Here is a 144179-nt window from a genome sequence, read left to right as displayed (position 1 = left end):
TATGATAAAGTTTTGAGATGAGTCACATTAGCAATTAGATCTAATTCATAGAAATGGGTCCTACCGATAACTGTGGATAGTATTTGTATAAGGCATGTCTCTCGTTCTCTCTCTCTCTCTCTCTCTCTCTCTCTCTCTCTCTCTCTCTCTCTCTGCTTAGAATTTGGTGCGGCCTGACAAAATTAGGTTACCCTTCGAGAAACGGACGTCCAAAACCTGTGATAAGTGATATCAAGCACGTGATGTCTTTTTTTATTTATCTAAAGTTATGAAAGCAATCTCTTCCCCACACCCTTCAACATCGCGCACTTACAATAAACAACAATCGAGCATTGGCTTTATGATTCATGTTGTTTTAGGAGTTACCCTGGATTAATGTAAGACTTATTTCAGGGACTTCCTGACTGCACTTTCTTCATCATAGGAACACAGAGATTCAGATCTCTCCTTTCATATACTCAAGTTTTAAAAGACAAATTTCGGATAAAGACAAAGATGATGAAAACAAGCAATAATAGAAACATTGAAAACATCACCTGTATAGTTAAGATGGTAAATTAAATATGGAAATAGACAACAGAATCGACAAAGCTGGTATGGTAGGAAGTCAATTGAATAAATTCATATGGAATAAGAGAGAAATTAGTTGCAATACTAAATTAGCTGTATACAAGACAGTGTTCAAACCAGTTTTAACTTATGGATCCGAGAGTTGGGTCAGAAGTAAAACACTTGACCAAAGACTAGACACTGCAGATATGAGAGTCCTGAGAAAGATTAGAGGAGTGAACAGATGGCATCAATGGCAATATCATATTAAAAACAGGATATCAGGAAAGAGCTGTAGCTTCCAGGAATGCGTTAGCAGAGCTAATCTCACGTGGTATGGTCACTTAAACAGAATGGGCGAGGAAAGATTAGCAAAACAAGTGTTCTCAGCCAGGAAAAAGACCCAGAGGAAGACCAAAATATAGGTGGACTGATACAGTAAAAAGTGCCTTAGAAGAGAGAAATATAAGATCTGATAATGTTGGAGCCTTGACAGATAACAGATTGATTTGGAGGGAAATTATAGATAGGAAGTTAGTAGTGATGTAAGTTCTTCATGTCGTACTATCATAAGTACTACATATATCATGTAGTACTATTCTAAGGCATTTGATAGGATACCACACGATAGACTGTTGTGTAAAGTGGAGAATATGGGACTGGAACATAATCTGTTGACTTGGATCGGGGGGGGGATGGTTGACAGATAGATATCAAAAAGTGGTATACAGTGGGTGTGAATCCGCCAGATTTAGGTAACCAGTGCTGTACCTCAGGGTTCAGTCCTTGGCCCATTATTGTTCAATCTATACATTCATGACATCAAGCAAGGTCTATCATCAGATTTGCAATTGTTTGCTGATGATGCGAAGATAGGCAGGGCAATCAGGGATGCTACTGATATTCAGCAATTACAAAATGATTTGAATAGAGTGGATATCTGGGCTAACGAAAATGGCTGGCAGTTTAATGTTAGTACGTGTAAATTTATGCACTTTGGCGTGATTTGAGATCCAGCGGCATATTATATTAGCGGGGTTATGTTACAAGAAACTGAAGCGACAAGGAATCTTAAACAGAATGGGTGTATTGATGGATAAGAATTTAAAGTTCAAAGGTCACATAGCAAAAGTTGCAAATCCAACTCAGAGGATAATTTCTATGTTGAAGCGAATCTTGACATGTAAGGATAAGGAAGTAATTTTGCCTCTTTATAAGGCTTTGATAAGACCACACTTGGATTACTGTGCGCAGATTTGTGTCTCCCGGGTTCCACGGATATAACGAAACTGTGGAAAGGGTGCAAAGAAGATTTACAAAGATTATATCCGGATTATGGGATTTAGATTATGAGGACAGATTGTGAGGTATGTGGATTACAAACTCTGGTTAACAGGAGAAAGAGGGAGTGATATGAGAGGTCTATAAACTTTTGAATGGGTGTTATAGGGTATCATCTGATGAAATTTTTCGTTATATGGAAGGCGGGGAGAGAACACAGGGGCATCCATGGAAGTTAAGGTTGTTCTTAGTGAAGAAAGGGTTAAGAACTAGGTTTTTCTCCCAGGGATCAGTGAGTGAGTGGAGTAATTTGCCCTTACGGGTAGTGAGTGCATCTAGTGTGAATGAATTCAAGGGAAGGTATGATAGCTGAGTTGGGTAATTTACAGCCTCCCTCGATGAGTCCTTGACTCCCCGGAGGTCTTAGATAATAATAATAATAATAATAATAATAAGATTCTATATACCCCTTGAGGGTACACGTCAGGAATTTGATGATGATTAGGATGAAAGTTTTGTAAATATCAGCAAAGCCACTATTTCTCGGGTTCTCGAATTAATTAATATAAATTATTTTAATTTTTAAAAATTAAGGGGAAAGAAAATTCATGTTAATAAAATAACTTATATAATTCATGCATCAGACAGAATTTATTGGTAGATAATTTACGGCATTTTTGTATATTTTTTTTAGAAACAAAAACAGTTTTTGTTTGTTTTGTTTTCATCTCCCACTATCAGTATAGGTTTCTCAAAAGCAACCTCAAATTCACCTTCTGTAATACTTAAAGTGATTTTTAATTGTTGCTAAAATTGCAATGCTTAAAACGTTTATAATTGCATTGATTATAATTGCATAGTCCAGCAATATCCAACCAAAACCTTGTTGCTTTTTACTTAATTTGATGATTCTAAACTGTTGCTATTTAGAATCATTTTAAACTGCTGGGCTTACTTATGTGGAGGTCCAGTTGATGAAGAATAGAAGGACCATCTTGTTTGGCTTTACTACAACTTTTCCATTTACGACATATCAACTGTATATTGCATTTGGGTACTTAGATATAGTTCTTATTCTTGAAGTAAAACCCGAGAGGATTAGTCTTGCTTATATAACGTATACGTTGCTTATATAACGAGAAACTTCAATCATACTGTGTTGATATAAGTTTGTGTGTGTGTGTGTGTGTGTGGAGAGAAAGAGGCCAAGACCAAAGAGCTTTATGAGAATACAATCTTCGGCATCGGAGTTACCTTTGTATTGCACTGCATGTAAGATAATAAGTCGACTTTACAACGTAAATGAAAGCCTTCTAGGCTCTTTCTTCATTTAAAAAAAGTAAAAAAAAAAGTAAATACGTTTTCCATTTTCTTGTGTGTGTGCTGATATTCAACATACGTAATACAAATCGAAATATTTGTCACGCAGAATCAGAAAGTCCAATGATAGCGAAACGTCTTAAAGTCAACGAAATACAATTAGCAAATGCACGCGAATGCAGGGTTTAATGTCATTTCCGTCTGTTTTCTCCGCCCCCTTCGTTTCGAACTGCCCACGTTCACCTCAGTTTCCCTTGTTCGTCTTGAAGTGTGGGTGTTTAATACGTTAGAGAGAAATACATTTTGTAGAAAAGAAACAAAAAATATTTCTGTACAAAATATATTCGTTGTAAGGTATCCTGCCCTTTTATTTACATCGAGATAAGTTCAAAGAGAGAAAAAAAAACTTTTTTTGTTATATTCCCGTTCTCCTAATTTAAAGTAATAAAGCGATTTCGTTGTTTTTAAATTCAATTATTTAAGTAATATAACTAAACAGCGGGGTGGTTCATTATAGATGAAATGATGATGCAATTAAAAATTACACATTCAATATTGCACTTTTTTTGCAATTAAATAAATAGATGAAATTGCAACATATTTCAGTTATCCGGATTTTCCCTTACATTTGGCGAATTTCCTTTATGGAAAGGCAAAAACATTTAAGGATAACTTCTTAGAAAGATCTGTGACATTCAAACTTCTCGACTCGCAAGTTCATGACCATTTTTTTCACCTTCATCACATAAATCCCTTAAGGAAACAATTGCTTTAGTCGTAACTACAAACAAACCGACCCTTAAGGAAATACTAATAAAAATATTTAAAGGGCACACATACGAAAGCGCCTAAATAGTACTAATACCTTAACCTATCGTTTGTGTAAGCAACTTAAGTAGACTTGAACTCAGTTTTAATATATATGATTAGTATTTCGTTCTCTTCCTATATGATGTCATCAGCATACTGTATTAAAATCGATGCCTTTTCTTTCTGTAGTTATATTATTGTACGTTTACGCCTATCAAATTTAAGCTCCATCTCTTAAAATAATTCATACCCAGATTCTAATGACAGTCACTTTCCATGTCGCTGATATTTTTATAACAGCTTAATATTAACCATCGGAATAAGTTTTACTTATTAAATAGTTTGTTGTATATAAAACCCAGTGTTTACATAATACTCGAACGTTAATTTTATCCAAATGTTTATAAAGACACAACTGATTTTTGTTGTTTCATTTATTCCTTTGTTTTAAGAAATAGTGTAATGTTTTTTCCCGTTATTTTGTTATTTGGGATAGGATGTGAACACATTTCTTGATAAACACAATAACCAAGTGTATTTTATACCATTTAACAACATACTAAAATAGGGAATAATGCAAAGCAGAGAGAGATTTCTAGCCACATGCGAACGTTCAGTATCACATTATGCAAATCCTTTAAGCGAATTCTTGGACGAGTTAAAACTCGTTTATCAAGAAGGCGATCCAATTTGTTTTGCCTCCCCCCCATGGATTATTGCACGAAGTTGTTAGCCTGAATTCGAGCGTTACCCTTAACGATCTCAATATAGATTGTATGGGATGCTGCAAATTGTTCATGTTTTTTTATTTGTTTTTACTTCTCTAAGCCATGATGGTGCAGCATGACAACCATCGTATAGCTTTGAATGAGTATTCCAGCAACTGTTCTCATCCACTGATTTTTATGTGGATTAGCTTTATGTATATGAAAAGTATTAAATAAAATCTTGGTACGGGCAATTCCTCAACCCTATTAAATTTTTATAAGGATAGGTAACTCCTCCTTTGTCTTCCCCTTATAGGAAGTAAGAAGTTCTGTAATTTTTTGCATCTTCTAAATTCTCCATCCTTCTTACCTCTTTAAACCCGTCTTATAGCTTTTCAAAATCATTTAACTATCTTGGTGTGTCCTTTAATTAATAACATTTTAGTTAGTAATTTGTGCAAACTTTTATCTGTTTTGAGAACGCTCTTGATTCCACTGCTTAAGACTTGAATGACAATTCTAGCCACGTAAATATTTTCATTGTTTATTAGTCTTAGTAGAAAAATTAACCCAGTTAAAAACTATAAATTGAGATGTACTGGTAATTCGTTTATATATAAGGATTAATATGAAATTAGTATATCATGTTATCTCAAATTTTAAGTTAATGGAGGATTTTCTCCATCTGTAACCGATCATTCATATTTCCAATCATATTTTGAGACTTGCGTGATTATATGGGAGGGAAGCAAAAAACAAAAAAAATTATCCTCCGATTCAGGCCAACAGAATAGTGGTTAATTTCCATTCGAGTGGATATCCTTTCATTATAATAATCTTTAGAGATCGGAAGTCCCATCAATTATTCGCTTATCGTTAACACAGATTTCTTAGCATGCTTAGGTCCACATAAATCTTCTTGGTTGTACCACCCATCTCCGGACAGTGCATGGACATTCCCTGGGGCACTTTGGCATTAAACATAAATTCTAACTTTCTCAAACCAGAATGCGGAAGTTCGTATCGTCCTTTTTAACGAAGAAAAAAAAATACTGATCAATTAGTTTAACAAATTGATTAATTACTTGTAAAAAATATATCTTTTCAAAAGTGAGTTTAGCAACAATTAGATTTTCAATCTAATTGTTGCTAAACTTGGATCTTTTCAAAAGATCCAAGTTTAGCAACAGTTAGATTGTCAGCAGATTTTAAAATAAAGTGATTGTGGGTAGTTGCTTTAAAAAGGCCTGAAGCATCTTTATGAGGACATCTATTTCAGATATTTGTGTTATCTTACATGAATCGTATCCATATTTCCAGTATCGAATTATATTTCGTTGATTGATACATAAAGTCATTTAATTAATAGCTCATTTTAATGTAGACAAGGAAAGTTGTGTCTAGTCTTGGGAGAAAAGGAACTACCTTGTTAGAATGACTCGAATTGAAAGCCACTCAAGCAAGCAAGGAATTTTTCCACTCCTTTTTAAGCATGCTTAAATTGGTCTCTCAGATTTAAGGAGTAAACAAACTCCAAATGTTTTTCTACAGAGAAACAGCGCAAGTTGGCTGGTCAGTAAATCAAATCCAAAACTGTAGTTCATCTCCGAATATTTTTTCAACATTTGCGTTTCTACAGTGTTATTGATGTGAGATGATCTATCTACGTGGGATTGCCAGTCTAAAATGTATACGTAGCCGTAATTTTTATATTTTTATTTAGTAAGCCTTGATTATATTTTGGACAGCAAGATATATTTAACACTATTTCGTGTTTCTTTGGGAAATCTGAACTAGAATAGTCTATATAGTCTAATAGGAAGTCTTAAACACAATCTCAAAACTGATCATGTTAGAATATCAAAGATCTCCTGAATAGTTAGCATTAAAATCTAGTTAACCCCATTCCACACAATTCATATTCTGTGTTGCTCTAATCTCACTTCTCATCTATATTCTGTGTGCATTCCTTCTTCCTTTTCATCGTGATGCAATCAATGACCTATAGGTGGCGCACGTACTTATCACTATTCCGTGCACTTCATCACAATGGCAGTATCATTTCTCATTCTGACAGTGAAAAAAAAAAAGATCATGATTACTCCAATGGTTTTGATCCCGGTTGTTGCTCATAGCAACTACCATGGCTGAACTTTAGAAAGGATACCCATCATGCATTTGTTCTGTTTTTAATCTTCTGTTCGGTGTTCTTCTCTTCACCACAATGAGATCTTCCAGTTCATTGTTGCGTCATCATATAAGCATCCGGAACGAGTATACTCGTTTTAATTGTTGGATGCTCTTCAGCTCTTTTCCAAACAAATAAACATAATTCACTTACAAGACACACAGAAATAGTATTTAATCAGGTTTAAAAACACAGGGTTTTACTTAAGTTCATTAAGAATTAAATGCCTAAATTCGGTTATTGGAGTGTGCTCATCTTCCACATAATTTCTTTCCTTCTTTTAATGAGTCCACGGTCATCTAAGTTTCTTGTAAGAATGCTGCATTTTACAGAAACTTACAAACATAAAACACGATACTAAGTAACTGGGGAATTATCAGTGATCGAATTGTAACTGGATTTTCAGCAAAATAAATTCCCTGGTGGAGAGAATAACGTTCAACGAAAGAACACAACCATTCCAGAGACCTCATATCCAAACCTCGTAAAAAGTTAACAACCTTTCTGTAATCTACAGCTGAATAAGCATTATTTTTAAAACTTCAAATAAAATAGCAATAAAGTTGTTTTTATTAGGGATTTTTTTAACTTTCGGTATTCTCTTAGGAGGTACAGTGATGGTCGTAAGACATATTGACTTGTATTCGATAAATTCAATAAATAAGATCAGAGCAGGTTCACAGGTATTCGATTTATGTTTGAAATATATAATCGGATAACTCGTATTTATCCAATACACTACAATATAATTGGCATTTCTATGCTAATATTTTCAAGTTATTTTTCTCGCCATTTCTAAAAAGCTCACACATGAAGTCATAGTTGACTCACAGCTGGAGAAGGGTGGAGATGTCGCATACCTCAAACACACAATCTAATGATGCTTTTACTGGGAATATTGATCGCACGTGCTTCGAAATCAAAAGACGGTCATTCGGTTAGTTTTATATCGACTTAAGAATGTGTGTGTGCTACGAAGGACGTATGACTGAGATAAATAGAACCTCGACTCAGAGAGAGAGAGAGAGAGAGAGAGAGAGAGAGAGAGCATTTAATTCTAGTTATATTGGTTGCCATATTCTTTCAATTTCTTCTGATGCACACGTAATTGGATGTTGGGAGGAATCTAGACGCCCTTCCTATTTCAAAATTAAACTATTTTCTTGCGACGAAGATAAATGGTAGATCGGATTTAATAGAATTGTTCCTATCTTTCTCTCTATTTCTTTTCCCGTCCATTTTTTTATTTATTTTTTCTGTCTGTGCCTCTTTTGTTTTAATTCTCCTGTTTCTTTAACCTAATTGTTATATTTTATACTCCTCTCTTTTCAAACGATACCTGTTCAAACAATTAAAACCCAACTGTATTTAAACACGATAGTTTTCATATTAATAGACTCATTAAAGAAGGCTGATTGGTCCAATTATGTATTGCAAGAATGTCATCTTTCATTGTTGGCTTTTATGACTTTTAGCAAAATGCGTTTGGCAGTTACTTATATTGTTCAGAATCAATTAGCCATTAGTAAGTGGGATGTGCAGATTGAGAGCACTTTGCTATTCTCCCGAGTTTTCGACGTGGCTTTTTTTTTTTGCTTCTAGCAGGAAATTGTAAGGAATCGGTATGGTTCTTTAATGCAACATACAGGAAAAGATTAGGAAGGATGGATACACTTTTAGTTCACAGATTCGCGTGAACCAATAAAGGTTGCGATTGTTCGCTTTCAGAAGATGTACAGCGCTTGACGAAGATACAAAAGACTAAGAAAGAGGGATGCGTAAGTATTCTCATATCACAAAAAGGAGACAGAGATTTTAGTAAAAGCTATAGTAATCCATAAATAGATCTATTGTGATGTTCCTTTAGATTACGATAAAAATTTCTAGAGCTCTGTTAGTTTTCCGTTCGTATAATTTAGGTGGTAGATGATTTTTATATCCTGGTGTGATACCCTCCACCACTCTGCTTGCTGGAGGCATGAAGTGGCTAAAAGTCCCCGTTGACTATATTCAAATTCTATTAAAATATATTAGTTGTGAATCCATTGTGCGAAACCGAATAAAATTAATAAAAATTCAACTGTAACGACTGAAGTTAGATTAGCTAAACCAAAACTTCACAGTACAGCTGTACTTAGAGGGCGGCTGTACGCAGGACTTCAAGACGCAGTCGTCGTATTACTGGCGATCAATTGGTGGTGCTTTAGTTTGGTATCTGCAGTAAAATAAGCCAATTTATATAAACATTACACTGGCGAGAGTTTTTATACAAACATAATTGCATAAATAGACAAACGTGTGCTGTAATTTGGACAAAAATGTAATTTACTGTACATTTGGCGGCACATTTCTGGCTCTATTGCAACACACTGCTCGAAAAATAACAAAGTAATAAGGTAACTGTAGTTTGTTGTGTTGGAATATGACAGTAATAATTCCACTCGGTCTAAGTAGATTTAACAAAATGTGACATTTCATATATATAATCAAATCAGTTTACTTTTGGTTTCAAAGCGCCTTTTGTGGTAGCAAAATTATGTTTACAATATGCCAACAATGAACTATACGTTGAACTGTGGAGATAACAAACGATTGTTATGTAATAATGCCGTTTTGAGGATATTTTTATGATTGTTTGCGATACTTTTTTCATACTTGTTGATTTATGTATTTGATACGTTTTATTTTCATTTGTAACATATAACTTTAATTGTGAATCATCTTACCATGAAAAATGATTCGATTAAAACCAAAATTAAAATATTTGAACACCTTTTTGTAAGCATTGTATTATAATACCAATTTTCAATCTAATCTATCTAGCCAAAGCGGAGAAAGAGCAATATTTGTGAATGAATCAACTGATGAGCCACTGAAAAACGAATCAGATAGGTGATTATACGTTTACTAAAATACACCTAATAAAGAGTTGGACTCAGTTAAAGTTTTTCATCTGAAGGATGGTGAAGTAGATCTCATATGAAGGCGAAAGTTTTTCTTTCAAAAACCAGTTCTTCATCCCACAAACCGGCCAGAAACACGTAGCTTACAAACATGGCCTTCGTTGCTTAGGCTGTAACTCAAAACAATAAAAATCAACAATAAAAAAACACTTCAACTGCAATAATGATAAATATACAGTGGACTGTTTAAGCAACTTTTGATTGATAATTTCTTTAAATATTTCTGACGCTTCCAATCTCCAAGCACTTTTGGACTGAATAAACATCAATAATTTAGAAGTGGAATTAACTGATGCTTTAGAACACGTGCATACTGGAACATCATATTGATTGATTTTAAACTCCGCAGTGAAAAAAATATTATGATAGCGTGCCTCGATGTATAATTAGAGAAAATCAATCTTGTCACGTCATTCTTGCTGACCGGAATGCTTTCAAAATCGTCTTTGTACAGAAAATAACTTTGTTGACAATATTTAAATGAGGTCTGCCTTTCAACAGTTCGCACAAAGATATCACCTGTGGATAAGGCAGGAAAGACCAAGAATACAGCACACATTTCTAAGAGCTTGAGTTTTGAAAAGTTGAATATATTTATTTTTTATTTTTTTATTTTTTTTTCAAATCGGAAATGTAAAATTAAACATCTGTTTTAAATTCACAACTTTGGTTCTGAAAGTTATGAAATGGTTAAAAAAAAACTAACATATTACTGTGGTGTGTGGATTGAAGTTTGGGAAGATTGGAAGAACGTGACGATGTTTCTTTGAATAACAGTAAGGTGAAGTCCGTGTAGAATACTGAGTAACAGATTTAGGATTTGCATAAATTGAGCAGTGGTTCTCAAAGAAGGAAATCTTAGTGGAAGAGAAAGTCGACTATTTCGGTACTTGTAAAGTGTTTCTGGAAGAGCTATTTAAGCTAAAAAAAGATAAATAAAACATAATAAATGTAATGATCTAAATCTAAAACTTGAGTTTGCTCCGATAGAGGAAAAATATCCGTTTCTCATCGCCAAAGATTCCGTGAGTGAGTATAATATCAGTTGAAAATATATTTAAATCGAACCTATAAGTTACTTTTTCTGCAGACTTGGTATCTTCAAAGTTACCATGGAGTGATGATACTCTTGGATTCATGCAAGAAGACTGACGAAAGATCTTTTCGCAAGAAAGAAACATTACCGCGTCTTGATTGCAATTATGCTGATAAGGAAGTCATCAACATTTAAGGCAAGGCTAATTAATGTTGTTGAAGAACAGAGACGCAAAGAGCTGCTAAGATTGATAACTTCTTACCAAAGATAGAAGAAAGAATGAGTGTTTGATAAAACGAGTCCTATAAAGATCTGATTCAGATGTGCTGCTAGCATGAAGAGCTTGATGTTCGCAGGGTTTGAGTTTCTTTAAACTCAATTGCCAAATTACAATCATTTAGAATTGAAAGAAATGGGGGGGAGCTGGATTAATGTACAATTAGGTGAAAGAAAAGGGCACGTTTTCTCTCTCTTTTCTTATTCATCAACCATAGGATCATATTGTGAAAGAAACTGGCATTCAACCTCTTATATAAAAACTGGGGACGTTAATCTCAGCTCTTTACTTCATGCAGATGATGTACAAATATTTAAAATTATTTAATTAAATTGAATCGCTGCCGTAATAAATTTAGCGTACAAATTACGAAAAAAAAGGCAAAAGCTGTGAAAATAGTAACATAGAAAACTTCGATTCATTCTCAGTGGAAAATGTATGAAACAACTAAAAACATTTCAGCTATTTATGTGCAAAGTCTGGTGTGACTGGAGCTATTTGTATACATTTATACAGAATAAAAGAGAAATTAGCAAATAAAAAAACTTTGAACTGGAAGTATAAAGACAATATTCAAACCAACTTTAATCCAGTCTGAAGGTTGGGTTATAATTAAAACTGTTGATCAAATACTATTATTTCGCATATACTTTTGGTAATTATGAGAAGAATGAAGTGAGTGAATAGGCATCATAATGATATTAAAAATATAGGAGAAAATGAACTTGGCCGACAGAAAAAAAGAGAAGAAGTAGATCTAGATAGCTCGATGCAAACAGTAGTGCTTAAAGACTTACATAAAATTTGATAATATTTGGAGACAAATAACACATGAATTTAGAAAACGTTGTTGATAGAAAGATAACAACTGAGTAATACGATCATAGTTTCCTAAGAATTTATGGTGTTGATTGAGGATGAAATAACTAAATGTTTACAACGAGAGAATTAAAACATTATGTGAATCGTACTGTTACAGGGTGCATTGGAAAGGATGTTCCGTAGAAGAAGAAACTGCAATTTTTGTGGTATCAATTAAGTAATGTCAATTTTCGTATACATTTCGCTTATGTCTGTTGGTGTGAAACGATGTATGGGGGGGGGGAGACAATGAAAGTAGCCAAAATATCTGGGAAGATTAGGGAATCAAGGCTGACATGGTTTGGCTATGTGTTGCGGCGAGACAAAAGCTAAGTGGAAGGAGAGTGCTGAAGATGAATCCTTCGTGAAAAAGAAGTAAGGGGAGACTTAAACAACAACAACTGGACAGCTTCAGAAGGGACCTCGGACTGGAGAAGAACATGGCCGTAGACGGAACTGAATGAAAGAGGTCTACCATTGCAGCGACCCCATTTGAGAGTGTGGGAACGAAGCTGAGGAAGAAGAGGCCTGTTGGTGAGAAAGAGGTGACAATACGCTGGGGGAGCAATTAAGAATTATCATTTTAGTAGGTAAAATAAATATTTGGATGGAATGGTTAACCATTGTAAATACTTCTATCTCATTTCCAGTTATTCTTAATAAGGAAAATAGCATCCAATAATACATTTGAAGACGAATCCTTGGTTTCGCTTTTAATAAAGTAAAAATAAAACAAGAAATAATAGGAACGTCTTGGTATCTATGTGAACTACTCATAGTAATCAAGTCGCATTTATTTTGCGAAAAATGCTAGAGTAGTAACAAGCAAGAAAAGTATACTCTATAAAGGGAATATGTAGCGAGTCTGTGGAATTTTATCTTATGCATGCAAGGCCCATGTATTTATACGACTTTTTTTTCTTCCTTTATTATTATTAAATGACACTGCCGTTTTCTGTTTAAAACAAAACAAAGTTGTCTCGGAAAATTTTTTTAATGACTTTAAATATAAAATTTCCGTAAAATACGTCAAGCCTGGTTAAAGTAGATAAATGGTTTCGCTGCAAAATTTATTTGAAAAGGGGCATCTTTCAAGATAAGTTTCTAGCTATCAATTTTGAAATTTTATTCCAAAATTAACACTCATCGTACATAGCTAAAGATTATGTGCAGTTAAAAAAACTCAATTTAGGGCTGAACCTTAGTAAAAACGTAATCCTAGATATAAAACTTCATATCTAATTTAGTTATAAGATTAAGTTTATGCATACTGCAATACCACATTTAAATCAGTGAAGGATGCTAATATTCCATTTCATAGATAAACAGATTACCAGTCAAGCAGTTAGTTCCAATAGGATGCAAAATAACTTCATTTTTCAGCTTAAGTGTTGAAGTTAAACTTATATCATTCATCTGTGACTATTAAGAGCAATATTTACAACAAGACTGTTTAATCCGATATTGCTCTAAGACTAAATTAACGTTAGGCCATTATGAAGTCAAAATAATAAAAATAATCGGCGTCGAGAGTAACCTTCTCCAACTTCACATACTCCGGTGCATTCTACGCTTATAATAACCTATCTTGGTCATAGCACGCTTCCATACGGCTCTTCATGCGAGTTTATGACTCTTAAAGTCTTTTAGTATGTGCAGTCTTTTCTAGGTCACTTGTTCCAGGTTATCATAAAACTAAAAGTAAGTTTTATATTTTACGTAATGTCTGACCTGAAACAGTTGCTAGGCACGCATGAACTGTAAATATAGTTTTCCTGCAAAGCAGTTAGGTTTGCAGAGAAGCTATCTTTACGTGGACTATTTTAGCAATAGTAGTGACTACTGAAAAAATCTCCAAGGAGAATAGAAGTCCAAAATACCTATAAATAATAGTAACAGGACACTGCGAAAATATAAGAAAGTTCAATACAAGAGTATCCAGTAGATATTTTCTTATGAATAAGAAATACACTATTTTCATGTTGTGTTTATCCACCTGTAAAACTATAACTTGGTCCCATATCAATCGCCATTCTATTTTGCAATCAGTAGCCCAATTGTTTGTAGATTCCACACCATTCCAACCAATTTTTTTAACAAATCTTTTTAAACTATAAAAACAGATTAGTTTTGCTTCGTCTTTACAACGTAGAAACAAAGGTATATCTGAGGAGATGAAATGGCTGCGCATTCCTTTAAAATTAAGATTTTTACTATGGGGTTCTACTAAAATAATCCTGTAAAGATATCTTCGTAGTGCATTATTCTGTAGTCATTTGGTAAGAAATAATATGAGAAAAGCCTGTACACACATTTTGTAGATTGCCAGTGTAAAATGTGTTTTATACCTATGGGGACGCATAAAAGATTTTCATTAAAAAGATAGGCTCTGAAGTAGACCAGATTTATGTAAAATAAATGCTGGGAACGGAATATGGGAAGATGAAGATTTGCAGTGAGTGAGAGAGAGAGAGAGAGAGAGAGAAAGAAGCCTAAATAGGATTATCTTAAATTTGATTTTAAGGTAAAGAAAAATAAGTTTTTTTTTTGAAGATTCATTAAACTGTATGGTTTCTTTAATGGGAAAAACAATTCTGTGTGCGAAGATCTCATACAGATGGCTTCGTTCGTATACCTTGGATGATAATCAGAGAGATGTTTGTGTGAGAAATTTAGCAATTACCATCGTGAGAACAATAATTTAGCATACGTACGAAGGTAGTTCGACGGTTTTCCTTAACTTTATAGGAATTTGTTTATCCAAGTTATAGTGTGGGTATTAAGAATCGTGATTTATAAATAAAGGAAAATTTCAAATTAAATGTTGAATATTTTTGTATCCATATTAATTACTGGAAAGTAATACTTTATGCTTCGTATCTAAGTATTAATAAGTTCTAGTTTAGGCATTTTTCATCATTCCTACTATTCTACTTTGTCAATCTAAACAGTGCTATCATGGTTGGACGAAGTAAATTAGGAAAAAATAAGTATTCACAATTATAGCAATTTTAGAGTATTGACATAATAGCTCCGAATTAAATTACTCTCTCTCTCTCTCTCTCTCTCTCTCTCTCTCTCTCTCTCTCTCTCTCTCTCTCTCAACAAGACGGTTTAGTTCTCTGTGGGCATTCTTTCTGCTATGATTTTTTACATTTGCATCTCATAAGATTTGTAGTTGAGGCGACTTGTTTATGATATTTTCAATCCATTTCTTATATCTACGCCATTTTAATTTTCCTTCCAGCAACTCCGGATAGTATTTCGGATTTATATTCTAATAATTGTTTTATTTTCAGTTTTTATTATTATTTCTCTATAATTTAATTTTGATCATAACTTGTGTATTTCCATTCTTATCCAAATGGCTTTATTTAGTACTCCATTTATCTTATCTCAGAAATGTAAAGTTTTTTTTCTATTTCTTCATTATCTAACATTCTAAGTTGTGCAAGATAATTGATAAGATAGACTTTATATTTTATAGTTTTATTTTCAGTCGTTATTTTAAAAGCTTTCTGTTGCCTTCCATTCTTGTCCAATATAATTCGTTATTGGTTTTACGTAATCTAATTTCAGGTTAGTTGCTATGACGACTCCTGTTTTGAAGTGAAAACTACTTATCATTTTTATTAATTGATTGTTGATTTTAATATTAATGTCGAATACATATCTGAATTGTATTTGTCTTATTAAAGCTTATCTTCAAATATTATGAACGTTCTCCATTAAAACTATTAAAAAACTCGAGAGTTTCATTTTGAAAAACTCTCTACATATTCAGGGTATCTTATATTGTTTAGATTATTTTCATTAAATATTGTTTTCTCTGCTTGTGCCTCAAGTAAACTTTTTCCAAAATTTTAAACAAAGAAATGAAAGAAGAAAACTATGAATAAACCTCTACAGATAACTCTCTACATTTATTCTTCGAGTGGTAAAACCTGGGTTCGGATCTCAATCCTACCGATGATGTTTTTTTAATTAGACATGAGTTTGTTCATCCTGCAAAGCAGACAAACCAGCCAAAGGACACAGCCAATTAATAAACATAACACATTGACATTACAGCTGTGATTTCAATCCAAACTATATCGCATTCATCATTTCTTCGTATAGCATCTTTTCTTAATTTTACTGTGTACATTTTTAATAGTTTATTGTGGTGATGAAGTCAAAAGAAGAGTCTTCTGTCCACTTTTTATGGACTGGAGTGATCACTCTGCTTATACAATCACATGCTATGTCATTTTTGTTTGCAAATATTATCACTTGCATACATAATTGATTGTCTGCTCTCCCTCCTTCCCGTTTCCATATTTTGACTAATAATTCATGTATGCCTGGAGCTTTATTTTCCTTCGACTGGCTTATCGCTTTTATGACTTCTGGGAATATTTCCGAGGTTTGTGATGGGTCCTGTTTTCGATGGTTCAAGTAAATATTCGAAAGAATACACTCATTAGAAGCCACTGCTTGTAAATGCTGTTTTATCTTAAAAAAAAACATTGTTATTTAAACATAATAAAAAAACATTTTATTGTTAATTTCTCATTTGAATTGAACAATTACAATATAATGTAGTTAACTGTAACAATTAGATTACAGTTGTTCATTTCAAACAATTAAACTTTTGTATAACAATTGCTCCATTGTGACGTAATCGTTTGTGATTGCTGTTGAGAGAATAAGGCTACTAAACCAATAGCTTTAAAACTGTTTTTAAAATGATGTTTTGAAGTCATTCAGAAATGGCTCCCGGAAATGTTTTCTTGAAAACATTTCTGCTAAGGAATAGACAGAATGTTGTTTGTGTGTGTTAGCAGTCTAGAACAGACAAAGGAGATACTTCACGCGTCAAGTCTTCTGTAATGTGTAATTCCTTCACTTGGGTTATGATCACGTTCGTGTCTTTGGTCACTTCTTTGACAGACACTCATCTGGTTTCCCCTTGAATTGAATTCCTACGCACGTTTAGCGGTAACTTCGGTGTGTGTGCACTTAAACTTTAAAGTAGCTTTTCAAGTTGAAGTATGAAAGATACAGACGATCATCAGTGTTACCACATGAAGAAAAGATGAGTCGCCATATAGAAAAACCTTAATTTTGTGATCATCAATGATAGCATGTATACACTCACAGAAACCGACTAAAAACATTTTAGAGTGAATTGCATAAAGTTTTTTTTTTCATTGGTTACAAAGTAAATTATACTTGACAAGAAATTATATTCTTGTTTAATAACCGAATGCAAGGGGAAAAAAGTTTGCGATCACAGCTTAAATAAATTACCAGAGAATACACTTTATTGTCAAGTATAATTTTCTTTGTAATTTAGTAAATACGTTTTCTGTATCTTTCTTGATTTCGGATATTTAAATAATTCGATTATCCATCTTTTGCTTATTTGGACATGAAAAATATATGAGATATTGAATATTTCTATCTTTCGAGATTTGTTTCTTCCTTGGGTTTACCTCCAAGGATGGGTTTGGCTCCCACTGATGGTGATTTGTCCTCCAGGGAGTAGAGAAGTTTTGCTCGGTGGGTAGTAGTTTTGCATGTCACTAGGTGGAGCCACTGCTGAGTTGAGTGATAATCCTTTAATATCACTCATTGAGATTTAGAGTGATCTTGTAGATAACTCACTTTTTCGAGAGGTATCCACGCACTTTAACATGCTTCCAGGGGAGTAGAGTAAGTTGTTGTTTGTCAACGAATGGAACTTCCGATGAGTTCCTCACTTGGAGTAATTTGGATAATGAGCTTAGTAGATCGCTGAGTGGGATCTTGTAGGTCGCTCCTCCCGAACTTAAAAAGCCCTTCCTGGGAATAGAACGGTTCTGTCTGTGGTGGTAGGATTCTGCTCTATCACTGAGTGCAGCCGCCGATTACTATTGCTATCCTGGATTGATGAGGTCAGAATTGATCAGTACTCCCCCCCCACACACACACATACACACACACTAACAGTACCTTCGATAACGGTCAAAACTGGTCTCGGTAATGACTCTTTCCATAATCCATAGCAATATGCACTTCCGAAAGGAAGTATGCTTTACATTACGGGTTACTAAATCAATTGATGTGAAGTCAACAGCTATTATACACAAGTAGCCTAGTTGTGAAGATACATCAAGCACAAAGTTTGCTTACACTTTGATAAAGGATTAAAGAAGAATATAATTTCTTGGCAAATATAATTTATTTTAGAGTAAAAGTCCGTTTTAAAATTAAAATTCCCCATTGGTTACACCATTTTGGGCAACTGAAGATCATTCATCCATCCATCTTCAAGGCCCACCTTTCCCAATTGGGTTGTGGGGGGAAGCAGCTGTAAGAGGATCTTCCAATGGTCACGATCCTCCGCTACCAAGCTCGGGTGTTCTGGTGGGACTCCCAGACTTGTCCACCCAAGGTTTTGGATATAATCTATCCAGCGGGTCTTTGGCCTTCCACGTGGCCTCTCACCCTCTCGCTTGGCGCGAAGGGGGGTCTGCTGGGGAAGCCACTCTTGTGGCATTCTGACCAGGTGCCCGTACCAACGTAACTGTGATCTCTCAACACGGAGAAGCAATGGTTGGGTATTGAGGATTTCCCGAATTGCAGAGCTTCTGACTCTGTCGAGTCTTGTCAGCCCCGCAACCCCTCGAAGGAATCGCATTTCAGCCGCTTGGATTCGTGTCCGCATTCTTTCGGTCATTACCCAACTCTCATGACCATAGGTGAGGATGGGGACATAGACTGTATTGAAGACAGCCAGCTTTGCCTTCTGGCTTAACTCCCGCTTCAATACTACCGAACGGCCAAGCTCCCGCAATATCGAGCTTGCTAAGCCAATTCGAGTATCTAGCTCTATGTCCCACTTTCCATCACTCGTGAATATGGACCCAAGATATTTAAACTTCTCCACCTACCTCAGTAGGACTCTACTCACATGTAGAGTTCATTGGGACGGTCGTCTTGAGACCACAAATGTTCGCTTTTGGCCGATCTTCATTTCGGCTTCTGCACAAACAGCTACAGGTCATCTGCGGAAGAGCTAAGCAGAACTAGGTCATCTGCAAAAAGCAGATGCCCAATGCTACATCTTCCAATTCTGACACACTTGCTGCCTCGGATGTGCCTATCAATCCTATCAATCCAGTCCATAAATATTATGAAGAGGAGGGGTGACAAAACACACCCTTTGCGGAGGCCAACGGAGACTGTGGAAGGTTCAGACTTTGTGCTGTTTACCCTGACACAAAACTCCGGGCATTCATAAAGGGACTTGATGGCAGCTAATAGTTGGCCATCCACTCCATACTCCTGTACTACTTGCCAAAGCTTATCCCGAGGAACCCGGTCATATGCCTTCTCCAAGTCCACAAAACATGTGTAGACATTCTTGGCATATTCCCAAGATTTCTCAAAGACTTTCCTTAAAGTGAAGATTTGGTCAGTTGTGCTTCAACCAGGACGAAAGCCACATTGTTCTTCCTGGAAATTTGACTCAACTATTTCTTTCCAAGCACCTAGCATATACTTTCCCAGGCAGGCTGAGCAGAAAGATGCCAATAGTTGCTGCAATCTCTCTGGTCTACCTTATTGAAGACTGGTATTATTATGCCTGTTCTGCTATTGCTTTTGTACTCGCTCAGATATCCAAGCAGCCTGACACACGCTCGAGTCAGCCAAAGAACACCGTCTCAATTTAAGCCTTTTGGCATTTCGGGCCGAATTTCATCATCACCAGCAGCCTTGTCCGATTTTACCGATTTTATTGCTAAATGGACCTCTTCTGCTGTGAGATCAGTCATCGCCCCGATCTGCACCCCTTGGATGTCCACAACTGCTGGGCCACCAGGGTTAAGAAGGCTCTCAAAGTATTCCCTCCATTTGTGGAGGATAGCCTTCTCGGTTGTTAAAAGTTCACCATCAGAGGCCTTAATTGCCCTTGCTGTGCACGATTTTCTCCCTCGAAGGCGGCGGATGGCCTGCCAGATGCTTGTATTTGCATAGGATGAGTCTAATCTTTCCCCAAAGGATTCCCAAGCTCTGATTTTCTGTCTTTACTGCCTCAGTAGCAGCTTTTCGCGGCTCAGCGTACCGGAAACCATCTCAGGTGACCCGAGATGCGTTTCCAGTACGCTGTACCTGTTAGATACAGTAGGCCTCCTTTTTTTGCCCGGACAGCTTTTTGGACCTCTTGGTTCCACCAAGGTGTCCTTTACTCACTGCCCGTCGCCAGTGAGTAAACTAGCGACGAAAATGAGCAAAATGCGGAGTCGAGCCGCATTTTGCCATAGCATGAGAGTGCAGAGGCAGTGACAGCTGTTCTGAACAGCTCCCACTCCTCCTGAACATCTGCAGTAAGCTTGGGAATCTCTTTGAACCTGGAGGAAATGTCATCTGCAAAATTCCTCCTCACAGCCTCATTTTTCAGTGCCTCCCATTTCACGAGGTATAGCTGCTTAGGCCTACCAGCGTTGATGGTAGCATCTGGTTTCTGAAGCCGTAGGGTGCAGACAACAAGGTGGTGTTCAGTTGAGAGTTCTGCCCCCTCTTCTCACAAACGTCCAACACTGAGGAAAATAGATCTGCTGAGACTATAAAGAAGTCACTCAGAGACCTTTGTAGAAATGTATCCCTGTACCAGGTATACTTATGTACTTCTGGATGCTAGAAGAAGGTATTCATTATGGACAAGCTGTTAGTATAGCAGAAGTCCAAGCCCATTCGCGTTAAGGTCAGGGTCTCCGTTCCTGAAGATCATTTTGCTGCTTAAATCAACATAGGATGATTTATTGACCACGATAAGTCAAGTGAGATTAATAAATGGTCACAGAGCGATGTGTTATTTATTGTATTCCAACTTTAATTGTCAATAAACAAATTAGGCGCATTGAACTCCCACTTCTGCATGAGTAGTCATCATTCAGGTGTATAAAACCGAAAATTCAGTGTATATAAAAACATTAAAAGATGAATCCCCTTTATTTATGAATTTTCTCGTATTTAAGAGTGTATTTCATATTTTTTGATTTATTAATTTTTATGAAACGTTACAGCAAAATGGTATCTTTTCTATATTTTGTTCACTCCATAGCATTTCATTTAAACATACTCAAAAAAGTTTAAACTTTATAAGGTAGCTCCGTTTATCGTGGCATCAGGTTGTTTACAAGGATACTTGGCGAGTGTTGTAGTTATTTTTCCGCTTAAAATGGCAATGAAAAACCTTTTTAGCCGTCTTTTCACCGTTGCTCAAGCATTATGAATGTTTTTATGTTGCATTTTGCTAGTTTCCATAAGCGACCGTTAGAGGCGCTGAAAGTGTATACAAAAAATCTAGAATTGCAGAAGGCCGACTTTGATGCATGTAGTAAGAAGGTATTGAATGGTAGGTTAATAGCAAGGTTATTTAGCACCTCCTTCATAGGGGTGGTGCAGACATTTCACGTCCACGAAAAAAAGGGGACTGTCTTGTGTCTATGCTTAGTTTCATTTGTGTTGATCGTTAGCTTCATAACAGATTAATAAAACCAGACACAAAGAACGAAAACAAAGATGAAGAGAGAGAAAGAGAGATAAGAGCAAAAGAAAAATGTCATATTCTTTACTATCATCGCATTCCCGGGCACACATGTACACAAAACAGAAGCCAATATTGCTGGTCAGATGACAGGCCTAGTTGTACCGCTGTTGCAGCAAACTTGGACCAAAGCCAATAGCACAATGATGGTTGCTTGCCAGGAAAACGCATTTACAGGGGCTAGCTTCTGCAGCGCAATCAATGTTTGCAAAAAGGAGGATTTTACGAGTATGTTGCATACGAAATAGCAAATATTATTCTGTATTTTTTAAAAGAGGTTCATATTCTACATCTTTGCTTGCTAACTATAATAAACGTGACGTATATAATCAACATAGTTTTCAAATTAGATTGTTTTTCCAGAGAGCTTTGATTCATTTTCCCTAGCGATGCATTTTACATTGGACCAGAGATAGAATCCGATTCGATCAACACTGATGACATCTGGTGGCGAAAATTCGCTAAAAACACTACAGAGCTCTTAAGGGATTAATAAGTCGGACTTATACAGCACACAGGATTGGTAGTAGTTTAGATAGTAATAGCACTTAGCGTCGGGTAGAAAATAGTTCTATGGATGAAACGGACGACCTTTTGTGATGCTGATCTCCAGTAAAAATCCTATCGCCGCATATCGTTTACCTAAAGTCAGCTCATCTCAGTATTTGCAGAAAAGAGAGAAAGATGCTCTGTGACTCGAGTTGTTTACTTTGCATGAAATGCTTTAAACTAGCGCGAGCTAGAATACCCTGCGGGGGTTAATGTAAGTAGCGCTAGAGGGTTCATTTGTCATTTGTCCGTTCTCCCAGGTTTCTACGACTGTCTGATGGCAATAAACGGATTTGTGGTTGAAACGATGCAGTGCGATTTGGAATACACTTTACGGTGTGTCTCATTAGTTACCAAAAGGGAACTAACACACACACACACACAGACAGAGAGAGAGAGAGAGAGAGAGAGAGAAGAATGATTAGCTAACATTAGCAGATGCACATAAAAAGAAGCTTATCTCATTTAACAGAAAACGAATACCTTCTAAAATGGAAAAATATCTTTCATTGATCCAAGAAAACTGATATTTTTTAAATATTCCACTTCCTACAATCTTTCCTTTTTAGGATATCTTCGCTAATTATATGCCTCTATTACATTCATTTTATTTCATGCGACCATCGGTCCCTATTCAAAGTTAGTCGAACGGATTTGCTTGAAATTCATCATTTTACCATCTCTGTAAAAAGATTTTGAGCCATTTTAAAGACATAAGACTTGTCAAACTTTTCTAAATAATAGCAATAATTCCTTGCTAATTGAATAAAATTTAGTGAGAAATTTAAATTAAAAAAAAAAAAGATAATCCAGTCAGCCCTTTTACACAGGAACTGAAAACTATACAAAATAAAAGAAGATGAATAAAGCAAACGGAGCATGCTAATTAGTACACAGAGAGAATTAACATCATTCTTCAAAACCCCTCAAAGATAGAAAGAAAATAATGTGAGAAATCGCAATTCAGAGAATTAAAAAAAAAGTCTAAATCATTAGTGGCAATGAAGCCGGAGTCTGTTTGTCTCCTTTCAGAGCTGATATCAGCGTCTCATCCATTTCAATTGTCCTCCGGTTCGGCTCAGACAGTGAGAGATCAAAGTGTCATTCTGATAAATGTCTCCTTCCTTTACAATAATCGATAGCGTTAACAATAATCACTTTAAAGTCCCGCAATACGAGTACATTAGAATAGTCTCTAAAGAAGCCTGACAAAAGCCCATGCCTGAATTCATTCCTATTTTATTTGTTGTGCATCTTTCTTGTTCTCTTAAAATCAATGTCCGGTACCATTTTCCCTTCTCCTTATACCCCCATCGTTTGCAAAAGAATCAGTAAAAATCTTCCATACACGAACAATACATTTCGTGTTTTAAGTCACGAGATTTTCTTGTTTCCATTGTTTAGCGCGCGGTTTAATAGCTCTCTGCTGCAGAGATAGTATGGAAGATTGTATGTTAGCAACAAATGGCGCACTGTAACTGCAACCACATTTGACGCAATGCCAAAGAACGAATCTCCAGAGAGAGAGAGAGAACTTCAACAGGGAGTGTTTATTACAGGCTTGTAAAGGGGGGGACTTAAAACACAACTTCGAGATAATACTCAGTGTTGCATCTATTAGGTTAGGCTTCAATGGAGACTTCCCAATTTCAATATTAATAGGATGGCGCCATCTTGATATTTCGTACCATAAAATAGGCGGTTTAATTTGCACTGATAAATATGAGGCGTGGTTCTGTTTTCCTCTTACCACACCTAGATAGCTAGAAATCAATGAACCCATTACGATAAATATATCGGTGACTTTTATGCTTTGCCACGTGCGATTATTTGAATCGTTTATATACGGACGTGAGCCTACATAGGCGTCAATTATGACTCAGCATTTTTAATGAATTATTTTGACGGCGCATGAAATAGCGATAATTATTTTAAAATTAACTAGCAAAAAAGTACAAAGGTACCAGCAGCGCTAATGCATATTAAACGGCCAACAGACGAACTATTGTGCAAATCGTTGTCATAAACTCCTGGTGAAGCAGACGATATCCAGTTACATTGTTGAATCATTAGTAGAGCATATTAAAACACGAATCCATTCTATATAAAATATTGGAGTTATATTAAGCCACATCCTCATCATACTAAAAAAATTATTTTTATGGGATTATCAGTTTTCTCATAGACCCAACAATGATAAAATCTCGACAATATTATTCAACAATGTCAGATTTTGATGATTTCAACTCAGTTATTATTGAGAAATCAAAATGTGGCTTTCAATTGTTGAGATTACGTCACCAGTGTCAGTTATCAACTATGTTACCAATTATGGTAACATAGTTGATACCATATTCTGTGTATGCACTTGCACGCATGCGTGCTATGTAATACCCTTCATGTGTGTGTATGCATGTGTTCGTGTGCACGCCAAATAATCCCTAGCCGATAGTTATTATCTAGGAAAGATACACAGCAACAACTGTCTACAAAATATCTTCGTCCTTGGCCTATTAAATTGTCCTTCCCATACACTTTTCTACTTGGATATTGATCCTAAATATTGATTGTGAAGTCTGTACATAGTTCGCTTCTGGATTTTACTAAGCGTTGGATTATTGTATTCAGCCTATCTTCAGACATCAAAATATCTTCCAGAGATGCATGATTGGTTCCAGCGAATCTAATCCGTTTAAGTTTAGTAGATATTCCAAATGCTGCATGTAAGTCGACATCCGGTTGCATTATTGTATTAATAATTATACAAACATCGTCTAGGAAGCAGAGAATGCCATGCTTCTAAGCCCATCTCAAATACTCTTTTATAAAGCAAAAAAAAAAAAAAAAGTTTCTTAACACCGACGTATAAAGGTGGGCCTACATGTCATTTCTTAATGTTTGCCATTACTTTTTTACATACGTTTTTTAGGCAATTATACAACTAGCGCCCTCTAACTGTGGTTTGTTTGCCTTAAAAACTATCGTTTCCATAGAGATATTTTATGTGAGAGTCATATGGAATTTAGCATTTCGGGTAATTTTCAATAAATTCTTCAACAAACAAACAGACGTCATCCTATGGAAAGTGCGAAGTGGTCCGTGTTCTTAATTTTAAAGTATTTGTTTTTTATTTTTAAATAATTAAGTTAAATATGGAGTCAGTATGAGCTAATAATATTCATTTTGAAGATGAAATTCTCTCTCTCTCTCTCTCTCTCTCTCTCTCGAAGTTATTAAAATGTCAAAATTGGTTAATTAGCAATAGAGCATATACGCCACTTAAAAAAAAAGAAACGAAGAAAAAAGAAAGCAACTCATATTTCGGTTTTAACAAGCAGAGTAGCGACAGAGAAAGAGAGAATAATTTAATTAAATTTCAGAAGGCAAAATTTGGTGCAAAATCTCTCTTTCAAGTATGAAGAGAGAGCGAACGAGGGAATTTTTCGTATAATATAAAGTCATGCTCACAATAGGATTAATGTAAACTAATTAAAGCTAGCATTGCATCAGGGAAAACGAATTAAACGACATTAGAAACGTTGAAATTATATTACGAAAGAAAGAAAGGAGAAGTGATGTTGCTATGGCAACTTATTAGCAGATAACGTAAAGCGTCAAATAGTGTGTGTCTTGGATGGTGCTAATTAGAGGAAACAAAGAAACTACGAAAGTTTATATATAGACCGAGAAATGAATTCCATCACTATTTATGAAATATTCTTAGGGGACGTAAGAGGCTGCTGTAACATTTGGGACTTACCAAGTTAAGTTCTTGAGGTTCCCTGTAGACTTTTCTATCATTAAATCAAAATCAAGTCTGTTGTTTACAAAGTAACTCCGAGTTACACCCAACATTATTGCAAAAGGGTTACTTAGTTTTACGACAGCACACACACACACAAAGAAAACTGTAACCAACATTTCATACGTAATAATACCGGCGAACTTCATAAATCTGACTCGAACATGCAACGTGGGTCCTTGCTATCACCGGCTTTGCACTTTAATAGCATACTAATAGGGTTGCTTAGCAACCTCAACAATGGAACGTGGAATGTATAATTAACAATACTGAAGCGGGCAAACTTCCTCTGTACACCGGGATGTGCAAAAGAAACATACCTTTTGGATTTTTTTTTTCGTGAAAATAACAGGAAATGACATTTCTAAAACTCTCGTGCACTCGATAGGCTTGGAATTTTTTTTTTTTTCGCTTTCCCGCCCCTATCAAATTGTCTGGTAGTTCAGTGGAGTGTGGAATATGGATGGTAGGACTTTCGGTGTTTGTGTGCGTTAATCAAGTCGCAGAACGAAGGTTACGCCCGATAAAGTCATCATTCTTTACACTTTTCAGTTACTGAAGCATCCTTAGATTTCCGTATACCCTTACCTTCATTCCTTTTTTTCCCCACCCCTATCGGCAGTTCCGTAATCCTCGTCTAAAATATGATGCGATCTCATGTGACAGCGAGATAGGTGTGAGTCGACCCTTTGACAGTGATTACGGTAAATCGATTTTAGTTTTCCAGGGAAACGCCGAGCGAGGAGTGTTATTGATAACATCGGAGGGTTTGTTGTTGTTGCTTCTACTCCACCCTGAAAACAGACATGAAATTATGGATCTCATTTGATTCACTTGAGTAAGCTCGTTTGCATAGTTAAAGGTGTGGAGTTTAAATGAACCGTGTGAAAAAAAAAACTCCTTTTCATGAAACCGGAACGTCTTATTATAAAAAAGGCAGTCATTTTGTTGAATGAGATATTTTTCCTTGCTAGAGCGATAAATGACAAAAAAAAAAATTAAAACAAAAAATCATTGTTGAAAAACGCAATAATTAAAAACACGGTTCATCGTTATAGTGGATTGGAATTCTTGGTAAAAATGGAATAGCAAAGCATTGTTGTATTTATTGCATTATTGTTTCATTAGTAATTCTGGAAACGGCAGGTTGCTGCTAATGCCAATAGAAAATTTGCAAAATATAAATGAATAAATATAAGAAGTTTGTTGTGTGCTATGATAGGAATCAATTCTTATTTCTCTTTTAAAAGGAGATTTTTCAAAGTTATTTGTGATGGTAATCATGTTTTTATTAGTATTAACATCGTTTTCAGGAAATTCAACCGATATTTTCTAGCACTGCATTTGGAATTCGTTATTATAAGATACCCAAGTGCGATATCGTATCCTATTTCACTTAAACCGCTAAACTGTGATTACACAAGAGACGAACTTACTCTAATAAAGTCTTCAATCAGCGTTAAATATTTCAACAAAATACCGCTTCATTAATTTAGCTACAAAAATCATTAAAATTGAAAACGTAATTTTGTTTTTACAGTTCAGAGTATTTTGTGTAACGAAACTAAAGAATTTTATTGCAGGATTTGCACGATTTCCTCTTTATAAGTATCAACCACATCGTTAATGATCCTGATCGTGATTTCTCCTGTTTATGAACCAAATTAATTCCTTTCGTAGCTAAATATGGAACCAAAGAAAACTATCTTTATATTTGGAACGAGTTGAATTATAATAAAAACGGAATTGCTAAGGAGAAAGAACTAAATTGATGGGGAGAACAAAAAATCACGTAACATAACACATAACCATCGCTTTTCATTATTAAAATAAAATAAAAAAACATTTGAAAATTACGAGTTTAAAAATTAATCATTAACATTATCAAGGGACACTTTTGATCATAATCACAAACTTCCTAAAAATCAAAAATAAAAAATAATTCAATCAAAAGACTAAAATATTTATAATTAACGAATAATTAGAGAAAAACAGAAAACTGATAGACCAGGAAGATCAAAGCTCATGATCAAGAGTATCCAATGACGTCATCGTGATTAAAAGTATATCCAATGAGATCACATGATCCGTCACTGAGTTTTAAATTATTGATTAGATGCCTAAGTTTCTAAACGCTAGCGTTTTTAGAGTTGATTTATTTATTCCTGTTATCGTATAAGCAATAGGTAATAGGTACGCCATCATTTGAAGAGGAAAAACCTCGTTTTTTTTTTTTTTTTTTTTTTTTTTTTTTTTTTTTTTTTTTGGATAACAGCCCTCTTGAATTCAATTGGGAAATACATATAATAATGTGCATTATTCTCTTGTTCAAAATGTTCCGAAAATTAATATGTCTTACAGCTTTCCTGTGTATATAAAAACGGATCTCTTAGGGTTAGTTTAAAGCAGTTGTTAAATCGAGAACGTCAACACCGTTTTCGTGAAAAGCCATTGAACCAAAAAAAAAAAAAAAATGAACATTTACGAAATTGTAAACATGTTTTAAGAGGTGATGCTGGACATGGGGAAGCCAGAAGCTACAGAAGTAGAAGGAATAATCGTTCTTTAGCCTTTGTGTAAATTTCACCCACTATTATTAAAATACTGCGTTTATCTGATGAACTAAAGATTTTCCCCATTCAACATTTTGATAACTACTTGGAGAATTCTGATTTCTTTAAAAGTTTTGTATATCAGAAACTCTCCAATTTCACAGAAAAAAATCATCTTAATTAATTCCTTCAAAGCAGTTACTCATCTTTACGAAAATATAAATATTTCACTCCTTTTTCTTATGTCTATTAGTATGATCCGGTTAACATCGAACTTCTAATATTAGCAAGTGGAAACATGTAAGAACGTCTCTCTGTTCGACAGTCCTACTCATCGCATATAATTTGCATAATTAAAATTAGTTTCATTATTTTATGAAACTAATTATTGATGATGTGCTCATTGGATTATTGTATTATCATGATAAATAGTCGCATGCCAACAATTAACATTCTCGGTCACAACAAAAGATGAAGTTAATTGTTGCAGTTCGTGAAGCAATAATATAAAAACAAAACTTGTAATCACTGTTTTGGTTTATTACGAAAGAAAAACAAAAAAATACTGCTAACAAAACAAAATGTTTGGAGAAAAAAAAATTAAACGACAAATTTATAGCTCATTTGTTATTTAATGCTGTACTCTATCTATCTTTGGGTTGACTGTTATACGCGCTGGTGTAAAAATGATAGATGGGAGGTCCCATTTATTATAAATCGGTCACCGAATTTTAGGAATTCCATGGGATGTTACCAATGAACGTGGGAAAATTGATCCTGTTTACACGTTAGTTTGAACAAGGCCCTTTAGATGGATTGGGTTGCTAAGCAACGTAACAACATACGAAATGTGTAATATATTGGAACATTAGTTTTAATCACACATTCGCGCCATCTGGCGGACAGCATCCGTGTTCAGTTATTTCCTGTCTTATCTCCGCGCGCATTGTTTGATATCACTATTAATAATGGCGAACATCGTTGTCTGTTATAGTTTGTGGATTTCTTTCTAACTAATCACAAAATCAATCAGCGAAGTTAATATTACTCGGCACGTTTGGTGAGCACGCAGCTACATATAGAGATCAGCAGAGAAGTGGGCCATTAAATTACTGTTTACAACCTCGGTCGTTTAATGAGCGACAAAGCCAACTTGAAAGCACCTTCATGTGTGAGTCTGCTAACTACTCCGATGCTTGGGTGACCTGCAGTTTACTTGGCTGTCACGTCGATCTGTCATAGAGGAAATCCGGTTATACTTAGCTCTCTCTCTCTCTCATGATCTCTCTCTCTCTCTCTCTTTCCTTCCTTCTATCTCTCTGCCTACCTAATTAAATTATTTTTTATATTTAGAGTTTATAAGGCAGCTTATTATTAATTTATAATTACAAATACTGACTGATGAATTAAAATGATCACATTCACGAATAAATTGCATTCCCCAACAACTAACTTATTAAATGGATTTTTTCCAACATTAAGAAACAACGAAAACTCAGACTTTGTAACACCAATGTTATATATCAGTTCTGGGTATTTTAACGATTGATTTCTCTTCTGTTTGTAGTATTTTGAATTACAACTCGGTTTTCAATAGAGAGCCCGTGTACCCTTCATCCTATCAATTGTGGATAAACACGTCTACAAAATGAGCACGATTCTTTATAGACGCCATACTATCTCTCTCTCTTGTTCACGGCCCTACTTTCGTCTCCATAATTCTATACATATATATTTTAAATCCATGCTGGTACATAATGTGAATAGAATTTTTAACTATTACATCAAGAGATTATCTCTCTTCATATATTACTGTCTTTTTCAAGAATTGAAGAAGACGAAAGAGAACTACAAAAAACACTGAAACTCTTAAATGAGGAAGGGAAGAGATTTGAACGTGTTATGAAATTGGGGAAAAAAAACAAAGACAGTGGTATTTCTCGTGAAGGTTATTTTCTTGATCATAAATTAGTAAATAATAATATTTGGTTTACCGATCAAGTATTGATCAGTTTTATTAACTGAACCAACTAGTTTCGCCACACTTATCTGTTGGCATCTGGCATTGTTTAAAACATATAGTTTTAAACAATCTCACAATTATGCGTAACTGCAAAACTGACAAGAATAAAAAACTGACTAGAATAATTACAAATAAAATAGTATCGAACGTGAGTGAAACACGTATCGCGTGTACAAGATCAGCTGGCTGTTGCTGACTAACTTTCTGTAATTTGTATTAAAGTTCATTTCTTCCGTTTTTAAGGTTCTGATTAGGGTTTTCCATATCTCTGGGAGTATTAAGCCTTGGTTTCTGTTAAGGTTTACAGTCGAACGGGCGACTGTGGCTGCTTCTTTGAAAAGTCTTGAATGGTAATCTTCCTCTATGTAAGGGGAACAGCTTTTGTCCCACTCGATGACATGGTTAGTTGTGGAGAAATGAGACGATAGGCCAGAAATGTCCTGTCTGTTGTTTTTGACAGCCAATGTGCTCCTTTTGCCTGATTTCGAGGCTTCTCGAAGTCTGTCCGATGTTAACTAGAGCCACAAGAGCATGGAATATTATAAACTTCAGCATATTTGTAGAAAGGATGATTGTCTTTTGAAGATCTTAGTAGTTTACGAATAGATTCTATTGGTTTAAATGTTACTCTTATTTTGTGTTGTTTGAGGAGATTGGCGAACTTGTTGGAGATGCCACTTACAAACGGAATTGCAATCGTTTTTATATATTGAATACCTTCTTGTTCTCTTTGTGGTGGTTCAGAGAAAAGGACTTGATTGACTAGTCTTCTTGGATAGCCGTTCAAGTACAGATTGTTGGAAATAAATTTTAACTCATCTTGAAGGGTCTTGTTGTCCGTTGTGATGCGAATCTGTATACCGTCTTTAAACAAAAGATCCAACATTAAAAAACCACAATGATACCAATGAATTACTACGCAATTTATCCAACTGGCCAACAGACTTGATTAAAAACTAAAATCGATGCATCCTTTAACTCCGAGACTCTATGGCGTGCCAAAAGTGCACAAAGATGGTATTCCTTTACGTCCAATCGTTGCAATCAACTCACCTACCTACTTATTGTCAAAACATCTCTCGAAACTCTTACAGCAACACATCCACAACTCAGAGAGTTACATCAAAAACTCCAGACATTTTGTGGGAAAGCTAAAAAACATCAAGATATCGGATAATGATCTTCTAGCCAGCTTAGATGTCACCTCTCTCTTTACAAACGTTCCTGTAGTAGAGGTCATTGACATCTTAAGTACCTTGTTCCCACAAGATATAACCTCATTGTTTGCTCACTGCCTAAACTCGAGTTATTTTTCTTGGAAAAATAAGATCTATCAACAATTAACTGGCTTGGCAATGCGGAGCCCACTCTCACCTTCATGTGCTGACCTCTTTATGGAAGACTTAGAAAACAAAATCTTATCGCAAATTTTTCCTAAACCTAAAATTTGGTTTTGATATGTGGACGATATCTTCATCGTAAGGAACAATAACAAAGATGACATATATGATTTTCTCAAAAAAAGATCAACGCCTTCCATCATTCTATTAAATTCACTCTGGAACTTGAAAGAGAAAAACAACTTCCGTTTTTAGACATCTTAATCAAAAAAATAAATTGATGGCAGTATAAATCTATCGGTGTACAGAAAACCGACCAATACAGGTCGCTACCTACATTTCAACTCCTCCCACCACATCTCACGTAAACTCATCATTGTACACATGTTAAAGAAAAGAGCGATTCGCATCACAACGTACAACAAGACCCTTCAAGATGAGTTAAAATTTATTTCCAACAATCTGTACTTGAACGGCTATCCAAGAAGACTAGTCAATCAAGACTCCAACAAGCTCGCCAATCTCCTCAAACAACACAAAATAAGAGTAACATTTAAACCAATAGAATCTATTCGTAAACTACTAAGATCTCCAAAAGACAACCATCCTTTCTATAAATATGCTGGAGTTTATAATATTCCATGCTCGTGCGGCTCTAGTTACATCGGACAGACTTCGAGAAGCCTCGAAATCAGGCAAAAGGAGCACATTGGCTGTCAAAAACAACAGACAGGACATTTCTGGCCTATCGTCTCATTTCTCCACAACTAACCATGTCATCGAGTGGGACAAAAGCTGTTCCACTTACTTACAGGAAGATTACCATTCAAGAATTTTCAAAGAAGCAGCCACAGTCGCCCGTTCTACTGTCAACCTTAACAGAAATCAAGGCCTAATACTCCCAGAGATATGGAAAACCCTAATCAGAGCCTTAAAAACGGAAGAAATGAACTTTAATACAAACTACAGACAGTTCCTTAGCAATAGCTAGCTGATCTTGTACACGCGATACGTGTTTCACTCACGTTTGATACTATTTTATTTGTAATTATTCTAGTCAGTTTTTTATTCTTGTCAGTTTTGCAGTTACGCATAATTGTGAAATTGTTTAAACCTATATGTAAGTTCCCCGAAGATGCCAACAGATAAGTGTGGCGAAACTAGTTGGTTCAGTTAATAAAATTGATCAACACTTAATCGGTAAACCAAATATTATTATTGACAATGATATTTGATGAGAAGAACATGAAACTAAAGATACAAGTGGATGGAATTGATATAGAAAATGTAGAACGATTCACATATTTGGCAAGTAAAATGACGTATGATTTGGACTGTAAAAAAAAATAAATAAAATCAGGATTGCAAAGGAAGAACAAATCTGAAGGCCATGGATAACATCTGGAAAAGTAAAGTGACAATCCTGCAAACAAAACTAAGAGTACTGGAAACATGCATCTTCAGCGGTGTAGTGTATGGATCTGAAACGTGTGTAATAAATAAGGAATCAAGAAAAAGAATTTTGGCATTTGAAAGAACTTGTTACAGGAAGATTCTAAGAATAGGATGGGTAATGAAGTGCTCTATCAGAAGACACAACCAAAAGAGAATCTAATGCAGAAGATTATAAAACGGAAGCTGCAATTATTTGGACACATCTGTAGAATGAGTGAGCACCAGAAGATAAAAACGTTTATGCTTGATATTTTGGATGGTTTAAACAGAAGAGGTAGACCATGCAGAGAATGGACTGGTGTGGAATGGGTGTACAGAAAGTGCGACACTGTGCACTGGACAAAGAAAGGTGGAAAAGATAGTGAAGGGGGTATCGGAAACCAACAGGCAGTGAGCCCATGGTTCGTGATGATGATGATGATATATTACTGTGACGTCTTTAAGGAATCTAGGCTAAAATTTCTTATCTCCAGTAGGATGTTAAGATTCAGAGCGAACAAAAGTTTATAATACAGAAAACTAATTGCACGAGTAACATCTGATACGTTGATCAATGTGTGGATTGATCACAGAGCTCTTTCAACATGAGTTAGTTTGATGCAGTGGCGCACCGAGTATCCTATTGGAGGATCAGTAGGGGGTACGATATTTCTGAAAGTAACCTACATTTTTATCTACCAACATGCTAGGGTGGTTGACCGAATGGTTAGCGTATCCTCTCTACATCCAACAGGCAGCATTTTAAATCCAACTGTGTGCATTGATGTTTGCGAATATTTTCAATGCCCTGATGTGCGACGTCCACCACTATATGGATCATGTAACCACTTTACAAAACTCTGGATCGCTCCACAGTTTCGTTTTAAGCAGGTATCATTTCTTGATGCAGCAATAGTCTCTCTATCTTTCCATCCGAAAAAACAATTGGCCGTATCATTTATATTAAGATGGAAACTGATCCTAAGAATGACGTAACTTATTATTATTTTTCCCAATTCCAACAAAATGATATTCGCGTAGTAAGTAACCCAGTAGCGCCCTCTTCGGGGATTTGCACTTCTAACAGAAGCAAGTATGAATGCGTAGTTCTCCCAAGCGAGTTTAATGTCATTATGGCCTTCACTTCCCACTTATTTACTCTAAGATCTTTCCATCTCGAGTGCATCTGTTTATTTTAAGAGTTTATCGTCTGTGAGGTAGCCTCCACAACTCCGTCTCGCTGTTGAACTCGAGAGAGAGAGAGGGGGGGGGGGGAGGGCTCCATTGGTGTATAAATGAACCTTCATGCAAATGTACAGTGAAAGCCACATTAGCGAAATGGAAGTTGCGCCATCACGAAAACATATTCTGTTTCTCCTTCTAAGAAATCTCATTGCAGTATGGCATAACAATATAGAGGTGCCACCTGGTGGGTGATCAATTTCCTTAAGAAAATCCTTACCAAAAAAAAATCAGTGTACAATGAAAATTGCATTCCATCCGGTGAATAAACAATTCAAATATGTTGTTATCATATGGATAATTTAGATATTGTTGCAACTTATTAACGTATGCACAGAACTGGCGTTAGGTGGCACTACTGCAACAATGCAGTTGCATACGTATCAAGTAGAAGACAAAGTTTAAAAATGATTTTGCTTCAGTTTTGAAACCGAAGTATTTTATGGCACTGAACATTTATGGAAATCTCTTTTATTGCTTAAGATTTTATTTTTATTTTGAAAGGATTTCATATATGTTTAAGACCATCATTTCTGTACATGCAGAAATTTTTAGTCCTTTAGTACAGGCCATAAAAGTATCTCATAGCCGAGTATTTGCTCATAAGAAACAAGTCTGAAGACAAAGAAATCTTCTTTTGTCGCAACTTTAGACTTACTGTAAACTAGAACAGATAAAGGCAGATAAGGAGGTTCAATTACAATCATTTCCCATAGTTTAGATAAAATGTTTTTGGCAGATTGCCAACTACCATTGGCTTTAGTTGCTGATTTATGAATCACCATATAAAGCATTTGGCCATTGAAGATTTTTTTTTTTTTTCTTATAGAAACGGATGACAAAAATAGGCTTCCCATTACATACAGAAGAAAGTATTGAAATAAACAAATCATCCACATCATTTGCATTTTTATATCATTACCCAAAATCATTATCTATCATAAGTGTCCTTACGTTAACCTCTCATCATCGTATGAATTCAAACTGATGTATGTTCCGAATGTTTCCGGTAGAGGGCCTACAAATAGCCATATAACTGTTAGTAAGGAAATGCATGTGTACATCTACTGTGAGCAAATAGTGTGTACGTGGTGCGAATATTCTTCCCACATCGCTGCTTACTAAAGATAATCAGCGATAAAATATTCATAGCGAAATCCAAATTTAGTTCGGAGAGTCTTATACATGCAAGAACAAAAGACGGATCATCTGATCCGTGCTGGCTTTGCGCAAGTAGATGAATCATACACGGATACCCATTGTTCGTTGATAATAAAGAGAAGGAAAGAGAACTGAAATGGAAGATATAAGTTATGGATTGATCTTCCGTCTTATAACAAAATATCAAGTGATTTTTTGGGGTGGAGAAGCAGCAGACGGACTTGTTTTAATAAAAAAATAAACCCAAGACATAGCGTGGTAAAAACAAAAAAGTCAATTAACAACGATAGGATAGAAATAGGAAAATGAACGGAGCCACGACTGTCCAGTTATATTATTCTCTCTCTCTCTCTCATAGTTCAAAGGACGTTGGTTCGAATCCCGTCACCAGATCTCTGGCCTGAGCTAGTAAGTCGTCGTAGATAGAGTACGACGATGCGACTTTATTTTTAAAATTTTTATTTATTTTTTGTCATCAAATAACCCTAATTTAATAGACACAACATATGAATGTGTTCTTAGTTGCCTCAATATTAACCTAGCCAACGACAACTCTCTCCGTATTCATCTTCAAACACATTACTTCAACGAAGGGCTGTTTTTAATACAACAAACCACATCTTGAAATATCAAAAATATAATTTACCTTTCGTATTTTCATAGGCTGATTTTGCATCAAGAATTAGTCGGTAAATTTCAAATTATTCATTTGATTTCACATCTGCGGCAGAAATTTACTTTCTACTTTAAATAAAAACTCCCTCTCCCTCTCTCTCTCTCTCTCTCTATCTATCTCTCTGTAGCTGACACTAGAGATGAATTGTGCAGTTTATCTACCACACAGCAGTTGAATCTCCTCAAATGCTCTTCATCCTCTCTAATCTGGAGCATTTTCTACTTTCCAACTTCTGTAATTTCTCTGGTGAATCTCTTTTGCACTCTAAAGAAAGAAACAGGTAAAGGGCACGAGAGACAGAAAGAGAAAACCCATTCTTTCACCTGAAAGGGTAAATTATACGAAAAGTAGAACAACTCGGCTTTACAGAAACAAACGGGTTTCTGGAAGATTAAAGCAAAAAAAAACTTCGATCTCCTACGAAAAAGAGAGAACAAAAAAGACAGAAAATAACAGAGGGAACTGTGATCTGTCGTCAGAAACGATTCTTTTTTCCGCTCTCTCTCTCTCTCTCTATCACTCTTTATTTTCTTCTCGCATTCATGTTCGAAACCTTCTATCGGTCTCACGTGCTTCTTGACCTCTTACAAGAACGTGGGCAAAGCGGTAATCCCAGAGATGCTTCGCTCTCTGTTGATACGAAGTTTTAGTATTCTAAACACTGAACTTGGGCACAAAGTAGAACGAAAAGTCAGAGTTGGGCGAGAAAGAAGAAAAGAGATGTATGTAGTTCTAGTAATAGAAGATTAGCATAACACTGATATCGATTTACAGTCGTCTGTTTATTAAAAAAAAACTTTTATGTAAGAAATATCAACATAAGCATTGTAGGTAGATGTTTACTCTAGCGAGTGGTCACTAAAAAAATTCTACTCTCGTAGCAGAGCCTGCAAAAAAATTTATTTTGCATGTACAGTTAATAAAAATGCAACTACAAAGCATGGAATTAGTTTTTGTATTTTTTTTTTCAAAGAGAATTCTGACTTATTTTTAGAAGAACAATACGCAAAGGATACTGCCTACTTTAGTAAAGGAAGTCATACGACAACAATACATCAAAGAGCATAATGACGTGTACATTACAGTATATTCAATGTTATATTACGTTTATACAACAATGCTGTTTTCCATATAATTATAAGCTATTTAATTTAACAAATAAACAAATACTAGTAAATTATTATCACTTTTAGTTCCTTTCATGTGTTCTGTGAATCGTTTGTTTTTTCGGATGAAAAACCTGAGTTTCCGGAGGCAGAATGTTTCCATCCTGTCGTGTAACTCACTAACACTGTTTAAGGCAGATACTACTGACTTCATAAGATGATCAAAATTGAAGAGTCCCGTGATGTGAATAGAAAGTAATCTTTGATGTATTTCTTGGGAACAAATGAAGTCCCCAACTTGTGATTAATCACGAGCCACTGAACTCTTCTTTTCCAGTGTGACGCTCCGAAAATTTTTCCAAATTTTGCTTTCTTTGAAATATTGCCAGCACACAAGGAAAGAAAACTTGTCTCAGACTATTACCAAAGACGTATAACCCAGTGTTCACTCGACAGGGTCATTTATGAAGAAGACAAAAGAAACACTATGTCATCGATCCTGCAGCCTAATCAATGAACATCCTCATTACCCACACTAGAGAAAGAGGGCACCTTCTCCAGCAGTACGCGGTAAAGAATAATTAATTTTAATTAATTGAGAAAGTTATTTGGACTTAGTAAAGTTTAATACTTATGCAATGAATAATGTAAACCTCGTGAAGAAACCAAAGATGGGAAGTATATTCATGGGTGTTGATGTTTTCCAAATAAAAATCGTTTTAATAGATTTAATCAAGATTTTATTTACTGATCAACAACATTTATGTCATGTATTCATAATTGATTATTATGCATACCTAGCAAAACTGAATTATCTTGGATTGGTAAGGATTCTGAATCAATCTGATGTATCGTGGATTAGTAAAACGTATCCTGGATTACTCTGATGTATTTTACACTTATCAAATCGATCCTGGATATCTTGAATAATTGGATTAGTCAAACTAATCTTGGATTACTCCGATGTATTTTTGACATTTGTCAAACCTATTCCGGATTACTTGGATGAAATCTGGATTAGTCAAGCTTATTCTGGATTAATCGGTTCTATCTTGAATTAATCTATCTTATCCCGGATTACTTGGATATATTTTACACTTATGAAATCTAGAAATCTATCCTGGATTACTTGAATAAATTTTGGATAAGTCAAAGTTATTTTGGATTAATTGGATGTATTTTACATTTGACAAACCTATTCCAAGTTACAAGTCAAGCTTATCCTGGATTACTTTGATGCATTGTGCACTTAAAATCTATCCTGGATTACTTGAATAAATTTTGGATTAGTCAAAGTTATCTTGGATTACTCAGATGTATTCTACATTTGACAAACCATTCTGGATTACTTGGATAAAATCTGGATTAGTCAAGCTTATTCTGGATTAATCGGTCCTATCTTGAATTACTCTATCTTATCCCAGATTACTTGGATATATTTTACACTTATGAAATTTAGAAATCTATCTTGGATTACTTGAATAAATTTTGGATAAGTCAAGTTATCTTGGATTACTCAGATGCATTCTACATTTGACGAACTTATTCCAGATTACTTGGATAAAATCTAGATTAGTCAAGCTTATTCTGGATTAATCGGTTCTATCTTGAATTAATCTATCTTCTCTTGGATTACTTAAATGTTGCATTTGTGAACTTATCCTGAATTATTCGGATATAACTTGGATTACTAAAACTTGTTCTGGATTAGTCGAATCTGTCTTGGATTAGTCAACCTTAACCTGGATTACTTTGATAAATAATACATAAACTTATTCTGGATTAATCAGATCAGTCTTGGTTTACTCAATTAAATCCTCGATTACTTGGATTACTACGATGTATGTTGCATGTTGTATTAGATTAACTTATTCTAGATGTACACTTACTGCTCATACCAGATGTATGAGCGGTAAGCATATGTCATCTCCTTGACATGTTATCTTTCATAGATCAATATTTTTTTTTCATTTTTGTCAGTGAAGTTTTCTTTGGAAATGATAGATTTCGTAGTACTGCCCTCAGGAATATTTCAGTAAGTTGAAAATTGATAATAAATTGACTGTATGGGTAGACGAGATTGCCAATGAGATTGAAAACTCAACCCTTCTCAAGGAAAATATTTCCCTTTTACTAATCCTTTCAATTCAGCCATCAAAAGTAATATACTATTTAATACTCATGCAACCAGGTAGGTTACGTATCGACAAAATAGAGAATAACAGATCGATGTCTGACATGCAGCAGCAAGTAAAGTCATAGTAATAATTTCTCTCAGCAAATGTAGTTGGGCTAAATATAAACACCACTTATATCCAAGATTATCCAACGACGTAGGGTGTAACTATATTTGGAGAATTTCTCAATATGTCCTATTTAAACCCCACTGAGAAATCTCTTCCAATTGCTACCGAGTCGATATATATAGTCACGGACCAATTAATTCGAAGTATTCATCTCGGAGAAACGCTCCAGTTTCACGACATGACTTCGAATTATAAAGCATAAAAAGGTTTCCATAGCAACGCAAATAATCCAATACACGGCGAGCAATCTACGCTGTCGAACAGAAAAAGGGTCTATAAGTGCTTGCTGTGACAAACGTTATAAATTGCCTCATTTGTTCTACGAAAAATAATCTGGTAACGACTTCGTCGGCAATTTTAAGAAGGATTATTGTGATGGTTGTTTCTGTAAATAGTTAATAATAAAATCGTTTATAACTGCTACGGAATTGTTTGTACTATATACATATTGTAAACTGGGTTCGGTGATTGTAAACTCGTACATTACATATAATCTGCCTGCCTCTGGTGACACCTGCAGAACTTCCAGGCTCATTTCGTGTTGGAGTTCTTCTTATTCGTAACCATTAGGTTCTTGATCAATGTTTGTAGCGTGAGACATTCCCATTTCTCAATTAGGGCAATTCAACCTACTTACAGTTTTTCTGCAAGATGCATTTACACTTGTTTTCAACTGCTTATTACAAAAGGTAATACTAAGTGCTAGTAGGTGTTGACACGTTTCGAGCACTAAGATAGCTCCGAAAAAACAGTGGGTTTTCTTTTTAGCTAAAATAAACACCTTCTTAATGACATTTTTCAAACAATAGATCTTAAAAAGTATACTTCGAATAAAAAAAAATCCTTCATTTCTAGAAAAACCCTCTCCGTTTATGGATATAAACAATATCATCAAGAACAAAAGGGTTTAAAATGTGTACAATGCTTGGGTTCCATTGTTCATAGAGACAAAAACTTAATTACTTGCTAATACATACAATAACTATGAAGAACAGTTGATATTTGGCATGCTGCCAAGTGAACAGAATAGTTTCATTGTTACTATAGAAACAATACGTGGAGCTTCAGTATCTGATTGTTATATGTTATAATCACTTTAAGAAGCTTAACATGGTTAAAATATGTTCATTGTTACTATAAAAGCAATAGGTGGAGCTTCAGTATCCGATTGTTACGTTATATTCACTTTAAAAGCTTAGCATAGTGTTTAAAAGAAGAATTAAACTAATCACGGACTCTAAATAGATTTAACACTGAATAAAATGCTAAAACTAACAGAACTTGAACCAATACTTATTCAGGGAAGGAAGAAAGATTTTAAGGAGATATATTGAAATAATTTAGGTTATCTTACTGGAGGTAACGCATTCGAAAAGTGCTTTAAGAACAGAAATTGCTTTTTTCTTTAGATACTTTTTTCCACTTTTTTTCTCTCCTTCTCTGATAGTACAACAGCCAACATTGTTGACTTTTGCTTGTATCTACCTCACTAACCTTTCTCATCGAGTTACTTTAATTATAATTAGTAAGAAATGATGGTCTTCGTGACCCCTGGAGGCTGACGTTGTTCCCATTAGAAAGAAAACAAAGAGAAAGCTTCGTTTCAAGATTAATTGTGTGGAAGGTTTCTCTGATGGCCCGATAGGGGGCTGTAATGGCTTCTGTAGACATGCGTAGCGTTCGATGAAGCGAAGTCGTACCGCTGCTGTTGACAGGAGGGTAGAAAAATGAATAAATTTGAAGTAGTTGTAAGTCAAAGATTGGTAACTGCAGTAAGAAAAAAAATTGAAGGAAAGAAATGAAAAGAGGAAAATGAGAACACGTGCATTTTATTGTGTTTCTCAAACTCTTCGACCTTGATTACGTGTGTGTAGGACCGCAATAAACGGACATAAGCACGATCTTACGTTGCACTTTGACTCTCATCATGCCGAACACGACGCTAGGTGGGGAAATGTCGCAAGAGTGATTAGGCCTACAACTACCTGCTTTCGATACGACTCACTGGTCATACTTCTAAGAGTAAAAGAGGTGGAAATGGTCAAAGAATCACAAAAAGGGCACGCTTCCTCCCTAATTCTGAATCTATTCTTGTCTCTACTGGTACAGAAAGAGAACTAAGACTTTAGTTGTTAACAAAGCGAGAATGGTTCTTAAGTGGGGTCCTTTATGTGTGTGTGTGTGTGTGTGTGTGTGTGTGTGTGTGTGTGTGTGTGTGTGTGTGTGTGTGTGTGTGTGTGTGTGTGTGTGTGTGTGTGTGTTCATCCGTACTTTTATCCATCGGTAATAAAACGAACACCTCAGATTAATGCTCTTGAGTGATTTCAAATAATACTTTCAAGATATCGAAGTCATCCTTTGACTTAATTTCTCTGATAATACGGGAATATGTAAGTAATTATTTAAAGTTAACAACGCGAAATAATAATAAATTTTATTCACCAACAATAAATTTTATTGTTGGTGATTTGTTCGCGTTTCTTACTGCATCTAGACAGCGCTCTACTCATAACATTTATATAAAAAATTGCAATATTTATACGACTGTCACGCAAAAAGTTGTTAAACTATGGTACGTTATTCACATATTTTAACCTACTAAGCGCTATAGACCAAACATGGAACTTTTTGAAGCCACTTTACAAGCCACCAATAAGCGGGGAAGTGCTGTCACACCGGGCGATGAAATCCATCTCTAATCTGTTTGTTATTATCCTACCCGCCACTGGCGTGAACACAGAGCCTCCGTATCTCAATCGGTATAATCGAAGCCCTTTATTTGGAAAGACCATCTGGAGGTGAACATCATCAGGACTTTTCGAATGAAAGTGAGTTAGCTGGTCTCATACAAAAAGTCGTGTTTTTCATCATGCAAAGAGGAAATCATTTATAATGCAAACAAAATTTGTTTGCGTCATTTGTTTCAATAATAAACAATACTTAATATGGAACTGCTAAGAATATTTGCTGCATTCAACAAATCCTACTCCATCAGAGGTCGCTGATGTCACTTGACATCGAATACGCAGTTTCGTTGGTCCTAAGAACACTCATACACGTACTTTGCAAATAAAATACCTATCCTTAAAGGGACACAGCAGGGTAATAGCTAGCTGGCTTCATTAAATTATCTAAAATTATTTAGAGCACTGAACCAGTCTTGGAATTGCGAACACTGCGCTTGGTCACAACCGAAACACGTAATCATCTTTCTAAGTTCTTGATCTTGAATAGGATGGCTTGCGCCTCCTTGTTTCCCCCTCTCGTACTTTTGTTTTTTAATACATATACAAATAACATGTAATACTAACATACTAACATGTTCAAGAGAAACAATTACATGTCCTATTGAATCATTATCGTTTTCCTTAAATTAGCATACGAACTGAATGACTCATGATTTCCATTCAGAAATTATGAGCAATAAATATTGTCATACGTAATGTCCATCTAGGGTGCATGTCTTTTTTCAATAAGATTAATTGCATTCCAAACCTTATCTGTAACTCAAATTAACCAAATATCCATTTAATTCAATCAACGGTGTGCGATACTCCTCCAAAGTTTCGATATTTGTATTCTCACACCAGTTTAAGCTGAAAAATAAACAAAAGTGGAATTTGCGGGACGGGAACTATTATTAAGATACAACAATGGTTCAACTTTTGCCATGTTCGCGATTGCTGCTTGTTTGCTGGATTAAACAGGCATTTCGTTAATTTATTATTATTATTATTAAGAGAGACTTCGAAGGAGTCAGGGACTCATCGAGGGAGGCTTATTCTTGAATTCATTCACACTGCTTGCACTCACAACATCGAATGACAAGCCATTCCAATCACGCACCACCCTATGAGAGAAAAATCTGGCCCTCATCCCTTCTTAACGGCATTCATTCTCAGTTTCCAAGGATGCCCTCTCGTCCTTTCTCTACCCTCCATAAATTGCAAAATTCCAATTGAAATCCTGTATGACCCTTTCAGAAGATTCTAAGTCTCAATAACATCACCGCTCTTTCTCGTGTTTGCTAGTGTCTACAGTCTACGAATTCTCAATCTGTCTTCATAATCAGTATTCCGCAATCCTGATATCATTTTTAACACTCGCCTTTGTACTCTCTCCAATATATCAGAATCACAACGGAAACCAGGAGACAACAGACTTGCGCGCAATAGTCCAAGTGAGGTCTTATCAAGGCCTGGTAAAGAGGCAAAAAACATCCTTATCTTTACATGTGAACGTTCATTTCGGCGCAGTTATCTTTTGAGTTGTATTTGCAATCTTTGCTACATGGCCCTTCAACTTCCACTTCCTATCCTTACTAACACTCCATGATCTCTAACCTCATCAGTTTCTTCAAGCATAATCCCACCAATACATTGGATATCTAATCACGCCGAAGTGAATGACTTTACATTTACTGACACCCGTTGTCCCATGCCCACAATCCCAGCTTATTCAAATCATTCTGCAAGTACTGCATATCAGCAGTATGCCTGATTACCTTCCCTATCTTTGCATCATCAGCAAATAGCTATATGCTGCCTGTCAACTATTTCCCAATATCATTAATAACAGTGGACCAAGGACCGATCCTTGTGGTACACCATTGGTTACTTTAAATCTTGCAGACCCACATCTCCCGTACACCACATTTTGATATCTGTCAGTTAGCCATCCTCTTATCTACGCTAACATTTTATAATCCAAACCCATATTCCCCAATTTATGCAATAGTCTACCATGTTGTATTCTGTCAAAAGCCTTAACAAAATCCAGAAGTATCATGGTGTATCCGTTCCCCTTGTCTTGTTCAATGGTAACATTGTTATAGAATGCGAACAAATTGCTAAACATGACTTTCCCTTAGTTTCCCATGCTGTTCACTACAAAGTAGAGATTTTCTGTCAGCCCATTTCTGAATGCAACCCCCTAGCCAAATTTTCCAAAATCGTTACCTCAACTCCTGGGATGTTGATTGTTCGATACATCAGTCTTTGCATCACCTTGATGCAATGTGATTACATTCTTTCCATTTCTGCGGAATCTTCCCTGTTCTGAGTGTTCAGCTGGACTTCCCAGTCCAGCTGAACACACTTTTAGCACTCGTGCTGTTTTTGCGCAACAGCTCTAATACCTCCTCTTCGTACACGTGAGTTTCTTCATTCAGTGAAGAGGTAGCAGTGAACTCAATGTTTGTGTTGACAGCTTTTAACGAAATGGGTACTCATTAACTGAACAACTTCTTCTGCATCTATCACCCTCACACCGTCTGCATTCAGTAGTTATTCTTTCATATTCATTCTTTCTTTTACTAGTAGCATATCGATAGAATTCTTTGAGATTATCTTTAGTTTGCAGAGGCAGTTTCTTTTCATACTCGGACTTAGCATTCCGTACAACATTTGTGACTCTTCTAGCCTGCATGTAATTATCATAATAGCAGCTGACATCATCCTTATGCAAACGGTATTTCTTCCACATCGTCATTTTCTTACGAATCTCTTGCGTAATAAATTTACACATGCATTTCACTCCCACCTTATTTATTCTTCGAACTCTCGAGATACATTCTTTCCATCCAGCCACCGATCCCATTCCACTGAATTCAGTATACCTCATTTGGTCATAATTTGCTGCTTTGTAGTTCAGCATGTAATCTTTCCGGGATGGAACATTCATAAATTTAGTCACTTCCTAAGTGAGCACCACATGATCACTGTCACCAACCGGAGGCAGAATGGTTACGTCTTTAACACAAACACCCTCTGACACCATAATCAAATCTGACACTCTTTGACCTCGAGTTCCTTCTGTCGCATGCTGCTTGAGGAAGTTGTCCCGCAACAGCTCAATAAGTGCATTTTCATTCTTCTCATGAGATTCTACTGCTATCCAATCAATATTTGGATAATTAAAGTCTTCCATTATGATTACTCTTTTCGCGCCCATCTCTTCCATTTGGCGATGCATTTCTTCATCACCAGCAACCGATCCACCATGTAATTGATCTTGTTAAATTTCACCTCACACCAGATGGCTTCAAACTCATTGCTACATGAAATATTATTAGTAATAGTACTACAGTCAAAGGTCTCAACTCTAACTGGATTTAGGTCATCCGATATCATTAGCAGCACGCCCCCTCCTCTCCTATCCTGTTTATCCTTCCTAAAAATAGTATCCTTTACACTGGATACCAGTTAGTATGTCTGATTCTGATAGCCAGGTTCACTAATGCCTGCAATCTGAGGTCGCAACATATTGACTAAGGCACCAAACTCTACCCCTTTGTTTCTGATACTCCTAGCATTCGTGTACAGGCATAATAATCTACCAGAATGTTCTTTTGTATACTCTTGTCTGTAGTCTGCATGACAGTTGGACAACTTGCAGATCTCTATTCTCTAGTGCCTTATACATGTAGACACGTTTGATGGGTTCGAACCTGACGAACACAAACCCGAAATCATTCTCTCCTCGTCAACATTTCCATCATAATAATGCGCAATTCCATCATTAACAGAGTTAAATAGCCTTGTCGCACTTACACTCACATTCACACCATTACTCCGTTTATAATTTAGTTTCCCTCACTCTCTGTGTTAGGTCTCATACCAGTTATTAGTTTTTCCAGATTGATACCAAACGCCTTCAGGTGTAGGTCATCCCTTTTCTACAAATCCAATACTCTCTCAAACTCACTCTACACATCGAAAAACTCGCATTCCTTCTACAGTAGCCAACGCATCGAATCGTTTGCCATCATAGCCCTTCTTTTTGATTCATTTTTATCATAGCTAGGTAAAATACTAACAATTTTCACTTTCGCACTCTTCGCTCTCGCCTCTTCCAACAACCCTTTCATGTTCTCTCTCATACTGAACTTATTGCCAGTTAAGTAGATGTTTGCTTTAACTTCGCTGTTTTGGTTCATTTTCGATTATCTCCGCAATATCTTCAATAAACCTCGTCTTCTTATTCTTGACTTCGCTGCTCTTCTTAGCGTTAAGTTTCTTTTGTGTTTTTGACGCCATTTAAAACTACAGTATATTTAATATTGCAATATCTTAACACAAATATGTTATGGAACACTAAATACACTTAAAACACTAATTTTCTAAGAGAAAAACAAACAATAAAAACAGACAAAAAATCACTAATTAAATTTACAAGAGCGCTAAATTCACCATCCAATCACAATGCAGACTCGCACCCAATTCACATAATTTATTTGAAATAACATCGTTTGCTTTTTTATTGCTTTGTATCGTAAAGTATCAAATGAATTGCATGTATAATTGATTATTGATATTTATAGTTGGTAATTGATATTTATTACCAACGATAATTTGTTGGTATCTTCAGAAAGATTAAAAACGAAGAATGCGTTCAAATGCCAAAAAAATAAATAAAAATAAAATATCATTTTACCTGTCATATGGGTGCACAACAAATTCCAAAAGTCGCTATTAAATTTTTCAAGATTATTTTAAGAAAAAAATTCTTCCAGTTTTAGAAATGTGCATGTTAATTGAACGATAACGGTGGGTTTAATCTGTCAGAATTCTCATTAAAATAAATAAATAATTACTGATAAGAATAATTCTAACTTGACGTTAATCGTTTTTTTTTTTGTTATGCCAAATAGCAATTCATTGGGCTCATTTTTGAAGAAAAAAAAATGAAAATTTTCAATATTACTACAAAAATTTTGCTAGTCCTCAATTGTCTGTAATAAAAAAGGGGAAAATATTTATTTTTTTTTATCCGAGATGTTATAACAGAGTGATCAGAAAAAGAAAACAAAATACGGCAAAAAGGAAAAGTAATAGAAAGCCTCAACGATCAGAGTTATCAATTTAAACAGCAAATAAAATACGTGAAAGAAACACAAAAAATATACAGAAATTGAAAACATAAGATTTTGAATATCATATATTTTAGAAGGGGGGGGGGGGAATAGCATACCTATTCAAATTCAAATTTCTTAAATTTGTTAATAAATTTCCAGGAACCGATTGTAGCGCTACTAATGATAACAGTCAGGTTCTACGACCGTGTCAGCAGTATAACGACATGATGATGACATCACTTTAATGGCTATGATGATGATATCAGTGCAAAGGCTATGATAACGACACCAGTTGTAACGGCATGGTAATTGCGCCAGTGTAACGGCTATGATAATGACGTCACTTACAATGTGACGTCATTGTTTTCACAGTCATTTCACTTTGCGCTGCGTGCTAATCTGTTCAGGATTTTTCTACAGTTTCTCGCCAATTCTGTTTGAGAATTGAATTGAAACGGCTGAACACATTTTATTAAAGATCTAAAGGTCAGAATTGCATCAGAATGCGTGCAGTCAGACTCTCAATATTGTATATGTGACAGACGAATCAACAGAGTGATCATAAAATATAAATTATAATAATAATAATTATTATTACAAGATCTTTGGCTATGTTGTTCATATCTTATTATTTTGACTGCTTATAGTTCTTAACCAATGTCAGTAGTCTTAGATTTTTCCCATTCTCCACTGACTTTACTTCTCTTGATGGCGGTTCTAACTAAACGTGTGGCTTCTTTCTAAGCCTACTAAATGCGATGACTTTCTAAGTTGCAGCCATTAAAGTCAAAATATTTCTTTCGAAATTCGCCAGAGAGTGCGCAACTAGGTAATTCTATCTTGGGTATGAAGATTTTTATGCTTTAAGAAAAGCTGCCTATAAATAGTTGTAAAAAGAGGCAGAGAACCACATAGGAATATTTCTGTGAAAAAGACGAACGCGTATCTTCATTCTTGGATAAATTTAACTTAATGGAATTAAATATTTGAGTCACCTGAGCACTTTATAATTTTTATTTTGCAAAAAAAGAACAATTTTTCCTAAGTAAATTTTAGTCCAGTAGAGGTCGCTGATGTCACCTGACATTGAATACGTACCTCCTCTAGCAATTTCGAAGGTAAAGTGACAGTTTGGTCTTGAGAAGCGCATAGTTTGAAATTTTGTTACTTGTTGTCAGGTTGAATAGAAACCTTCAAGTATCGCGAGCCCAATGCAAGCCCCCCCCACCCCATGTCAACTGAAATTTGTAACAGACGCTTCTACAGATCGATATAAGTCAGCAATAAAGGGTTTCTTTGAAAGTTTCATCCGAGACTGCGGTGTATTCTTTACAGCCAGAGGGTCAGAGAGGATATAAAAATGAATTTTAAGTTGACAGTTTCATAGTAACTTATTTCAATCTATCTTTATGACGCAAGGCATGACGGGAACAATTGTATACCTGCATTCGCATTAGGAAGTCATTTTTGCTCACATTTTTACATGAAAGAAACCGAACAAAATATAGAAAGAATTTCGTTCAATAACATGAGAACGAGAGAGAAAATTACACGTAAAGCTTAAGTTCTTAAAAGAACTGAGAGATGGACTGAGTCCTTGACTCTTTATCCCGTCATCTGAATGAAGAAAATCTGTGCGGATAGGGTGTTATTGAGCTAAAAGCTCTAGTCATGGCTGGGTAACGGCAATAGCCGAGCCTCAGTTAAAACTTCATTGGCTACAGCATTGCCATTCGTTACCCTGGAAGTCCTAAAAAGGACTCTTCTTGATCTTACAGATCAATCCACACATAAAGCTTTTTATTAAAGCTCTGATCATGGCAGGAGAGTAACAGCAATAGCCGAGCCTCAGTTAGAACTTCATTGGCTACAGCATTGCCATCCATTACCCTCCAAGGGTATTGGATTGAATGAATCAATCACCGCATTTCACCCCACACATAAAGTTTTATAGTCCTTATAAGGACTGGCTTAAAGGGGCGAAGCAAGACTGCTTTTTATCTTCCCCGTTATCTGGAGAGGACAGTGTAGGGATAAGGTGTTATTGAGCTATTAAAGCTCTGATTATGGCAGGAGGGTAACAGCAATAGCCGAGCCTCAGTTCAAACTTCATTGGCTACAACATCGCCATCCATTACCCTCCAAGGGTTTTAATCACCGCATCTCACGGTTGATCTCACAGTTCACACATAAAGCTGGAGGTGATGAAACTGAAAGTGATAGAAATATCTTATTAATAAAAAGGTGTATTACTAAAACTCAATTAATATTTTGAAGTTTAATAACTTAGCAAATTTATTAAATAAATAACATTTATCGTATCATTTTCTTATGTATTCTATATGAGATATTAAACTTCGAATAAAAATTAAATGTTATTTTCTTTTTTATAATAATGTTAAAACAATTAGTATGACACGCTTTTTTTTGTAGTACTCCATGATAGTAAATAAAATATCTATGACTGAGACAGCAATTTCCCTAAGATATTCATGTTATTGTAAGACATATTTGGCTCGTAGTACATCATTTCGGTTTTTTTTTTCTTGATCTATTAGAAAATTTTTAATCATCAGCATGTTAGATACCATAAGAAAAGGGAGAATAAATTGAACGTAACATTCATTAAATTAACTACTTGGGGTTGTCTGTTTTCTGTAATATACATTATGAAAGCACAACGGTGAAAAGAATAAAACTTCAAAGGAAAATTTTGGATCATCTGGGGAATCACTTAAGATAAACTAACTACATAAAAATGAGTGGATTAAATATAAATGAGAAATTTCCAAAGAAATTATACTTTCAGCTACCAATTAAATATCTTTTATACCGCCTGTTCAATCTTACAGCTGTAGAATCGAACTAAAATGGATGCAAAGCGAATTGATTAAGTAGATAAGGGATTGGGAAGCTTCTTGGAGCAACTATAATATTCGGAAGATTTATCTAGCTATGTTAATTAAAAAGGTGTAACGTATATAAGTCGTTCATTAACAAGTCTTATAAACGTATACGCCGTGCTAAATGATGAGTGTCTGTTAATACGATCGGTGAAATAAGAGAAACCCAGGACAAGAGACCAAACATGGTGAACCTTCTCGTCACAGTTCGGTAAGCAGACAATCTCAAACACCCGTGTCAGGATTCGAACCCCTAGTCTGTCGGGTTTGAATGTTGATACGCTAACTACTATCAGCTCTTCAACGATCGGGTTCAACAATCAAAATGTGGACACTTGATCCGCTAACTACTCGGTTAACCAGACCAGTGATTTAAATGCAGTCAAAGCAATGGATTGTATCGCAGACTAGTCTTATTTACAAACTAAGAAAATGTGGCATTGTGTGTAAATTACTGAAATAGTTAAGGATACGAAGATAGTGTGTAGTATTGAATACTTATGCTTCCGACTGGATGGATTCCATAGTGATAAATGTCGAATTCGTTTTTTTTTTTTATCACTTACACCAAATCACGAATTTAAAAGTTGTGTCTAAATTTACAAAAGAATACGAAGTATGAATAATGATTAATAATAGCTTGAAGCGAGGAATAATAGCGCAATGCATTATGACAATATCGTAAGGTAGCCAGAACTGCAAATGGACTCACTTCATTAACTTTGCTAGTAGAGTGTTATCGTCTTCACCTTCCCCTGTTTTTGGAACTAATTCCGTTTCTCTTCAGTCTTTCCTCGTTTATTTCATTGGCAATAATGTTTATCTTTTGTCTGTACATACATTATCTGTTATACGTTATGATCAAAATATTTTAACATTTTATGCAAACAATTTTAAAAACTATTTCATTTGGCTTCCGGTTTCTTTGTCCATTTACACGTTTCCACATAATACAATTTCCTCACATTTATCTCGATGACCTTTGTTTTGCTGTTATTATGATATTCGGATGAGTTCCATATTTTTATAATTTTCTGAAAAGAGCATTTGCTTTTGTCTATCTTTGTATTATATATTTGTCAGATCCATATTCACCGTTAACATTATCTTCCAGATATGGAAAATTCTTAACTGCTTCTACTATCATCTTCTTTCACTATTAAGTCTAATCGCTTGTGGTGTTGCAATTTTCGTGTTTACCGCACCATCTTCGCCTTGGTTTTCCTCCGTTTCTCTTCCTATTTGCTATCAAGTTCTTTACTTTCTTTTCCCATCTGTTATCTTGGATTCTTTCCTTATGTTTTTCGATTCTTCTTTTTAAGTTTTTTTACCTAATCCGATCATTAATTGTCTGTATTTTACAATTTTCTCTGACTTTGTCGAATATTATTACACCTTCAATTTTTCTTAATTTTCATCTCAACGGCTTCATTTTTTTTCTCCATTTTATAGCTTCTATTGCATTGTCTGTTGTAGTTTCCGGTAGCACACATTTTCAGCTGCATATAACTGATCTGACAACTCCTTTCTAGATTCTTATTTTCGTTTCCTTTACTTATGTTCTTATTCTTCCAGATGAGGCTGTTGAGACATCCAAATATTCGACTAGCTTTCAATGCTTCGTTGTGTGTGATGCTTATAGTTATTTAGCTCTGTTCGTAAATATTTTATGTTACTAACTTGATCAGTTATTTTACTCTTTATTTATATCTTATGGGTTCTCTGACAGCTGTCAGTGAATTTTTCTTTTGGCATCATCTTTTTATTTTCTGGTGCATTACCAAATGTATCTAAAAATCTTTGTAAACTTTCAGTAAGATTGCTTCTTTTATGATTTTGTGTAAGTTAAACAAGGTAAGACTTTCTTCTACTGTATGTTGATCAATTGCAATTCTGGTGTGTGTGTTTTGACATCGGAGTCTTGCATAATAATTCATTATGTATCCCAGCATACCTAACATTATAATAAATTCAAAACATTTCTGAATCCATCTTAAGTCACAAAAGAGGCTAGCATTACGAATTCGAGCAAGAAATACTTTCCACCAGATAGATTGGAATAAATACTATGGAAACGCACAAAGCAAATTATCCTAACAGAATACAGACATGGATTCCCCAGACATGGATACGCACGAATCTACCCAGACGCCTACATACCAAAGAGAAAGACAGTAAAAACTCTCTTTTTAACGCTTAAAACACAGAAGGGAAAGAGTCACAACCGATAGATTAAATGGCAGACATTTTGGCATCCTTTTTAGCAGTTCATCCGATTTTATAGACCTTGGATAAGTCAAACACTCACGTTTAGATGGGGTAGAAATCATTTAACCGAATTGGTCGGCTTTTTTTAATGTTTCCAGTAATACTCTATTGCAATTATCGTTCTCTTCAGAGAGTTTGCAAGACGCATTACAAACTTATCTCAACTATTTTCAACCAGGCAAATCAAATGACTCATTAACACGCTACCATTAGACCAAATATATAAGTACGTCGCCTTATAAAACTACACTTCATGGAAATCTTCATTCTATATTCGACTACTCCTAGTATTTTATCGCATCAATAGTTACTTAAGCGAATCTCTGACATTTATTGATTACAAAGTGTAAGCCGTTGCTAAAACCTTTACCCGTTTCTCTCTGGTTTATTTCCTCATATTATTCTCGAAACCAGTGTGATTCCACTACAATATTGAATTAAATCTTTAAAACAATTAAATAATTGTTTTAAAAAAAGCATTGTTTCTAAATTTTTAATGCTCTACTTGAAATTATCGACGAGTACAATCTTCAGCTATCCCTCGAGATTTCTAACACTGACTTTTTTATCACGTGATAGCTACAATGACGTAATCAAGTTAGTAATGCATGCTTTTCTCGACACGCGATTGCAACAATGGAAATTGTCTAATGCAGTATATGGGTTGTATCATTTGACAACCGATAAATGCTACCAGTTTTGTTTAAAAAAAATCAAGTATTTGAATGTTCGTATTTTTTGATAATTAAACGTAGTTTGACTATTAAATAGTTCGACCGAAATTTTATCCACAGCCTCATAATTTCAATTTTATTTCAGATTCCATTTGAAGAAGCATAAAACGATGACGAATAAATTATTACTGTTGCTACCGGCTATCTAATTAAATCGAGCTCTTTCATTCTTTCGTGTTTCTTGCATGTTCGTTTAATATTTTGACATTGGCGTTTATTGGCTGTCTTATTTTAGCTTTAAATTGCTCTTTTACGTGTGGTTGTTAACGTTGAATAATTCACTGTTTTGTAAAATGGAATTTCTATCTCTGTCATGTTAACACTGACACGTTCGACTAAATTTTGTAACCTTTTTTACTTTGTTTCACATCAAACTATGATAAATCGGTAATTTCTTTTTTTTGAAGCTTTTCCCGTATTCGTAACAATGGCAGGAAAAAACCTAACAGCTCACTTCTACATTTTTGATTTAAAAAAACACGTTTATTTTTCTACATGGATGTCATCAAAAGTCTTGCTTGTACTGCTTCGGAAGGTCTTGTTTTTTTTTATGTGATGTCTTAATGTCGGAAAACAAGACTATTAAATAATTAATTAGCAGTTTATTTCAATGAATTAACGCGTAAACTATTGAATATTACAAAAGTAAATCACCTAATTTACTTATAATTAGGAAAGATGATCTCTAACTGAGGATTTTTATTTTCTTTTATTTTTTTTTCATTTTTCGAGTTCATTTTAAATAAAAGCTCTTTTAAATCTATGTTAGATAACAATACAATTCTGGAAAACAATTGCTGGAATTATTGGTAAATATTTTCTGGATTTATAGGCACTTCACGGACGTCTACGAAAAAAGACTATAAATTACTACTTTTTCATTTCAGTTAGTCAAACGTGGCGCAACAAACACCGAAACACAAAAAACAGTTGCAAAGATGTATAACGTAATATAGATTTGAATCAAATTTAACTTAATCGAATAGTTATTATACCGTAATGAATAGAATATACAAAATATACTCGAGTATCATTTCATCCATCCATTTTTCGTGTCTAATACGGATTGAGTCCCCTAATAATTAGAGATTTTTGATAATTAACGCAGAGGCTTGCAACTGCCCTGCTGAATCCCCTAAGAGAGAGTAACATTCATGCAAGACCCACACATCTTATCCTAGAATTACGAAATCCAGAGATACATGGAAGGTCGCAGGAATTTAAATGCCTGTTGCAAGTGATGATGTTGATGATGATATGATGTGTATTTATGGAGTCGGTTTGACTGTTTTGAGTCGCGAAAAATGCGACTTTCCGAGAACAATCTCCCCCACCATATGAGACCGGCTAACTCACTTGTAACCGAAAAGCTCTGATAAAGGCTCTTCGCGTTATAGACGGGAGTCGAATCCAGTTCATTTCAGCCAAAGGACTCCGTAGAACCCCACTGAATTATGAAGTCTCCACTCTAATAGCAGAACATTAAAAAAAGAATTAGAAACAAATGCAAAAGTTCAACTTAGTGACCATGAAATTAAATTCTGTATTATTACAAAGCAATATAGGTCGATCACTATAAACATTTTCGATATTTCTGTCTGACGCGATGATGAAAGAAACAAACAATAACAATGTATTGAATTATTGTCCCACAAGTCGATAAAGTGAAAGCCTTGCCCATCACATACATAATTGTGTTCATAAAATGGGCCGTAAATATTCATTTGGAACTGTTCTTGCAATTAGCTCACGAGAACATGCTTTATCACAAACGTGCCAACTAATAGCACAAAGGTGTCTATCAACAATACACAAATGCCGCTCTGAGCTACCCATCATAGCGGAACATCGTCAAACCTTGTTGTTATCTAACTATATTAGACTTCAGGTAGTCCTGCCAAATGAATGATTGCACTTACAGATAAGACAATAGAACACAGAAACCACATTGGATAGCACACGACACTAAACGCAGCTATAATTAGTACCTTCGAACATTATGGAGTGTATTCAATAAATGACTTCATTCAAATTAGCTATTAGAATATGAAAGATGGCTAAGGACTGCTGTGTCATCTCTTTGGAAATGACTATAGCATTCTACTAAGATTTGACGCACTGTAGATGAATGTATAGTGCTAATCACAATGCTATTGATAATTATTATGCATTATAGGTAGTTTTTTCTCGAAATAAAAATCATCTTAAATTTTTTTATTGCGAAATATTTTTTATAAGTGCGATTATAAACTAATTGCAATTTAGAATTAATGGTATAGTTCGAAGATCATAAATAATTGATTATTTATACTCTGCCTGAAGGAAACATTACCTTGTCATTAAATTAACCCAGTGATCCTTAAGGATCAGTGAACTAATTTACCGCTACTCATGCAGAAAATTTTAAAGAGTGGTGAACATAATAATAAAATACTTCCTGTCAAATATATCGTTGGAAAGGTAGTTTAAGTGGACGTTTTAGATAAATATTTGGTAAATATTCATCAGACGTTATAAATGGCTGATAAGAGGGCTCTTAATCAGTTCAGATACTTAATTATAACGTATGTGAGAACTCACTTTTCACTTCTAGTCATCTTTTTCCCCTTTATTATTTTCGTAACAGTTTGCGATGCCATTGATACAATAGCTGTTTTTTTCTTTACTCCTGAAGTTTATATTGTTCCATTTATTAGCAAATCTTTATGTATAGAATACTTACCTCTCATTTTGTACTGTAAAAATATAACATATCGACTTGTTTTTAAATAATGTACTTGTTTTTACTACAATTGCAGACTTTTTTTATTGCAGTTATGCTTCAATAATGAAACACCAGTAATAAAAACAACATCATTTAACAATGAAACGCCAATAACGAGAATAACGACAACAATATTTATTTCAACAATGAAACGCCAGTAATGAATCACATTTTTTACTTCAACAACAAAACGCCTGTAATGAAAGCAGCTTTGTCATTTTTGCATCAACAATGAAACGCCAGTAATGAAAACAACAATATTTTGGTTTCAGCAAAGAAACGCCACTAATGAAAGTCACATTATTATTTTTTGTCAGTAATGAAACGATATTATAGAAACATCTTTGCTTCAACATTGAAATCCCAGTAATGAAAACAACAGCAAGAAAACAACAATGTCATTGCTTAAACAATGAAACGCCAGTAATGTAAACAATAGTGTTTCATTTCAGTAATGAAATCAACAACATATGTAAATTGACTATTTGGTAAATGTTGATCAAGTATCTGAGAAAAAACAATTGTAATACCAACTGGTTTCACCAACTTAAACTGTTGGCATCTTCAGAGTACAGGACTGATGAATTCTAATTATAAGTTACAAAACAACACTGAACGTGCGCAATACACGTGCGGCGCGTACATGATTTCACTTGTTGTTTAGGAACGTTTTATAGTTGGTACTAAAGTTCATTTCTTGTGTGTTTAGAGATCTACTTAGGGTCTTCCAGATCCGGGATAAGATTAAACCTTGGTTCCTATTAAGATTTTCTACAGAATGGGCGACTGTTGTGGCTTCTTTAAAAATACGAGAGCGGTAATCCTCTTCTATCTAAGGGATACAGCTTTTATCCCACTCAGTGACACGGTTGGTTGTGGAGAAATGGGAAGATAAGTTCGATATATCTTGTCTGTTGTTTTTGACATATCCGATGTGTTCTTTCTGTCTAGTCTCAAGGCTTCTTAACGTTTGGCCGATGTAACTTAAACCGCACGAGCATGGCATATTGTAAACTCCAGCATATATTAATATACTACCACAATCATCATTCCATACGTAAAACCACATAAAATAAGAGTGACCTTTAAACCTAAAGATACAATTCGAAAAACTCTTAAGATCTCCAAAAGACTTCCATCCTTTCTTTAAATATGCTGGAGTTTACAATATCCCATGCTCGTGCGGTTTAAGTGAAACTAGTTGGTATTAAAATAGTTTTTTCTCAGATACTTGCTCAACATTTCCCAAAGAGTCAATTTACATAACTTCTGTGGTTAAGAAAAAATATCGTTTAATATGAAATCAACAAGAGTTATTGTATAATTCCGATTTGTCATACAGTTTCACTCATTATGAATTAAAAATAAAGCTTTGATTTAATGTCTATTCTAGTTATTTATGCGAATTTAAGTTATGCTAGCTAACTAATCGGCATTAAATGACTGTAGTTGAACGCAATGCGATTAATGTTACATAAAAGGCACGAGCAACAGAGCACGCCTTACAAGTCTCGTTTTTGGCACTTCAAAATGCAAAATTGCTTTCCTGAACAATTGATAAACACTTCACGCTAAAAGGTAACAATGGATAGGCGTAATTTATTATAAAGTAGGCATGCATCATTCTTTATGAAGTTGGCGTCTGCTATTCGTAAGCGAAAGAACATACATTTATTAAAGTGTTTTACATCGCTATAAAACAAGAAATGCAACTCAGCTTTTTTTTAGTTAAATATATGAATAGTCTATATTTTAATGAATTCTGTATTTAATTATTTTATCTTTACCAGTTAACACCCACAGGTAAAATAAAGATTTTTATGTTATTTTCCGATTAGATAGTATTAGCCCCTGCGAGGGATGCATTTATGTACAACAGATATGCAACGAGGCAGAATTCTTTCCCAGTGTTTAAACACGAAAATTCCTGTTTCTAAAACAAAATTTACGCATTTTTGCTGGTATACAGGCAAAAGTTATGATCTCGTGCACGCCGATCACGTGATTTCTTAAATGTCATCGGAGAATATATTGCTGTAAAACGCCAGTCCAGTCACGTTATATCCGTTTCTAAATTACAGCTAGTAAAATGCACCATTATCTGCACCCAAATCTGGCGAACAGTGTTTTTTCTTTATTCTTTTTATTTTTTCTAACCGAAAACATTAAGCTAATTATTAATAGGAAATTGTTAAGAGAGAGAAAATGATAAATTGCAGGGAAGTTGTAGTTGAAAACCCCTGTAGTGGATTCGTTAATGCAATGAATACACTAAAAGAATATTTCCAGTGGACAGATGATGTTAAAGAATGAGTAAAACAGGAAATCAATCTCTCTCTCTCTCTCTCTCTCTCTCTCTTTCTCTGTGTGTGTGTGTGGGGGGGGTAAGGTAGATATTTTGCATCTGACTTTACTGGATTGGAGAAGGGCTCTGGTACTTTAATACAACAATGTTTACTTACGATGGGTTCCGTTGGCTGATTCGTTGATTAAAAATTAGATAACATACCATTACTATTTTTTTCTTGTCGTATGTTCTTTGATAAATAACCTCTTCTGAAAATTACTTCCTTTATTCATAACCTCAAGTTAATTACATTACACAATAAGAATCGGCTGTTTTGTACTTTGCTAAAAGAAGTCCATTTTAGGAGCAAAAATGTTAATGTCTGCTATTTATGAAAATAAATTAAACACGTTTACGCAGTGATGGGAGAGAAGCAAATAATTTTGTAATTTAAAGTACTACTGCTGCCGTTTCTAAAGGGAACACTTGCATTTAGGAAAGTGAAAATAAAATACCGCACAATTTTAAAGGTTTGTATGAGAAAATAGATGAAAAATACGCTTAATGGTAACTGCAACCGAACTTTATTGCAATCTTTTAAAGGTAAACTTCCCATGTTCTTTTCTGGAAGATCATTAAAATTATCATGGATAATTTGCGCAAATGATAATGATGATGCTGATGGATGTTTCATTAAATATTTGAAAAGAGATAATTATATTGTTGCTGTTTTCTTTTAGGCGCTGTAAACAAACACAAATGAATTAAAATGAGAATGATTAGATCGTGTTGCTCGTGTGTGATCTTGGTCTATCGTATAAATAATTCTATCAAAGGAGAACAGCCATACTTTTATGGATTATTTTGCCTGTCATATCTTTCTTTTATCATTTTTAAATTCGAGTTTGTGACAAAATATTGTATTTTGACAAAAAATCTGGTTTATGACAAAATACAATATTTTGTCAAAATACAAAATACTCTATTTTGTGACAAAAAATCTATTTTGTCACAAGTTTGGTTTGCGACAAAATACCACATTTTGTCAAAAATTGCATTTTGTGACAAAATATCCTATTTTGTTCCAAACTAATCGAACAAAATTTCCCATTTCTGTTACGTTGAAGGTCTTTTTTCTTTTCTCACAAAGCAAGCGATGAGATTTGGTCTAAAATGATGCATCATGGCTAAAACCAGAAAGGGGGAGGGGAGTGGAACGACGTTATGTGGTATTTGGCTTGTTCAACTAATTATCATAGAGCGGAAAGGCTCCGTGATTGCAGACTTCGTGCTGTGGCCAACAAATGTAATGGGGTAGAAACTGGTACGGCGCGTTGCCAAAAAAAAACAAAACAAAAAACACGCCAAGCTGTAGAGTTGATGATTTAAAACTGAGTTTACTTCGAGTCCTGCTGGGATCGCTGTTTAACCAACAGAACTTATCGAGGTAAGAAGTTTTTCATGCGTAAATTCTTCTTCTCATTTTGACGTTTCTTTACGCCTCATAGGTCTTTCTCAATTTGAAAAGCGCTACCAGTAGTGACATTCCTGTAATGACTTTGTTCACTCAGCACAATAACTTAAGCATCTAATAGCAATGGACAATGCGAATATCATTAATTTAACCTTTAATGTTCCTTCAGGGAGCTATCAGTACCCTACTAAAACCAGTAGATGTCGAATTGTACTCCGATCAGCCTGCTCTGCAAACTTCAATTTACCGTAATGGCTGAGGTTATAAATAGACCTCATTGTTGACACGTTTCCACGGTTCAGTAAAGAAGGTATAAACTGCAAAATGAGTTTGTAGTAGATAATAAAACGTCCATCAAGTATTGGTACGCCAGTTTCGTGTACTCTTATAAAAGAGTTTACAAGCTGCCTTTTGTAATCTTTAGTTAAATCGATTACTTTCTTTTTTAGAGTGTTTTTACATTCCAGACTATCTTAGCTCATTGAGAAGGTTTAGTATCGCATGTGTAGGAAGCCATTCATATATACGTACGTCATACATTACCCGAATCGTAATAATAATAAAGGGAAAAAGACTAGTCAAACAAATTTCGCTATTTGCTATCTTACAACATTTTGAGAGAATGAGAGTCAGTGCTTATCATTGAGTAATTAAAACGTATTTCAATTTCATCTCCCTTTAAAGACGTCTCTTCTCTAAAATGATTGACAATCTAGTAAATTAAAACGTATGCCATTTGGGACTATTCGAATCCATTATTATATTGATAAAAAAAAGATGCCACTAATACATAACAGTCAGTAGTGGTAGCATTTGAATTCAACGCAGTATGGAATTGGAATTCTACTTATTTCAATGCTGCAGGTCAGCATCTCCTTGCCCATGACCCAATTCCACTATAAAACAGTTCTGTAACTGTCATAGGGTTGGCACATGCTACATGATATGCAAGCCAACACTGTAATTAGGAGAACAGATTAATATCAGTCTCTTTTGACCTTTTACTACATTCGTATATTAGACACTTTTAGTAATGTGTAACTGGCTATATCGTTTCTACAGTTGCTTTTATTATTATTATACGTCTGTCTCGTCTGGATATTTCTGCTCTATCTGGGTCTCTATTTATGCAGATAAAGTGGACGAAGTTGTGCAACGAGTCAAATATTTGCAGGCGCAGTGTAATTGAATTCTATAAGAACTCGTTTTGTATTATAATCTAATTACATAAGAAACGAGACTTAAGATGAATGGAGAAATTTTAGAATGATCATCACTCTCTAATAAATCTCTGTTGTATAGAATCCTATGTGGGCCATCAAACAAAGAGAGAGACGAATTCGTAATTGCCAATTAAAGTTATTTTTGTTTCGTTTTTAGATTCAAATGTGCTACGTGAAGTCGACGTTGTACGATTCCCTGATGCGAAGTTCGTCTCAAATATTATATTTAAGTCTGACACGTTTTCTTTTAACTGAAATGCAGTCATAGATAATGAATTGTGCTTAGTATAATCCAGTTCATAAGAAAATGATCACTTACATTATTTAGTTCCTTTTGTTTCAAGTGAAACAGTCTTAGTATGCGATACCAAGAATCCACAGCTTCTTCTCCACTCATCGTAGGATAATTTTCATCGTTGAACATCCATTTTTAAAACTACGACCCTTAGCAATTCATATCTGAATGTTCCATCATTAATCAACTCTCCCACTTCCTTTCAACCCCATTTTTTATGCATTCCCCCCCCCCCTAACTTTCCCGGCCCATTGGTAGATTCCTTCCGCACCTAATAGGTTTTTAATCTCCACTAACATCTTCTTTCCCTGTCTCTCTAATAAAGCTGCAATATCATCACGACGTTGTGCAAGAATGCAAATTCTAATAAGTCTTTTGCACTATTAAATTTTTAATTGCTCGGTCATTTACCAGATCAAAACAGCTCGCTATTGGAATTCATCTTCAGGTATTTTGTGGTAAGATGACTGCGAAAGTCATAAAGAACATTAAGGTTATCTGCTAACACGAAAAATAGGAATTAAAGGCAAATATTTTGCCCCTCGAGTCAGCAGGTTATGATTTAAGAGTGCTTGTAAGATTTCCTGCATGCAGTCTGCTTTAATTGCAGAGAAGAGCCCCCATTTAATCTGTCGCAGTTACGTTCGATAATTTTCGCTCCGTAAACGTCAAAGACAAAATTGGAGATAACCTTAAAGAGATTAGAGTCAATATATTTAAATTGTTAATATTTAAGTAAGTTTTGATTTTGTTTTTACCTTTATGAATTTATGTATTGCCTAAGAGGGGAATAACTTTGACGAATAAAATTGAATTAACAAGACTTCTTGGCAATATGTAGAGTTATAAGTTTCTTTGTTCGGTTTCAGAATTATTATTATTATTATTATTATTATTACTTGGAACCTCCATGTAGTTTAAGGACTCATCGCTGGAGGGCATTCCATACTATATAGCCCACCGTCTACGACAGTTCATCACTAACACACACACACACACACACCGAACTATTCACCATTACATTGTAATTGTTTTGATCGTCTGTTCTCTTTCCATTATCAATAAGCAACAGAAAATTTGCAAACTCTATTCACATGGAACGTAACAGTAAGTACAACAATACAGAACATCTGATATTGTTGTCTTTCCCAAGAATATATTCAGATGAGATTATTGCGAATGTTCACGCATGCGTAGACACTGCATGTCTTTTGACAGCTTCGACATTATATAATACAATTCGTTTTTTTTTTGCTTTACCCATTTATTCGATTAATCTTTTTCACAACTTTTTTCCTCTTAATATATGAATTTTGGTGCATGCTCATCAGTGGATAGTATATTAGGATTTTGTTACCTTCTTTCTTTCTTGCAGTTTTGTGGGCTTTGTAAAAACCTCGAGCATTTCAACTGACGTAGCGTATACTCAAAACGCAACAAACCTGCACGCTCAGCCCTTCTTACAGAAGTCGATATATCAATAATGTCTGCAGCAAAATGGATTGTTTAGTCGTTCCACAAACTCTCTCTCTAACTGTACACGATAATGGATTCTTATCCCCCCATCACTGATTTTCTGGGAGGGGGGGGGTATTTTAATTCATTTCAATTTGTTTTCCTTTTATTTCCCTTTTTCGTATAAGTTCCTTTCTCTTGCTGCTAATTATTCGAGTATACCAGTGTTAATATTCTTTTATGCTATTGTTCGATCTTAGGAGAGAAGTATTAATGTATTTGACAGCTCATCATTAACAAACTTCCAATATTTTAAAGTGGTGAATGCCTTAAATGTCTGAAATGAATGGAAGGGGTTGAACTAAAAAAAATTAACAAACTCTATGGCATCGACTTGGTAAATTGTTAGTAAAATAGATCCTCGAACAAAATGGGGAAAGAATGCATTATTAGTTAAGGATTCCACTATCAAATATCACGTGACATGATTTTCTAAAATACGATTAATTATTATTTTTTTCTTTGCAGGGCCACTATTGGGGTCGGTTGGATGACTCCTTACTGTGATCACCAACACAGTGATGTCCTATTTTCGTCAAGATGAACCCTCTCGCCATACATCCGATTAGTTGGGTCCTTTCGCTTCAGAGGATCGTGTGTGTGCCGCTTCAGGTGCGCGTGCCTTGTGATCAGCAACGCTGGAGACGAGAAGAGATGAAGTTTCCGTTTCTGGCTGTGCTCCACCATCTTTTCCCACCATCCCCAACAGCATCCGATCATTAAGGACAACGAGGAATCAGAAGCCTCCTCGCCTCATCCCGAGGATTTCCGAAACAATGTGTGCAATGTCAGTGTCCGTAGTACGTGGGCATCGTCCCGCTCTCGTTATATCTGTCTTCCTAGCACTGGCGTGCCCCCTGGCGGAAGGGAAAAATTCCTCCCAGTGCAAAGACGGCCTTATCATTCCCTTGTGGCTCCCCATAGAAAACCTAAGCAAAGGGGACGTGGTGGCAAGGGGGTTGGTGTATTTCATTGCCTTGGTGTACATGTTCGTAGGAGTGTCCATCGTTGCCGACCGCTTCATGGCGGCCATCGAAGTGATCACCTCCAAGGAGAAGGAGGTCGTCATCAAAAAACCAAACGGCGAGACCCAGACGATCAGCGTGAGGATATGGAACGAGACTGTCTCCAACTTGACCCTTATGGCTTTGGGGTCGTCGGCGCCGGAAATACTTCTCTCGGTCATTGAAATATACGCACAAAATTTTCAAGCTGGGGATCTGGGTCCCGGCACTATTGTCGGCAGTGCGGCGTTCAACATGTTCGTCATCATATCGATCTGCGTGTGGTCTATTCCTTCCACCGAAGTGCGGAGAATCAAACATCTGCGGGTGTTTTTCGTCACCATGACCTGGAGCGTGTTTGCGTACATCTGGCTCTACCTGATCCTCACCTGGTCCTCGTACGGAGTGATCGAAGTGTGGGAAGGACTCGTGACGTTTCTCTTCTTCCCGACCACCGTCCTAACGGCGTACATCGCCGACCGGAGGCTGCTGATTTACAAGTACTTGTCGAAGAAGTACCGGATGAACAAAAGGGGTGTAATCGTTGGGGGAGAAGGGGAGGGAGACGTCGAGATGGGGATCAACAAGTCCAACATTCCCGACGGCGGACTCAAAGTGTTCGAAGAGGAAGAGAACGAGGAAGTGAAGGAGTTCGAGGAGCACAGAAGGGAATACATTCAGCTGCTGAGGGAGCTGAGGAGGAAGCATCCGGACTGTGGCATGGAGGAGCTGGAGATGATGGCCAGAGAGGAGATTCTCAACCGAGGTCCGAAAAGCAGGGCCTACTACCGACTCCAAGCAACGAAAAAACTGACAGGAGGGGGGAACATGATCAAGAGGAAGGTGGAGAGGCTCGAGCCGGAGAAGAGCGAAGAAGAGGTGGCTCCCAAGGAGGAGATCAAAGACGACCGGGTGAGAATCTTCTTCAATCCTGGTCACTACACAGTAATGGAGAGCGTCGGACAGTTCGCCGTCAACATCACACGCGAGGGCGACCTCAGCAACACGATCTGCGTGGACTTCGAGACGGAAGATGGCACCGCCGAAGCGGGTTCGGACTACGAAGCGATCGCAGGAACCATCGTGTTCCGTCCCGGCGACTCGAACCAACAGGTGTTCATCACGGTCATCGACGACGACATCTTCGAGGAGGATGAGCACTTCTACGTCAGGCTGAGCAACGCGCGCTATCTGGGCACTCCGGATGGCATACCCCACACCATGAACGGGTCTCCGGGTCAGACTATCCCACGGCCACCGATTGAGCTTGTCACCCCGTCCATCGCCACCGTCATGATTCTGGACGACGACCACAGTGGAGTATTTAGCTTCCCAGAAGCACACATGGAGATTTCTGAGTCGGTGGGCGAGTACAGGTTAAAGGTCACTAGATGCAGTGGTGCTCGTGGAAGGGTCATAATATCGTACCGAACTGTGTCCGGCACGGCTAGACCCGAGAAGGACTACAAGCCTACGGAGGGGGAACTCTTCTTCGAGAACAACGAGACTTGGTAAGTGTGCATCGCTCTTGTTGAAAACAGGTCCAGAAACAAAAAAAATGCTTTTAATCTTCAGCGCGTCGTTTGAAATTCACTCATCCACCCACATATGGTTTCTTCTTTCTGTTTTAACTCTTTACTATCAATCTCTCACTTATTCTTTCTTTCTAAACTTAAAGCGAACGAAAAATTTAAAAAAAATAAAAAAGAAAGCAACATGATCATCTTGATCAGGTTTTCCCCTCCCGTCACGAGTTGCCTTGGTATTGCAATACTTAAACACTCCCCCCTGTAAAAAAAAATCTGCATATTTATCTTTTCCCTTATTTGCGAATTTCGATTAAGAATTTCACTGAAGTGACAGTTGTTTCGAACTAATTGGCTTTCATCAGAGCACAGTCAGCAATCCAGAATTCGTACAGCCACGCATGTCTAAATATGATGATTATTTGTAGTTGAAACCCTTAATCAAAAGAGTTAATAAAAAACTGTCTTTTAGTGCAATGCCAAGATAACTCTTGACTATAATTCATCTTGAGCTCGCGATTATTTTGAAACTTTTAAAATTTCACTGCAACAACAACAATACGCTTTGTCTATTTAAGTATAAAAACTAGTGATGGATAATATATTATCCATTATTATTTTATCCATCAGCAAACAAACGTTGCTCATCAGTAATAGAGTTAACCAACAAGAAACGTACAAGTCTTCGTAGAAATGACGACACAGTTTTGACATGTCACTATTTCAAAGTGGATTTTGATTAATGAACTTGTCAGAATTTAGACTAAATTGCAAGTGGCTTAATTGCTTCAGTATTGACCATATTCTCCTATTAATTATCTTCTAAAATATTCTGGGTGAACAGTTTTTGTTTGCAAGTAATTGTGAATAATGTTTGAAAGTTATCTTAAAGTTCAGTTCATACTGCTAGGAAGCGCGGCGGTAGTAGCTTGCAATAAATTGTAAAAGAATGGGATTGATGATAAGGCAGAAAACTAACATTTAGAACATGTCAGTATTATTTAAGTAAGATGGTTGTTCTTTTTATTCCTTGTATTGGTCTGTAACGCATTCAATACGGTCTAGATATATATTATTCTAGATACATATATATTAATAAGAGAAATATACGATCGTTGATCGTACCCATAATGCCTCTGTCTCCACAGGAGGCAAGACGTTCTTCCAAAGCAATCAACGATCTTTCTCAGAGTCATTATAGGTACGAAGACATAGTAAACAATACATGTGTATGTGTTTTCTAGGACTAGGGACACAAACAGCAGAATATTTCGAAACTAAACCAGGATTTGATTTATAGCTGCTGGACGTCAGTTAATAAAACAAAGGCGAAATTTCATGACTATAAAAGTGGGTCGAGAACATGTTCATAAAACTAGAACAGTGCTTGTATACCAAGGATCATTGTCGTATGTGTTTTTATATACTTTGTGTGAAGTCTGTGGGAAAAAAAACATCTAATATCCAACGAGCCTCCGTAGCTCAGTCGGTTAGACGAAGCCCTTTGGTCGGAAAGACCCGGATGCGATTCCCATCAGTGACTTGAGGAACCTTTATCTGGTCTCTTTCGATTAAAGGTGAGTTAGCAGGTCTTATGCGGAGTTATGGGTTTTTTGTTTCACCCGAAAACTCGGATTTTCGTTCCCTCAGAACAAGTAAACCGGCCTCTTGAATACACACGGATCTACAGGCATAAAAAATATACTTAATCCCTGATTTGGAGGGCTCAAGTTTTCCTAAGGGATGGGGGAGGAAATACGAAATAAATAAATTTAATCCACCTCCTCTTAATGTGACATTGCAGGACGAGTGTCAACTCAAATAGGATATCCATTCCCAGGAGCTTTTCTCTTGCAGATTTTCAGAAACATTGCTGTTCAAGTGGGAATTTTTCCATACTACGAGAATGTAAATCATCATTCAAATCTCCAGTGATTATATGTAAATATATGAAAACGACAACAGTAACGACACGTATTATCATTACTGTTTCTTCGCTACCGTAGCTCGAGCTATTAAAAGGACTGGAATTTATTGTGACTGTTATTGTTTCATTCGGCTTTTCATAATCTTTGTATTTCTTTCAATTTTTTCTACTTCTTTTTTATCTTCCCCCGATGAGAGATCTTCGTTCTCTTTAGTTCTATTTCTGTTCAGCTGCAGTTTTTATTCTGAGGATTGTTAATATATTTTTTTTATTTAACTTTCCAATGTTTCCTTCAAACTCCTTAACAGTAAATTGCTTAATCTGTGACATTGAAGCACAAAGTTCAGTCACCACTGATTTAATGTGCGACATCGTACTTTGGGTGGTCAATATCAAAACTAAAATGGATCGATTACCCATAACTTAAACCATAAACAAAATGAAAACTGAAAATGAAAACTGAAGTATTGAGCTAAGTTATGCTACTTTTTCTTTAAGATAATCCCAACTAGAAAATGATGCAATCCATAGTTTTCCAACATTGTGAACGGATTAGATAATTAGACAATGGTAAGTCCAAACATGAACGTTTTCACCTAGCTTTGGTCCGCCAATAAGCGGCAGGTGGTCTCAACATCAAGTGAAATAAAAATATATAAAATTAATCTCCTACCTAAATACATTCACCAGCATCGAAGATCGTGGCAAAATTCGAATCCACAGCCTGTTGATGAGAGATTGAATGCAATCCATTCACTCAACCAGTTGTGTTACTTTGTCTGCCTTATCATTTTCATGCTGTTGATTTGGAAAGAAACGCGACGTACCTAGAGAAAAATTCTTCAGTTTTGAAACAGTACAATATTTTTTTTTTAAATGTGCTTTGTTTAAAAATACGATCTCAGGTGTTTTCAAGTGAGCGGCCTTTTTCCTTTCAACCGTTCTACACACATTCATTGGAAAACTGCAAAAGTAAACATTATTGTTAGGCTCGGAAACTAAATCCATAAATATTCTTCGCGCTTTTTTGCTTATCGTTCTACTTCGCTTACACTGTAGCGTGAAAATTGAAGTATATTTCTCTCTCTCTCTCTCTCTCTCTCTCTCTCTCTCTCTCTCTCTCTCTCTCTCTCTCTCTCTCTCTCTTTCTATCTATCTGTGGAATTGTCCTAAAAGGACGGCGAAAAACAAGCAGAGAGAGGAACAGAATTGAGTATAAGTCGTTATCTACAATGTGAGAAAGACTCGTGTCGTTCTCTAAATAAATTACTGAGCGAACCCGAGAGAGAGAGAGAGAGAGAGAGAGAGAGACTAGCAGTCGGATACTTCATTTCTGTCCCTCCGTATACGTGATTAGTTCTGTAATTGTCACAGAGCCAGCTGATTCGACAAGTCAGTGCCGCACATCCCGCTCCATGCAGATAGTGTGAAACGAATGATCGCACGGACAGCTGACGAACCCTTCCGAGCGTGTGTGTGTGTGTGTGTGTGTGTGTGTACGTGCGTGCTTGTTTGCGCGCAGTTGGTTTTGCGCTTCGACGGCGGGCGCATCGAAATTGCATTTCGTCACTTTGCACTCAACTCCGGAGGAAAGTTTATTGAGTAACCTTGACAGCACCAGATAAAGCAGACTTGGTGCAGGATGGCCGACAAGATGAGAAAATCATCGCTAACACGAGCTAAATTGCCGATTATGTGCAGCAGTTAAAGATCACCCTGATTGCTGACTTGTTAGGAGACTCCGCATTGCGATTCAGTCAGCATCACTTTTTTTTTTCCTTTTGCGGATGCTTTTGACCACGTGTGCTGTTGGTGGTCGTTCAGGGGTTATCTGTACTGGTCCGGATAATCACAAACTTGCGCGAATGTCGTTCGATAAGAAAACTCTCGCTTCTGTCCAATAGGGTAAAAACAGTGGTCACTTTGGAGCAGACGGCGAGAGAGAAAGAAAGGAAATTTTCATAATGAATAATAGAGGTTGTCACTCTTCCATAATGTGTATCAATATGGTCATTAATTAATTTTTACAACCAATCATCTCTCTCTCTCCATTATAATAGTCATAACCGTTCTAGCCCACTTCCAATGTTACTTTACATAAATCTGATCTTTGACCGAATGACATTGTTCTGACTTCGTGAATATCTGCATTGAATTCTCATATGCTGTTACTATTCTTTTTTCTAAACTACACCACTGACTGATTTTTGCAAAACATACTCCTCCAGTATCATTTTAATATACAGAGGTCCCTGATTCTTCATACGTTCTATTTCTATCAGTTTCCCTGCAGTGAAATAATCTCAAACAGTTTTCATATTCAGGATCACAAGATCGAAAAATTATAATTTTCAGGATCCAAATATGAAATTTTCTATCTTATCAGCGAATAATTTTACAGTTAGTTTTTCTCCTGTATAATCATTTTAACTTATTGAAGTTAAAATGAAGATAGAATTACTTCTGTGAAGTGAAATTGTTCATATTTGGTCTAATGTATTAAAACTGAAAACTTTATTAAGAGACCATACGATTTAATGAAAAAAATACAAATTTCCACCAGTTTCACTAGCTACTGTCTAGCATTATCAAGGCTGTACTGGTGTAAATTTGGACGTGCGCATGCGTTAGTTAGAATCCGGTACATGACCACGTGTTGTGTGGTTTTCCGCTAATTGTAGTTCTGTTAAGCTGAGAGAATTGATGAGATTTTTCCATATGTCTTGAAGAATAGCACCCTGATTTCTATTTAAATTGCTGCCTATGCATAGCACCACTGCTGGTTCTTTAAAAGTTCTGTGTCTGTAGTCATCCTCGATGTAAGGCATAGAACTGTTTTTCCAGTCTATAACGTGATTGGATGTCGGAAAATGGTGAGATAAACCTGATGTAATTATTCTGCTGTGATTTACGACTCACACATGTTCTTTCTGTCTTATTTTAAGACTTCGAGAGGTCTGTCCAATGTACGATAGGCCACACGTGCGTGTAATCACATATACTCCAGGATGTTTGAAGAATGGGACTTCATTTTCAGGTGATCTTAAGACCTGTCTTATCGTAGTAGTTGGTTTAAAAACCACTCTGATGTTATGAGCTTTTAACATTCTAGCTAATTTTGTGGATACTGAACTGATATATGGAATCACTGCTGTGGACACATATTGGGAATCAGTTACACGTTGTTGGAGGTTGTCTTTGAATAGAAATTTGTTTTAAATGTTAGTGGGGTATCCATTCAGAGATAGAGTCTTAGCTATTTGCGACAGTTCTAACCGTACATCGTCTTCTTTTAAAATAGACCTTAAGGCTCTATTGCGGAACATATGAATGATGCTGTGTTTTTGTGATCGATTATGGTTTGACGAATAATGTAGATATCTTCCTGTATCTGTGAGGTTCTTGTAAATGGACAGTTGGACATATTTTCCAACATTGCACCTTCGATATGGTGGAGATATGTCGATGACGTGTTCATCATATGGAAAGATACCATGGAAAACCTTCTAGTGTTTCTTAATAAAATCCACACACTACACAATAAGATCAAATTTACTATGGAACTTAGAGAAGAACAATGAACTACTCTTTCTTCACATACTGGTGAAGAGAGAATATAACAATGTCCAACTGTCCATTTACAAGAAACCCACAGATATAAGAAGATATCTACATTATTCGTCAAACCATCATCAATCACAAAAACACAGCATTTCAGTTTTAATAGAATTACTTCGTTATGATTTGATGAAAAAAAAACAAAAACAAAATAAATTTCAATAATAAAATAAAGTTCTATCGACCGAAAGGGATTCCTAATAATCTGAAGGGTAAGCGCGTGCTGTGGATTTCCTCTCTGTAATCAACATTCAAATATGTTTCGATATTATTCTTCTCATTCTATCTCGAATTTATCCACTTTCTTTTACGCTACCAGCGTAAAATTGCAATCCGGCTACACCTTAAGAAATGAACTTTTATATCACGTTCGATTTTTATTTCATCTCAAGGCTGTTAGGAAAATACGATTCCGAATCGTATTGCCAAAGAAAAACTTGGACGAACTCTATCCCGAAGCTGTAACTTACCGTTCGGTAAAAACTCATTTCTGTAAACAATACTGGAGGAACACGCGCTGTATGTATCACGTTCCTTCTAAAATGTATTTATTTTTTAGGATTGTTTTGTGTCCATCGTTTTTAAAATGAGATGGAAGCGACACCTATCGGTTGCTGGTTTCATTTTCATAAGTCATAAGTTCGATTAGATCATCAAATCACCCGTAGTTACAATTAGTTCGTTTAGAACGTGATTCTAAAATATACGAGTGGTGAAACAGCATATAAATGAATTAACTTATAAAGGTTGTCGTGAATAAAATAACGATTAAACTAATGAAATAAATAAAGGAATTAAATAAAGTGAATGAATAGTTTAAGTGTATTGCTCCCTGCTACCTCCTCTTTTTCTTTCTCCTCGTGATCTTCGTTATTATGGTCCTGAGGTTTCCTCTTTTCGTTGCTAAGCAACTTAAAATGTAAACGTACAGGAAGTGACGTTAGACCCCAATATGCATCAAATGTAATAACATCTCTTAAACCCTGTTTAAATTCTCCTGGATGAATTCTAGGTGTCCTAATTGCACATAATATAAATAGTAAAAATTTTTTTTTCGTTAGTAAAAGAGAATGGGAAGTTTTCTAGCAATGCATCATTAAATAGCAATTTTTAATATGACAGCATTAGTTTTTTTTTTGTCATTCGTTTTTCATCTCTATCATATTTCGTTTAATTAGTTATTAGGGTTGTCACTAGTTTAAATGGATGCCTTCAACTAATCGAGTTATTTCAACATAAAAAGCATCCACTGGACGCCAAATCCTAGATGAAAAAATCATCAGGAACACAATCATTCTAATCTTTTGTCCTCTCATTTGGTAATTTCCTGTTCCAATTTAAAAATAATTAGGTGTTTAATGCCACTCTTTCTTCTACCAGACTTTTCAGAATAAAGTAGGGTCTTTCTAATTCTTTAGAACCCTTTTAAACTCTACTTCAATCTATTTTGTTTGTTTGTTTTTTCTCGGCATAATTTTTGGATTTATTTCCTTTACCATTTGTAGTGTCGTGTTTATCAGCTTCTGATGCGGGTTGCATCAGTGGTACTCACTAGAGGACAAGACGTATTTTCTCTTTTATTATTTCATTCCTTTTCCTCTTCAGAAACAAATAATTCACTTGGTCCATTCACTTGAACAACGCATCCTCTAATGACATCTCAGCAAGAAAATTGCGATCATAACTCATCCTTGCGAGTGCTTCAAGTAAGTTAGGTTTGCTGATTGAATTTTGCCCTCTTGCGTTCATTCTTCTAATTTTCTGTTATCTCTTCAAATAATGCTTTTTTTTTCTTTCATTCAGACAGTGCGTTCTTTGTGCTTCTCCAAGCTCTCCTGGCTATGTTTATAACGATGTGTCTGTGTGTGTTTGTGTCATTATTCTGTATAAGTATCATAACATCATTAATAAAAAGGATGTTGGACACTCACGAGCCGGTACAGAGAAGAATAATATTACGCAAGAAATAAAAACGACTCAAGAAAAGAATATCTTTTAGACTAAGTAAGAAACGAGGATGAAATATCGAATTTCTGAAATGTATATTTTCACTTTCTCCTGGTATACTTGTATTCAAATTCATAAATAGCATTTCTGAATTTAAATAATGTTGATTAATCCGTAATCTATTTCACTTCAATGCAAATAGCAATATTTTTATAATCAGCTCGACTACGTCAATACTAGCTAGATTATAGCATTCCTTGAACCACTAAACATGCGATGATTATTTTTGCATCATCTTAGTTATATCAGTGGAAAACTACTCGTATATGCAGAGTTTATAGTTTCCTATCAAAATTACACATTAAGCTGTGTTTTAAATTATGGCTTTATTTATATCTGTATATTTGCTTCTTTTATGAACTATCCATGAACATTCATGAGCTCCAAACTGCTAGCAAAACAACTGGCCTAAAGGTAAACCTATAGAAGACCCAAGTTATGTTCAATAGCTCTGTCCAACCAAAAATAATAAAAATCAATTATGAGGAAATTAAGCAAGTACATTACATATAGGACAACAGATATCAATGGAAAAAAATATCATGGAAATTAAAAATCACGAAATTAAAACGCGCACGATGCTTGGGTGGAAAGCATTTCGAAAATTACATTCAATATTCAAAAGCCAACTACCATTTATACCTGAAGAGGAAAGTTTTTAACCAGTGTATTCTTCCTATATTGATATATGACTGTGAAACATGGTGGTGGAAGTGGGCGGTAGATGGCGTTGATGGAGACGATTCGTAGTAGAGGTTCGGTGTAGTAGTTGAGACAGTTATAGGTGTCCTCCCGCGATGCGTCCTCGGACTTCTTGGAGGTGTCAGGAATAATAATAATAATAAACATGGACACTAAATGCAAAGAAAATTCAAAAATTAAGAACAACACAATTTAGTATGGAAAGAAGTATGCTTGGTATCACAAGACTGGATCACAAGAGACATAGGTGGATAAGAAACCAAACCAAAGTCTCTGAACATCATAGGAAAAGTGAAACAGCGGAAGGGCAGTGGGCTGGGCATATTGCTCGAAGACAAGATCAACGATGGACAAAAGAAGTACTGGATTGAATTCCACGACAGGAAAAACGACCACAACCCCGACCTAAGATCACAGTGAATTGATGATATCATCAGATTTGCAGAGTGACATGGGAAAGGAGAGCCCTGGACAGACAGTTCTGGAAACATCTTGGAAAGGCCTTCATCCAGCAGTGGATCGATAATGGCTGATGATGATGATTTGTTTCTTTGTTTAACATATGCTGTGTGTTTTCTTTTTATCAATCCAATAGTTGGTGAGATAGCAACTCTCCTAGGGAGTTATTTCCGTCGCCTTCCTTGTCCAATAGTATTATTCTATGACGGTAGATACGTGTGTTCAGGTTTTGTCTGTTTTCAGGGCAAACAAATTCGAGTTCCTAAGAGAAAAAAAAAAAACTCAGCATATGAGGCCCGCTAACTTACCTTTCCTTTAAACACACTGCTAGGAGGTTGCTCACATCACAGATGGCATTCATACAAGTATTTTGAACCAAAGGCTCAGTCGACACCAACTGGAGCTCCTTGTTTAACATATCTATATACTAATCTTTCTTATGTCTTTGAGCAACAGGCCACTTTTCATACTTATGTGTTTGCTGCGCCTATTTCTCACTTATTTCTCTATATTGGCTAATATGGCACTTATGTCTCTGCACTGCCTATTTCGCACTAATTCCTTTGTGTCTCTGCCTATTTCAAAACTAGGTCTCTGTTGTTGCTCTGCCTACACCCTACTTATGTAGGCCTTTGTCTATTTTCAAATATGTTCCTGTCGCTAAACTGTATATATTTGTGATATTTTTCTGTTAAGGGGGTTTTTAAAAATGAAAAAGGTCCTGAAGAAGATTTCACAACTAAACATTTTATTAAGAAACAAGAAAAGGGCTTAGGTTTTCGCATCAAACAATATCTCGACAATATTCCTTATCCAGTAAGTTGCCCAAGAGAGAGAGAGACGTTTCTCGTGCCGTACAAAATCTTCATCTCTGGAGACAGTGCGGGCAACGTGTGTCGCTGTGTGTCGAACACCACTAACAACACACTATCCTCACTTCACGACAATTGTTCGGGCTATGAATTTTTCATTTCTGCTGACTGAGTGACGGAAGAAACAAGACATTTACAAAGACGTGTCTCTTTCTAACGTTATCGCTTATAGATGTTTATTTTCTGCCAAATGTCTGCTTTCGTTGGATTTGCGGAGGGGGGGGGATATAATGCGTTTCGTTTGCGTCAGTGAGAAATAAACAATTTGAAGTGATGGTTGAAGAATTGTTGTTTCTGGTTAATTCTTTATAGGATATTTAATCCAGTAACGAATCTCTATTAATGTCTTCGTGAAAATAGCATACTGGAGACAAATATTATTCGGGTAATGTTGAAAAATCGCAATGTTTATGGCGTATATTCACATTCATATAATAGATTCCAAAGTATGCGTAAATATAATATAAATTACGAGTGGATCAACTAATACGATAGTGTTGATGATCTTTCTCCTAACTCTTTTTATTTTTTTTTTGTTTCATCTAATGAGATCATGATAAGTTTTATTTGAAAACTTATCATGTTTTCAAAGAAAAATGAAAAATATGAACATGTATTTTTTTTTTCATTTAGAGCATTCATCTTCTCTCTCTCTCTCTCTCTTCATTAATTCAGACTTGGGTATCTTTATTACTTTCTCAGCTAGGTTATAATGCGATACATTCGTCGTCATATTTTTTTTTTAATTTTTGCATGCACAGTAAAGGTTCTACTTTTCAAAAATGACTCGAGATGGGTATGCAACGAAAAAAATAATTAAAGAAATACGGAAAAAATAAATACCTTAAATATGTTGTTCAAACTAAAAGTTAGGAATTTAAAGCTGGATGTATAAACTGCTAACGTAGTTTTACTAAACGAAACAAAGATAAGAACGATTTTTACAGTTAAATGTGAATGGTAAGAAAGCTTTCATGGCTTCCATAATAATGAAAACTTGGAAATAGCTTTTTTAGAAAAATAAATAAATAATAATTATTACAATTATTATCCAATGGCGAATCCAGGCCAACACTCTGCGCTTCCCAGGGATGTATGTTTATTAGAATTACCACCAGGTATGTAAGATTGCGAGGGCGTTTATTTCATGTAAATTAACTGTGCGTGTGTTCTCCGGCTGGTTGTCTACTTTAAAGGTGATGTCAAATGTCCAGAATGAAATGCTTGTCAACTCAACTCCGTATAGATGCTTTTGAGTCATATTCTGTTAAAAAAAGCCCTTATAAAGATTCCTGGTATCCTATAAGAGACGTGAATCTGCTCTCATCATCCAAAGAACATGGGCGTATCAATATAATGAATTTTATCCATAATAAACACAATTTTGTTCTTGTTGAGTTAGGGTGGTGGTAATCCGATTGTACAGAATCTTAATCATGGGTGCTACATAGTTCCAATCGAGATCTTTAAAAAAATCACAGATTTGTTTGCAGGGCTTAATGAAATAGCGCACACGTGTGCATGATAGATAGCCTAACTAAACACGGTAATCCTTTGTTTTTCTTCGTTGGTTGAAGCTCCATCGATGATGCCTTTTGTTTGGAAAGCCCTAGCCTAGTTTTCGGATATAAAAACCATGCTAGGGCATGATTTTTATTTCCGAAAACTTTGATCTTTTTACCTCGAAAAACAGACACAATCGGCTAGAAGAACACACAGTTAATAGATATTAGCAACAAAGTAGACACAGCCAACAATAATGCTTACCTATTTCGTTCTCCTCTTTGTGAAGGGTAAAGAGAGATATATATTAGCAACTACTTACCTGTTTGAAGTTAAACGTTTGTAACTGACTAGACTAATTAATTACAAATATATTTCTCTCAAAGTATTTATGTCAACTATGTAAACTGAATAGAAAATAAACCAACTTTTAAGTAAATGAAGAAAGTTTAAATTGTAATCATAAGCTAATAGGTTTCATTCTTTAGAACTATTGTTCTGTAATGAATTGTTCCAATTCTGAAACGCCATTTCAACAGCTATTGTTATTCCCCACTTCGTATACTATACAGTCATAGTTGAACAAACAATGGTTTAAGGAAACCATTGTTTGTTCTCACATTGTACTTATAACAATATGTTCACATATTGTTGTCGCGATTATCGTTAAGCCTAAACGTAGTGTTTATCAAGCAATACGGATAAGCTTCTTTTCACGAGGTGGTATGTGACTTAGAAAGATATTTTCGTCTTGCGCTGAAAGGACAGATTCCATTATGGCTTTCAGTACATGTGGCTATAAAGGAAGGAAGGAAAATTATCTCTAAGCGTCACGTATGGATCGTAACAATGCGTCAGAGAATCGTAAACCAATGTTGTTTTTCTTCAAAGATTAGAAGTATTTAAAAGGTTTTAGCACTCATCATAAGATGAGTGCTAAATCAAAGCATGACAATCTTCTCTTCAAAATAAAATAAGTCGAAAACAATGGATATTTTGCATACTTATTGGATATCACGTGTTGCCATCTTTCGGTCGATGGTTTTATTTCAAATATACATTAGCGAATAATGACTTAGAATATGAAGAGAAACTAAACAAAAAAAAATCGATTTTTTTTTTTACATCTCTTGACACTAAAATGGAGAAGTGTGTGGCAAACGAGATCACACTTGATACGTAAGATTCTCTTTAACCTTAATGATATTTCGGTGCTAATATTGTACATATGCAGTAAGTAGAGTGCACACATTTACAGAGAGATGGGATAGCGTGTCATGTGTGTGTGGCGCCGCTAAATTGCCACTCTGGAACTGCCCCAGAGAGATTAGCAAGCAAGCCACGTCATTCTGTACTAAGAAGAGGGAACTTCAACTCTTTTCAAGAAATGGAAATGTTTAAGCAGAAACTTACGGAGAATAACAGATGAAAATAATGATAATCCGATCCCTACCGAAACATAATATAATTACTAAAGATATTCCTATTAAAAGACATAAATTCCTATTAAAAGACATAAAGGTGGTACTATCCTTAAATCTATTTTATATTGTATCGGTCGAAACTTTCTTAGGATATTTATCTGCTCGACAATAAATAAACAAAAAAAAAAATACATTTAGGCTTCGCTAAAATCACTAGTACTTAAATCAGTCTGTAGGTGGCGCTGTTAGTTTTGCGTGTGTGGTCAAAGCTATCACAACACGCAAATAGATATTTTATTAAGTGCTGAGGGATATTACTGTATCCCAAAATAAAGCTAAGAGCATTTCCTTTTACATTTACTATGTATAGTAAACAGGGCAGTATGTCTGTGTCTTAACTTCGCCACTGTTCGTTTGTTTCAAAATAAAGTGCAGCGTAATTTCTTCATGCATTAGAATGGATAGCGTGTGATGCTTCCCTGCATAGCTGATAAGTAATGCTAGTCAGTATCCTTGCAGGTTTTGTACTTGCGTTATCAGAAGATTATCACAATTAACTCCCTTAAAAATAAACATTTAATTTTAAAATATTTTGAATTTTAATCTACACGCTTAAATATTCTTTCTCTCAAGTTACTTTAAATGGTTTTATGTACACGAACGCTCTTCTTATTCCATGACCTGTGCGACTTTCCAAACGATCCTTTAGACTTTACGATAGGCAACGGGAAAAGATGGATGGTAAAGCCATACCATCTTCAAGACATTTTAGACGTTTCCGTATCGATTACCTGACAGGGTGACCTTCAAGGAAGTGCAGACAGACCGTGCACAAGTCTGCGATCTATTGCTAGAGTGGATGAGGGTTGCACCAGATTCTCACCACACATACACACACACACCTTGCAACACCATGCATCCAGAGTGTCAAAGTGTCAACACTGGAAGGACACTGTAAGAATCATTGAAAGCAGGAAGTCAACTGTCCTTCATACAAGACGCACAATATAAATTCTTCCTACAGCAACGTTAAATTTACGTGCTATAATAGGCAAGCCTAAATCTCTATTCGGTTTCTGCTTGCTGGATAATAATGATATTGAATAATAACAAATACCTTAGCTACGTAATGTAACTCAAACATTGTTTAAACGTGGAAATTTACATGCCCCATTGTTGCTCTTTACACCCATTGTTTATTTTAACAATAAACTTCGTCGCATTTATTAATATTCGGTCTAAATGAGCAAGTGTTCCAACATTATAGGAATGAAATTCAAAATAGCATTATTAAAACATATCTCATTTCTGAATGCAACCAGTTGCCGTCTGTATCGTAGCGGAACGTCCTTTGTTCTCAGTCGATATATATCTTAACGCAATTATTGAATTAAATGATAGTTGATCTCATTACATGATAAATAATTATCTCCAATTCCCATTTACTAAGGTGTACTCTACTTTAGTAAATGGGAACAATGTAATTTGTCTAATACAAATAAATTTCTCTGTAGGATAACAAACATCGCGTTATTTAAACAACCCAATAGATTCATAGTATAGTGAAATATTCAAAAGCACACAAGTGATAAAAAACAACAACAATGGTAATTTGTTTATTCTCGTTGTGAGTTATCTGAAGACAGTAAAAGATAATGGGTAGTTCTGGGACTTAGTAACGTTTCTACGCATTTCTTTATGCAATGTGTTTGGCAGAAGACCCAAAGCATTATGTAAATACGAAAGGGATTTTTGCACTGCATTTCTCGCCAAAATAATATTAGCAATTTCTTGACGTTACCTTATCATTTAGGGCGGGCAGATTTTGTACACGATGTTGATGTTTAGGTTAGAATGATGATAATGGTAGTTGAAGTCGTTGGAGAAGAAAGATTTAGAAAACTATTGGCTCCTTGCCACGTCTTACTTCCGAAGTAAAGAGTCTTAAAAGTCACTACTAAACCCACAGTTCATAGTCTTGGTAGCTATAAGTTTGCTTAATGTACTGAAAATTTCTTCGGGTATAAACATTCCTCGTAAAATTACTAGTGCTGCCCTCTAGCGATTTAATACCATAATCTGTCTACAAAAAGGTTCCTGAAGAAATTAAAAAAAAAAACTAAACTAAGTATTATATTAAATATAAAGAGATCGTAAAATATTAAAATATTCCGCTGTTGTCTTAAGCAATTAATAAGCAAGTATGAAAAATATTATGAAGAGGAATTTCGCGCATGCGCTGTGCCTCTCACTGATGTCAACAATTAGATACTGATGTCTAAGTGTTATAAATGATATTTCATTATTGTCAATATGATGATCACAGTTAATACAATCCAGTAGCATTTTTGTAGAGTGATGTGAATCCATCAACAAGAAACAGATGCCGTATTCTAAAAAAATAATATCTTCACTTGGAGCTAATTTATCCAAAAACAGTGAGAACAGACCCTCTATTTAATATAGGAATTAAGCAGTTTTGAGTAATTTTACTGAAACCACCGGTACTATAGACGTTCTGGAAGCTTCGCCTCACCCGTCATCAAATCAATACACATCTGCATTAATACAGACTTGCAACAACCCCTAATGAAAGCCTTAATTTCTTCTTGCACTCGTTTTATTCTTTCCAAGTACTGTGGAGCGTGCAAAATAAAAGAAAATCTGTCCTTATAATAACCATTAAGGAAATTCTTATGACCTCCAAGAATACGTTTTATGATTCTTCGAGCAAAACATTCACTCTCTCTCTTGTAGCGACCTCTGGTGTTGAAAATCTTCTCTATCTGCATGTGCAAGTAATCCTTCAAAATAGAGCTACAGCTTTCACTTCGGTATGACATGCAAGAGGGCGTGTAACCGTTGCTAGGAAACACAATGAGCCTATAATAATCCTGGTTTTGTTTTGAACTTAAATAATGCATATGCTTAGTAGAGAATGCGAAGGAATTTATGTTTTTTATTGGAGGTTTTTTTTTTCAATATTTTCGCATTATTTTGCTTCGTTGGTAGGGATAAGTTAGTTTGAAATCTTTCTTGTAATCCTAACAACAATTTTTTGGTAAACTTCATCCGAAGAAGAGTGAAATATATTTAAGGATAATCAAAAAAAAAAAATAAGTGTGTTTGCATGAGTTAAAACAGTCGGCGTTTTAAGTGCACCTACACTTTATTCAATCTGGGTTACCTATTAATTAAACTATTTTAACCTTCTGCCCTCAAAACAACCCACTTTTCACTTTAGCAAGTTAGCTCAGAATGTTTTTTTTTTTTAAATCTTCGACTTCCTTCTTCTTTACACGTGTTCAAACACAGCCAGTGAGGAGTTTTAACCTAAGTGTAGCGAAGAGCTCTTAGCCCGCAGTGATAATCTTCATAATTGCTTGAACTGTGTGTTGACACAGTTGGTCAAACACACGGGCTGTCAACTGCCTCTACATTACAGCATCTGGAACGTTCACGCGGAGTTGGGGATAGGAGACAAGATGCTGTGGTTCTCTGCTTAGAGTATTAGCATGTGGTCTGAAAGGCCACCTGCTTGTGTTGGACATATTTAGACGAATAAGTCTTACCAACATGATGAAAGATGAATGCGGATGCATAAACTAACAACTTGCTGTAGTCATCCTGGAACACAGATGTTCACAGTAAAGATGTCTTTCCAAGAGTGTCTGAGATACGTAACATTGGTTTGTGGGCATCTTTGAATTAAAATTATTTCTTTGCAACGAAAATGACATTTTCTGGTTTAAAAACATTCTCTCTCTCTCTCTCTCTCTCTCGCACAAAAACGAAAGAACCAAAAATCCCACCACTAGAAATAAACTGAATAAATATATACTGAACCCTTTAATTGTATTATTAACTTAACCCATTCTCATCTCAAATCCAACTTTTCAGCGAGATTATTTACACTCGTGTTTCACAAACTATTTCATTTCAAAAGATTCAGCAAAAACGAATGTGACAGTCACTCAGATAATATTTATTCCATTTTATAGTATGGATTTTTGATAATTCATCGCATTTTAACATCCCTGCCTTAAAAAAAGTCTTTGATTCGTACACGAGGTTGGAACGTCACGTGATTTTCACAAAAAAATATGATTCCCGTAATAATTTTAAGTGTGATTACCGAGTGCTTGGATCACTGATTAGTCTCCGTAACAGTCCAAACCTAACTTAGATGTTATGATGCCGGAGTCTCTGTAGGTCAGATGTAGCTCCTTAGCTTAGAATCCTGTCTGTGAGGCAAAGACCCTTTATTAGGACTTTTTAATCAAAGGTGAATAAGCCAGTCGCACACAGAGGGGGGAAGGCTCCCAGAAAATAATTTTTTTTCCATCTCGCAAAACAGGCACCTTGAACGCATATCTACAGACAAAGAATACTTATTTGTATTCCCTAGATGAAAGCTACTCCAACTAGTTACTCTACGGATTGACTACCGCCAGAGGGAGATTATGATGAGGATGATTAACCCATCATTTTATTGGGCTGAAACAGAACACCGTTATGAGGTCCTAATTGGATTCTATTCGTAACCGAGGCCTGCATATGCAAACATTGCTACGTCGAACTGTATCTGTAATACTCAACCTCGGTAGCATCCTTCATTTCCTTTACTGATTAAATTTTATATAAATCATTTTTCTCTCATGCATGATCATTAGAAATAGGATTGATCTGCTTCTTTAAAGAGCAGAAGAAGACTTCACACTGATCCTGTGCAAAACTTTTGTTTGGCACAAGAGCAGTATGCTGAACAGAATGCTGAGGAGCAGAATAATGAGGTTGACAGCACATCTGGTGGAAAACCTTTCAGAAAGAATTTCTTTAATATTTTCTGATTTAAATCAAATCAAAAGAGAAAAGAAAATTTTCCCCAATAAAGTCAGAATCATAAGAATCATTGATGGAACTGGTGCTGAAATTCGAAGTCTTCAGATAGATTAGTTTACGTAGCAGGAAGAAAAGCGTGGTCGTTCTCTGCGTGACACGTCTTATAAATGAATCTAAAGTTGTGTAGTGAAGGTGGATGAAATAACAACGTACTGGAGAAGTTAAACTTTCCGAGTCTACTGCTCTAAAATTGTCATTGCGGCTTTTGTTCGGTGCGATTTTGGACAGTTGTTACATCATCTGGTGACTGATAATTTGTTTCCAGCTTCTTGACAATCTAAATGCTGTAAACCGTTCTCTCTCTCCAAGCATACTCGAGTCTCTTACTTAATTTAAAGCATGTGTGTTATATCTTTGAAAACACGCAATTCTAACACGCTCTGCAGTTGCAATATGCTTGCTCCTAATGCCTCTCTCTTGTTGCAATTCTTCCTCTTGACGTGCTCCAACAAGAGCAGATTTTTCATTTGGAAATGAAATCTTACGTCATAGTCGTGTATAACATTAAGCAAGCACATCCGTTGCAAGCACCTACAACTGCACGAGCAGTCTTGCGTATGTTTGTGCGTGTTTGCTTAGATTAACATAAAAAAGACATTGCAAACAGTGCATTTATTAGAATAGTCTTAATGTTTGCTCATCTTTCTCGAAGAGTGGGAAAGGAGAGAAAGAATGATTTGTTAGGAAATTGTAAAGAACGAAAGAAAAAGAATGCGATCCACACTCCTCACAATTAGAGGTCAGAGAAGGAAACCTTTTGTTTCTAAGAACATAAAACTAATTTTATAAACCGAACAAGAACTGTGTTATGCTCAGGGAAAAAATAGATTCTCGTTTTTCTTCATAATTTGCTCTTAAAGATATTTTAAAGGATTTTCTAGTACCTATTTATATAATAAGCTGACTTCTCTGAAACTGCTTTATGTATTCGCAATGCAAAGCGCACACGCACTAACACATACACATACGTTCTGCTATATGAGTTGATGTTTACAATCCACACTGGTGTATCTATCGTGCACCGATCAAGGTATTTGTTCCGCATTACTACATGCAAAGAGCAACTTTTGCTTATGGCAATCACAATAAAAATCTGTACGCGATTCTTCGTGTAAAGACGTTTTCATGTGTTTGTGATGAAGTAAAATATGGAGGAAAACAGAATTTCTTGATAAGTGTAGTATACAGTCCTAAAGACTATAATAGATATACTTCTGTCAGAAAAAACATCCTTATATAAATTTATAAATGAAGATATCTTCATCTCTCTCTCTCTCTCTCTTACATCGCTTAAATAATTATTCACTCCATCTATTATTTAGATCGCTTAATTATTCCTTCTGTTTATTATTATATCACTTAACTGGTCATTCATCACTTAATCGCATCATTCCTTTCACTAATCGATTAATCGTATCACTTAATCGATTAATCGTGTTCGTATCACTCCTATCGCTTAATCAATTATTGTATCCCTTAATGAATTACTCGTATAAATCGATTTGTTAATAAATCGATTAATCGTATCACTTAATGAATTACCTGCATAAATCGATTTATTAATGAATCGATTAATCGTATCAATTAATCGTCTTATCACTCGTATCTCTTAATCAATTGTTGCATCACTTAATTACTCGTATTCCTTTATTAATTCGTCTTGTAATGTATTCAATTAATCATATCACTCGTATCACAAATCAGTTAATCTTATAACCTAATCAAATAATCCTTCACTTAACACTTAATTTTCTTTCACGTATTGTCTAATAAGAGAAATGGCAGATATTTCTGTAAATCATTTAATTCGTTTAATTGAAAGAAATTCTTATGATTTTTTTTTGCTGACAATTTTTATCTTTCATTACTTTCTTCGTCTCATCTGCTCTGCGAATTTTTTATTCTCTTCCTAGTCATTCTCTTTCTGCTATTTTTCTTTTTTTCCCAGGTTACTCATTTTTCTTCATATAAATTCCTCCGACTCAGCATCATTTCCACACCAGTAGTGTTGCCTGCAATGCGTTGCCCTCAGAGACGAAACTTTATTCTTCCCTGAGGCACAGACACAGACAAACACATTTCACTGTGGTGGGAAAATGTTTCATAAATAACGCTTCTTTCTTTTATCTATCTTGGTGGGTGTTCATCATGTTTCCTATCTCATGAACACAAAGCCCACCTGATGTGCCAATAGTTCACGTATCGCGCAAAATCACTGAGCTACAGAAGTAATTTAATCGAGAAAGAAACATCAATTTATGCCCGGAGTTATTCACAAACAGCCGGCTTCTTTTTGTGATAAGCAAGATCTTGAAGTGTCATGAGGAAAATAACAGATGGAATGAGACAAAAATGTACAACTACTTTTACCTCTCTAAACACCCAAGCGAAAAAAGCAAGAAAAATGTCCTAAACACGTGAAGTTTATCTGGATGTCTAGCAATGTTTAGTTTAGCCCAGATAGTTTTTAGGATATTGCCGTAACTGCCAGATGGAAATCCTCAGTATTTCCAATTTTTTTTCCTAGATGGCGCTGTTCTTGGATAGATGTTTACCAGGGTAATTGAAGAATAAAAGGATTTCTGACATTCTCTGATGCTTTGGACGACATTTTTCTCACGTCACCAATGCGATTGACTTCGTTTGGTATTCTTAAATATTTCTTTGAAATACTAAAGAAAGGAACCCATAAACCGATGCATTTCGAACCAAAATCAACCCTAACATGAAAATAATGGATAGCGCCTGCGCCGTAGCTATCACACCAGTTCGATTTTGGCAAAATTCTTGTATTTGAATGCAGAATACAATTTCATTCTTCCCTTTATATGCAGACAATTTATCTTTATTTTTAGGCTGTTTGAGATGATAGAAACACACGCCATAATACGTACCCACTATATATCACCATATAAAGTATACATATAAAAAAAAAAATTTTTTTTCTGTATCCTTATACCGAAGTAGCTTTCGAACGAAAATATTTCGATGGTATGAGTTTAGAATGGCAATGCTCGTTTATCCACAGTGAAAATGACTCTACTGGCCGGTTTGTGTCTCGCTCTGATAGTTACCATCTGCGCAGCAAACTGACAATATTATATACGATATTTTCAACATCGCATTCCAGTTTCTTGCATTAGGTTACCATAGAAACAAAGCTTTGTATCCATCAGCTTATGGATATTGAAGAAATTCTTTTGTTTCATTTTTTTTTCACTCACTTTTTGCGTTCTCTCTCTCTCTCCATCTATCTATAATTAATCCGCTTAGTATCACATACAGTTTTGGACTTCAGATTAATCGGATATGCATATTGGAAAGAAAATAAAATATTTAACCAACACTCCGAATATTTTATACTAGTTTTTCACCACAACCAGTACACAACAAGTTCGAGTTTGAATGAGCAATTCATCATCCTCAATATATTAATGTGCACCCCCCCCCCTAACTGAGTATTTTTCTTCCTTTTGTAATTTACACTCTATCGCACTAACGTGGAAATCAATGTGACAACCGGACATTACTGCCATCCCAATAGATTAATGCGATCTCTAGGAGTCATACATAGACGAAAGCAAACACGAATATACAAAGCAATTGTCCACCTCGTGTCTCTAAAACTAATTAATAACATTGTGTGAAAAAGTATAAATTGTATGGTGATTTGTCGGTATTATGAGATTAAAAACCAGGGTTTTCAGGTGAAAGTAAAATGTATACAGCATAAAAGATCGACTAACTCAAACATTTGCCATAAAATAGCCTAGACAAATCGTCCATAAAGTCGTTGACAAAATATCTCACCTATAAGGTATTTTGGGAGTGTTTAGCATCATGGCTATTATTATGAATTACTAAGTCATCCTGATTATCCTCGCATCTTAATACTGTCTTACTAAACCGAACTATGTTTGACATTCTAGTGTTAGAAATATTTTAAAATATGCTAACGAAAGATGACTTCTTCATGTACTTTTGTTTGTTTCGGGCAGATGGCGCTATTGATTATTACGGAATTTCAAACATGCTTCGATGAAAAATGTCATTTATTAGCAGTTAAATAACTTACGAAAAAGATCGGCTTTTTTCGTCAGAGAACGGAATCATTTCGGGCTTCACTATGGAGATCTCTTTTGGACAGTAGTACTCAAACATTGCAATGCGTTCACGATATCAGGAACACAAAACGAATAATCCAAAATTATTCTTTTTGTGTTCCGTTCATGTTTGAAATCGTCAAACATGAACGAAAAAATGCTAATCTTTTTTTAACAACAGATTAGCATTTTGTTTACTATATAGAGGGACATCTTCCGATAAACGTTACTATTGGGATATTCGTGAGGTCAAAAATACGCAAATAGTTAGCACATATGTTTGAAATGCGGTAACAATTAATGCAGTATCGCTACCTACTCAAAAATTATGAAAAAGGTTTACGTATTGGTCTCTCTTTTTTACGTATTTAGTCTGCATAATAGTATATCTAAAAAATATGGATGAAAATATAATAAATGAAGACATCAGAAAAGCACTAGATATTTACAATGTAAATGAAAAGATCAAGAAATGGAAAGAGCATCTATTTAGGATGGAAAAAATATCGGCTGCTAAATCAAGTGGATTTTATAGACCAAAAGGAGAGAGAGAGAGATCAGCTGCAAGATGGAAAAACCAGTGAAGCCGAAACATGATTAGTATGTATCAAGAAGAACTGAAGAAAGATAATCCCTGCCAAACTATATTTTAAATATCACTCATTCCATGTTTGCCTTCGTTTGTATGCCTGAACGTGTCTAAACGTGGATGCCACGAATTTCAGTTTTGATTTACACAACACTTCGATGCACATTTTGCAAGGACATACGCTGACCTCAGTAAATAACAGAAAACAAAAGAAGCAATGAACATGGAAAAAGAACAATATTGATTCATACACCATATGCTAATTTCTAAATCTTTTCCTGAATAATTTCAATATAAACTTCCTTAAGGCGTGTATAATATTTTTCTAGATTTTAATAACTATCAATTCTCTCTGTCTGTCTGTCTGTATGTCTAATCTACACGTACTGTGGAATACCTAAGTCACACCATATTCTCTTATATCACGTTTACTCTTCTATTTTATGCGTTTAATTTTCTATTTCATCTGGATTTCTTCTGTTTACATCAAATGAAAGATCCTTCTTTTCCGTAAATCTGATTTTCTCCCCATCCTGTCTCTTTGTTTCTGTTGATAACTATTAATATATTCATGAAATATCGAAAATTATCCGAAAAAGTGAAGTTGAATGAAGAATTATGACTGAATAAATCAGATCTAAATGTTCATTTATAATTCTTCTCAACATAAAACTGTCCAAGCTTTCTGTTTTTATTTAGTGCAATATTGCGTGTTTAGTTTCTCACTGGTTGTGCTGCTGTACATTAATAATGATATAAATTCATGGAAGAGACATTCATCCTGTAAATGTAGTTTCTCTGAATAGCACTTGTGTGCGGCAGTGTTGTAAGTAGTCATTAAAAGACTAGGTTGATACGTGGTGTACCGTATTGTTTTAATTTATTATTTCCATATATATATATATATATATATTTCCAAGGTCTTCGTGATCAGTTATCTGTCAGGAATGGTGACAAATATTACTAGAAAAATGTTTCTAGGCATATTGTTCCTAGAAGACGGTCTGTCTCCTGATTTGAAATTTGGTGTAAGTGGGAAGGTGGACAATCTGTGAGGCATTATCAGATTTTTCCAGTGTGGTGCAACTACCTCTTAAAATGTACGGAAATCGATTCTGGCTTCGTAGTAATAATCTAATCCAATAGTATTTCCACCTCACTGTGCTTCAGATGTAATTATACGTGATAAAGTCCTCTATAAGTTATGTCTGCCTTGGATAGTTTGCAGTTTGCTTATATTTCCTGAATAATTCGTAAATGTGCACATTTAGAATGAAAATGAAACGAAGAAACAAATTAGTTATTTTTAAAATTACAATTGAAATAACTAAGACTATGGGTCTAATAATTGTGTCTGCTGATTGAAGAAATTGGCATCCTGACTAGATTTAAATCCAGTTGTTTCCAATCAAAAAGCATCGTCAATACTAATTGAGTCACAGAGGCGCCTTTTAGGTAGGTCACATTAAAATTTAATTATAAAGTTAATATTATACAATAGAACGCTCATTACTTGATAATAATAATAATACTAATTTGTATTCAGATTATGCTCTTGTTCTTGTATAATAACTGACTATTTATAAAGAAACTGGGAAAAGCTTTAGATAAATTTTTTTCTTTATTGTATCTATATTGCTAAAATTGCATTATCCTTATACATTGTAACAAATAAATGTCTTCATTTATTTCAAATTTATTTATTTTAACTGAACATCTAAATTAGCATTATTCCATAAAACTATGAATAAAATGAACTTAACATAGAAGAAAATTAAAGAATTTTATATAAACGTCAAGTGTCTATTAGGACATCCTTGTTTCTTTGTCCTTAAAAGGGTATTTTATGTCTTTATTATTATGTTTCGCACCAATAATCCCATTTTAAATCAGCACCATCACTAATCTGCCATGGTGTACCCCCTTTTAATCTCTTTTATATCAGGAATTTTTCAAATGATTCGAAAACCAAAGCCATTATCTTTGGTCATATTACGTTTCCTTGTCTAAATTAGGTACAAGTCCAGAAATATCGGTGCAACACGCTGGCAAATCTTCTTAAGAAAGGTAAAATCATATGGTACAATTTTCTACTCCCTTTATTCTAAGAAAGTGAATTCCTTAGATTTTGAACATTCTTAGCTTTGAATCCTAATACGTGAAGAATCTGATGACTGACCATGTCCTTTAATTCATTTTGTCTCAACCGTTGTGATTCAGTTTAAGGCTTTTGGTTGGAAAGAACGTGGTTTGGATCCCGTCTAGGCGAAGAATCTTTATCAGGGTTTTTCATTTGAAGGTAAGTTAACCGGTCTCATACGGAAGTGGATGGGTTTTTCATCCTGCAAACAGGCATATCGGCCTTGTGGACACATATTTTCAAGTATAAAATGCTTACATTTATGGATGGAGGTAGCAGAGGAGTGGAAAGCTGACGGCATTAAGTTTCCTAAAAACCCCTAAACAGGGAACAGATCTTCTCTTGGACGGACGAGAACTGGATGAATATTGAATCGAATCAAAAACATCTTAAGCGATTGTAGCGCTGAAACGAAGTAGACCAAGAACCACAGGCCTTGTGGAAAAGTGGATATATAATCATCCTTTTAATGCCTAGTGCTCCAGTCTTTCACTTTGATCAGACAAATACAACAGCTTTTTCGTAGGCTTTTTAGATTCATCCCATGCAAATAGCAATAGGGAAAAGACCGCTTATTATTTTGAATTAATATCGACACTTGGTCAACACATTCGTATCATAGTTTCGTGTGGTGCCTTCGTGTGTGTGTGCATGTGCATTTTCCTCCTAATAGTAACCCTACCAGGGGGTAATTTATTCCTAAATGCTCCATTGCATACAATGCTTATATTACATGTACATATTACAAGTACTGATTGACATTCAGATTTCTAATTTTGTATCAATATTCATATTTACATTTATATTTTTACATCTATATGTAGATATTCCGACTTTTACAACCATAGTTATATTTTTATATATACATATATTTACACTATATAATTCATACAATATCAGTAATTTATGTTACTTTACAACGACTGGTAGTTGATCTTATTGGCAAATTTAATTAGTTCTGAGTAATACTTTTCGATAAGTCTCTGTTTTTGAACTGGCCACTTGTCTTCAGAAGTGATGAGACTAGGGGCATTGTATTAGGGGCATCTGTATGAAGTCCAGTAGCTGACAGTCGTAAAGTATGTGGTCAACAGTCTGTTGAAGTTGTGAACTACAAATACATGATGGTGATTCCGGGATATGGAATCTATGTAAGTAGTGTCTTATTTTTCCATGTTCCGTTAGTAGCGTGGTTAAACCTGAAGAAATGGCGTGTTTTTTCCGCCGGAGTCTGCTTCTGATGCTAGGAAAGAATATCCGTTTTTTGATGTTTTCCATTCGTCTTCCCACAAGTCCAGGCCTCTTTCTTCCTCAAGTGTTTTTATAACAGATTTCAAGTACTTTTGGTAACTTGTTTCTAGCCGTTCGTTTCTAGCCACTTCTTTAGCCAACTGATCAGCTCTGTCGTTTCCTGCAACCCTAGTATGTGCGTTCAGCAAGAAGAACTTAATTTCTCATCCCTCTAGAGTGAGATTCCAAACCAGCTTTCTTGTCTGTTCTGTTAATTCAATATGGTTGTTTTGGTTTTTATGCCGTCTATAGGGCTTCTACTGTCACTGAAAATTGTTGCTGTCTTTTGATGAGAGATGTTGAGTTTTAATTCCTAGAGATATGTAAGTGAATGAACTATAGCAAATTGTTCTGCGTGGTTGTTGAAAGAGAGCGGATGCAGTCTAGAGCAGCGTTCTTGTAGAATGGACTGCCTATTATAGGCAACGAAAGAACAGCCGACATTCCCTCCAGTTTTGCTTCCGTCAGTGTTTGTATGGAATTCGTCACTTTCAGAGCTTTCCTTCTCCTTAATATTTGTTTTCTTTGTTGGATGAGGCCACTTATTGTAGTGAAGCGGACATTAGTAGCAATTTGGATCAAAGTTAGAATTTTCGTTATATCTTCCGGAAGTGACTTCGTATATTAGAGATAATTCTTGTATTTTCAGGAAGATCGGTGTTAGAGCTGCAATAACGCAAGCTGCCTCGAAAGATATTGTCCTTTAATTATACATATAGCTATAAGGCATTGAACTCTATTTAGCTTTTGTCGATTTTTCTTTGATTTTAGTGAATGTTTCCAGGCAGGTGCAACATAAGATATCAGCGGTAGTAGAGCACCGGTATATATCGTTTTCAGCGCTCGTTTGCCTAATCCCCACTTTGCTAGAAGGTTACAATTTGTAAGCTTTTTTCGGCAACAGATGAGATGTGCTTGTTGAATGTTCATTTTCCATCTATTATTACCCTTAAGTATTTTAGCTCACTGGCTACCTCGAGAACTTCTCCGTTTAGGAAGACCGTTACAGGTTGTTTTGATTTTTTGCGTGAGATGTGAAGCGCTTTAGACTTCTATTGAATGTAAGATTCTTCTCGCGTGCCCACTCTGCAATTTTAAAGAGTTTTTCGTTGGCCGTTACTTCTAGTTGTAGGCCGTCTCGTCCCCGAATCATTATCATCGCATCATCGACAAAAGCTATGACTTTTGTTTCATTAGTGAAGGGAAGTCTTAATATCAAGTCGTACTATATGTTCAAGAAGCCTGGTCCACATCAGGGCCTTGAGGGCAACCTCGTTTGACTTCTTTCGTTACAGCTGTGGTTTTTAATGTCATGGTTGCTCTTATGTCTGTAAAATAATTTTTGTAAGATCGAGTAAGTTGTTTGGGCATTTTAAATCTCTTAATTGATTGATTATGGCTGTCCACCACGCAGCATCTAAAGCTCTTTGTACATCGAGTGAGATCAGTAGTACGTCTTTTTTTTTTGCTGTAGATTATCTTCTGCGTACTCTTTAACCATCATAATTGCGTCTGCTGTGCTGGATTGAGGTCTAAATGCGTATTGATTGCTGCTTAATAGGTTTTTTGAGTAGATATAGTGCATTATTCAGTTTATCAGAAGTTTTTCTAGCACCTTACCAGCAACGTTTATGAGACTGATTGCCCTATATTTGCTAATTTCGTTGGATGTTTCTTTTTTTTTGGTTTGATTATGGGTATACTATATTAAAGCGTTATTAAAGGAAATCGCCCCCTTTTTAGGCATTCGTTGTAAACTGTTGTTATGAATTCGGGGAATTCGACAAATGCTCTTAGGAGTATATCGCTGATTATTACGTCCTCTCCAGGAATTTTACTTGGATCCATTGATCTTAATACTGACTCGATTTCTTTAGTTGTGAATAAGTCGTCGTTAGTAGTATCTCTGTTCTGTTTTCATTCTTTGTCTTTGGGTTTCGTGGATTTCTTCGTTTGTTGATTCGTCGTCATCGGGAATAAACTTGTTGATCATAATAGCTGCAGTTTCTGCTAAGTTTGAGTGTAGGTGCCGTCTGTTTTCTTGATAGTTGATAATATAGGTGTTGACCTATTCTTGCTTGCTGCTAATTTATAAATGCAATTCCAAGGATTCGATAAGGTTGAAACTGTACAGAATTTTTTCCATGATCTGTTTTCGCGTTTGTAATTTTGGACTGATAGCTGTATTTGACTTTATAGTAGTTCTGTCTGCTCTCTCTTAAATCTTGGTTCTTGTATATTCTTTGGTATAGTCGTCTGAGTGTGTTAACATGTTTTCTTAGGACTGTTAACTCGGCGTTCCACCAAGGTACTGATTTTCTTCCTTCGATATTTAGCTTCTTGGTTGTTCTGAGTGTTTGGTCGCTGAATTTTTTCAGATCTAATGAAAGCACATAAGCAAGGAAGTCTATATCATCTGATGCCGATATGGCTAGGTTCTAAGCTGGGCTGTTGTTTGCTGATCCCATTAAAGTGATTAAGCATGAAAATTCGGTTTAGTACTTTAGCAAATATCCCTAGAATGGTTTTATTGGTGAAGTTATTGATGTTAATACGATGATGTTTGTGTTGTTTATTACGTTTATATTTTTTTACTGATATTAAAACTTAATATGCGATGATCAGAACAGCTTTCCTCTTCTTCGAATTTCCATTCAGAAACCCGGGGTAAAATAGAGTTGTTTGCCAGTGTCAGATCAATGAAGCTGCTTCTCTGGTATACATGACTGGTATACAAGAACTTAGCTATTTGCAGACACTCTTGTGGATATAACATGCATAACTGAGATATAAATACCTACCAAAATAAGCCAATGTGTGTGTGATCAAACAGAAAACAGTACTTATACGGATGTCTTTTATGATTTGCAGTGTTCAGAGACTATTTAAGAGTATGTTCTCAAGTCATCCAATTTTTTTACTTCTCATTAAATCAAAAACCTTCTTATGTCGCAAATTTACTACTTTCGTCCACAGTAGAAACAATAAAAAAATAAAATAGGTGAAGAATACGTAGATGATAAGGGAACAAATAGTAGACGTTTGTATTCTTAGTGTATTTGAATTGTGACATAATGATAGTTATATAAATTAAAATAATTTTTTAATTATTACTATTATTAATCGGAGACCTCCAGGGAGTCAAGGACTCATCGAAGGAGACTATAAATCACCCAAACCAGCTGTCATGCCATCCCTTGAATTCATTCACACCAGATGCATTCCCAACCCCCTAAAGCATATTATTCCGCTCACTCATTGTTCTGTGAGAGAAAAAACCTAATTCTTACCTCTTTCTTGACTGTGAACAAACTTAACTTCCATGGTTTCCCCCGTGTTCTCTCTCCACTTCCACATAACGAACAATTTCATCATTTGAAATGCTATAACACCCATTCAAAAGTTTATAGACCTCTATCATATCATCCCTCTTTCTCCTCTTAACCAGAATCTGCAATCCACATACTTTCAATTTGTCCCGATAACCTAAATCCCATAATTTGGATATAATCTTTGTAACTCTTCTTTACATCCTTTCCACAGCTTCTTTTATCCCCTTGGAACCCGGGAGACCAAATCTGTGCACAGTAATCCAAGTGTGGCCTTATAAAGAGGCAAAATGACTTCGCTTCAACATCGCAATTGTCCTCTGAGTTGTATTTACAACTTTTGCTATGTGACCTTTGAACTTCAAGTTCCTATCCACCATTACGCCAAGATCCGTTGCCTTCTCAGTTTCTTGTAGCATAGCCCCGCTAATATAATATTCCGCTGGTAATGTCATCACACCAAAATGCATAACTTTACACTTACTAACATTAACCTGACAGCCATTTTCGTTTGCCCAAATTTCCAGCCTATTCAAATCATTTTGTAAGTAGTAAATATCAGTAGCATCTCTCATTGCCCTGCCTATCTTCGCATCATCGGCAAACAATCGCACATAATGGCCCAAGGACTAAACCCTGAGGTACACCATGGTCACCTTAAATCTGAAAGACTCACAATCACCGTATGCCACTTTTTGATATCTGTCTGTCAACCATCCCCTGATCCAAGTCAAGAGTTTATATTCCAATCCCATATTCTCCAGTTTATGCAACAGCCTATCGTGTGGTATCCTATCAAATTCCTTAGAAAAGTCCAACATTACCATAATGTATTCATTCCCATTATCCAACTCGGCCGTAACATTGTTAAAATATGAGCAAATTGCTAAAACATGACCTTCCTTTAGTAAACCCATGACGCTTCCTTGCAGAGTATAGCATGTTTGTCTACCAATTTCTGTATGCGAGTTCTTACAACTTCTCTAAAATCTTCACTACTACACCAGAGATACTGATAAGTCAGTAGTTAGACACATCAGTTTTTGCACCACCCTTGTGCAATGGAACCATCATACATTCCTTCCGTTCCTCTGATATCATTCCTGATCTGAGACTCAAGTTATATAAATGTGTGAAAGGCTTAGCCAATTCAGTTGAACATTCCTTTAGAAAACGGGCTAATATTCCATCTGTCGCTATAGAAAAATTCTTATCCGGATTATACAACAGCTCTTCAGCCTCATGTTCATGCAACTCCAACTCTTCATCCAACGTAGCAGTAGCACTGTGCACCATGTTACATACACCTGGTTGATATATCTTAGCAAAGTGAGCTCTCATTAACTGAACAATCTCCGTAGCTTCCGACACTCATGTACCATATGCATTCAATAAAGTTATTTTTCCACATTCATTCTTTCTTTTGCTTGGGGCCTAACGATAAAATTGTTTTGGATTGCCTTTAGCTTGCATGGTTAACTTCTTTTCATACTCCGATTTTCGCACAGTACTTGTTAATTTTCTGGCCTGAGCTATTATGACGCAACACATAATTCCATTTAATTGTTGGGAACTATTTAGGTATTACAAATTCACACCATCTGGTAATGAGAGTATTATTTATACTAAACTGGAGAGAACAAATTTATAAACGAATCTTTCGTAATAAATATGAAAGATTTTGAAATAATGCGATCATCGCGCCTTCTGACGGCAATGCGAGAAATCATGACACGCAGAAGCTAATCCTAAACACTTTCACAGCTAAATTATTTTGAAATGAATTTTACTGTTTTCTGTTTTTTTTTTGGTTTTTTTTTGTGGCTATCGAGGATTTAAATGAATTCAGTGGCAGGTGGCAACATGCATGCATCGTATAAATTACGACTCATCACTTTAACAAACAAGAGCATCGTCTCTGCGAAGGTAGTAATAAGATAAAGAATGAGAGATTAGTGTTCGTATAACCTCCCTAAAGTACGATTCGTGATATTGGAAGACTTTGAGGCTGATATAATTCGACATGTTTAGTGGCAGAGGACCAAAGCAAGCCAATGATGAAAATTCGGAAATGAACCAACATTGGTAAATGTGTAATGCAACGATCCATCACTGTCAGAACATTTTTCTGAGATAGTTTCTTCAAAGTTTGCGAATGTAAGTGTTAAGATTGGATTTGATGCTGGATTTCAAGGTAAGATTAGTGAAAAGGGCGATTTCCGTTACTTTTTTTTCTTTTGTTTCTTCCATCAATAAACCATTTTATATGAGAATACGAGTGGAGCTGTGCAGTGAAGTGGCTTTTACAGGTTCAATCTTCAGAACTGCTGGAAATGCATTACAACTATTAATTCAATAATATGAATGGTATTTTTTCTGGGGGGGGAAAAACGGTGGATAATAACTGAAACGATTCCTTGTGAAACTCATTCGGTGTGTTTCATAGCAGAAGATGATTTTTTTTCTTAGCAAAAAATGTCGATGTGGAATCAGGTGTTTGTCCTCCTGTGGAAAAAAAAACAGCTGATGAAAGAGAAAAAACTTCAAGAAGACTGATAAATGTTTCACTATTATGGCTGGTAATAAACAGGCAGAGAAAAAACGTTTCATCTTTGCATGCTTGTGACTCATAAAATACATCGAAAGCATTTTTTTCTCTTTTTTTTTTTTTTTTTGCTTCAGCGACTTCATAGCATGTGCCAGCTGTTGATATTTCCTTATATGCTGTGAATGTTTGTTTAATGATAATAAAAAAAAGAGAAATAATTTTTTGGAGCTATCAACATATATTAGTTTTTCTTTCGTCCCAGATATGTCAGCAATCTAATGAATATATAATATTATTTTCACCTCGCCTCATTATAGATTGTGATATTTATTACATTTCATTGTTTAAAGTGATTATTAAAAACATAAATTTGATATTTTTCCTCGGGTATCTTTTTTCTATTAATTTGTTCTTCATTTATGACGTAACAGTCACATTACACGTATGGAAAATATCTTTCACTAGTCACGAGGTTACTAACCGACGTCATACCGTTACGTAGTGCAAAGTAATGCGATACAGAATTAAGTGTTGAGAGTCGGATAAGGAAGATTATGTAGTGAATTGCAAAGGAGGATCGATAATATTATGATACTAATGACTTCTGGGATGAAATTCTTGAAAAACTATTAATTAATATTAATAGTTAATTGTATTCATAAAATCATTATGTGATTTTTGCGATGTTTCTCTGATTCGAAGAAAACGTATTACAAAAAAAAATAGTGTCAATCCTGATCCAGATAAATCAAAAAAACGGATTAAAAATACTCCAGACTTACTTTCTGGATGCTATCTCAGAAGAGCGGATAAAAGAAAATCATTCTGTAATAAGAGCAGGTATTAATATTTCATGACGCAGCCTACAGAAAGAAGACATTCTTCGTACAAAAGATGCCGTTAGATGGAGAAGATAATTTTTTTCTCTTTCCTTGTCTTGCAATTTTAAACAGAGAATGAATATTCTGGTGAGTTTATGATGTCGACAGTAAATATCTACCCACACTTGTGTAAAGAAAATACTTTACTCCCAGGATACTGCAAAAAATGCTAGGTTGAGAGAAGCTTGAATTCGGTGATAATTTTGAATGCAAATTTCTTAATGTTCGGATTGATGTTTTTAGAAATGTCGATCCTAAAAATGCTCTCATGTCGTTTTCGTTTTTCACTCTATGTTAATTAATATATAAATATTAAATCCTTTTATGTCTTTTATTACTCAATGGGAAAGGGCAGAACTCTTAGCTCTGAATAAGATTTGAAAATTGGGAAGAGCAGCTGCTGGTCCCACCCTTATTAAAACACTTTTCTTTATTTTTTTAAATAATCAACATAATAAACTTTAAAAAGACAATATAATAAATATAAATATAATAAATATTATCTTTATATATATTCTTCTTTGAGTGCCATCTCCTATCGGAGGTCGGCGACCACCTTGGCAAATTTTGAGCGATCTTCAGCCACTCTAAACAGTCCGTCAGAGCTCATGCCAGTCCAATGTCTGGTGTCTGCCAGCCAGCTTCGTCTTCCTTGTCCACTTCTTCCATTTATCTTCCTCTTTATAAGCAATTGAAGTATTTATATTTTTTATTACGAAGTAGGTGACCAAGATATGCAGTTTTCCTTCTTTTTATGGTATCTAAAAGTTCACGTGATTTCCCCATTTGTTCCAGTACTTCCTGAATGGACGTTTTTACTGTCCATGGGATTTTTAACATTCGTCTGTATAACCACATCTCAAAGGCTTCAAGGTTTCCAAGTTTCTGCACCGTACAGCAGTATAGACCATATATAGCATTTAACCATGCGTACCCTAAGCTCTAAGTTTAAGTTGCGGTTACACAGTGTTGATTTCATTAGGAGAAAAATTTTTCTTGCCATTTCAATTCTAACTTTTATTTCCATTTCTGGACTGCATTCTTCATTTAACCAGCATCCGAGATATTTAAACTTTGTCACTCTTTCTATTCGTTTCCCATTTAAAGAAAGTGATGAATTAACAATTGGTTTCTTGCTTATGACCATGAATTTAATTTTGGTGATATTTATTTTTAATCCCATTTTTTCACTCTCTTCATTCACTAGTTCCAGAAGATTTTGAAGATCCTGAATATTGTCAGCCAGGAGAACTGTGTCATCAGTATAGTAGATGTTACTGATGATTTCACCATTTACATTAATCCCTTCCTCTCTTCCTTTTAAGATTTTTTGAAATATGGCTTCTGAGTAGATGTTAAAATGAAAAGGTGACAGCACACATCCTTGTCTGACTCGTGTTAATGGGGTCTGTAATAATTTCATCAACTTGAACAGATGCCTTTTGGTTCCAATATAAGGTTTGAATGATCCTGATGTCTTTACCATCTAATCCAATTCTCTTTAATAGTGCAATCATTTTAGTATGTTGGACTTTATCAAATGCTTTCTCAAAGTCAATGAAACAAATGAATACTTCCTTGTTTTGATCAATACATTTTTGGAATACGATTTGAGAGCAGAAAAGAGCCTCTCTTGTTCCCAAACCTTTTCTAAAGTCAAACTGGGTATCACTGATGGTGTCTTCACATTTTCTGTATATTCTTTATTGAATTATTTTCAGGAACATTTTGAGAACGTGACTCATTAGGCTGATCATTCTATAGCCATTACAAGTTTTCGCATTTGCTTTTTTAGGTAGCATGATGAAGGTCGACTGTAACCAGTCTTGTGGGAATATGCCTGTATCGTAGACCTTATTAAATAGCATTACTAATATAGCAATGTTGTCACCTTCTAATAACTTTACTATTTCTGCTGGTATTCTATCGAGGCCTAAGGCTTTACCATTTTAACTGAGTTCAGCGCACATTCTAACTCTGATCTTAGAATGCATGGACCGTCCATCTGTTCATAAGTATTTTCTGGGTTCTGTCTGTTATCAGTAAATAGTTCTTCTACATATTTCACCCATTCTTGTATTTTGTCATCTTTTTTCTAATATCATTTCTCCCTTTTTGTTTCGAAGGACACAGAGTTGTCTTTTCTTAAATATACCTGAGGTTTCTTTCAGCTTTTTGTGTAGATTAAAACGGTCATAATTTTCTTGTAGAATTTCAATTTCTCTACATTTTTCATTCATCCAGATTTCTTTTGCTTCTTTGATCTTGCCTTTAATAATTTTTTGAACCTCTTTATATTTTGTTATATGATCTGCGTTGATCCATGAGACAAAAGAATTTCGTCAGTTATCCTTCTTTCTTTTTTACTGATCTATCAGGACACAAGGTATTGGTACATTTCTCTATGAAGACAGATTTTAATTTGTCCCATGATTCATCAACTCTCATGACGTCATCGTTCTTCATAAGTTCTATCTCTTGATTCAGATCTTGACTCAATTTGTTTCTCATCTCTGGGTTTTTTAACTTTAAACCTTTTTTGTTGATGGTTCTGAAGTGTAGCTTTCAGTCTAATTTTTAACACTGTCACCAGTAGATTATGATCAGAAGCAATATACGTACTAGGATAGGTTTTTGTGCTCTTTATGGAACTTCGAAATCGTTGATTAATTAGCAAGTAATCAATTTGGGTTCTGGCTATATTATATATATTAATAACATGAAACATAAAAGATAACTATCAATAAAAATTAGTATAACAAACATTAATTTATTTTAAATTATATTTACTTGGACTTAATGTGAAATTAAATAATTATATTTTAATTAAATAATTATTAAGTTATTAATATAAGTTATCAATAATTTAATGTTTAAAAATTAATATTAAATCCAAAATTTACATTTAATTTTGGAATAAAACATTAATCGGAAAAGGGAATTAAAATATTTCATATTGGGAGTATCATAGAACAGTTCTGTCTCCATGGAAACCATAACTCAACAAGAACACTGTCAACATCTTTCCGTATTAATCTCTTGCACCATACTGTTGATGTGGCCTTGTTTCCCCTAACGGTCATCAGAGGGCACGAAACACAAACGAAAACAAATTTCCCTGTGGACTCTGCTAAGCCAATGGATACGATGAATTACACTCATTGCACACGAATCGCTTTGCTGATATGAGCAAGCCAAGTGACAAATTGTGACTTCACCTGAGAATTTAGGGGCATTAAGTGAAAGGTTTCCAGGGTGCTGTTATTTGCTTCTAGACAACAGTTCTGAAGACGATAAGTCGTAAGTCAACCGAACTTAATTGAAAAATATTTCACCTCTAATTATCCAAGATATTTTTATATTTATTTAAAAGAACTTACGGTTAATTCTTAGCTCTATGTTAAATTATAAATTAATTAGTGTTGTGAGGTTATTTTAGATGAGAGCTTGTTTTCTTAAAGAGTAAAATTAATTTAAATGAGATTAAGTTTTTATTAATAATTTCTAATATGACAATAGCAAAGTTGTTTATGAACTTTTTGAAAAAACAAATAGGAATTGTCTCATGCAAGTGAGGAAGGTGCTATTGCTGGCTTTTTTTTTTACTTCAGTAAGGAACCTATAGAAATTCATAAATCGTTTTATTTAGATGAGGAATTTTGTCATTTTTAAAACTGGATTAGTAATTTGTGGAATTTCGATATTTCGTTTAGATGAGGAATTTTTTAGTTATATGAAGAAAATTCATTTATATAAGGAATTCGTTTATTCATTAAATAAACAGTTTTATGATTTTCACTCAGATTACATTAGCAAATTCAAAATTTCACTTCAATATTTTGACCATTTTATTTCGATAAATAATTATTATTTCATTCAAATGGGTAATATAATTTCCATTCGATGAGGAATTTGTCATTTCATTTAAATTTGCTGCTTTATGATTTTTCATTTTACATTAAATTAGCAGATTCAAGATTTCCATTGGATGAGGATTTATACGATTTCATTTAAATGAGGAATTTGATTATTTCGGTTACATGAGGAATTTCTAGTTGATTAATTTGGAAAGAATTAAATTGCTTATTTCAAAATACTTCAGAAGAAATATGAAGTACACAAAAATCTTCCTAGAAATTTTTCTCTCAGTACAGGCATCTTTTAGTGGGTTATATTTTCAAGAATGTAGTTAATTGATTGAACATGGTAAGACCAAGTAAAATTCCCATTCGCAAATTGATGAAGGAAATCGACTTTATCAATCTTTTTCTTACAAAAAATATTTAGGTGTCTAATCTCGAATACTAGAAAATGTGTGGAATTATAAGAAAAAAAAACATTTTAGAGTATAGAAACATTACTTTTATAAATTTCATTAACTCTATAGTAAATAATTCTCTGAGTGTCTTGTAAATAGCGATGAATCTTTAGAGTTCTGAAACTTATCTACAACACATTCTTTTATCTCTATAGAAATGATTCAATTTATTTGCCATCTCGCTCAAATAAATAATATTTTTTTTTATCATTTAGACTTTCATCTGTAGACTAAGACTATTTAGATTTATATTCATTCATCTAAAATTCATTTAGATCCATCGAAGCAACATCATCAGAAAACTTTTTTCTTTAACGATTGCAAAATAAATCTGATTACGCATTCTTATGCAAGCAGCAGTCGAATTTTAAAACGAATCGAGAAAAGAAATATTCTTCAAGATAGAAGAAGTCAAATAGCAAGATGGGCAAAAATGCTCACGTTAACAAAACGCAGGAAAAGTGCAATTTTAAGTGCCTTTTGTGAGCGCATGCGCGATAGATTATCAGTTTGCTTAACGTTTCTTCAGTAATTCAGATACTTGAGATTCTCAGTGTGTACAGTGGTTCATAATAAGAAAAAGAATTCCTCTGTTCACCCTGGCAGCATTCGAGTGTATTTTTTAATTCGGACATTTATTTTAACAATCAAAGATATGGATTTATTTCAAGTAATTTTCTAATTTAATTATTCCGTTCTCATAAGTTTGCATCACGATAATGCTCTATTATGAAAACAGTTTTACGTATTAAAAAAATTGCTTTAATCAAAGTTGAAAAAAAAAACATTTTCAAATAGAATTCTTTTAATCATCAACAGTTAAACAATCTCTTAGGAACATCACCCATTATTGCAACAATTGAACTTCGAACTATTTTTGGCACATATTCAGCACATAATTCATTATTATTTGTAATATAGAATTACATCATTTTGTGTCGTTTCCAATTGATAGAAACTAATATGGATCGATTGAAAGCACTCGACATATTTTAGTCGTTATTCTGAATATCAACTTTGAAGTCCGTCCATCTTCGGAGCACGGTAATTATTCTGTGCTATTGCGAATCATCGGCCGAAAGTAAAACTGAAGTGGCTCGTGCAACTTGTAAAACATTTCTAATTTTGGTAATTAGAAGTTATTTTGTACACACTGATGAACAAAGCAAAGGAAACATGAATCACTTTGGGGAAATTTTTCCAAAAAATCATAAAAAATAAAATAAAAAAACGCATAGGAAAGTTAGGATATTATCATAAATAAATAACTGTGACCAAACAAGCTGCGTATTTATTTTAAATAATTAAACTAATTAGAGTTAAGTGATATTAGTTGACGGTTGTCTGAACTAATTCAAAAATGTGTGATCAGATTTAATAATTATGATAATAATGATGACTAAATACTGTTTTAAATATTCCATTTTTATAGAGTTCAAGTAAACTGTCATGGGTTGTAAATTTGTCGGTTTCTTTGTCATAAAACAGAAAGAGTTATATTTGTTTTTTGTTTTTTCATAATATACGAAATATGTGCAAACAAGAAATTTGCTTATGAAATTATACTGCTCTTTAAAGTTATATTTTTCTCACATTCACCTTCAGTTGAAAAGTCCTTATAAACTTCACTGCCTACAGGGGATTCGCATACGGGCCTTTCCAACCAAAAGGAAAATGAAGTAAGTATTATTAGCTACGTATTATACAAAGAATCTAACCAAACATGACGGAGATAAGGTTTCAGATTCACATTTTGCAAAGTAACCTTTGCTTCGATAGCAATTTGCTTACTTGTTCCATTCTCTTGCATGTAAGCGCACACGAGACGGAGAATTTTCATGAGTAATCCCTACTACACACACACACACACACACACACACACACACACACAGGTTTATATTCAGTCACCTACCAAACTTTTATTTGCTTCCTTTAATGCCATATTTTATTATCTTCCCACTCGCGAAGCAGAATTAATTGCAACAATTAATTAGCAATATCAAAACCTTCAACGTCTCTTCAATAGAACCTTGCAGGTATCCTTGCGATCGAAACCTAATTACAATAAGTGACCTTTTTTCTAGTCTTGTTTTTCTACTATCTCCTGGCTCCAGGTTGTTAATTAAGGTACTGCCTCTCTCTCTCTCTCTCTCTTCATATTGAGTCAACAAAGCTATCTCTGGAAAGTATTATCGCAGGCAGCGGTTTTCTTTCTATCATCCTAATTGTAGCCGTACGTAACATGGCTCATGGCGTGGAGGTAAGACACACGCTGATCAAGTAGAAGGTGGGGTTGTGTATCCTTGGAAGGCAAAATGTCTGTGAGACTTGATTGCTTTCTTAGCTTCTTATTTTCGTTTTCAGGTAACAGTTAGGCTCTCCTACATGAAAATCTAAGAGAGGTTAGTTAAATGAAGTATGGTGAGATTGTGGATGATGACTCTAGGAGCATCACTTTCAATGGATTCTCGTCTCCTTCAGTGTTACTTGTTTCCTCAGATTTTTTTCCATTATAATATCTCTATTCGCATTAATTTTATATTTATTTTAGTTTATTTATTTATCATTTATTTTATTATGTATTTAATTCTTACCCATTTTATATTTTTATCTGTTATTTGCGATCTTCTCTTCATCTTTTGCACTAAATCTGGAGGAGCAAATCAGCTCTTCCAGATTTTTTACTCTCTTCATGATTTTTGATCTTCTCTGAGTCCACACCTACTCCTCCATTTTAGTGTACCGTTCCTCGTTTGTTCTTCTGCTGGTGGATTGCTCGTACATGCCAATTTTCTTGTTAGTAAATCCCTCAAGTGTAGTTGGAACAAGTTGGTGTCTCTGAGTCGTACTACTATAACTCTCCTGGAAAAATCATCCGAGCAAGTAATGAACAAGGCCGTTGTCAATAACAACGGTGACGTCACAAGTTTTGTAACCCAAGGGGAATGTGTGTCAGAGTTTAAGACTCTTTCCTGTCTCACGCTTTGTTAGTTTCCCTGTTATCATGAACGACGCATTTAGGAGGCAATTCCCAAGGTTTGCTACACAAAGAATATAAATGTTGGAGGTTATCAGATAATCCTCAAGTTTTCTAAAAGAACCCACGGTATTTGGTAAAATACCTGCGTGCTATTTCCCAAGATTGTTTGCTTCCCTCTGTGGATATGGAACAGAGATGCAAAAGAAGATTTGCAGAAAGTACAGTATGAACATCGTTTGCACAACTCACAAGTATTGGAAAGTGATGCGTATTAAACTTTGTCTGTTTTCCGGCTACGCTTTCGTTTTCATGTTAATCTTTGAGTGCTTTTGAAGAGCGACAGAGAGAGAGAGAGAGAGATTCGTCTCTAGTCTAATGTTTTTGGTCCTTTCTTTTATAATTTTTCACTTTTTATTATCATGCATATTCCTTTTAACATATATCCTTCAACATAGAATTTTATTTCCATTTATTCAACTATCTTCCTCGTGACTCTTTAAAATTCTAATTATTAAAGACTCAGTCATCAAACAATCACGTAATTAAAAAAAATAAACGTAATCAAGGAATTAAACTTTCTCCTACAGTTAACTTAAACACTCTCCTCTTTGCCGACGACCAAATAATAATTACAAATTCTGAAGATAAACTACAGAAAGCTATTTTAGATCTAAATGAGATATCCGAAGATTATGGTATGATAATATCAACGGAAAAATCAAAAACTATGGCCTTTAAAGGACAAGATCCAGCAAGAACTAAAATAGTATTAGATAACAAGATCTTAGAACAGGTGAATTCATTTAACTACCTAGGATGTATGATCACATATGAAAATGAAAAAGATATAAACGTAAAAATTGCAAAATATTTAAAAATATCAGGTGTAATTAACTCTTTATTTAAACCAAACCTGGTTCAAAAACAAACCAGGCTAAAAGTATACAATACATTAGCATTACGGGTCTTAATGTATTGAAGCGAAATCTGGACAATAAAACGAAAAGACAAACAAAGATTAACAACAGCAGAAATGAAGTTTATGAGAAAAACTGCAAAGTATACCCTATTTGATCACAAAAGAAACGAAGAAATTATGAAAGAATTAAACCAAGAACCAGTAATTGAAAAAATTAAAAAATATAAACATAAATGAATGGAACACGTTCAAAGAATGAAAACAGAAAGATTACCAAAACAAGCCTTAAAATACAAGCCATTAGGAAAAAGAAAACCAGGACGTCCTCTTAAACGATTCAACGATGACTTCTAAAGCCGAAACAGGCCATGCTAGGCCTAAATCCTTGATACGCAATGATGATGATGATGATGATTCAGCTTTTTCATTTTTCATCGTAAACCTCTTTCATATGTTTTTCTACCTAGTTGGCGATTAATATATTTCTATATTTAGCCTTCAATTTCTAAAGGATATTTCAAGCTTATTCTTTCTTTCTTTCTAAGAGATATTCGAGTTTTTTCCTTCTTTTTCAGAGAAATATGTTTCTAGGCTTATCTTTGTTTTTTTCTGAAGAATATAACACCATATTTCACGTTTATCTTTCTGTTTCCGAAGTCTCTAATCCCATATTTATCCTTTATTTTTAAACGATATAATTCGGTATTTATTGTTCAGTTTCCGAAGGACATATTTCTAAGTTTAACTTTTTTTGCTTCTGAAGTACTCCAAACTTTCCTTTCTTTCACTTCTCAAAGGACTACTCGATCTAATATTTTCCCTGCCAGTTTTGCTGATGACTTCCAATTGGTATTTCTGTATAGATTGTAAAGAATAATAATAAATAAATCTCTCAGGAAAACAAACCCCTTAAACTCTAATATGCAGGATGTCGTGATACATAGAATTAATTGTTTCTTAGAAAATATAAATCACGTTCTAATCATTCTAAAAAAACTGATCCTGGAATAGTAAATGTCATTGGCTCATATTGCATGCAATTTTCTCTTTATTTATGAGGGTTGATTTATAAGCTAAAGAAGTCGGTCGCTTTCCATAAATTTTTGTGATAATTCCTTAAATTAGCACACTTCTACTATGTTTCGGAAATCTTTAATAAACTCTGCATTTAATGACTATAATAATAAGCCATCCAAAGCGCATTCATAAGCATTGAGGATGATTTATGTAACTTTTTTTTCTTGGTTGATGAATACTTAATTTCGATTTTTAATGATAATAATCCCACACGATACCCTCAATAAACAGTTCATATGCATTTGTAAATTTAGGCCAGTGTTTTCAATGTGGAGTGAAATCCCTCTTTGCTAGGGGAGGGGGGGGGGATTCGTTAGAAAAAAAACTGCACTTTCTCGGAGCAAATTACTTCAAGAATCACTCTAGAATTTATTCATAAAATATCATTAAGATTTAGACAATATTTGAAATAAAATTTATAGTATGAAAATATACAAGAAAGAATAAAGAAATATTTCAGGGGGAGCAGGGTTACGTTAAAACAGGAAATAAATACAGTGTGGAAACTAATATGTTTCATAAACTATCCTTTTACCTTATTACATATGGAGGTCTAACTGCAGTTCTCGCTTGTATTGCCACGAAGATACATTTACAGGGGATGAAGCTGAAATCATTGTAAATAGGAAAATATTACACCAAAACTGAGTTTCGCATTTAAAATATGCAAAATATCGATCGAATCGTATCATATCCACCACGACCTTGGTGGAAATGATTTCTTATCTAACACGGAATCTCATTACTTCGTATAAAATAAAATATGTCTTTCCTTAGCAAACATAATGATTTTTATTTATAATGCACATCCAACACTACTAAAAATATAACTCGCTTACCGTAAGGCTGCTGAATTATAGATAGGTATATTCCATTTCCTCTTGGCGTGTTATCTAAATTCACTTTAAACCTGATATGGAACGTGTGCAAAGAATAGAAAAGCTCCACGTGCAATAAAATTCTTCATATACGTTTTCTGTTCAGGAATAAAAATCTATGATGCTGAAGTATTTTTAAACTAATTTGATGCCTGAAAATCCCATCAGCGACACCCCATTTTTAAATAACCAAAAAAGTCAAAATAAGTTTGCATTTTTATTACGAACACGTCTTAAAAGCGATCTTCGATATATCGTGGAAAAGATGATGATTTTAATGATATCGCTTATTAGGTCGCTAAAACGTGCACATGCATTTGTTTATATTTAAGTGAAGTCGGGAAAAAAAATTCGGAATTATCAGTGAAAGTTTGTGGAAACAGTAGAAACAGAGTCATCAAATAAAATGGCGTCTTTATAATTAGGTGACTTTGTTTCAACACTTATTGCTTCTTCTTCTTCTCCCTAGTGGCCTGTTACGGAGCTATCCTTAGCTCTTCTAAGCCGTACCCGTCCCGAGGATAAGGTGGCTAGCCCTATACCTCCAGGTGTGTCCTATGACTGTAGCCTGTGTGTTCACGGAGCCGGTTTGCATGCTTGCGGGATGAAAAACCCCAGATAAACTAGGGGGAAAAACCCTGCTGTCCACGCCCAAGACCGGCTAACTTGGCTATGGCTGAGGAAGATCCTTAATCTCCTCACATCGGCGACGGGAATCGAACCTAGGATACTCCTTTTCTTGGCATATGGTTGCGAAGCGCACAGCCACTAGACTAACCTCGAGGAATCATTTATTGCTAAAGTATAAAAATAAATAGATGATGATAGTGTGAGAGAGAGAGAGATAAATTACAATCACTTCTGTAGTTGCTAACATTTCACGTAATATATAAGAAGTAAATCATATGATAAATCTAGAAGTGAGTCTTATCAATAATTCTTTATTTCTCCCTAGTAAGAGAATGGCTTCAGAGAATATTCTTATCCATCTTAAACAAATCATCATGAATAACCAAGCAATAAATTATTTACTTTAAAACCATTCTTGTAAGAAATTATTACGGTGACAACCTCTCCAGCGATGCGCTTCTGTTAATAAATTCTCAGAGTGAAGCTGTAGCTGAATCCCTTTAATTTGGTAGCATACATCGGATGACGAGATATAATTTCGATTCATCTCTATTCTCAAGATGAATCCTTTGGAATAACAACTGTCCATAACTCTTCATAATATGAAATCCGATGGCCTATTTAATTGTGTACATAATTCATGAAATTATCGTACACCGTCTGCTACAAAACGGAACTTTCGGTTTCTATGGATACCATGTGTAGTTCATCACTCTTCCTAACTGTATGTGAATAACTGGGATTAGCTAAATTGCTCTGAATATGTATTCTCTATTTCATCAAAGCTTACAGTATTTCCTGCTCTTGTTCCTGTTTGTTTGATTTATGTTATGCTGCTTCGATGCTTGAGATACCTTTCAAAAGAGAATCAGAGAGTGATGCATCAGCTGTTGGATGTTTAATGTGAAAAAAAAATGTATTCAGTCACTCACCAATGAGACTAAAACGAAGATGTGGCAAGCCAGTAACTGTGGTAGAATTCTGCCCAAATCACTTACTTGATATATCCGATTTTTTCTTCATTTTGAATCTCTGATCCGTGTCTTCGTTTGTATTAACCTTACTTCCTTCGCTTAAGATTAAATTCTCCTCTCTTGTACCGACAACGACAAGATTCTTTGGGGATGGGGGGGAGAATAAATTCCAGTATAGTTCGTACATCATGTAATGAATACGTTCCATTTTTCTATTGCATTCTTTACGCAACCATTGAAATGAGGTAAAAAAATGTAAGGTGAATAAAGATAAGAAAATATTTGTAGAGGAATACAAAGAAGGCGATGGTGAGTGAAGTGGAAAAATGACTTATGGTAAGTGCTGCATTTTGTACTACCATTGTCGTACAGCTGTTGCCATGCAAACACAGGACATTGTCATCGCTTCAGACAGACACAGTAAGACGGCAATTTATGGAAAAACAACGCATAAAAATCAAATAAAAACTAGGAAAATGAAAGACGCATTTTTCCTGGAGAAGTCAAGCTTGGGTGTGTATGTATGTCCGTTCTTGCTCGTCACCATGGCAACCAGATAAGAAGTCGCGGGACTTATCACATCATAATGTCTTTCAGTCTTTATTCTAGAGAGATCAACAAATAGAACTAACACGATGTAGAATTATTTGGGGGGAAAATAATAAGATCGCGTAAGACATACAACTCTAAACATGAACAATCTTTGCCTTTTCTTCCTTAAAGGTAGAGATAACCTAGTTGGGCAATAATGTGACGAAGGTTTGCTGATAAATATGACACCGAGGTTAGGAAGCAATCTTGGTTCGGCTTTAGTTTATACGTCAGTCTACAGGATTAAGCTGTGGAACGAACAAAAATAGAGTTTGAAGAAAAATTGCTTTTTCTTTCTTTTTCTTGTGAAAAGAGTCGCCGTTATTGTGCCAGAACACCGGATTAATCGCAGTCTCGTTACTTTGCTGCTTCACTTCTTCATTTGAAGATAAACTATCATAAAAATATAAAAAATCAATTTAAAGAACCATTTATTCACAGTCAATTTAGATTAAAGTTTCACTTATAATCGATAGATGGAGCATTTATTCTTTTGTTATTTGTGTATTAGTTAACGCTACCGAAATTTCTATAGTTTTTTTTTTTTTTCGTTTTTATATTTAGACCTCTGGTGTCTATTTAAACAAAGTTTTGTGATATATCATGACTTAAGTCGAATTTCTCAACAAGCATGTTGAAGTATCAGCCATAGTTTCTCCTGTTTGTGCAATTATTTAGTTATTTCATGAAACACTTTGTGGAACAAAACCTTTTTTTTTTACTTTCCATTAGCTACGTTGTGTGGATGGTGGATTCTCTGTTTATCCAAATTATAAAGGAAATTGGACAAAATAATGGAGGCTTAATAACAATTTTATCCGTTTTTCTACTAAAGATAAACCTCCTCTCTCAACACATCGCCACAGTTTTCTGGATTCCATGTTTTTACATTTTCTCTTATTTCACTAAATTGGTCAAACTACAAGAGTCAGACAGTCTCGAAGCATAAGGATTATATCCGTTTTCTTCAATCTGAATGGTTGGGTCTTGTAGAACACGGAATTTCTACTAGCCAGGACACTTTGGAACAATATACAAATTGTTTACATAATCTGCTTCAGATATTCGAGAGGCAACTAAAGTTGATTGGCATTGTTTGAGTAAATTTCAAAATACAAAAATGCGAAATTTTTTCTTGTTTTGTTCTTATGTAATTAACTGTGTGTGTGTGTGTGTGTGTGTGTGTGTGTGTGTGTGTGTGTGTGTGTGTGTGTGTGTGTGTGTGTGTGTGTGTGTGTGTGTGTGTGTGTGTGTGATTAAATTAGATGTCACAGTAGTAAATAACACAGTCCAACACAATTTTTGCTGACTTTTATATGAGACTTGTTTTTTACTAATTTGGGTGCGCTGATTTGAAATATGAAACCCATTTTTCTCTATCACCTCAGGTTTTTCCTCTATGGCATTTTCTATTTGCTAATTTGTAAGTTTTTGATAGTTTTAAGGAGGCAGTACTATTTAGAGGATCAAAAAAATCGATTTTTTAATATTATTTTCTGAAAGTATGTACTTTTAAAAATCTGTTCCTAACTTTTTATCAAGACATTCGAAAAATTCCCGAAGATATAGCCTATTATTCAAAGCGGTGCGCAGATCAGAATCGGAGAGCGCTCGCTCACCGCTCTCGCTTGTTAGTAAACGAATAAATGCGTAAGAACCTGCAACGGCACGTACTGGCGCTTTGAATGCGATAACATGCAATTAACAAGACAAAAAAAAAACTCGAGACTTTATTGAAACGTTATAAGCGCTGATCATACTTTCACGATCGATTAACAATTGACTGATTTCGATCGTTCTTTGTCCGCTATGACGCATATAGCATTCATTTGTTTTAGGCAGTTGTCATCGCCTACTTTTCATCACCAGTACGTGCCGTTACAGGTTCTTACGCATTTATTCGTTTACTAACAAGTGAGAGCGGTGAGCGAGCGCTCCGATTCTGATCTGCGCACCGCTTTGAATAATAGGCTATATCTTCGGGAATTTTTCGGATTTCTTGATAAAAAGTTAGGAACAGATTTTTAAAAGTACACACTTTCAGAAAATAATATTAAAAAATCGATTTTTTTGATCCTCTAAATAGTACTGCCTCCTTAAAACTATCAAAAACTTACAAATTAGCAAAAAGAAAATGCCATAGAGGAAAAACCTGACGTGATAGAGAAAAATGGGTTTGATATTTGAAATCAGCGCACCCAAATTAGTAAAAAACAAGTGTCAGATCATAATCAGCAGAAAACAAATTTTTTTTGTTGGCCAGTGTAATTCATCTATTTATTTTTGAATAAACAGCTACAATAACACTCATCTTCTGTTCCACGAGATTCTTCTTCTTCTTACAGACTAAAACTACATTCTTTTCGTCCTGCTCTCCGTTATATACATAAAGATTAACCGGGGCATTGACATGCCATCTTCTACGAATGTTGTAAATTCCTCCGTGGGGAAGTCCCCCCATACAAAGATTGTTTGCCAGTTCCTTGAAGTTCTTGCAAGTCTCCCTTCGAACTCACCTCGCACAATGAATCTCTTTCTTCCTGAGCCTTTGTGACTCCGACATTGAGTGTGTCCTATCTACAGTGAGACATCAATCACGATAACTTCTGTGCCGTCAGCTACTTTGTCGGATGTCATCTCTTTATGTGTTCCCAACTGCAACGGACAACCTCTTAGTGACCAAGCGCAACTGCAGATATCGCTACAGCAATGCGACTTACAGCTTATAATAAAGAATAAAAATTTTATTTACATATTTTATATCCGTCAACAGATGGCGCTGTTGTAACTTTGACTTCGGTTTTTTTTTTAATTATGATTGGACCCAGAAAGGAACAAAAAATTAGTAAATTACTAATCGACATCTTGCGATAGTAGCGCCCTCATGTGCGTGATTTTTCATTAGAGAGGTAACAAATTATAGTCTTAAAAACTATTCAAGTTTGTTTTATATTTATTTATTTTTCTTATTCTATATGTTGTCTAACAGCGCCACCTACCTATTTAAGTTTGTTTCAGTATTTTGACAACCTCTCATTAAACAGGTGCTAGAATAGCTCATATTGACCTATCAGAGAACATTAGGGGAAACTTTCCAAACTTCTACGAACCAAAACAGTCTTAGATTTTATTCGAACATTCTCTCTCTCTCTCTCTCTCTCTCTCTCTTTTTCTCTCACTCGCTTTTGGCAGTAATAAATTCAAATGACAGTTCTCCATCTACTATATAAATAGGACACCAGTTTGGGATGGCAATAATAAAATAATTAGCATTTAATGGTAGTCTTGCGAGACACAGAAATGACAAAAAAAAAAGCATAAAATTTCGAAAGTTCTGTATTTTTTTACATAAAACTTATATTTCAAGAATCTACAACCACTTGGATCTTTGCCAGAGTGAGGTCTTTAACCGGCAAATGGAAGCACGCACTTTTTTTTACTTTGCTTAACCTGTCTGTCGATAAAGTCAGGCATTTGTAGGTTCAGATCAAAAAAACTAACTGGAGCTATTGATAAACGTTCAGTTTGGGAGCACATTCTCGGAGAACTCATCACGATTTACTGCTAACCAGTGATTTTTTCTTGCAAGTCCAAATCAAAACAATAATTTAGTTATTATTATTATTATTTTAATATGTTATAATACTGAGATTTTGTTAAATCACAATGTTATTTCGAATTCGCCATCCGAATTCGAAATAGATTTCGCCACCGGGGGGAGGTGCTATCTTCATTCAAATACGGATCTTTGAAATCTACCCTCAATAATTCAATCGGTAAAGATTATGCCTTTTAGTTGGAAAAATCTGGGTTAGAATCAGAACACGGAAAATCTTAACGAGGGTTTTTCAACTGTAGGTGAGTTATTGATGCTCATATGGATGTGGAAAAGTATTTTTCTCCAGGTTTCTGTGGTTTTTCATTCCACAAAACCACTTAAAGAATGCACATAATTGACAATTATAGCAGAATATGTAGAGAAACGTTTTTAATAGATAAAAATTGAATTATTATTAAATAAAAAATAATTGCATTACACTCACAACCAAAAAATTGTGATTTACTCGTAGATAAAAATATTTTTCTCCAGAAATGTTATTTTACATTTTGCTTTTTTCAAAATGTGTAAATATCCATATATTCGGTGTTTTTTTTTCGTCTGTATAAGAATTTTGGTTTACATTGGGCATTTTCATACCTATTTTTCTTTTTTGCAAGTAGGGTTTGCTAATTTTTCAGCGTAGTTGTCTGATAATAAATAAATAAAATAATAAAATATTAATAAAAACTTACTCAAGCCGACTTTCCTCGATACAATTTTAGAAGTCAAGCCTTAGTATTGATACAATATCTTCTGGAATATTTTGTCAGGACACTTGTTCCATTGGCCACTGAATTTGAACGGGCTAAATTGTTATTGTACTGTCCCGTCTTTCAGTAAGGAAAGGGGGGGGGGGGAAGGGAACAGATAAAGACAGGGCGTTTTGCATCTTTGTCTTATCACTAACTTGCACTTTAAAGGTTGATTAAAAAAAAGCATTTGCTTCTGGGACAAAAATATTATTATTATTATTATTATTATTATTATTATTATTATTATTATTATTATTATTATTATTATTATTATTATTATTATAAATTTTATTTTGGTTAGCATCTCTGTGGATTCTACAAAATCTGATTCTGCTCTATGCTGAAATAAACCAGTTTTATGTTTTTGTAGAAAACCGGAGTACCCAGAGGAAAATTTATATTCAACCGAGACCGATTTACTCAGTGAAGAAAATATTCAAACCAAAAAAAAAAAAAAATACGTTTATGATTTTGTAAAATTTCTTAGAAATGAAGGCGTGTTAGGTACAAACCAGCTGACTGTCCTGTCATGTGATCTCGTTAAACACACAAGACGTAGAATGAGAATCCTACGGCAGAATTCTCCTGGAACGATGTGCAATTTATTTATTTTTTTTTTATTGATTTTCTTCATCGAACATAATCTACTTGTTTTCCAACGCTACTTCTCATCAAAAAGACCTTGAGACGGTGTGTGTGTTGAAAAAACTTTTAAGACTCCAAGTAAGAGCTCATACATCAATTAGAAAGAATATCTGTAGCACCTGGAGAATGGCAAAAATCTCCGCTTCCTACACATATCCTTTCATCTCAGGTAGATTAACTGTACCGCCTACTGAGCCTCCAGTCATGTGACCACGCCACGTGCGAGAGACCAGCAATAAAACAGAGAAAAGAAAACAAAGATTAGTATGAAGGTGCTAAAATGGGATTAGGAGAGAGTGAGAGGTAGGAAAACAGACCAGAATAGAAAAGTAAAAATGGGGAACATCACGCACACCAAAATGGAAACTTCTTATGAATTCTTAGAGCATATCTTGGGATAAATGTTGCTCGATTTATCCCATTTTCATTTTTATTTTCGATTTTCATTTTCAATTTTACTTGGTGTGCCTTGTTATTCACTTTGATTCTCATTTCTTTTATTTTGTTTCTATTTATTTTTCAAACCAAATTTCAGTGATTCTTCTTGTAATGTAGTTTGTTTATTTTGAATATCCGCATGTCTGTACTCAATTAGACGTACATCTACATAGTTTACTTCATCCAAGGTTTTATTTATTTTCCTATTATACTTGTCTGTAGCTTGTTGTTTGCTCGATACCAGTTCTTCAAAAATCATTGCCATCTTTTCTACCATTCCTTTTAACTTTATTTAGGACTTTTTTTTTACTTTTTTCCATCTATTCTCTATATCATTGTTCCTCGCATTCCAGAATAGAATCTTATGAAACCCAGGTTATTTTATGTATTCTCTTATGCTGGAAGATTGTGCTGCCTAACGTTAAGTTATGCTGACCACAGAGTTTCATCAATAACTCATCATTTGCATTTCTCTCTCCCAAGCCATGCTTATCCATAATGTTCTCCAACTCATCATTATTTGTACAGGCGTTAGCTTTAAAGGCATCAATTATATTAGTGATAAGACCTTTCACAGCAATTAGACATACGTTTTACCCACAACACTTCCTCTGGTGCAGTTATACCGCCAATACTATCAGAAAAGAACCTCTCCAGAGGTTCTTTTCTGATAGTATCGGCGAGGTTGATATTTGATAATACTTTGATACCATGAAATCAAAGACTGCATAATATTATGTAATACTCCACCCTTAGAACTCATAAACTTAGGTTTAAGTTTTTTAAATAAACGCTTTAAATATTATTATTATTATGTGACACCTCTAAGGAGTCCAATGACTCATCCAGGGTGGGCACCCACTCTTCCACTGCTCAATCCATCAACTACAGAACCGCATCATCTACACCAACGCCATCTATCACCGACGATCACCACTAGTATTTTTACAGGCAATCACAAACATTCATGCCCAGGGCTGGATTCGAACCCGCAGTCTGTTGGCTGGAGAGCTGATACGCTAACCACTCGGCCAACCAGGCTGGCTTGCTGGTAAATATAAACAGAATCAAAATTCGAAACCAGTTTTATGTTTATAAAGGAAAACAGGAGTACCCAGAGGAAATCCACAATCGACTGTGGGCGCCGGCTAAATACATCGCGATCAAAACAATGATTAAGGTAGGCGTGAATTTCTTCCATCCTGATTCTCTCCACTCTTCCCAAAAATAATAAACTTGTCATACGTTCAAAAGGCTTATAAACGGAAATCTTATTAATAAATTTTTCTGTTTCTTCGTACAGTATATTTGATTTGCTTGCATGCACTCTTCTCTATTGTTCATACAGTGAAAGAATTCTCAATGAACAAAACTAAATTCACTGAATAGAAAAATTTCTATCGTGTCTTCGACTGTAATATATGTAGTTTCTAAATGCATTTTTGCCTTTATCTTTCCTTCTATTTGTTCAGTCGCGATTTTTATTATACCTGGCTTTCAGCGCATTTTCTAGCATTAACAGTGTCAGCGTCACACGAGATGCATCACATTTTTCTTCACTGATAAATTAGCTGTAGAGGATATTAGCTTTCAATGTACGAAGCATGACTGCCATTGATCTCGCTACAAAAAAATATGTCATTAATAAACACATATTCATTTGATTTCCTGCCTTCGGTAAATCTTTGTGATGGCAATATTTATTTATTACATACGACCAGGGATCTATTTAAATGATCAAAAACGGATATGAAATTTTGATGCAGAGACATTGAATCTATTGAGTCTAATTTCGAAATATTAGACAATTAGGAGAGCACGTGATGTGATATTTTCTAACACAAAAAAACGAAAAGATGACTAATTAAATAAAACAAGGCCATATGTACAGGACAATAATAAATAATAATAGAGTAGAATTATAATAATATGTGTTAGAATAAGAGAAAGATAGAAATAATAGAAGTATGTTAGAATCATAAACTTCGTCAGGATAAGTTTTATAATTGAGTGAATCTATAGAGATAGCAAATTTAAAATGACTGAAAACATGTTTGGTGTTTAATGATAAGTTCCCATTGTTGCGTCATTGCATGAGATTGCGCACCATATCGCTGTGAGACTGATATGAAGTGGAGATAACAAAACGAATACACGTTAATGTTAGCTCGAATGTTTATGGAAACACCATACGCCATCTTGTCTGATTACACGATATTGTAAAGGCCATTATCTCTACAATAACATACTACATTATTTAAATTATTTTATACAATAGCAACACACTTTCCAAAGATTAAATTGCTATGTGACTGGACATCGTAAAGATTATGTAAGAATTGTGTTATGTCGATATACAAAACAGTAGTTCAGACTGTGAAGTGATTTATAGTCAACCACAGTGGATACTGGTAGGCTTCTTAAAATAATAAGTTAATAGAAGATCCTCAGTATTATATCAATGAAGATAAATCGCTGCGTCAAGGGAATGTTATATTTTTACTTTACGCTCTTTATGCAAACCACAGCTTGTAGAAGAAAAAACAAGCAGACATCATTGATCTGGAAAAGGCGTAAGAGTTTGTTATAATAAACACACTCTGCGAAGCACTGAAGGAAATCAAGATAAGTACTGTAGGTGACGTTTAAAATAAAGACAGAATATGATAGTAAAACTCCAAATCTGCTAAAAAAAACTTTCGGTTAAGAATACAAAAACGTATCTAGAAACAGTACTCAATAATAATAAAATGTTTGAAAGAGAAAACGTAACAATGGATGTCAACTAATTTAAATTGAAATTGTGCAACAATATATGGAAAGAGATAAGCACGAGACGCCAACAATAAAGTTGATGCAGTGAGAAATGTAATAATATATAAATTAGAAATCTGCATTGTGAATAAAGAACAACAATACATGATGTACTAAAGGGATAAAAAGCATTTAATTTTTAATTTTAAAATCACGTGTTTGGTCTCTCTCTCTCTCTCTCTCTGCTAAGCTGATGGTAGACATTGTGCCAGTTTATTGTTCTATATGTTTGTTAGCGAGTGTACAGAAAGTCGTAACAAATAATAAGAAGTACTCCTGGAGTTAATCGTGCGAGAAGTCCCCCCTTTATTGGACTCCTTATGAAAATGAAGGCGGCTGATTGGCGAAATGAAAAATGCAACTGTGGTGTGTGAGTAACGGAAACATCAATTGCAGTGGTTGGGGAAATTACACATTACTTAAATCATTCGAAGACATTCCGTAATGAAGGGTGATTGCCGTGTGTCAAAGGTTCTCTCCTGTTCGAAAGTCGTCTGTCATTGTCGACCGTGCAGAGATAGAGAATGTTGCTGTAAGGAACACACATAACATCCTCCTTATTTAATCCTGACGCATTTGATAAACACAAAGGGACTCATAAATCAAGGGGGTAGGGATTGAAGAGGGGAATGACGCGTTTCGAAGATCTTTCAAGGACAGATCCGTTCGATCATCGACGGTGTACTGAGATCGCTTTTTTTTTCCCTTCTTTTTTTCATAACGAGCTGCATGATGAATGTTGCTGTCACCGGCATACGCCACAACTCGATGCAGTGGCCGCATTTGGAAACAGTCTCCATCCCTGCTCGGTAATTGGAGCTGGAAATGCCATCACGAGGAAACAGGAAAGGATTGCATGTATTTGTAATCACCGCTCAGCTTGTCAATTAGGTTGGGGTTGCAAAAGTGTGATGAATTCTTCTCATCTTCATTCGTACTGTTTGCAGGCAGAGAAGAAGCTGAAGATGTCATCCCTGCCATCCGCTTGCTTGTATTTCATTTATTCGAGCATTTAGCTCATTCTGACTTCCGATAAGCAATCAGTAGCCTTTGCATTCTTCAGGAAACGGGTCAGAACAATCAAAAATCTTTCTCTCTCTCTCTCTCTCTCTCACTCACACGCACACACACACTTTTCCTCTTTGACACAGTTCTTCCTTATTGCTTCAGTTGTTTTTCCAATTTTTATATCTTTCCTTACAGCATCCCTTCTACTTTCTATCTTTCTTATACTCTTTTCTTTCACGAATTTCTTTCATTTGGTTTTATACGTTTTTTTTTTCTTCTTCTTTCTCTTCCTTCTGTCTTTCTTTCAATTTTTGTGAATAGACAGCAAAGACGACTTGTGTGCCGATTGCTCTTTATCTGCCCGCATCCATCTCGGTCTTTGATGGGCATTTGGGGTATAATGTTGGCCTCAGCTCTTCGTGTCACTTAGATACGGGCTGGCAATTTAACGATCTGCGGCCTACTTTCAGTGGTGGATGGCAAAGAGACATTTTTGCCAGCCATAAAAAAAAAAAAGTCTACAGGGAACTCGAGTCCGTAAAGATAAGCAGAGGAGGACGGAGATGCCCCTTGCGTCTCTGCTAAACATGATCTCCTCCTTTTCTCCAAATAAACCTGCGTGTTTAACTTAGTGAATTCTTAAAAGAAAGTTGACCAGAAAAATGACCGCCTTGGGTAACATCTTTTTTTATGTGTAAGTCTCCAAAGAAAGAATATATTTATAACTTCTGTTCTGCCTAAAAGTCGCAAAGAATTTTTCTTGCAATTGCCTTTTACTCATCCATCGTCTTTAGAAATGGAACCGAAGACAAGAAATGTTAGCAACAATCTCTCTCTTACTCAAAGAATACTCTGTGAATTGTCGATAGATGGCGCACTGATCGCTTTGGTAATCCACTTGGCATTTTGACAGCGTATTCTAATAGAACTCTGAAATCAATTTAAGTTGTTGCTATTTTTTTCTCAAGAGTCTGCTAATTTCTTTTTTTTTTTTTTTTTACAGGAAAGAAATTCCATTAAACATAGTGGACAATGAAAGCTACGAAAGGGATGCTGTTTTCTATGTGGAACTTGGTGACCCTAAGACAGAGGAAGGTAAGCTGTTTGTTAAAGAAACAAAAAAAACTTATATATATATATATAATGAATTGAGTTCCATTTGCAGTATTTTGTTTTATGCGGTTAATAATGTGAAGGCAAATCTCTTCTCGTTGATTACGTTTTCCAATTAGGTCTACTCATGCGCAGTAGGAATGATCTAAGATCTCTCTTTTTTTTTTTTTTAATTTAATTTTTCCTATGAAATACACTCTGATGAGTTCTCGTGACTTATATCTTTCCTTACAATTTTCTTCCCTCACACGAAATTTCATTGATATATAAGTGGATGTGTTAGTTCGTTCCTGACTCACCAGAGCTCCACTATCTGCAATCTCGCAATGCAGAGTAGACCGTCTGCAAAAAAAAAAAAAATGCAGCTTATATGTGTCTGCTAATAACTGATAAGAGAACAAAAGACTAATCTCTGTCTGGTGTAAACAAAACCGGTTTGGAAACCACTTAAAATAGCTTCACTAAGAAAAAAATTGTAGGGCCTAATATCATCGTAAATGGTTAGTGCACATAGTGAACGATAGCTGACTATAAGAAGATCGATACTTGATCTTATTTTGGTTGTTCCTTATGAACAAGAAGAAAATCTTTCCTAGTTATCTCTCTGTTCTTTTCGTCTTACACTCAGTAGCTTCGGATGATATGAATCATCAGGATATTATCGAGATTACCACGAGAAGTTTCTATGACTAATCATCACAGCAAATTCTCCGTTAAGGCTATTTTTCCCTTGTGCTGTTTTCACTGTTCTTGCTTATTTTGTTTTAGCAATTGTTTTCACTGAGTAAGTTAGTCTCTTGGGGAGACAAACTCAACATAACAAAATGGTTTTATTTTGTAATCGATGTTGTTTTCGCTTTAAGATTGTTAAGAGGAAAATACGATAGGAAGATATGAATATCTTGATCATTATAAATCTTTTTTTTTTTTGAGCACTAATATGTAATTAGAATGTTCTCACCACCTGACCTCAGTTTGCTTTATTAATGAAGACATATATCATGCCTTGAACTTAAGAAACCTAAGGCCGATTCTCTTGTTTCATTCCTCTGGAGATTTTTACAATCTTAACAACCTTCTCTTTCGTCTCTGATCGCCAACTGGATTTCTGCCAACACTTTTTTCTCCTTTTTCATTTTCCAATGTCTTTCGATACGCATACGTTGGCAATTCAGCCCGACCTTCCCACAACATCGGCTGCATTGGAAAATTGACGAACTCCATTTTTCCGATATTTTTTTTTCTGCCTTTCTTCATGAAAGCGGTTAAAAAAGAATCTAAACGATTACTTTGCGTTCATCTTCCACTAAAATTCATGCACACTCGACTACAGAGAGAAGTTCTGTAGGAAAGGAAATAATATACACAAGTTCTTGTTTTTTTACTGAAGAAGTTGCCAATTCTGTTGACTTCTTCTTGAAAGTGTAGATAAGTGCTACTTCTACTTTAAAAAGCGATTGAGTTCTGTCTTATATTTCAAAATAGCAGTTAGGCAAAAGTGTGTCACTAGATGGCGTATGTAAATCGACCGATAAAGGAAGAAACTGCTAATTTTTTTTTTTCAGGTACTTTGATGTTACCTGAATCGGATACCAAAGTTAAAAAATTTTTGAATTAAATTATAGATAATCAATTAAAACTTTTTTTTTTCGTTTACAGATTATTTCAAGGAGGAGACGGATCAAGATATCAACGAAAATTCGCCGAATGTTGAACTTTCCGAGGCTGAAAAAATAGCCCTTTTAGGAAAACCACGCTTGGGAGATCATTACAAAGTACAGATTAGGATAAAGGAGAGTAAAGAATTTAAGGTATGGTTTTGTTTTAATCTTCTTCTCTCTCTCAACTTCTTAAAAATATGATAAAAATAGATTAATTAATGTCGCATCGTATGGTATAAAAATAAAATCGTGTAGGCAAAACAAAATTATAAAGATTAACTCACAAATCATCCCAGCTTAAACAAGAACTGGACAGAGAGAGAGTTGTAGTTCATCTATTTTTGTAAGAACAGTTCACCTAGGTTTTCTCACTGGTTTGTGCTTATCTTGCCAAAAGACTTTCTATATTAAAACGCATGTCCTTCTCCATTAAAAATGAAAGGCCTTAATGGAACAAAGGAAGACTAATTAGGTTTAGTAAACGGTGTCCTATTTTGCTCTATTGTGACAACACTAGCAGAGAATTTTTTTTAGACTTTTTTTTTTTCGTTAGTCGAATTTTATTTTTATCTTGATGACGACATCTTCCATCTCAATTGCTTTAAGAATAATTGAAAACACTTGGGAGAAATCCGTTGTTGTAGAAATGAAGAATGAACTAGAAAATATTATCATCTACGTGGAATAAGCAGTAAAAGTTTTTTTTTTCTATGATAAACTAATGCTAACCAGGGTGACCACCCAGCAAAAATATTTGGTACCAACTTATGCAGGAAAAAAGGTACTAGATCTGAAAAAAAAAAGTACTACATTTTTATTTACTTTCGTTTCACTCTATTTAGGACATTTTACGATATTACTACCTTATTATCATAGATGAACTCAATGTAAAACTGTTAAATTAACACATATACGACAAATATGAAAAGAAAAAAAAAGTGAAAACTCACCTCACTGTAGTCATCTATGAGTCCAAGAGCTGCAATTGTCAATCATCAAAACAGAAGTCTCAATTGTAACTCTAGCACTTCACATGTGTATTAATTTACCATATAATGTTTGTCTCATTTTAGTGTTTAAAATAATGTAACATTAAATTTTCAGTTATTTAATATGCTATTTACATATTTACGGGGGTTGCCACTCACAAAAAAACTGGAAGTATTTATTCATTATTTTTATCAGATTTTGCTAAATTAATTAACTCTTCAGAAATAGTAAAATCTGTAGCTGATGAATGTTTCAATTTTTCTTTTGTCAAAAGGAGTCCATTCATCAAGAAAGTTGCAGTTGATTTCTTAGTTTATTCTTATTTATTGTCCCTGCTGAAAATATTCTTTCAGTTACTGCTGATGAATGATAGAGAGGCACAGTACAGCTTTAACGAATGTTGTTAAATTAGGAAACATTTGTTCTCCTACAGCATTTTTCATTTCAAAAACTTTATTCTAAAAAAAAAAATCTTGACCTTTTTTCAATGCAGCTACAGTCTTCAATAGTTGCCATTCTCTATCAAGCTCTTCATAACGATCCTAGATATATATTTTCTATATCTAAAATTTGACCATTGTCGGCTGGATTTATCTTTACAATGGGATACAAATTACACTGTGTATCCATAAAAGATGGTTACTCACAGTAACCATCTTTTATTGATACACAGTGTAATTAATTTAATTTTTTAGTGTAAGTATTTAATTTTTCCACTTGTTTTCATTGTTGTAATGGTCTTATAATGCGCGAGAAGTGTATGAATAGCGAAGAATATATGTACATTGTCTAATGCCAGTCGGATTTAGCCGCTCATTGTGAGCATTTTAAGCTGTATTAGCTTTCTCTTGCGATGGCGGATTTCGGTTTTTTTTTTTTTTTTTTGTGTTTGAAGCGATCTGAGGGTTTGTAGTCCGCTGCCGGTCGAATCAGTTGATTTGGGTGCCCATCCGTGACTGCGAAGAACCCCTCTGCAATGCCTATCATGTAGGTCTTGATATCTGGAAGGTTGGCTTCTCGGTGTAATTGGAGGTTTCTGATGAACCGAGGGACATTAAACGCCATTCTCAGGCATTTGTTCTGGATCGTCTGTAATCTGTTGATGTTTCTTTTAATTGTTTGTGTCCCCAGGTTGGTGAGGCGTAAGTTATCTGATTTTATCACCGATTTGTAGAGGAGAATTTTGTTGTTTATGTTTAGGAGGCTGTTCCTATTCAAGAGTGGATATAGCTGTGCTGTGGTCTGATTGGCTCTAGTGGAGACACTATTTATGTGTGTCTCTAAATTTAGATACTTTATATTTGGTAGAGATGTGCCAAGGGATGATTTTTCCAAACATTTGTATGCTTGTATTTCGGTTCTGCTTTACGTCTGGTGAAAAGTACTGCAGAGCTTTTTCCTGGGTTGATTGCGATACGACATTTGCTGTAGTAATTCTCTAATTCGTTGACTGCTCTCTTCAGCTTGTTTGTGGCCAGATGTGGACGTAGGGATCTGGCTATGGTAATTGTGTCATCGGGGAGGTGATGGATGAGGACAACTTGGGGAGATCTGCCATGTATAGAGGAGTAGGGAGGACAGCAGAGAGCTTTGAGGGACTTCAGCCATGAACCCTAATGCTTATAGTCCTTATAAGGACTGGCTTAAAGGGGCGAAGCAAGAATGCTTTTCATATTCCCCGTTATCTGTAGAGGACAGTGTAAGGATAAGGTGTTAGTGAGCTATTAAAGCTCTGATCATGGCAGGAGGGTAACAGCAATAGCCGAGCCTCAGTTAGAACTTCATTGGCTACAGCATTGCCATCCATTACCCTCCAAGGGTATTGGATTGAATGAATCAATCACCGCATCTTACGGTCGAACCCTAATGCTGACCTAATGTAAAATTCATATAATTACAGTATATAAAAATCAAAAAGGTGTAACATTTTATTATTAAAATACTCCGAAAAATATTGAATCATAAAACATTTTTCAATATTTGCATATAAAATAAATTATAAATTTATTTTATATGCAAATAATAACTAACAATAAATTATATTTCTGATAAATCCTTTTTTTAAGTATAATCAAAGTTAGTAAATGAAGAATCTTCATGATTAGGGTATACAGAGGCTGTTATTCACATCAATATAAAAGTTGAAATTCAGTCTGGATAGTGACCCTTCTTATAATGCATTGTAATATACACGTCCCAAAGGATGTGTGCTTTGAATTATGGGCATACTAAAAGAAAATTTATTTGAATTCAGCTACCTCTATAAACAAATAGCTTAGTCGTGAAAATAGCCCACTTCTCCATAACGCTACTATGCCATAGGTTACTAACCTTGCATGGGTATGGTTGTTATAAAAAATTCTATATCGATACGAGTGACGTCAAAATTTAAAAGACTATATTGATTATTTACTCCAGTAGATTTTTTTAGAATCCGATAGAAAACTAGAGACACACCCAATGTCGATATATATCTTAGTTTCATACCTACTTTTAGAAACTTCTCCCATAACTAGCACCAAGTTACATCATCTACGATTCAGTAAATTCCAGTGACTTTTCCCCTGAATATAATATTCCGCGATAAAAATAGTTCCATCACTAAGTAACCATGCCTTCATTTTACCGTCTTGCTCTCCTTCTAGAAATCAAGTCACCCAATGTAGTTTTCCGTTATGTCTTTCACCATCCATTCAATGAGACCATTACGATTTAGGTCAACGATTCGTTGCCATGGGCAACTGTACTCTGCGCGGCCATTTTATTTAAGCGCAATCCTTAACCTTTAGTACAGCTCGAAATCTGATCTCCCATGAGCAACACACCACGTGTGGGTGTGTGTGTGAGTAGAGGAAAGGCGATCATGGAAACGAGTAGATAAAGTCTCTTCGCTGTCCTGCATACTCTGCATGCAGATCACTGCAAGCTGAAGTATCCAATCGCGATTATTTATGTATATCCTTAAATACAAGCACCCAGTGGAGTTCCAAATAGGAACGAAAGTATCCATAGAAACAAATCACTATCACTATCTTTCTTTTCTTTTATTTAACCAAGAATAACAATCCTATGGTTCATCTACAGTTATATTAAATAACTGAGACACTTATTCTTCCGGGCGCGATGAGCACAGCGCATGATCAGTCATTAATATTTCCTGTTGCACTAAAAGCCAACATTTATTTGTTTTATGTGTTCTCTCAAAGCTTCTCAATTGACCTAAAGAGGTATTTCCTGATTAGCGTGATGTTCTTTTAATTTTATGATATAAACTATAAAGTTAACTTTTTATCTTATATCACGTGATAGGTTTGCCTTGTTGTGGACACAGGGGATTCGTCAGCTAGTATAATATATGAGATTTTATATAAAATGAATGTTTATTTATTAAAAATAACTTTAAACATCGTTTGAATTATAATAACGAAATGTAAGCAATCATTGTGATTATGTGGTTGCTTATACCAATTAATTAAACATAGTTTGTTTATTTCTGAATTTTACTTTTTTCTTCCTCTAGAATACGGTCGACAAGCTCTTCGAAAAAGCCAATATTTCCCTAACAATAGGAACCTCCTCGTGGAAAGAACAATTTTTAGGAGTAATAACCGTGAGTGCCGGTGAGTTCATAAATCCACACATGGTTTTATTCAGTGATTATTTGCGGATATATTTCAGTTTAACTTCGAATATAAATTTTATAATTCGGAAATTAAACTATTAAGTATATATTATGATGATTAAATTCTAAGCATAGGAAAAAAACAGTTGGTAATTGAGAGTATATTCATACGGATATGCACAGTTGTCATGGGTACCGAAAACATCTGAAGAGAAAGATAAGAACAAACAGAAGGTAGTGGAAATAGGAAAGGAAGAAAGTAGATAAAGAAAAGATAAAGATGCATGTGTGTGTGAGTGAGAGAGAGAGAGAGAGAGAGAGAGAGAGAGAGAGAGAGAGAGAGAGATTGCCAGCAAGGGAACAAAATGAATCTCAGAATTGAAAACAGACGGAAGAACAGACACCAGTGAGCAGATGTGCAACAGAGAAAAACATAAAAATCTGCAATTCTTATGAAGCAAACAGCAAGGAATGGAAAAACAACAGAGCGACTGACAACATTTTGATTAGGATCGCAACGTCTCGAGCAAGATGCTAAAATGGAAAAACTTTCGTGTCTAAATTGACATGGAAGCTTGCATCTACTGGATATTCTGTAGTTGAAACAAGACGCGAAGGAAAAGACAACTGCAAAAAAAAAAAAAAAAAAAAAGGATTTAGCAGGCACACTTAGTGTGAAACTGACTACTTAGAAATGTAAATCCTTCTGAATAGCTAACATTAGCGGGATCTGAATCACGTGTTCCGATTACTAACCATATGCGTCTTTGATAGAGAGTGAAGGGAAGAAGATGAAGAAATCCGGGAGGAATGCCAGACTTCATAAAAATGTTCATCGATTTTTCCTTACATGAATTTTCTACATGCAGCATCAGTTGCGCTGAGGAAAGAGAATGATCAATAAGAATTAATCCCAGTTTCCTCAACTTTCCCAGAATGTTCTACCCACTCCCTTGGCATCAGTAACGAAGGGAGAGTACATCACTGTATATGTTTCATGCTTGGGAAGTTTCAAGGGATGGGGGATAAATCCTTCCCCTTTTTCTGTCACATATTGTGCATCAGATATACATAATCTTGGACAAAAGATCGTAATACCAATTTTTTAGACATAATTTATTTTTCGCAAACAGTTTTGGCAAAAGATCAAAAAGGTTGTGAAGAATTCTTTTCTGCTACAGTTTTCCAAAAGTCGTGAGTGTTTTTTTTTTGTTTTTTTCCCAGGAGAAGAGGAAGACGGAGATGATATGGAAAACATGCCTACCTGTTCAGATTACGTAATACACTTTTTTACAATCTTCTGGAAGGTGCTGTTTGCCTTTGTTCCCCCCACAGGTAAGTCTCATATCTCTATCGTGTCAGTTAGTGTTGTATAAACTAGAATATTGAAAATCCATCAGTCTTACTTTCTCTAGTCTGAGTCGTCTTGCCGGCTCCCGCAACGCACAAAAATCTCAATGTTCGAGAGTTTTCCCTTTTTTTTATATAAAATAAACTTTTTGTTATTAAATTTCGTTTTATTATTCATTGATTTTTCATTTAAACTACAGAACGCAAACTCATAAGCATAACAAAGAGCTTTCTTGAGCACCACTAAATCCTGAAATGAAAAGACTTACAGTTGGAAAAGGTGCAAGAAACAAAATAAGATGGAAACCAACTAAAAATGTCCCGATTACAGATGACAAATGCCGTGGATAGATAAAAAAAAAAAGATTTTGTTGCGCTGATTCATTCCTTCAAAAACTGATTGTGGTTTATGAGCGAGCTATTCATCTTTTGAACCATTCTATCGATTTCGATGAATATGGTATACGTTATCCTTACTAAAAATCCCAAATTTAACTAAGATCAAAGTTAAACCATTTGCTTTCCCATTCTACTTTCTAGAGATGTCACGTCACCAACTGCCCATTTATAAACATTTTTCCATTGTTGGTTGCATGCACACTGACACAAACATTGTTGGACACCATGCGTCGCGCTAAAGATTCTAATTAACAACCATTAGCAATACGTTCGTTTGCTTTCAATAAGAGCAGCATGGGAATTTTTGCCCAAATATTGTAGGTGTGTGTTTAGATTTCTTAATTGCGAACTCAGTGATTAACATATTAAGGAATCTGTTTATTCGAAAGTGTGCGTTGTTTAATAAGCGAACATTGCATTCAAAAGTTAAATTTTGTCGTTTAAAGCGAGTGATACAAGTCACTTCAAATTAAATTATGGTTTCCATAGCAAATAGATTTGGATTCAAACGTATTTTAATGAATTATTATTAACATTACTGATATACGCATTTAAAATTAACACTTTCCCCACGAGACCAAGAGATCCTCTTTGTTCAGTTGTAGTACAAACGTTTGCAAGCGGATGCATGGGTTGACATAAGTCTCGACTAATGTCATTGGTCCAAATTACGTAGAAGAGTGCAACGGCGTACTTAGCAAAAGATCAAGTACGTTAAGGGGTTAGTCTTGTATTCTGATTGGTAAATCAACAATGCGGGTTGAGATGACTGCTGATAGCAAATACTTCCGCATTCGCTCTCAGATTAGTCTGTTGAACACGAAAAGGCCAAACTAATTGAAGATAGTCACCAAGGGAAATGAGATTAGTGTCAGAAGAGTTTGAAGGAGTAAACTCAGATTGAATTCAACGTTTAGAGAGAATGGCAGAGAGGGAGAAATGGGGGATTAGAAATTAATTCTTCATTTGCATTTTCCAACACTGGTTTTAAAATAATTAGATGGTGAGTTTCTCTAATCCTAATGCAACTTCCCACTTGCATTTGGCTTTTGTTGTTCCATCGGTTAGCATCAATTTTCGATTCACATTTTTGTATTATGCTTAAAAAGATGTATGCTAGTTAATTCAGGTTAATAAATTATACATAAATAAAGTTATAAAAATTGTTTTAAATGAATATTTGTTCATCCTTTTGTTCATCATTTTGTTCATCATTTTGGATGGATATTTGTTCATCCTTCAGATTATTATGTTCATTAAATACTTCACCGAACAATGTTATAGAATGGTCAGTCTACTTACCATGCAAGCGGGATTCTTCCTATTAGTTGGGACACAGTTTTCGATCGTTAAATAACATTTCCAACGGATAAGGGAAGTTAAAACATGAATTTTTTTAACTTGGTGCACGGATCTTCGTAATTAGACTGTGGAACGATGAGAGGAATGTCTGTGGAGAGACAAGTCGGACGACAGCATTGTGATGCAGTAATAGAAGAAAAGCGACGAAAATAGAATTCCCGCTTTACTATTTACTATAGCACATTATCATAAGGCAGTACCCACAGGCATGGCCGCCGAGAGGGGATGACATCTGAGACTTTTGTCACGGGCCCGGCATCGAAAAGGGCCCGACCGTCAGGGCCCTGACGTGTCACATAACTGTATTTATAATGCATGGTGGTTTTAATTCTCGTAATAATACAGCAATGATAAAAGATAACGCTCGCCGTGAATGTCCGGAAGACACTGATTCTCTCAGCGCGGATCGCTGTAGTTATAGCTGGTGAAGACGTCAATAGGCGTTCGTGCAAGGTTGTTGCAGTCGGCTGCGCTAGCGCTAGCTAGTAATTGCATTCGCAGTAATGTTCCCTGCTAGAACGCTTCGTTCTTGTTAGTATTTTGATAGACGAATTTGTTTGTAAAGCGCGCAACTGTATAGTGTAGGCCGTGCGCTAAAAAATAAAAGTATTCTTATTAATTTGATTTTTTTATTATTATAATTATATTTTTAATAATAAAAATTTGACCAACAGAAATGTATCATCATAAATCTGGAAATCAAAAACGAAAGAAGAAAAGGGATCGTGAGAAGGCAAAAGAAGATTTAAAATACAATCATTTACTACTGAAGTATTTGAAGATGGAAGAACACCAAGATATTGAAACACCAATTTTTTTTAAATAAATGTTTAATGTTTTATATGACTTTTTTATTAAACAAAAGTGATGCACTTTTTTAAGTTTGGGCCCGGACCACAGACTTGTCAGGGGCCCGAAAATTTCTCTCGACGACCCTGCCCACAGGGATAGTTTTTGATGTCTTTTTTTATCATTCTTAAATACATTATAATAATAATATAATATTTTCATCGTTACTGAAGGAGTTTAAAGCAGTCATTCTCATATAGATTCAGTATTTATAAGTGGCTTTGATGAAGGAGTTTAGTTTGGCTACTTTGGGATCTGCATCAGAGGAAATTACAAGATGGGCATAACCTGATACATTTTCCTTCTTCTGGTGCCTTAAGAAATCTTGATTTTCTTCTAAAAACACAGACTGTCTCTCCTGTTTAACTATAATAAAACGTATCTCAAGAGCAAGAAATCCGATAGATATTGGACAGTGGATTGAGTCGGTGTTTAGGAAAACGTATGGTCTTCTGCATAAAGTACACAAAACACATTGACTAACTTTGCACAGTCGATTCTATAGGAGGTCCTGCCTAAAACTAGTCAACAGTCCTGTCGACTTGTGTGTGTAAATCTCCCTTTCGCATCAAAACTCTGTAAGATGTTTAGTGTAGTCTTACGTCCTCCGATATATTAAATAGTTTGAAAGCAATCTCTCCTTAAGCAAATATCCTGTCAGCTGATACTATGGATTTATTGAATAAAATTTTCTTCCGTACCTTAAGACGTTATTTGACTTTACAATTAACGTTGGCGTATTTTACTTGTCGGGAAAAAAAAAACAGCAAACCAAAATCGATTGGGGGGTTTTCGATCTCACCAACTATCGTATGCAACATTTTGAACAACGCATGCATCCTGATCCGTCTTATCGTATGGTCTCGCTAGGCGATCAACCTTTTTGTTACTTTTGATTGTAAGTCTTCCTTCAAAAGATTATCAAAATACATCAGTGAATTATGATTCCCCCCCCCAGAGGTCGTAAATGGCAACCAGCTCAGGATTATGCAAAAAAAAAAAAAAAACTGCAATCTAGCAGCATCGTTATAATAAATGATTATTTCAATGTTTCTTTGTGTCCAGGAAGATATACATCTAAGCACGTGCAAGCAGACACGCCAGCAGGAAGGCAAAGAGAGAACAGTTTCAACACTCGCACCCTCTATAGGTATAGTGATGGAAATTCCCTGAAGGTCTCAAAAATGTCTCCCATATTTTGGGAAAAGTGAAGCAGCCTAATTTTTTCAGATTTGGCCAATTCTGTGAAGCTCTGACAAATTCCAGAATAATATCTCCGATTTATATCAGTTCCTGTATGAAAGGGAGGCTTCTTTTCCCTTTGGATCCGTCGATTCGTATCCATGGCATAGATACGAATCACTGGATCTGCACCACAGACGTTCTCGTACTCCAGAATGGCTGTAGTGAAAGTAATGCGCGCAGTTCTGTACTTCCTCCAAACGGATATCGACAGTGCTTCCTGTTTGTCCAAAATATACGAAAGTTTATACGAGCAAAAAATGCTGTAGACACTTGGATGGTACAGGTGATGGAGAGGACCTTTCGGTGAGCTATGGCTTCAAGCCATAGCTAATTGTAGCTATGACTTGAAGGAGGTCTGTATGTCCTACCTTTTCAAAGCTCGTGACATATTTTTGCCACCCCAGAACAACTTTTACAATAAGAATTTCGACACGTTAAATCCAATTTTCTCTCTGTTGACACTGAAGTTATAACGAAAGATGATTTACAGATATGACCTTCCTTCTTAAGTTTGTCAAAAAGGCGTCTCTAAGATCTCCATCAGTGGCTATTTCCTGCAGAAAAATACTTTTCAAAAGATAGAATATGCTTCTATCGTTGTCTGACTACTGCACATCTGATCCAAAAAATAAAAAATAAATCCTAGCATGACCTCCTCTTATACGCCCAACTAATTACTATTTACAAAAAAAAAAAAAAAAAAAAAAGCAGGAAGTCAATCAAGAGCAGCTTTCTATTGTTTGTCCATTTAAGACAACGTCAAAGAGATTCCCGACTGATCGATAAAAATGGGCTTTACCATTGTGTCGATTTTCCCGCCCTTTTTTTTATTTATTTTATTTTTTCTGGAAATCCAGTTTGGAGCGAAACACGATATGTTTCGACTTTTATCTGTCTGCACGCATTTGGTGCTGCTTTTGGTTGCTAAGGGAACGACAAACGAGAAAACAAATTATTTTTTTTTTTTATCTTCGCTTCCTTTTTTTTTCCCCATCCTCTTTGCTTGTACTGTGTAAGAGAATGTTTTCCCCCTCTTTTTGTTCGACAAACGTCAACCAAAAAATGTAGTGCATAAAATGCTTTGCCATTGTCGCTAAGAATATAAAACAGTAGTTGTTACGATTGTTACGATTGCCATGCCACCTAGTGATAAAGATGACTTTCATTTGCAGCTTTTTCCACACAAAAAATATGCTTTTCATTGTAATAATGTTAATGAAACAAAGACAATACTCTTAATAGTTTCCGTACATTGAAAACGTCTAAAACATAACAATAAAGTGATACAATCAATATAACAGCCGACTCACCTATGGATTGAGTCAGTTTCCGTTTTAATTAGAAAAGTCAAGAAATAGAACTACATAATGCTAGGAAATTATTCATTTCGAATTAAAACACGTCACAATGCGTTTAGGCAATCAACAACATATCTGAATACGCGTGGTGCAAGGATTATTAATTGTTGTGTGTAACAATAAGAGCAGTTATTTGTTTTAATTTGTAAGTCGTGTTCAAAACTAATTGTTGCTGATTCAAAAGTAATTGATGCTACAGCTTTAAGAGTAGGGGAACAAGAATCAATCTTACGTGATCGTTAATCGAACTCTATTTGGTAACACTAAAGGAATAAAAGGGGCAATATTAAAATTAGTTTGTTATTCTTGGTTTTCTCTTTTCTCCGCCCCCATTCTCTTATCTTCTTTAAGTTAACTTACAACTGACCTTGCTAGCGTGAAATCCAGGTGAGATAAAGTGTATTTATCTTCTCTTTCCACAGATTACCTCGGCGGATGGGCTTGCTTCATTTCCAGCATCGCAGTCATTGGGATGTTGACGGCTCTCGTGGGGGATCTAGCGTCACACTTCGGCTGCACGGTCGGTCTCAAGGACACCGTAACTGCCATTTCCTTTGTCGCTCTCGGCACTAGCGTTCCAGGTAAGAATTTTCAAGGGTTAAGGGACCAGAACGACGACACTATGGTGTTTGGTGCAAAATAAATTGTTGTTTGATGAATTTTCACTTGTAAAGTTTAGTTTAAAAGTTAACGAAGGGAGAATAAAGAGTGTGTAGCTTGTTTAGTTAAAAGTCAGTCTTGTAGAAAGAACAACTTCGTTCTTTTTTTTCTTTTTTTTTTTTAATCTTTAGGATGACGGATGACATGGAATGACGTTTGATGTGTGCGAATTTTTTTTTTCTAAAACTTACCGATACGTCAATTTTGGTTTTCAAGAGGAACCTTCAATTGAGAGAATTAAGCAAAATAAAATAATGTCTACAATCATATTCCAAGAAATAATGTTTAATATCATTATACAAGAAGGCTATTTGTGGAACAGTCCTTTTTTATGCATTTTCTTTATCATTTCCATACAATTTGCAGATATTATAAAATAATACATTCAAACATTGAAGGATTGAAGAATTTTACTCAGTATTATATCAGGATGATGAATTAAATTAAGAAGAAGACGACTACCAAATAGCTGAAGTACCACAGATTCTACCCAGAAGAAGGCTTATGTGGCGCATCCAAAGCTTGCAAAATGGGAAAGCTGCAGGTGAGGATGGAGTTATAGCTGAACTTCTGAAAGCAGGTGGGGAAATTATCTACAAAATCTTAGCAAAACTATTTACTTTATACCTGAAGAAAAATGATGTGCCAAGAACATGAAAGAAGCTACCCTAATTCTGATACCATAAAAAAGGTGAAGTAGAAGACGTAACAAACTACCTACCTATCAGTCTACTATCAGTGCTTTTCAAAGTCTTAACTCTTAGGTTTTGTACGACAACTCTGAACCCAGCACAACCAAAAGAAGAGGCAGGCTTTCGAAGGGGGGGGGGGGGGCTTTAGTACAATGGACCATATTCAAGTTGTGCAGCAGATTATTGAACAGTGTAATGAATATCAACTACCATTATGTGTTGTTTTTATTGATTATGAGAAAGCCTCTGATTCAGCAAAAACGTGTGCAATATTTAAAACATTACGAAACCACAAATTGGAGAAGCCGTACGTCACGACCATCAACACAGCATACACGAGTACAAGGGACGCAACTCATTTCACCGGAAACATCTCTACTGCGAAAATACAGAGTTATAAGACAAGGTGACACAATATCTCCAAAACTATTCACAGCGTGCCTAGAAGAAATATTCAAGATTGGGAAGGGAAAGGTCTGAAGATAAATGAAGATATTTAAGCTATTTACGCTTTGCAGATGACATAGTTATCTTTACTTCAACTGCACATGAATTACAGACTCGTATCCATGAGCTCCAAATTGCTAGCAAAACAGCAGGCCTAAAGATAAACTTAAAGAAGACCCAAGTTATTTTCAATAGCTATGTCCAACCAGAAATAATAAAAATCAATAATGAGGAAATTAAGCAAGTAGATCATTACATATACTTAGAACAACAGATATCAACGGAACAAAATATCATGGATGAAATTAAAACGCGCACGATGCTTGGGTGGAAAGCATTTGGAAAATTACATTCAATATTCAAAAGCCAACTGCTATTATGCCTAAAGTGAAACGTTTTTAGGCAGTGTATTCTCCCTATATTGACATATGGCTGTGAAACATGGACACTAAATGCAAATAAAATTCAAAAATTAAGAACAACACAATTTAGTATGGAAAGAAGTATGCTTGGTATCACAAGATTGGATCACAAAAGGAATACATGGATAAGAAATCAAACCAAAGTCTCTGATATCATAGGAAGAGTGAAACATCTGAAGTGGCAATGGGCTGGGCATATTGCCCGAAGACAAGATCAACAATGGAAACAAGATCAGGCTATCATCAGATTTGTATGAGTGACATGGGAAAGGAGAGCCATGGACGAACAGTTTTGGAGTAATCTTGGAAAGGACTTCATCCAGCAGTGGATCAACAATGGCTGACAATGATGATGACATTCAAACATTAAAAATACCTGAATGTTAATTCTTAATAATTTGCTTGTATGTTTTTCAATGGGTTTCCGAGGTAGTTGATTTAGTAGTAGGGTTCCTTCCGAAAAACAACAAAAAAAATTGACCGTGAAACGCATATTATTTCAGACAGTAATATAATACCTGTTGGGGTTTAAGAACACGAGATGGCAAGAGGTGCCTTCCCTACTTTCTTTCCTGACGGCTAGAAAATCATTGATAGCCCTTGGCTCAGTTTTCAGGGTAGATATCTTCCAAAAATTGCTTAAAGATACAAAAAACTCTACTAATCTTGGGAGTAGGATCACTAGAGGTTTTTTTTTTTAGTCTTAAATTTTCTATTTTGTATCTTATGGAGTCATTCATTTTATTCGTTTATTTTTTCTCTTTTTTCCCCCCGCGTTGCATAGTGTATCAATAATAATATTTAATTCCTTTTATCTTTGCTGTTTTGAAACCCCATGATTAAGTTTTGGTTTCTTGTACTGAGTTGCATTCTTATTTTCAAATTCGTTTGCAATTTTGTGAATTAAACTTCATTCAAAGTCCCTCCCAAATGCGGGAGGGTTTAATCTACATTCCCATGGTGACACATGCCATCTTGGAAGAGTTTGTACTTGTGTATGTGTGTGTGTGTATAAGAAAAATAATTAGAAACATTCATGTCCACGGTGGGATTCTAATCTTCAATCTGTTGATTGGAAAGAGAGTCGATTAACCACTCGGCCAATCTAGCTGGCCATTTTGAGATAAACGCAATTTTTTTTTAAAAAAAATTACAGTTTCCTGGGGAGAAGGCTTATTTTAATACATTTTAAACAGCTTATTACTCTATAACAATTTTTTCATAGTCTATGAATACTTGATAGTCTATGAATACATTGTTGTTCATACGATGAACAACAATGTTATTTTTTCCAGTTTCATCGTTTGCTATTTATATAACTTCTTACTGAATTAGCTATTATCTGTTACTTATTTTGAATGTAAATATTTGCTTTTATACTATAGTTAAACCTAACACATGTTATATTAAATGATTCGGTGGCACAGTCGATAATTGGGGCACCCTTTAGTCGAAAGATTTTGGTTAGAATACTGTCTAGAATATGAAAAACCATCACCATGGTGGGGGGGGGGGGGGGGTTCTGACTGAAAGCTAATTTTCCTGTTTTCATATGAAGTGCGCGAGTTTATTTTCCAGAAAACACGTGTTATCTTCTGCGAAACGGAAATGCTTCGATAGACATGGCAGATGATGAGCCTTAGCTTTAATCTTTTAAACAAATACACGAAAAAGAAAGCACGGATGTATTATTTGATTTATTTACAAATATAAGTACAATAATAAATAGCTATGTTGACGAATTAGGTCCAATTGTTCGCTACGAGCAAGTCGCTTGGCGTTTTATACATCTATGTATTGCTATATGAGATGGTTAATCCTGTCTACGTAGTTGAGTGTTTCTCACTCCTGATTGATCTGTTTTGTGGAAGGGAAAAAATCGACTTCTCAGAAATAAAACCCTTGCTTCCTAACTAATTCATCTTCGGTTGAAACAGCAATAAGAATAAATTTTGCATTCTGGATTTTCTACTCTACAAAAACAGAACGAATGTAAAATACAAGTTTAAATATTCCTTCACATTTTTCTAGCAACCACTCGCTCAAATACACTATACTGTAAAAATTATTTGGTCACTCCTGAACTCCGGTTAAAAATTTAACCGGAGTCCAGCACGACGTGTTATTATAGACTTCCATAATATTCATCAAGAATTGAAAACGGTTTAATGGTAGAAGAAGAAAAAAAAATCAGCAGATCACATAAATTGACGTGTTGTGTGTCCTTTTGGCTATGCATCAATGGGTTCTCTCATTCAAGGAATCGACAAATACAGAAGTTTGTTTCAGAATATGATATATTGGCCTGTAGAGCCTCGGATTGTATGGAAGGGCTGATAAATACAGGGTGTCCCAAAATTCACGCAAGAAGTAATTTTGATAGAAAACACAGGTTTTTAATCAAAAATTGTAATTTCTTATTGATTCATAAAGTATACAGTATAGGGTTATGCATGGAATAGCATATCGGGTAAATGGCCTCCACGGCTTTGCTGGCACATACGCACTCTTTTGTCGAAATTTTCCACTACCGTTTTGTATAAATGGGGCTGAATTTCGTTGAAACAGCGCTCAATTTCCTCCTTCAAGGCGTGGGTGGTCGTGGGCTTGTTGGCATAAACCTTAGACTTCAAACCCCCCCCCCCCCCAAAAAAAGTCCAACGGCGTTAAGTCACATGATCTGGGCGGCCAATTTCTGATCACCAAAACGGGAAATTACACGACCAGGAAATGACTCATGCAGTAATTGAATTGTTTCTCGGGCTGTATGGCATGTGGCACCGTCTTGTTGAAACCACATGTCGTCCACATCCATATCTTGCAATTTAGGCACAAAAAAACTGGATTATCATGTCGCGATAGCGAGCACCATTAACTGTTATTGCCTTACCAGCCGCATTTTCGAAGAAGAATGGACCGATGATGCCTTCAGCCCAAAATCCGCACCAAACAGTGACACGTTGTGGATGCATTTGTTTCTCAACAATCACTCATGGATTTTCTGAACCCCAAATGCGACGATTTTGTCGATTAACGAAGCCATCAAGACGAAAATGAGCCTCATCGCTGAAGATGATTTTGTTCGAAAAATAAGCATCCACTTGTTGTTGTTGTTCCATAATCCATTCAACGAACTCTCTTCGCTGTGTGTGGTCAGTAGGCTTCAGTTCTTGAGTCAATTGAACTTTGTAAGCATAAAGATGCAAATCTTTCGTGAGAATACGCTGTAGAGAGCTTCTCGAAATGCCCAATTCAAGACCACGGTGCGAATTGATGTTCCTGGACTCTCAGCAACACTCTCAAGAACTGCTTCGATGTTTTTGTTAAAGGACGACCAGAGTGTATAAGATCACTAATTGATCCAGTTTCCTTGATTTTTTTAATTAATCTTTACACAGTTGATGAAGTTAAATCACTATTCCGACCATATTTTGTACGAAAATTGCGAACTGTAGCTGCCAAATCTTCATTATTTTTAAAATATTGCTCAACAATGAAAATGCGTTGTTCTTTCGTGTAGCGCTCCATTTTTAATAACCCTGAACTGTCAGCTGTCACGCTGTCTTTTTTTTCTCTCGTTGGCAACACTTTACCGCACAAATGGCGCTAAATTTACATCTTGCGTGAATTTTGGGACACCCTGTATAATAAATAGTTACAGTACATGTGTTTATTATTCAGATGGACAATTTCTCTGATATACAATAATTAAAAACCACTTTTTTTTTCTCTTTAATCTTTTCTAGACACTTTTGCCAGTAAAGTGGCAGCAGTCAACGACAAATACGCCGACAGTTCAATCGGTAACGTCACTGGAAGCAATGCCGTCAACGTATTCCTTGGTATCGGCATCGCTTGGTCCATGGCAGCAATTTACCATGCAGCACACGGAAACCAATTCCGAGTTTCTCCAGGTAGTCTGGCCTTCTCCGTGACGATGTTCTGCGTGTCCGCCTTCATCTGCTTCACCGTGCTGCTTCTTCGAAGGAACAAAGCCGTCGGAGGGGAACTCGGTGGTCCAATGAAGTATAAACTACCAACGGCCATACTGTTTGTGGGTTTATGGGTTTTCTATGTGATAATGTCTTCTCTCGAAGCCTATGACATAATCACTGGGTTCTAAATAACGCTAATTATTTGATGGGGAAAAAAAAAAAGAAAAAAAAAAAGAGATGTTTTTGGACTGTAAGCGTACATCAGGTTACCATAGAAACGGGTATTGCGTTTGTCGGGAAAAAAAAAAAAAGTGAACAAGTAGAATCCCGTTTCTTGGTGTCGATTTTTTTTCATCGTCACGTGATTTGTTTACACAACAATGAACGAATGCTGAGTGTGTTGCTATGGTAATAATTTTCCCACTCCTCTTTCCAGCGGTTGATACAGTGACCGCCATGATTCTTCTTGCACTATTGTAAACCTTATTCGGGTTTTCATCGAGGCTTTCCATATTAAAAACTATTAATTATTGCAAACTAAATATTAACAGTTATTAGTCCGTAATTAATGAACGAACATTGTATATTTGTGTACAGTGAGGAGAAATCATTGCTGTGTTAATTAGCTCTGAATCTATGTTTAAAAAATTCATCATTAGTTGCTATACGTATATTTAAGGTCTTCGGGGATTTCGGGGAGAGTTGACAATTTTTGTGTATCTGTAGAACTGTCATTATGTACGATCTTTCTAAATATAAATTTAGAATTTTTGGTTTTTTTTTCGCCAAACAATTCATACTTAAAAAAAAAAAAAAAAAAAAAAAAATTTAGAAACCAGTTTGTGACGTCATCAGGAAGAACAATTTTTTCAATAACTCTTTATCCTTACAACGACTTCTTCAGTGTCAACATATCATATATATGTTGGATGCCTGCTTAATGATAATGCATGGCATTAAAATACGACACTTTTTTTTTTTTCCAAATAGAATTTAGCATTTAGAATGCGCCATCTTTCGGCGAAACACCAGAAACACTTGATGGAAATATGTGATGCAGGTTAATATTTTCCAAAAAAAAAGTTGAATTTTAAGGTATACAGAAATACCTTTTGAACAGTGTCATTTCCGACACGGAGCGATAAGCAATACTCCCTTTAAATTATTAGAAATATTAGGAAAAAAAAAAAACTTCACCGCTAACGGAATAGTTCGAACTAAAAATCTTGTATACTAATTTGTTTAATTTTTTCGTATTTACAGTGTTCAAGATTTTTAATGTTTTCATTGCGTATGTAGCTTATTATGTAGTCTTGTGTACTTGGGTATCCCAATGATGTTATTTTTATAGTGAAAAAAAAAAACTTTTAATTGTATATAAAATTATTTTCTCGTTGCTACAAATATACATCTATATATATATATACGCCATGTTACATAGAAGCTCTTAGTTCGATTTGTAAATATAAGATGGCGCTACCGTCGACAGCATGAGTCATATCCATTGTTGGCTTGTGGTGCGTTTTATAAGTGAGTGATGAAGTCTTTTCTTTCTTTTTTTTTTTTTCCTTTTAATTTAAATAAAAACGAAAACAAACTAAACACAGTAACATATCAAGAAAAGCTCTGTGACCATCAATTACTGTCTTATTCTTTTTAAACAATGACCAGGTAACAAACTGGATATTTTTCCCTTGAAAGTTTTATCAATGTCTTAATTACTATTTGATTTGTTCACCAATGTTGTCACGTGTTTAAAACAAACTCCAGTCTTGACTTCTTTTATTGTTGTTTTTCCATACAACAACTTGCTAATTACATTTTAACTCAACTGATATTTGTACGCAAGTTATAGTAGATAGGAAGAAAATCGATGTCGGAAATATATATCTGTAGAATTAAATTCATATAGGCGCATGCGTATTGGCAACTAAAGCTGTTAGTTGTTAGCCTAAGTAGAAATTTAGAGACAAGTTAGATTACATGTTTAAAAAAAAAAAAGTTTAAAAAATTCGTCATAATTCGATTACAGCATCAATTTTTAAGGGAGACTTGTTTTTGTTTTTTCTTCTTCGAATACGAGGATAAGTGGATTTTGATACGGTTTTTTGAATAGACATTTGTACTAATAATATGCTTATTTAGCATCAATTAATATATAGGATTTAATTGTTATACAGTCGAACATATGATTTATTATACACCTGTAGTTTACCTTCAGAAATATGCAAGATAAGCTAGCTTCCTTTTTTTTTAGTATTTCAGGTAAAAAAAAAATACTGTTTTATAAACTTATCACCTTCAACCAGAAAAAAAATATATAGAAATAACAACTGATTTGTATTTTTACATTTAGAATAGACTAGCTGATAAAAGGCTTGCTACTTATCTCTCTCTATATACCAGTGCTGTGTTTGTGTGTATGTGGGGAAAATATAAAAAATAGCATTGCACGATAGTTCCCTATTCTATCCCAAACCCTTGAAATATCCACATGCATCGCTCGCTTAGGGAACGCACCACACCTTGATTTGTTTCTAGAAGATTACGTATTTCTAAGCGCCTCTTTCTGCGGATGAAGTCAAGGAAAGGGCATCCTTATCTACCACTTCTCCCCCAGGATGTTTTTTTTTTTTTCAATTCTTCCCTCAGTCTGTGCATGTGTAGGTGAGGGAATGTGTGTGTGAGAGAGAGTATGACTGTGTGTGTGCTTGTGCGCATGCGTAGAAATGTTCGTAAATTGTTGAATCTCTATCGAATTCTAATTCCAAAGATTTTTTCTTTTTATTTCTGGTTTGAGTGTCTCGATGTAAAAAAAAAAGGATATCATTGATCAGAAGAGACAGTACATTTTATATGCTTGACTTTCTTGTGATATGGTAAGAGAAACCTCTCCCCTTCTTTGTTATATTAAGGAATGTTTATATGTGTTTTTAGATTTCTCGGGAGCTTTCTTGATTTGCATAATATGCTATTCTTCACCTAAAATTTGAAATATGGTTTTCATTTTAGGTCTGGATTATGCAACTACGCCTTAAATAAAAAAAAGAGAAGTCTTCCATGTATAGATGTCTTTAATTTCGACTTCTATACTGGCTAATATCTTTTCTTGACTAATTATGAACTTCTACTAATCAATTTTTAAATTACTAATACTTATTAAGTTTTTAAACTATTTCTGAAATGAGTCTTCATTTATATACGAGACATGATAAATTTGTTGTATTATTTTTTAAAAAAATCTGTCAGATGGCAGCACCAGTAAATCGTATATTTTAATTTTTTCTGAAATTTACCATTCGTTTCATTAAATTCCGTCATGTGGCAGCACCAGTGATTACAGTATTTCGATTTTATGCTACGTAATTAACCAAACAAACTGAAATTTTTTTTCTGTTTTAATATAATAATAAAATACAAATAAAAACAAAACTGTTTGACCGATTTTTACTTTTCTGTTGTACAAATGTGAACGCTAAATGATTTCTCTTCCCATATCAAAATTTTTGAATGAGTGCGACGAATTCCAGGTGCTTCAAGCAATGTCGCATGTCTACTGTTTTACTTAGAACACTGTCTCTCTCGATGTTTTGATGGTATCTTTTGAAATTAGTGCCTCTATAAGTATCACCCTCACTCTGTATATCTGTGTAAATAGATGTATATAAGAAATTTGTAGAGGCAGCTACAGCCTTAATCTCGGCAACAGAAGGTTATCTGATGATAAAAATGCACATTGACCTTCTCTTTAAGCTACTCTACTTTCTTTTCGCAATAGCTAATAATAAAACGCTTCTCTCCCTCTCTCTCTCTCTCTCTCTCTCTCTCTCTCTCTCTCTCTCTCTCTCTCTCTGTCAGTCTGTCTGTCTGTCTCTCTCTCTCTCTCTCGCTGTCTCTAACCCTTCATATTATACCTCTACATAATTATCGCTATCTTCTTCATCATGGTTGCTATGGTGACATAATGGATGGAAACGTGTTAATTTGTCTGCTGAGTAGAATCACTGGGTTTATAATAAGTCAGAATGGATTGCATCAGCTCTCTGCAACTGTGTTTGCATCTACGGATTGTTGCTGCTGTTTACGCTTTTTTTTTTTAAATGTATGAATTGTCTGCAGGAATCTCCACGAGTACGAAATTGTACATGGATTAGGTAGCTTCCTAAATGAGTTGATTATTACGTCACACAAATGAAATAATATTGTATGTTGATTTCATCTTCCATTCGCGTGCTCATTCTGTATGAAAACGAAAACGAGTTGAACGCGTAACAATACATTCTAACAGACAAAGCCGTTATAATTATGACAACGAAACAAACATGTTTTTTGCGCATGCTCTTTAAATAAAGGCTTATTTTCCTCCATTAAAGGCTTTTCGTATTCTGATAATATCATTGAGTTAAAATTAAGTAATACTTTTTTTTTTTTAGCATGAGGGGAAAAATTACCTTAATGATTATTATAAAATTACATAGCAAAAAACGTATTACAGGATATTCGTGGAACAAGTCTTCCTGTACAAGGAAAATCATTATTGAGATATA

At 35.1% G+C, this 144179-nt stretch overlaps 1 protein-coding gene across 1 annotated transcript; it reads left to right on the top strand.

Annotated features, from left to right (window-relative positions):
* The first annotated feature begins 63709 nt into the window (after nucleotides 1-63709).
* Nucleotides 63710-139820, top strand: LOC150101622 (sodium/calcium exchanger 3-like). The gene is made up of 8 exons (XM_090400396.1): nucleotides 63710-65593; nucleotides 120531-120622; nucleotides 122069-122101; nucleotides 122300-122451; nucleotides 126812-126911; nucleotides 128141-128248; nucleotides 133899-134057; nucleotides 139444-139820. Exons 1-8 carry the CDS (start codon nucleotides 63855-63857, stop codon nucleotides 139818-139820), a joined length of 2760 nt encoding a protein of 919 aa, XP_090256522.1. The 5' UTR covers nucleotides 63710-63854.
* The last annotated feature ends 4359 nt before the right edge of the window (nucleotides 139821-144179 follow it).

Source organism: Typopeltis vanoorti, chromosome 11 (assembly GCF_054136105.1).
Source record: "Typopeltis vanoorti isolate ZY-2024b chromosome 11, IOZ_Tvanoo_1.0, whole genome shotgun sequence".
Classification (NCBI taxonomy): Eukaryota; Metazoa; Arthropoda; class Arachnida; order Uropygi; family Thelyphonidae; genus Typopeltis; species Typopeltis vanoorti.
The sequence above is the reverse complement of the archived record's forward strand: the minus strand, read 5'-3'. Positions and strand labels throughout refer to the sequence as shown.

Excerpts from the sequence above, each read along its gene's own strand:
- LOC150101622 (XM_090400396.1), top strand. The coding sequence starts at position 63,855 with ATGTGTGCAATGTCAGTGTCCGTAGTACGTGGGCATCGTCCCGCTCTC. Across the intron at positions 122,102-122,299 it reads CTACTTTAAAAAGCGATTGA|ATTATTTCAAGGAGGAGACG; the intron begins GTTCTGTCTTAT and ends TTTCGTTTACAG. Across the intron at positions 126,912-128,140 it reads AGTAATAACCGTGAGTGCCG|AAGAGGAAGACGGAGATGAT; the intron begins GTGAGTTCATAA and ends TTTTCCCAGGAG.